Consider the following 144,179-nt stretch of genomic DNA (forward strand, 5'->3'; position numbering starts at 1 on the left):
GAGAAATCTTGATGAATCAATAAATACATTTTATGAAACTTTGAATTCATTCATAGCCCAATCTGTTCCATTAATTCGAATAACTTCTCACACTGGTCCACCTTGGAATGACAGTAAATTACGTAACTTGAAGAATAGAAAGAATAAACTTTATAAAAAGTATAAAAAATCTGGATCTGTGACTGACTATGCAAACTACTCAATTGCTCGTTCAGAATACAACCTGTGGAATAAACAATCCTATAACAATTATTTATCGAAAATTAAAAATGAACTGAAGCTTAATCCAAAGTCATTTTACAGATTTGTTAATTCTAAACGTCAATCAAATGTGTATCCAAGAACCCTTCACTATGGTGCTGTTGAAGGGGATGATAATGAATCTATATGTAATTTGTTTTCAAAGTTCTTTGCAACAACTTACTGCCATAAGGATTTCAAGCAATCTGATGCGTACCCATATATGATACAGGAATATTCGACATTCACTACTCCATTTATTTCTCCTGATATTGTGATGAGTTATATGGAAAAGATAAAATGTTCATATCGCCCGGGCCCTGATGGGATTCCCAGTAACATCCTCAAATATTGTGCTCATTCTCTTTCGACTGCTCTTTCATTTCTGTTTAATGAATCCTTGCGCACAGGTCACTTTCCTACATTGTGGAAGAATTCATTTATCATTCCGCTATTTAAAAATGGAAGCAAGTCAGATATTACGAATTATAGAGGAATTGCTAAATTAAGTGCTATTCCAAAACTGTTGGAGAAAATTATTTCTGATAGTTTGAATCATCAAGTCTCCTCTCTTCTATCGCCTAAACAACACGGATTCCGTAAATCTTGTTCGACCATAACAAATATCTTGGAATTGACTACAATGGTTAATGAAGGCTTTAGAGATCGTTTACAGTCTGATGTCATTTATACTGATTTTAGTAAGGCGTTTGACAAAGTAAACCATTCACTTTTACTGTACAAACTGCATCGCATGGGCTTCAGTGAATTAATGGTATCCTGGTTTGAAAGTTATCTAAAGAATCGTACACAATTTGTAGTATTTGATAACATTATTTCAAAATCAATACATGTGCCTTCTGGTGTTCCACAAGGCAGTCATCTTGGCCCTCTATTGTTCTGCTTATTTATAAATGACATTCCATCAGCCATTAAATATGGTTACACTCTCATGTATGCTGACGATGTTAAAATTATAAAGGTTATTCGGAATAGTGATGACCAATCCTTACTCCAATCTGATCTGAATAGCATGTACAGATGGTGCTCATCAAATATGATGGAACTGAACATAAGGAAATGCAAGCATATCTCTTTTTATAGATTAAATTATATCGACACGAATTATAACTTGAATGGCACAACGCTTGAAACTGTTGAATCCTTTAAAGATCTTGGAATACTTTTGGATCGCATGCTAAATTTTAGATCTCACATTTCTATGACTGTAAATAAGGCCTATGGATCATTTGGATTTGTCAAGCGCTGGAGTAAGGAATTTTTTGACCCATTTGTTACAAGAAATTTATATACTTCACTTGTGCGTCCTATCCTGGAATATGGATCTGTAATTTGGGACCCACAGTACCAAATTCATTGCAATCGTATTGAATCTGTTCAGAAACAATTTTTACTGTTTTGTTTACGTCGGAATAACTGGACACCTCAAACCTTGCCGTCTTACAAAGAAAGACTATCGCTCATCAAATTACCTACACTGAAAAGTAGACGTACCATGCTGAATATCTGTTTTATGGTTGATTTAATTAACGGAAGATTTAAATCTGACTTCCTTATTAACAGCATATCATTCAATGTTCCCTTTAGACCTACCCGCAACTTTGAACTGCTCCACATTGAATACTTTCGAACGAACTTTGAAAACAACGATCCACTTCGCCGTCTTTGTAAAGAATTCAATAAATTTTATTATTATCTTGATTTGTCAGAAGAGAAATACAATGTAAAGAAAAAGATAACATTATTATTAAATACTTGATATATTAACAAACAATATGTATATAATGTAATATATTACTGTTAGTCTGTAAGGGTTTAATCCATAGATGAAAATAATAATAAAAAAAAAAAAATTTACCTTAATGGAAATAAAATGGGTAAACTATATTGATGAAGAATTTTTCCTTTAGTTTCGAAGGCACTTTTTTCTGGGTGCATCTGGAGTTGCTCTGAAATTAAATATTGCTTTTACAACAAAGAAAAACATTAAACTGGTATCCAAAAAAATTAATTAACAAATAATAATATACATAAAAAATATTATTTTTAAAAGAAAGCCATATTAAAAAATACTTACCACACTGAAAAAACAGTGAACCCACCAGGAAGAAAACTTTCGGTTAATTTTAGAAAATTTTGAATATTTGTAGAAAATTTTAACTAAACAGTATTACAAACGTTGGCATCATGCCGATGTCATAAAAATAAGTAAATATTTTTCGACAAATTCAAGAAAATTTATTACACATAACTAAGTTTTTTCACTTGTTAAAGAAAATTTTGTAGTTTGAAGGAAAAATTTGGAGTTAAAAATTGCAAGAATGTCTTTAGTGAAATACGAAGTTCATGATGGACGCCTCTTTGGTAAAATTTACAAATTTAAAGAAATTCTAAACTATTTTGTGGAATACACGAGTTTAGTTAATCTTTATGCTTCATTTGAGTATATCTTTTTCCTCGGTTTTAGTTAATTTAACTAACGTAAACAAAAAATTATTAAAGTAAAGGCAACTTTCTCCAAACATATTAATTCCATGAACTAAAATAAAGTTAAATTGGCTTTAGTGAAATAGAGAGTTCACTTTTTTTTGAGTGCAAATTATGACTAAACTATACGCTAAGATATTACAAAAATTTTCCAAATTCATCTGGAATTGAATATTAATTTTTTTCATTGAATAATAAAAATTTCAATACACTTTCAATTTCAACATATTTTCCTAAATATTCTTAATAACTTTTTTCTAAACTACCGTTAAATATTAATAAATATATATAAATATAATATTAACAACTTTCATTTAAATGGTTTAATAAACAAATACCAATATATGTCTCAAAAATACAAAATATTCCATGCCTTTATATTTCCTTGTTGCATACCTGCTTAAAAGATGCAACAACCCACGCCAACGCCAACTATACAAATGAAGCATGCCAAACAAAACCAAGCAAAGCCAAAACATCCCTACAACAACAAAAACACATGTGCCTTTATTGAAAACAACACCTCATCCAGCCAACCCTGCAAACATTTTCTATCGAAAGTGTATCGAAGTAGATTCACCCTGGAAGATAAAACTTTCATAGGCGATATCATTTTCTTATCGAGTAAGTGTCCCCGTTCGGGAACAAATGTCCCACTACGCGATAGTGTTCTCGGGGAATCAAACCAGTGACCAAAAGAAGTCAAAAAAGCGATAGTTATTTTTTAAAAAATAAAAATGATGATCGGCCGCACCGAGCTTTGAACTCGGAACCTCTCGTTTTCAAGTCAGAGGCTCTCCCTCTGTGCCACCCACGCCCGTTGGTTGATAGTGGCTTTTTACACACATGTACTCTCAGAGAGGTGCTATTGAAAAATTAGCTATATCGATGTATGAAGTCTATATTTAGATTTTTGATCGCTGTTAGAGTCGAATTTGTTTCGAAACGGAAACACCCCACGCGATAGTTGTTTTTATTGTTGCTGTGCTTGCGATTTTACTACCAGAAAACTTCCTAGCGATCCGAAATAGTGACATCTTAGCGAAAGACGATAAAACTATCACCCAAATGTTGGCAGGGAAATAAACCATTCGCGAATAACAAACACACACACAAACCACTAAATGAACAAAAATAAAAACAACCCCACCCTCATGTATACACAACAAAACTCAAGTAACATCATCTTTAAATTAATCACATTCCACTATGCCGATAAAGATCTCTCTACTATGCATTAGTTCATCGCATCTGCTGACAATTTACTCTAAGAATAATATTCGTAAAGGCACACTAGTTTATGAACGATGAAACGTTTAACTTAAAATTTGCAAAATTTTCATGAAATGTTATCTACCATTTTAACGAAAATGTCTATAAATGAACTAAAAATATTTCATTGGGTAATTTTTTACCAACAATTATTAACTATAGGAATTGTCAGTAAGAAATTGCTATCCACTTTCAAGTTAATTTTTCGTAAAAAAATATTTTCTCATACAAAAAAATCTTATAGTAAATTGCACTTATTATTTAGAAAATACTTTATATTTCACAAGTAGTTTTATAGCATGACAAACGAATTTTTAACTACCAGTTAAGAATTTTTTTAAGGAAATTTCCATCGTATTTTGTAGGCCATGAATTATCGATTGCTACTTAGAATTTGTAAAATTTCCTTTCGAGTAGTTAATTTTCGTTGAAGATACGAAAAATGAACTAAAATTCTGGAAATTTCTTGTAATAAATTATTGTAAAAATGTTCTTAAATTTACGAGACACTTTTTTTCTGTGTGATGCGGTATTTAGTTTAGATTTATGTCAGGTTAATCGAGTTTTTAATTCTATTAATAGAATGTTGGACTTGATATTTGTAAGTTCTGATCTAAGGTTTACTGTATCAAGGTGTGATTTTCCCATTTCTCCTGCTGGTACTCATCATGTTCCGCTTTTGGTTTCGATTGATTTTTTATGATTTTGTCGACATTGGCACAGATAGTGTGCAGCGCTATGATTACAATGCTTTTCTTATTTCTGAGATAAATTGGGACTCAGTTTTACGGAGTGACATTGTATCTATATGTTATGAAGAATTCCTGAAGGTATTGAATGAAGTTTTCAGGAATAATATTCCTATGTCTAACATAAGCCGAGAGTCCATAAGTTGCCGTGGTAAGATATTTCTTCCCTAATGTTTTTACATGGTATTATTAATGGAAGTATTGATTGCCCAGAACTTGTTTCATTCATTAGATTTAATTCACCACCTCGTACATTAAGGCATTACTTTCCTTTCAATTTGGATTTACATTCTTCAAATTATGATTTGAATGGACCAATTCATAGGTCTATGAGATTATTTAATAATATGTGCGAACATTTAGATTTTTCTATGTCAACAGTAATGTTTAAGAATTTATTGAATAATTTAATAGTTTAATTATTTATATTATATATTTTTATTAGGATTAAGATAATTTCTATTGCCAGTCTGAAGGGTTTATTCCGTAGACACAGAAATAAATAAATATATTATTTTCTTCGTTTATTCTTAATTTGTGGAACTGCCAAACAACGTTTGACACCGACGGATCATCTTCTATAGTCTATCATTTTTGGTATATTATCATATTATTTTAATACTCCTTATAAGTCCAGATATTTCATTGTAATCAAGTTGACACCATTTCACCCATAGATGTCGCTATTAAAAATGCTGCCAAATATCCACAAAAATGCGAAGAAGAGAGAATTAGATATGTTAATGGTTACAACTGTTATAAATACCTTTGAAGGGGAAAATCTACTAAAATATTAAATATTTTAAAAGTTCCTGACCACAGATGTCAGCAGTGGTATTAAAAATTGCTACCAAATGCTCACTCTATGGAAAAATAAACAATGTGCCGGTTGTGTGGTTTCAAATGGGAGAGACGCAAAGCGAGAGGAGAAATAAATAAGGGTGTCAAATAGTCTCTGTAATAAGCGAAGAATTACTCATATAACCGCTGAGTGTTATACGGATAGGCAACAACTGTATTGAGGATTTGTGCACATTTTCTCCTCTGGCACTCCAGTTGGAAACAACAGTTTTGTTCACTCTGCTGTTTGGTGGTGGTGGGTATAACATATCTAGCTGGTCGGAGCGGCTCAGATGCGATTGTTTATTTATCCAGTTGACAGTTCTTGGAAACTCGTCACGGTGTGCACGTTAAAAACTCGGATGATGCTCCGATGCTGCCTCTTCACTATATTTCGTTACGACAAAACGAATCCAATCGGATAAATATAATAATAGTTGGACGTATTTAATAAAGCCTTCATTTCAAATATGGTAGTAACTTTACATCAATAACGCCATAACATCAGAGGCACAATTTAGCGTTTCGGTGTTCCGTATCTAATCTTAGTTCAGTTGATTTTCATGAATCGCTACCGAAATTAAAATAAAAATAATGCAACTGGATTATAGTGCAAAAATTAAATAACGAATATAATATTATTTTAAAAATATTATTTATTGAGTGATTTGAAGTGAAAAAGAGCAACACATTAAAAATACACAGTATTTATTAAAGTTCAACTAAAAAATATATACAACCAATACAAATAAAAATAATAAATAAATATATTCTAAATAAGAGAAAATATATACATTGTGTTAAAAATCTGTAACTTGGAGCCTGCTGACCATTTTGTTACCATGTGTCCCACTAGCATTTCGTTTACCATTGGATTATTTTTCTTAGCGCTGTGCAGCCTGGTCCAGAGTCATTTAAATGTTTACTTAAACCTACACGAAGTTATGCGATTAATTGGTAAGTCAGAAATCGGTCTCCTTGAAAATCCTCATACTTATTAATAATTAATCAACTTGGATTTTTCAAAAAAAAGACATGATTTTCTATTCCAAACAAAAGTAAATGGATGTGGATTTGAGAATTGATTAAATTCTAAAGGTGAATAAATTGTACACCCTCAAAAAAAATCGCTTCTCTAACATATGTTCCAAACATATTTTGCAGGAAACACATATATTATTGGATACTGCAGAAACATTAATATGTTTGTTTTATCTGAGCGTATTATATGTTTGGAAGCATTTTGAGTCCAAAAATAGTATATGTTTGGAAGAATTCCCCAAAGAAGATTGTGCTCATTCCCTCACATAATTTTCACTACCACGAAATTTTTGAGTTCTTCGCATCTTTTTCTGTAATACAAATATGCTGTTTTTTCTTTCAAATGTCTATTCTCTTGGTTCCGAATGTATATTCTCTTTATTCTGAATACTCATTCTAATATTCAAATTAAATAGTAATTAGACTTAAGCATATAAAATTTATGGCCTTATCATGAAACAGTTTTCCGAACCAACATACAAGCGGTTTCACAGAAATTGCTCTCATTTCATTCTATCGCTGTGTTATGTTGATATCTTTTTATTCAACCATCCCGGTTTCCATCTCTATTTATTTCTCTATACTAACTCTCTCTCTCTCTGGCGCTCTTTGAATAAAGTATCACAACATATATATGTTTACTCGAAATTTGTAAATTTATATATGTTTACATTCACACATATTATTTTTATGAAACATTCATGCCCCAAACATAATATATTCTAACATATTAACATATGTATCCCAAACATTTTGTGTTAGTTTAGGAACATTACATGTTTGCACTTAAATATATTGTGTTTAAAAATTGTGCCCGAAACACATTTTGTTTATATCGGAACATATTAAAAACATATTTTTCTAACAGTGTATGTTCATGTTACTGGGAGGAAAGCTTTTCTCTTTTTAAGTGATTCATTTTAAGGAAAGGAAACGTGTGATGTGAGGTGCTTCATAGGTTCTTTCATTCAATTTTCCTTGACATCTACACGCTCACAAAAAATCGCTTCTGTAACATATACTCCCAAATATATTTTGCTTCAAGCATATACATTTTTGGGTATTGCCCAAACATTTATATGTTTGATCTCTTCCAATATATAATATGTTTGAAAGCATATTGGTCTAAACAATATATGTTTGGGTAGTCTAAGTTCCAAACATTTTGTATTTTTGCATCCAAATTCAATAATGTTGTCTTCCAAAACACAATATATTATTATGTGACCATATAATATGTTTGGAAGCATTTTGCACCCAAAAATATTATATGCTTAAAAAATTTCTCCCAAACAATATTGTGCTCAAAATTTTATTTATTTATTTATATATTTACAATCATAATGAATTATGAACATAAACAGGTAATATAGGTGCTAACAACATAGGTTTTCGACCTGAATGGTCAAAATTTTGTTTCTGCCCAATTGTATATTCCCCCATATCTTTCTCACTTCCACGAGATTTTTTAGTTCTTAGCACCTTTTTCTGTAATACAAACATTGTAGAAGAAATTATTCAATTTTATGATTTGTTTTTTATTTTAATTTTACCTTTTGCCGGACGGGGATTCGAACAGCGGACCACACAGTTTGTAAGGATCAAAGAAGTAGCTGATCAATTGCCCAAGGAAAAATAAAATGTTAATTTTGTAATAACAAGCAACAACCACCAACTTAATTCAATATCGCTCCCTGTTAAATAGCGCTCCAAGCTACTAAACACATATATGTTTATAGGCTATTTCTAAATTAATATATGTTTGCATCCAAGCATATTATATTTACAAACATTTTATGTCCCAAACATAATATGTTCTAACATATTAACATATATGTCCCAAACATGTTATGCTAGTTTATGAACATTATATGCTTGCACTCAAAAATATTGTGTTTAAAAATTTGTGTTCCAAACATATAATGTTTATAGCCAAACATATGAAAACCAGTCTTTTTCATCCGTGTAGAATTGCGATATTAGTATTCTATCTATAGGAAAGTATGTATGTCGCTTTTAAGAACGAATTAAGATATAATAAAAGTGGGAACAATTAATATATAAAATAGTCTAGTTTTAGTCAGGAGTGCAGTTATTCAATTTTATTTTAATTGCACCTAAAACTCCACCGACTATACCCTAAGTCGGGCAAATTTAACTTATTTTTATTGGGCAAGTATCAAAATTTTTTCAGGAGGGTATGACCATACTTGGCAAGTATTTGACCAAAATGAATGTTAAACTTGTGAAGAAATGTGAAGACGTAGACTTTCAAAAAAGTTTTGGAAAAATTTACTTTCTACTAAAAACAAAAGGAAAATTTAAAGTGCTGCCAGCAACTTAAGGGTCACGTAACGTAAAATAAAAATGAAAAAAAAAATAAATTATTTATAATAAAATGTAAACAACATTCTCGTGTGTTTCTTCTTACTGTCCAGTGTATTTATTTCTTTGGTATAAATAGGGGATAAGAACATTGAAATTATTAAATTTTCATTAACTCTCTATCAAAAGTCACTATCAATAGCATATGCATAATTTTCACAACAGAAACCATTTCATACTGCTGCTTTTTTTAACAAAAAGCCCTAAAAAGGCCATATTTCGGGCAAAATGCAAACGCAACTTTTTATATTACGTCAGCCAATTTGTCATCTTCTGATTCTATTGCTTTTACTTTCGGCATTTATAGGGTTCTATCGACCCATTTTTAAAATTTTGGAAAAATCTGCATTTTTTTAAATATTGAAATGTTGGCTCATGTTATGTTATAGGGAAGTTATGAGAATTACAGATCAATAGTATTATAAAAACACAACACGCGTTGGATTACGCAAATAATATAAATACACCGAAAAAAAGCGAACTGTGTTATAGGAAGAATGAACTACCTTGCACGAAAATTGAACTAAATTTTGAGATATCCACAAAGCGTTGTTCAAACCAGGAAATTTTAATGCCCTGTTGTACTTATTAACTGCACGAAATTACATCTTCTCATAGAAGAAAAAATTAACTAAAAGTAAAGAAGAAATTCGTTGGCGTCAAATCATGACAATTTTAACCATACAGTAGTTCATTCTTACTATTTTTGGGAATCATACGAAAATTTTCTTTTGCTTTAGTTCATATTGAACTTATGTGTATGGTCATTGAACTTTATACTCACGTTTAGTTCATAAAATTTTTCAGACATACTTAAAAAAAGTAAGATTTCATTAAGCTGTGGAAAATTTCGATAAAAATAATAAAATTTAATTACTAGCAAATATTTTTTCCAATAAAAATAAGTTAAATTTAGAGTTAGTTTAACTACGGAAATTTTTTTTCTGTGTATGACGTTCCCGTTCATAATGATGTCCTGAATTCGTCCTCCATTATCCATAAAAAGTGTAATAAAATGATAAAACGAATATATATTATATATAATTTATTTTGAATTTTGTTATAATAACAGCAGTTTGTTTTTGTTGAATAACTAGATTATGTGTTAAATCTAAAACAATGCATTTTGTTGTTATACACGGACAAAAAAGATTGTTTTTCATATGTTTGGATGTAACATTATTTTGCACATTATTTTTAAGTGCAAGCATATAATGTTCATAAACTAGCATAACATGTTTGCGACATATATAGTAATATGTTAGAACATATTATGTTTGGGACATAACATTTTTTAAATATAATATATGTGGATGCAAATATATATTAATTTAGAAGTTGCCTATAAAAATATATTTGTTTAGAAAGAGAGACTGGAAGAAAAAACATGAAAGTACTGCAATTAAAAAACATGAATGTAACCAATTGGCGCCTTAATAATATATACAAACAAAGAAAATTTCATTAAAAATTTGTTCTAGTGTATGTCCAAGACAAAACTAAATATGTTTGAACACTACAAACGATATTTTGTTTGGATCGATCCTGAAAATAGATAAGCTTGAAGCAGAATGTACTTGGGAGTTTATGTTACAGAAGCGATTTATTTTGAGGGTGAAACACGAACTTAATACGCTTCTTTAGGGAAAACTACAACACTCAAAAAAGTGAACCTTCCAGGGCATTAAAGCCAATTTAACTCATTTTTAGATCATGACAATTATTATTCTTTAGTAAAAATTTCTCCTATATGAGAAAGTTTTCTTGACTTTAATATTTTTTGTTTACGTTAGCAAAATTAACTAAAAAAGGTGAATAAATTAAATATTATAGAGATTTACAAAACACGTATTTCCCACAAACTACGAGGGCAATTCGGAAACTTCTTAGCCTAGCACAAAAAGCGCGGTATAAACAGGAAAAAGTAAAGTGTTTTGGAAACTTCCATATCTGTAATGAACATGTTAATTTTTGTGTCGATCTGACAACTCCTTCATATAGAAACAGATGTTCAAAAATGACGCATCCGCAATTTTTTTACAATGGAAAAATTAGAAATGCGTGCTATCATTAAATATTTACATAAAAAAGTTTTATCGGGACAAGAAATTCATAATGATATGGTGAATGTGTTAGGTGAAAGTGCTCCTTCATATGCAACAGTAAAGTAAAAAATTGGGTTGCTGAATTTAAACGTGGTCGTACAAGCATTGAAGATGAACCACGTAGTGGACGTCCAAAAACAGCAACAACAACAGAAATTGTAGCCAAACTGCATGATATGGTATTAAATGATCGACGAATAAATGTGCGTGAAATTGCTAATATAACGGGCATCTCAAATGATCGAGTCCATTTAATTTTGCATGAAGACTACAGATGAAAAAGCTTTCTGCAAGATGGATGCCGCATTTGTTAACAGTCGATCAAAAACGCATAAGAATGAACATTTCTCAAGCTTGTTGGGATCGTTTTAAGCGAAATAAAATTGATGAGACATGGATCCACGTCTATACTCCAGAGACAAAAGAACAATCCAAACAATGGACTGAAGCTGGAGGAAGTGCCCCAAAGAAGGCAAAACAATTCAATCGGCTGGTAAGGTTATGGCAACGGTTTTTGGGACTTCAAAGGTATTTTATTGATTGACTATCTGTAAAAGGGTAAAACAATAAATTCAGAGTACTATTGCAACCTTTTGGATCAATTAAATGTACAAATTCGAGAAAAACGTCCTGGCTGACAACACAAAAAAATAATTTTTCATCAAGACAACGCACCAGCGCATAAGAGTGTTTTAACAATGGCTAAAATCAACGAATTACGAGTTGCTTGACCACCTACCTTATTCTCCTGATTTAGCTCCCAGTGACTTTTACTTGTTCCCAAATCTAAAAAAATTCCTTGCTGGCAAGCGTTTTACCTCAGATGAAGATGCAATTGCAGTTGTAAACCACTATTTTGAAGACCTTGAGGAAAACTATTTTAATCAACGGATAGAATTGCTAGAAAAGCGTTGAAGTTTCAGGAGATTTTATTGAAAAATAAAAATATTTTTGAAAAACTATCTATTCTCTTTCATTGATAGGCTAAGAAGTTTCCGAACCGCCCTCGTACTTCCGAATTGTCAACTCCAAGATTATACCTTCAAACTACGATATTTTCGTTAACAAGTAAAAAATTCGTATTTCTCACAAAATAGTTCCGAATAGGTTCCGAATAAAGTTTAGTTAAAATTTTCCACATTTTCCTTCGTAGTGGGTTCACATTTCTTTGTGTGTATAACTGACAATGCTATTTGCACATCTCGCCTTTGCTCATCAATTTTTGGAAATTTTCTTCTTACATTATTCACACATTATGTTTAAAAATGTTACTTATTACACCAAATTTTTTCGTTTTAAATTTTTAAGTCAAAAATTTCAAAATTTACCTAGTAAAATTTATAGAGAAATTTACTAGATCCGCTACATTTACTAGCTCCGGTACATTTTTTATGATTTCAACAAAGGGAAGTTCGACTGTATTAACATTTTCTGTCTGTAGGTTGTTGCTGCTTAAGGATTTTTTTTGTCGAGAACTAGGCAGGTTCAGGATGGAAGGTGTAAAATCGTTGGTTTGTTTGACATTAAGTTCGCCTAATATTTACAGTTTGTATCTGATTTTTTTTCCTTAAGAAAATATGTAAATAGTAAGTTTACAAATGTTAAATATGTGGTATTCGATTAAGTCACATCAGGAAAGTCGGAATCTAGAGGTGATAAAGGAAAGGATATTTTGCCATAATCATTCAACCACATCGATTTATTTATACAAATACTTTAAATTGTGAAATGAAATTGTAACTGTGTGTGTGGGTGTGTGTATGAAACTATACAAACATAATTTCAATCCTCATAAAGGACAGCATTCATTCATTTAAATATGTTGGCATAACAAACACACATTGTCTTTAGATATGACTAAAATGTGTTGGCAGTACGACAACTACAAAACACAACCGATAGCATACAATGAGCATAATCGTCGATTAGGACCAAATGAGGACATCTGCAGTTGTTAGAAATACAATGCTGTATTATGTCTTTGTATATGTTCCTCCCATCTATCCATTGGTGAGGCAAATGGACTTAGGTTGGATTGCCAAGTGCCTAGTTGTAAATTACAAAAAAAAAACTTCTGAAATTAGTTAATCTTGAAATGGCATTGGTGTAAACAGAAAATTGATTGATCGATCGATGAATGATTTTGTGATTTATTTGTGACTGCCTCTTTGTAGGGGATACAGCGGCTCACTGCTCCCTCACACATCAACTTGTATTCTACCGATGCAGTGGCGCATTCAGTTCACCAGCCAGCGCCACCAGAACAATGAATATTGTCTGTAGTACTTCAGAGAATGGTTGATTGTTCTGCCCCATCACTAGATAAAATAAAATTCCACCACTTACAACTAATCCATAAGAGTACTTACTTTTAACAAATATTAAGCATGTTCATGGAGAAGTACCTGCAACGTCCGCAGCGATTTAGCAGCCCATTGTCGGTGGCCCTTATCAAGTTTAACCCAAATCCAAAATCCATACATCCAAGCAACAGTTATAGTTGATATGATATTCGTTCAGTGCTGTCAACAATTATCCATCTAAGGCCACGAAACTAGGTTGTACCTCACAACAATTTATTGTTTATTTACTCAAAATGCTAACATTTGATTTATTTATTATGGGCTAGAAGATAACGCCAGATAAATTAAACAACTCCAAACCATTTGATAGGTTTGACATGCAACCATGATTGTTGCAATGTAGGGGTAAAACTTGGCCGGAGTGGGTACCTTTGGTTGCTATTGACACAATTGGCGTCTGGCATACTGTAGAAGTCAGTGTACGTGGCAATGCTGCATTTATTTCCACTCAATAGATAAAGAAAATATCAAGCGCCGTGTTTAGAGAGTAGACTCTGTGACATGTTGGTTTAATCTTTTGCGAAGATTATCAGAAACATGTCACTGGATATTATGACATATCAATTAAAATGTTGCTACTCATAAGTCTTTGACTCGGATACCGATAGCTATCGCCGATGTTCTGCTACTGAGTGCATACACAATGCAAGGTCTTGGAAGACAACTTCTTTTTAATGTATTACCCCACGCCAACGTTCCCTACTAATCGATCAATCATATGCCCGTTTATTCTGTCACCATAGCTGTCCATGGATGTCCCTTTGATATTTGTGTGTGAGTGCTGTCACTTGGTCGTCTTATCATGGAAGGGTGCTATCTTCTAAATATATAACTCACCTAAAGGAAATCTTGTTTCTTCTTGTGTGCTCACTACGGTAGCTGTCACACAATATTGTCAGATATACATACGAGAGTTACAATGGAAGATAAAACGCATATGCAATTGGGTATAATAGTCGGTGGCACATATATGAATTTATGACGGATTATGAAAAATGTCAATTTCCATTAAATATGAATGAATTGTTGTTTGGACTTAAACAATCACAATTATGTATTTGATTGAATGGGTATATTGGAACAAAGGATTTAACGTTGATAGGTTGAAGGTAAAATTATAATATTTTATTTAAAAACGAACACTGGTTTAAACGGCTCAGTTAAGAAAGTTCATTGCGCGCTTGTTCCAATTTAAGCGTAGTTTAATTAAATTAAGCAATTTGTCGACTTTGGCTAGCAATGCAACCAAAATAAGCCAGAGTTTGGTGCGGTATATGGGATGGTGGCATCATTGAACCGTACTTCTTCAAAGATAATGAGAATCGTAAAGTAACGGAGCGCTACCGTGATATGATATCCGTAATGGGATTTGCTCAAAATGCAAGAGCTTGACTTGCATGACATGTGGTTTCAACAAGACGTTTTCACACAGTACGCGTAAAAATGCAGTTATTGAGAGGCGAGTTCGGTGAACATTTTATTTCACGTTCGGGACCGGTCAATTGGTCGCCTAGATGTTACGATTTTACATCTGTAGACTAATTTTGTGGGCCGTGTTAAAGCTCATGTTCCGCTTCAATTGACGCATTGAAAGACAACATTGAAGCATTTAGTTGCGAGAAATGTTCCAAAGAGTATACCAAAATTGGACTAAGCAGAACATTTGCATGAAATAATCTTCAATTATTAAATTGTATGGCATGGCATAGCATAGCATGTTAATATGTTAGAACATATTATGTTTGGGACACAAACTGTTTGTAAATGTAATATGCTTAGATGCAAACATATATTAGTTTAGAAATAGGCTATAAACATATATGTGTTTAGAATGAGAGACATAGAGAGTATGCTGCAAGTAAAATAATAGAAGTAACCAATTGGCGCCTCAAAAATATATGCACACAAAGAAAATTTCATTAATTTTTTTTCTACGGTGAAACATAATATATTTGAACAATACAAACAATATTTTGTTTGGACCAATCGTGAAAATATATATGCTAGAAGCAAAATATGTTTGGGGTATATGTTACAGAAGCTATTTTTTGAGGGTGTAGAATCGCGTCCAAAGTGATTGTTGGCGTCGTTAACGGTAGCAAAAATGAATGCCATATAAACCCAGGTATAAAAAAACCGAGAATACAAAACTAACTTATTATAGACAATAAAATCGGGTTGTGAGTATATTTACACGCAGAGAAGATACATGATTGTCATATTCATATTCAAATCGCAAAATAATATGATAGGAGCTGTTTTGTGGCCACCATCTAACATTTTCACCATCAATCATGTTGGAACCAGGGCTGTGGAGTCGGAGCTGGAGTCTTGGGGTCGGAGTCTGAAGATTTTGCTGGAGTCTGAGTCGGAGTCGTAGAAATTTTGCTCAACTCCGACTCCGGCGAAACAAAATTTGAAAAATTCCTATATTTGTAACTAAAGAAATATTTGACAAATTAGATAGATTAGGGTTTTTAATCGAACGACGAAAAACGAAGTGCTGGATTTCAGGCTATTCAAAGTGTATTTATATGGATGAAATTTCACGGTGATATAAAAAGTAGGTTATACTAGAATGTGAACTGAATTGATCAATTGTATTGTCCATTTTTAACATATTAAGTTAAAATATCGATTTTTGACCCTATATGTACTCTTGATAAAGACACAATTTTAAGGCAATACAGCAATAGAACCTAATGTTCTGAATTTTTGGCAGGCATGTCGAGTTCGAAGATGGGTCATAACGGACAATTTTGTGATATAGCACCTACATATCTTCCGATTCGTTTTAAGAAATTTTTCCCAGTCTAAAATTGTCATTTGTCAGAAATTTTGAATTTAGAGAATTTTGAGATTCATAAATAAATACGGAAATTTCCCGTCGGCCCAGATTTTGTGTATGGATATAATGACTTGAGAAATATCCATATACACCCGATGTCCTTGGAAGCTGTAATTTTAAATTAAACCTCTGCCAACGTGCCTTCTGAGTTGGTCTTTTGGGAGACAGTTTTTTTTTATCAAAGCCACTCAAAATTACATTAAATTAATGGTCTCTAATGTCCATAACTGATAGACCATGGTATGGTAGTGGTTATTTAAAATTCCGCCCGTCATAATTTTTTTTGCAATGAAAATAAGTTAAAATTAGCGTTAGTTTAACTACGGATATGTTTTTTGGTGCATTGACATTTATACCGATACTATCGGTAGTCGTTATAAGCTATCGATAGTGACGTCAAAAAATAACTATCGATACTATTGATAGTACTATCGATAGTTTTGCAGTTCTACCTGGTTGGAACATTGAAGAAATAACATCATGTAAAATGTCATGGTATTTGTTATTTTATGAAAAAAACCGAATGTGTTAGGAATTCAAATTTTTTGCACACTATTTTTGAGTGTATGCATATAGTATGTTTGGGCATACATATATGTATATTAATATGTTAGAACATATTTTGTTTGGGGCAGGTTTTTTAAATATAATGTTTCTGGGTGCAAACATTTAGTATAAAAATATGTATGTGTACAAGCGTAAGAAAGAGTGGGAGAGGATAAGGAAAAAAAATAAAGCTGGCGGCGGAGATAGATAACGAAAGACATGTAAAGATATCCCAGCAGAAAAATTTGGAAGTTCTTCCAAATGCACAACTTTAAATGCACTTCCAGAAGATATTCTCCCAATGATGTTCTTTATTTTAACTACACAGGAAGTTCTGTTAATTCAATTTTTTATAACTAGATTTTTTTCATATTTTTAATGGGTAATGTTAACTTTTTTGTAACAAATAGGTTAAAAACAGAGTAAGAATTCATAAAATGGTAAAAATTACTAACTTACTAAATTCAATCTGAAAAAATTGTGCATATTTGAAAATATTTGTGGTAGAACGTTTCAGACAAGCGTTAGAGTCCATTAAAAATGATAAAAAATTATAAAATTTATTTATTTGACAAAATATCACAGAATTTTTTCATTTACATCCAAAACATTGAACTCGGATCACACCTAAAGAAGTGACGCGAATTCAGTGCAACGGCTGTTGAAATGAAGGACTTCCGTCATATGAAAAGCCCATGTTAAATTCGCTTCTGCTTCAATTTTGGACCACTTCCGGATCCAAAAAGAACATTTTCAATACTTCTTTGGCGACGCTTTTTTGCAGGGATGTTAAACTAAAAACGGTTGCTGAGAAATAATTAGAAACTGGGGCCTTAACAAACGATGTGCTTTGTGTACAACATAATATGTTTATTCAGTATAAACAATTTTTTGAACAAATTCAAGAAATATATATGCTTCAAATTGAATATGCAGTTAAAAGAACATGCTCACCACCTAAAATGTTATGATCTACAAAAAAAATGTTATGATCTTTTTCTTTCGGCGAAAAACCGATGCCATTTGAGAAAAGAAAACACAAAAGTAATTTATGATTTTTTAACTAATTCCTTGTTAGTGTGAGAATCAAATGAACTCTACTTGAGAGACATATTTTGTTGTGGATAAATAGCTTGCATATGTCTGGCACATGAACGAGGTACCCCAAAAGTTTTGAATGTTAAAGTCCAAACATTAATGAATTTACACATTCAGTTACACATTCTTATTGTGGCATCAAAACAAATCGAGTCGGGCTATGAGTAAGACGACTTTTTCCAACCAAGGAAAACTAATAAAATAGCAGAGATCATTAAAAATTGATGAACAGATTTATTTAAAAAGTAGAGAAAGGAATTAACAGTTTGGAGCTTAAAAAGATATGCTTAGGGAGAAACATAATATGTTTGCATAGCTCAAACCATTTTCTGTTTGAACAAATTAGGAAAATATATATGCTTGCGTTTACAGGCGACCAAGTCGTTACCCATAATTATATTTGATACTAGGAGTTTTTGCTGATATGGCTAATAATTTATTTGAATTTTACATTTCAAGATTATCTTGCCTTTGGTTTTTTCGATTAAAAGTATATACGGCCGTAAGTTCGGCCAGGCCGAAGCTTATGTACCCTCCACCGTGGATTGCGTAGAAACTTCTACTGAAGACTGTCATCCACAATCGAATTACTTGGGTTGCGGTAACAAATAAAATTTTGACAACATTTTCTATTTCTACAGACATAACATTTTCTACAGAAATAAAATTTTCAATAGAAATAACATTTTGACAAGATTTTCAATAGAATTAAAATTTTGACAACATTCTCTATAGAAATAAAATTTTTAATTAATTTAACTATTTTTGGCTCGAGTGGCAACCATGATTATGAACCGATATGGACCAATTTTTGTGTGATTGGCTATATATAACTATAGACTGATATGGACCAATTTTGGCATGGTTATTAGCGGCCATATACTAACACGACGTTCCAAATTTAAACGGATCGGATGAATTTTACTCCTCCAAGAGGCTCCGGAGGAAAAATCAGGGGATCAGTTTATATGGGGGCTATATATAATTATGGACCGATATGGACCAATTTTTGCATGGTTGTTAGAGACCATATACTTACACCACGTACGGATCGGATGAAGTTTGTTCCTCTAAGAGGCTCTGGAGGTCAAATCTGGGGATCGGTTGATATGGAGGCTATACATAATTATGGACCGATATGGACCAATTTTTGCATCGTTGTTAGAGACCATATACTAGTACCATGTACCAAATTTCAACCAGATCGGATGAAATATGCTACTCTTATAGGTTCCGCAAGCCAAATCTGGGGGTCCGTTTATATGGGGGCTATACGTACAAGTGGACCGATATGGCCCACTTGCAATACCATCCGACCTACATCAATAACAACTACTTGTGCCAAGTTTGAAGTCGATAGCTAGTTTCGTTCTACCCCCATCCTATGGTGGAGGGTATAAAAAGTATTGATTTAGTACAAGCAATTAAAACATTTGTACACTCCATGATATTCTATCTGATTTGCTATATTTTATATTCACTTCATATTGATGTTGTATAATATCCACATCACATTTATTTATTAGTTTGGCATTTTCGCCAGAGAAGACATTCGAACCTTAAAATAAAAACTATTTGTTTTTTTGTTTGTTTCTCTTTCTCCTTATTTCGAATTTAAATATTTCCATCTCTGTTTTTAGTAATATTTCTTTTACTTTATACTCTGTATTGATTTTATACAAAAATATATTAAAACGACAATTCTATATTAATATCTTTTTACAAAACAAAAAAAAAAAATATTTGTTTTGTAAAATATATTTTTACTCAAATATATATATATATATATATATATATATATATATATATATATATATATATATATATATATATATATATATATATATATATATATATATATATATATATATATATATATATATATATATATATATATATATTTACTAAAAAAACTCTATTCTTCATTATTACCAAAGTTTTCCTAAATTTGCTTTTTCTGATTTTAGTGGCGTGAACTAAAACTGAGAAAAAAGTTTTAAACAATGAAGATCACAATTTTATTAAATTTTGAAATACATAGTTTATATTTTCCAAAAATGGTAGAAACTTACTTAAATAGCGTTCACAAGTTTCTGAAATGAGTAAATTTTGCTTAAATTGTGTCCGGAACTTCATATAGCGCTAAAGAACTCAAATGTTTTTCTTTCAAAATATGAAACAACAGTAAAAAAATATATTTTTGCATAAAATTTCTCCATTTTCAACAATACTACAATTAGTAAACTATTTTAGTTAAAATTTTCTAGAGAAAACCTACCTACCTATATTTTCTGTCATGGTGGGATCACTTTTTTCTGGGTGTACTTAAATGCCAAATATTTACACCACAATATATGAAAACACACTTTTTGTCCGTGTACTAAATGCTGTGTCTGCATTTTTTTGGGCGAAATTTTCTGAATATATTTGTATGTTCTTGTATGTTTGTTTCCGATAAACTTTCCTCGCAATCAGGTTCATTGAACCGGCGGATTATCTATCTGCCTACAAAAATAATTGTTATTTTATGAAATCTCTTAAACGCACAACTTTTAAACTTCCACAGCATAACATATTGTCAAACCAAATAACCTTCCTACTTATGTTCATGGATATTTATTTAAATTAGATTTACTCAAATTGAGTTTGGAAGGAAGTTCACAAATTTGAGTTTATGACTATAAAAATTTAACAAGACTTGGAGAAAGAATTATGTGATGTTACAAACGTGTTTGCTGTAATTATTTGAAAACTTTTAATTGAGATCTATAAGATATTATGCTTTACATTGCGTTCTATACACTGAAAAAAAGCATACCCGGTTCCAAAGATTTTGTCTTTACTTTAAAAAATTTGGTATTGATTCCGAGCCAAAGAAGCGGAGAATTCAAGTAAGGATACTTTTAAGACACAATTCTCTTTTAAAATCGGGTTTTGTGTACTTGCTTCTAGGAAGCTAATTTTAATTTTTCGCTTTTTCAGCTTTTTTTCTTTATATGCTATCAACGTCCTTTAAAAACAAGTTAACGACGACTTTATTTTCCAAATTAAGACTCGACTTCTAGTAGAAATTATGCTGTGTTTCAAGTAAAAAACGCCTTTAAAATAAAGTGTTGAAAAACATGTCCTATATTTGAACGATTTTTATACCCTCCACCATAGGATGGGGGGTATATTAACTTTGTCATTCCGTTTGTAACACATCGAAATATTGCTCTAAGACCCCATAAAGTATATATATTCTGGGTCGTGGTGAAATTCTGAGTCGATCTGAGCATGTCCGTCCGTCCGTCCGTCCGTCTGTTGAAATCACGATAACTTCCGAACGAAACAAGCTATCGACTTGAAACTTGGCACAAGTAGTTGTTATTGATGTAGGTCGGATGGTATTGCAAATGGGCCATATCGGTCCATTTTTACGTATACCCCCGATATAAACGGACCCCCAAATTTGGCTTGCGAGGCCTCTAAGAGAAGCAAATTTCATCCGATCCGGCTGAAATTTGGTACATGGTGTTAGTATATGGTCTTTAACAACCATGCAAAAATTGGTTCACATCGGTCCATAATTATATATAGCCCCCATATAAACCGATCCCCCGATTTGGCTTGAGAGGCCTCTAAGAGAAGCAAATTTCATCCGATCCAGCTGAAATTTGGTACAGGGTGTTAGTATATGGTCTCTAACAACCATGCAAAAACTGGTCCACATCGGTCCATAATTATATATAGCCCCCATATAAACCGATCCCCCGATTTGGTTTGCGAGGCCTCTAAGAGAACCAAATTTCATCCGATCCGGCTGAAATTTGGTACATGGTGTTAGTATATGGCCTCTAACAACCGTGCAAACATTGGTCCACATCGGTCCATAATTATATATAGCCCCCATATAAACCGATTACCAGATTTGACCTCCGGAGCCTCTTGGAAGACCAAAATTCATCTGATTCAGTTGAAATTTGGTACGTGGTGTTAATATATGGCCTCACACTCCCATGCAAAAATTGGTCGAAATCGCTCCATAATTATATATAGCCCCCATATAAACCGATCCCCAGATTTGACCTCCGGAGCCCCTTGGAAGAGCAAAATTCATCCGATTCGGTTGAAATTTGGTACGTGATGTTAGTATATGGTATCCAACAACCATGCAGGAATTGGTTCATATCAGTCCATAATTATATATAGGACCCATATAAACCGATCCCCAGACTTGACCTCCGGTGCCTTTTGGAGAAGCAAAATTTATCCGATCTGGTCGAAATTTTGTACGTGGTAGTAGTATATGATATTTAACAACCATGCCAAAAGTGGTCCATATCAGTCCATAATCACATATATCCCCCATATAAATCGATCCCGAGATTTGGTTTTGGAGCCTCTTGGAGGAGCAAATTTCATCCGAGTCAGTTGAAATTTGGTACATTGTGCTAGTATATGGCCGTTAACAACCATGCCTAACTAGATCCATATCGGTCTATAGTTATATATAGCCCTCAGATCCATATCAATAATTGTATATAGCCCCCATATAAGCGACTCCCATATTTCAATTCTGGCTCCCAACGTACCGTGCAAAAGTCCATATCGATTCGTAATTATTTGTAGACTTACCTATATATACTTTGTTTGTCTAATGTATACCACGTATGGACTAACTCACAATTTAGAAAACGATTTAAGATACCACAACCCAAGTAATTCGATTGTGGATGACAGTCTTTCGTAGAAGTTTGTACGCAATCCATGGTGGAGGGTACATAAGATTCGGCCTGGCCGAACTTACGGCCGTTTATACTTGTTTTCTTTGTAGTCAAGATGCAAAAAGACAACAAATTTAAAGACAATTTCATTAAATTTAAAGATTTTTTCTGAATTATTAAAGTCAAGTTGACCTTAGCCCAAACATTTTTTCTTTCATGTTATGATATCCATTTTTAAATCAAATCACTTAATTATAAGGACAATACGACTTCATTGAAAAGTTTATCGACCTTTGGTCAAGGAAAAAAACTTTATACTAGGGAAATGCGTCTTCTATGCTAAGCAAAATTTGCATTCGTATTTTAAAGACATGAAATCTTTGACTTCACGACAATATTTTTTTCAGTGTACATACAAATGTAGGTGTTAGAGAGGCAAATTCTTATGAATTGGCTGAGTAACATATGCAAACACCTTACGTAGCAATGGTTACTATTTGCTCTCTTTCACTCACAATCACATAGATACGAGTGAAACAGGTAATCACGTATTTTATTTGGTACACCATACGAATAATACTAAAAACACATGACACCTTGACAGGGTAAAGTAAAAAGAAATGACATAATATTAACTGAAGGCAATCCTTTGCCCTCTCTCTTTTCCATGTTCATAATTTTAAACTGTGTTGCCCTTATCATTTTAGAAAATTCGCTGATAAAATTATTAAAAAGGTGTGGGATCTTAGTTATATAAAATAAAAAACGTCCAGAGAAAAATTCTTTGTTTTTAAACCGAAAACGCCAATCTTAGCGAAGATAAACAAGTATATACACACCCTCAAAAAAAATCGCTTCTTTAACATATGTTCCAAACATATTTTGCAGGAAGCACATATATTATTGCATACTGCCGAAACATTAATATGTTTGTTTTATGTGAACATATTATATGTTTGGAAGCATTTTGAGCCAAAAATATTATATGCTTGGAAGAATTTTTCCCAAACACGATTGTGCTCATTCCCTAACATACTCGTAATTTTCAAATTTTTTAGTTATTGGCACCTTTTTCTGTAATACAAATAATGTTGAAGAAATTATTCAATTTTATAAATTTTTTAAATTTTACCTTTCGCCTGCACGGAGAATCGAACCGAGGACCATACAGTTTGTAAGCCAACACACTATCCACTGGGCTACGTAGCTGTTATAGTCACCAGTAGATAATTATCGTTTTAAGTTACATTTATATAGCATAGTTTGCAGCGCCCACGAGCCCATGCAAACATTACATTATTTAACAGAAACATACATTTGTTTGCCACGTGGAGCAGTGGTTAGCATGTCTGCCTTGCATGCAAAGGGTCGTGGGTTCAATCCCTGCTCCGACCGAACATTTTTTTTTTTTTTTAATTTACACATTTATATTTATACTATATTAAATTTTTTTAAATGAAACTTCGAAATGTGCGTTATTAAAGATTTATAGTCAGTAACAGTGCTTGATATAAACGAAATTGACTGCTTTTTGGATAAAATATTATTTTTTATTGCAAAAATAACAATATTGTAATAAAAAACTGTTTTTGGACAAAACTTTAAAATTTGGAAGGAATTAAAAAACTAACAAAAGAAGAACGTGGAGTCGAGTATAAACATACATACATAATTTTATAATATAAACATACATTTATTTAGGAGTGAACAGTTTTTTACTAGCATTTAACACCATCGCTCTAAAATTCCTTTTATTTTTCTTTAATAATTCATTTTAAAGAAAATAAACTTTTTAAATTGTTTTAGCTGTAAAACTCGAACTTAATGCCCGCTTTTATATTTAATGGTGTCCGTCAACTCCTCGTGGACTACTAAAGAGGAACTAAAGTTTGTTTTTTTTACATTTTACTGTGTAATTTTTCACTATTTCCTCCTTATTTCATTTTACTGTCCCAACTCTAAAAAGTGTATAATGCCCTTTCGCTATTTTTATGAAGACCCCTGATTTCTTTTAACGAACCAAGAAAAAAATTGTGCCCATAATGCCAAAATGATAAACAAAACACATGTCCACACATACATAAAATGCTGCTCTCAAGGCGAAAACATATGCTGTTTGTTTTTCAAATGTCTATTCTCTTGGTTTCGAATGTCTATTCTCTTTATTCAAATTAAATAATATTTAGACTTAAGCATATCAAATTTTTGGCCTTATCATAAAACAGTTTTCCGAAACAACATACAAGCGGTTTCACAGAAATTGTTCTCTTTTGACTCTTTTGCTGTGTTATATTGATATCTTTCGTCAAGTCTCCCGGTTTCCATCTCTATTTCTCTCTATACTCTCTCTCTGTCGCTTTGAATAAAATATCACAACATATGTATGTTTAGTCGAAATTTGTAAATTTATATATGTTTGTATTCACACATATGATTTTTATGAAACATTCATGCCCCAAACATAATATATTCTAACATATTAACATAGATGTCCCAAACATTTAGTGTTAGTTTAGGAACATTACATGTTCGCACTTAAATATATTGTGGTTTAAAATCGTGCCCGAAACACATTTTGTTTATATCGGAACATATGAAAAACATATTTTTCTAACAGTGCAGCAGTAAGTTCGGCCAGGCCGAATCTTAAATACCCACCACCATGAATCAAATATAACAGTTACCTTTGAAAACTCTTCGTCGTAGCGTGTTACTTGATAATATATAGCGGGTTTCTTGATAATGTATAGAATGACAATATATAGGAATGATTAAATAATGCCCTGATTTGAAATATAAAATCTATAAATTTTAAAATTTTACTTTCAATTTCAAGCAACTTTCATGATCAGTGCGCCTTCTATACCCTCAAGAAGTGAAATCGGTATACATGGAGGGCTTACCAATTGGAGTGATAAAAACTAAATCCGTTACAATTTCAGGCAAATCGGATAAAAACTCCGGTTTATATAAGCCCAAGGAGTTAAATCAGGAAATCAGTCTACATGGGTGCTATGCCAAAAATATGCACCGATACACAAAAAAATGCACACTTAGTTGTGGTTCTGAAAAACCTACACTGAAAAAACAGTGAACCCTTTTCCATTGCAAAATGAACTAAACTGTAGTAATATTGACCATGATTTAGCCCTTAAGATTTTTTTCAACTTGTCTAGTTTATAATTCTTTTAAATTTTAGTTCATCTATAACATTGTATTTTAGTTCATTTTTACAACACCATAAGATTTATATACCCCTACCAAGTTAAAAAGTCAGTATTATTTTGGTTTACTTGCTTATTTTGTGGGAAACCCGATAATAAAAATTGGTTAACAGTCTCTTTAAAATGTCGACAACTAAACTATTTTTAAATCAATCATTCCACAGTACAGAGAAATTAAATAATTAATAGAACAACAAACCGTTTTACTGTTATGGAAATTTTCATACATTAAAATTTAACTTTCTTTAATCAAAAGTACTTTATTATAAAAACTTATGATGGAAGTTCTTAATACAATGTTTTTTGTGAATAAAAATTATGACCACGTGGAACAGAGAGTAGTTCATTTGAACTCGCTTTTTGGACATTTTGACTTATCCTTTTTTTATTCATCGTAGGTAACTTACCATATTTGGGGGCAGTTTATCAAATGGTGTAAGGAATTAAACTTTTCTTTGGAAAACGTATCTCATAAAATTTGTACCTGAAACAATTAGAGAAATAATGAAGTATTCTATATAAACTCATAAAACTGTGTTGTTATCGATGTGAAGGATATAATAAAATAAAAATGCTGGTTGAAAAAAAGCTTTTAATATAATAAAAGTTTTAATATAATACTTACCAATTCTCTATTAAATTCTACGCTGAGGGGAAATATAAAAAGTTGTCCAAATTTATTTGAGTTACTCTGAAATTAAATATTTATTTTTTACATTAAATAAAATTATTAAATAGGTTTTCAAAAAATCTAATGAAAAAATAATAACATGCATAAAAAACCAAATATTCTTGATAACCCTAGACAGTCATCATTCGTCAAAATGACGACACGTAATTTCATATTCGATTTAAAATCCATTTTAGTCTATTGGGAAATGGTAAATTTAAGTTATATTAATTCGACCGTTTTATGAATTTTTGTTTTATACTACTTAAAACCACATTGAATAAGAAACTAAATTCAAGCTTGGTACACTTTTTCGCTGACGATGAAAATTATAGCGTCTTGCAATGAGCCGTAGTCAAAATGACGAAGGATGACGTTAATGTACAAAAAATAAGGATCACTGTCCAGGGCTAAAAGAAAGTTAAAGAATCCTTACCAATTCACTAGTAAATTACAGGCAAAGGAGTTCTAAAAATTTGTCCAAATTTTTAAGGGGTTATTCTGAAATTAAATATTTTTTTTACATTAAAAATATTACATTGGTTTCCAAAAAAATTGATTAAAGATATACTAAAATAAGGTATTAAAAACCTGTAATTTTTATGATAAAAAGGTCATAAAAATGTAAATATTCTAGTTGAAAAAAGCTAATTTTTAAAAGAAAACTTACCAATTCTCTATTTTTTAAATTTGTTCGAATCCATCTGGAGTTGCTCTGAAATTAAATATTGATTTTACAACAAAGAAAAACATTAAACTGGTTTCCAAAAAAATTAATTAACAAATAATAATATACATAAAAAAATATTCTTTTTAAAAGAAAGTCATATTAAAAAAATACTTACCAATTTATGAATAAACTATACGCTGAGATATAACAAAAATTTTCCAAATTCATCTGGAATTGAATATTAATTTTTTACATTGAATAATAAAAATTTCAATACACTTTCAATTTCAACATATTTTCCTAAATATTCTTAATAACTTTTTTCTAAACTACCGTTAAAATATTAATAACTTTCATTTAAAAGGTTTAAAATTTGCAAAAACTTCATGAAATGTTATCTACCATTTTTGACGAAAATGTCTATAAATTTAATTACATGTGAACTAAAAATATTTCATTGGGTAATTTTCTACCAACAATTATTAACTATAGGAATTGTCAGTAATAAATTGCTATCCACTTTCAAGTTCATTTTTCGTAAAAAAAATATTTTCTCATACAAAAAATCTTATAGTAAATTGCACTTATTATTTAGAAAGTACTTTACATTTCACAAGTAGTTTTATTTTTCATGACAAACGAATTTTTAACTACCAGTTAAGAAATTTTTCAAGAAAATTTCCATAGTATTTTGTAGGCCATGAACTAAACGATTGCTACTTAGAATTTGTAAAATTTCCTTTCGAGTAGTTAATTTTCGTTGAAGATACGAAAAATGAACTAAAATTCGGTCTGTATGGGGGCTATACCAAAATATGGACCGATACACCCCGTTTTCGACACACCTATTTGTGGTTCTAAAATACCTCTAGATTTCGAATTTTGGGCGAATCGGATAGAACATAAGGTTTCTAGAAGTCCAAGACCCCAAATCGGGGGGTCGGTTTATATGGGGGCTATACCAAAACATGGACCGATACACCTCATTTTCGACACATCTGCTTTTGGTCCTAAAATTACTACAGATTTCCAATTTCAGGAAAATCGGATTGAAAATACGGTTTCTATAAGCCCAAGAGGTAAAATTGGAAGATCGGTCTATATGGGGGCTATGTTATACCAAAACATGGACCGATAGGCACCATTTTCGGCCCACTCATTTATGGTCCTAAAATACCTTTAGGTTTCCAATTTCAAGCAAATCGGATAGAAAATACGGTCTAAGACCCCAAATCGGGGAGTCGGTTTATATGGGGACTATACCAAAACATGGACCGATATAGCCCATCTTCGAACTTGACCTGCTTGGAGATAAAAAACGAGTTTGTGCAAAAATTAAGCAAGATAGCTTTATTATTGAAAGCTGTAGCGTGATTACAACAGACATCCAGACAGACAGACAGCAGGACATCGTTATATCGTCTTAGAATTTCTCCCTGATCAAGAATATATATAAAGTATATATAGTCGGAAATCGATATTTCGTTGAAAGTGCATTTGGTTGTAGTAACAAGTGTGAAAAATGTCATCACTAATTTATTTCTTAAGTTTTTGGATAATTTTTAGTTTTATTGCTTCAATTTTATTCATAGTGTGCTATCACCCAAATGGGAAGTAGCATAAACATGGATAAAAAAATAGAATAAATGAATACAATCAAGCACATTATGTTATCAGAGGCAATTTTATGTCGCGAACGGAAATTTTACAACTTCAATGAAACTTTCTCGTTATTTTAAAGAAAATGTTTCGTACTTTTTATGAAGAAATTTTAACGCAGAATGTTTCGTAATATATTCATAAATTCGTAAAAACTTCTTCACAAAAATCATGAAATTTGAAGAAAGTTTCGTTAAAAGTACGAAACATTTACGAAGAAAAATTAATGTAGAATACTTCGTAGACGTTTCGTATATTCGTAAAATGTTCTTCGTAAAATTTACAAAAATGAATGAAAATTTTGTTGTTTTAATTAAGAATTCACGAAGAATAGTTAATAAAGAATTCTTCGTAAAATTAACGAAGAGAATTCTTTGGGTGTGCCGTTCGTTCGAACTTGCCTTCGTTCGGATATCAGAAATAGGCTGTAAATGTCAAAACTGTTAGGATCAAGGCCCTTTTTACAGTGTATGTAAAGTCGTGTAAGAAGTGCCTAATGTGCGGGGATTACTGCATAATAATCTCATTTAAAATGCCCAAACTTTAAGTGTCCGCGTGTGGCATTTATTCATTACAATTATCTAAATTTAAAAATCCTAAATAAAGAGTTATAAACCAAACTTCTATTAAATATAATTCATGTCACATTAAAATCAACAAATGATATCAATTCTATCAAAAATATATATTGGAATCTCGGCTTAACATCAAGCTATTTGGTCTTATTTAATTTGGGACCTCGGTTTTCAAAATCCTTATTTTTTTTCTACGTCAAAAGTTCTTCTTCTAGCAAACCGCCACTTGTTTAACTCAATAATTGAGTTATCCTCTGGTAAATTCTAAGAACTTTCAAACAAAATTTAACTCAATGATTTCTTCATCAGTTAACATATATAGCATTGTGTCAACTGCTAGCAATTCAAGTCGGAATTAATTGTAGATGCAATTATTACGAGTACACCTCACGAAAACCTGCATGAACTCATTTTTGTGTGAATTTTATGTATCGAAGGATAATTACCGGAAAGAAAATCTAACGACTTTTCATTTTGGTGTTAAATTTTTTTTAATTAAGGGAAGTTTATTATCCGTGTAGAGGTGATATCGGTAGATTGTTTCATAATAGAGATTTTATAGATTATGGACTTATGACCTAATCTTGTTGTGAGTATTGAAACACATGACTATGTTTTCAATCGTATCGAAATATGTTCTTTTCTGGGAAACGAAAATTTAAACAAACAATGTTTTCTTTAAACGCAAAAAAACTTTATTTTACAGTAAATACACATTACAAGGAAATTTCGTTTGTTTAAAATTTCGTTGTGGAGGAAAGAATTTTTTTCTTCGCGTTTAGGACAATCTTCGGTTCCGTACTGTATTGAACGAATTTGGATATTGATTTTTAATTCAGATCATTTTGTACACTAAAAAAATTTTGGAAGCTTGTGATAAATTCGGATTTACTTGCTTCATTGCTGGGGATCGGTTTATTTGCGGGACTCTATCTACTTATGGTCTAGTGACTTTCTTCAAATGTGGTAACTCTACACAAGAAAACTTCATTTAACATCTCATCGGTAATGTTAAATTTTATATGCCCCGATATGTACTCTAAGTCGGGCAAAATTGTTACGGAAATAATTGCTCTCAACTGGAAACAAAGTTTCTATCCCAGACAACTTGTTACTGATTTAATTCTAATGTTGTCGCGCTATGGTTGAAAAAAATGTATTTGGTATGAGTTCTTTTCTTGCTTTACAATGTGGCAGTGTAATTAAGTGATTGTTCCATTGTATACGTGTTATAAATTTAAACAAGGTTGTAATTATTATCTCATATCTCAGCACGTTTTGTGAACAATGCGTACGTATGACGCGAAAAAAGCGAGTCTTATTGGAATACAATACCATTGAAGGTACGTAAGGAAGGAAGTGTACATATACATACGTGAAATTTTTCCTCCTCAATTTGTTTGTTCTGGGTTTTATTTAAAATGACCTCGTCAAAGCCAAGTACATAATTTGGCAAGTCATTGTACGAATCGCTACAGAATTTGTTTGTAATCATATCAAGGACTTACAAAACTAAATTCCCAAGGTCTCGGATGACTTGAAAATTAGAGATCTTAAATAACACTCTATTAAAATAAAGAAAATGAGCAAATTATACATTTTTAGATATACAGCACGGCTATTTACATATAGGGACTCTTTGTAAATGGCTGATTTAGTACCAGTTATTTATTCTATATAAATGAGATTTTCCCAAATGGGATAGTGAAAATCGCCTTTACTGTTCCTACGATTAGCAAAAATCAATCAATTTCAAGCTGCTATAATAGTTTTGCAAAAATTTAGCTCCGAAATTTTTTGACGAAATGTAAATTTGATTGTAAGATTCGTTGTACAACTAATCCCATTACCATTCGAATAACTTAAAATTAATTTTATAATGGATAATTGTCCGCCGCCGAATGGATACATTTATATCGGGTTAGCCGTCAAGTCGCCGCCAACAAAAATGCTTCGACTTCATTCTCTGCCTTGTACAATATAATTGTAGTAGTTTTGTTTTTACATTAAATAGCTTATTAAAAATTTTGCTTTTTGAGGTAGTAATTTAAGCTCAGTTTATGTCAACACCAATAATTTTAACATTAATTTTATTGCAGATTTTTTGAGTTTTGTGTTTGAAATACTCGCAATGGGAATTGAACGAAAACTTGCTGTATATTTTTCCCGCATAAATGGGTGGTTTAGGTTGGTTTGTCTGTCTGCGGTTAACATAATATGTGTACATACAGAATATAATTTGCTGGTGGTCTATAATACTATATCACATTATTAGGGGTAAGCTAATTTCAGTTGTTAGTATATATTTCTACAAAATGATATGTTATTAGGTAATCATAGGTAAACTCTAATAAACAAAACAAAATATAGAATACACCGAAAAAAAGTAAACTGTTTTATAGGAAGAATAAACTAACTCGTACGACAATTGAACTAAATTTTACTTCACATTTTGAGATTTCCCCAAAGCCTTTTTAAAACGAGGAAAATTTAGTGCACTGCTGTACTTTTTAACTGAGTTCATGAAATTATACCCTCTTATAGAAGAAGAAATGAACTAAAATTTAAGAAGAAAATCATTGGCGCCAAATCATGACAATTTTAACCATTCATTCTTACTATTTTTGGGAATCGTACGAAAATTTTCATGTGCTTCAGTTCATATTGAACTTATGTGTACGGTCATCGAACTTTATACTCACGGTTAGTTCATAAAATATTTAAGACATACTTAAAAAAAACGAAAATTTCATTGGTCTGTGGAAAATTTCGCAAAAAATAATAAAATTTAACTACTAACAAATATTTTTTTTTACAATAAAAATAAGTTATATTTAGCGTTAGTTTAACTACGGAAATTTTTTTCTGTGTAATTTCTTGCCACATGAATTTTTGTTGCATTTACCATAATATTTTAGATAAAGGCCATGATCGAAATTTTCTTTCATGTAAAGATACCCATTTTTAAGCCGAACCACTTAATTACAAGGACAAAACGACTTCATTGAAAAATTGATTCGGAACAAGGAAAACATTTTATATCAAAGAAATGCGTCTTCTAACTGAAAAAACAGTGAACCCTTTTCCATTGCAAAATGAACTAAACTGTAGTAAAATTGACCATGATTTAGTCCTTAAGATATTTTTCTGCTAGTTTAAAATTCTCTTAAATTTTTGTTCATCTATGGTATTTTAGTTTAATTTTACACCACCATAAGATATATATACGCCTACCAAGTTAAAACCCCTGTATTATTTGAGTTAACTTGACTATTTTTTGGGAAACCCGATAATAAAATTCGGTTAACATTCTCTTCAAAAAGTCGGCGAATAAACTATTTTTAAATAGATCGTTCCATATTACAGAGAAATTAAATAATTAAAGGAAAAACAAACCGCTATACTCATTAGCGTAGCTAGACAATTTTCCTAGGGGGGGGCTATAGCCCCCCTAGCTAAAAATTTATCGACTGAACTTATAGGTTCAATTAATGTTTTATTTCATAAAATTGAATAAAAAATTAGACATCAAAATAACTCGACAATTAATTTATAATAAAGCAAATAAAAGTAGTTCCACACTTTTCCCAACAAAAAAATTGTGAGTTTTTCTAAAGGCACAACTTTAAAAGTACTTCCAAAAATGTCCTCAATTATTTTAACTACACAGGAAGTTTTTTTACTTCATTTTTTTTCATATTTTAATGTGTAATTTTTTGTTTTCTTTTTATTTCAAATAGTTTAAAAAAAGAGTAAGAATAAATAAATTGGTACAAATTATTCAAATTTTGTCACAAAACTGCTAAATCCATTATAGAAAAATCGATAATTTTGGAAATTATTCGAGGAAAAACCTTTCAAACAAGCGTCAGAATGCATTAAAAATCATAAAAACAATATAAAAAATAATTATTTGGGAAAATATAACAAAATTTTTTAATTCACATTCAAAACACTGAATTTGGATCACAACTTAAGAAGTGATGCAAATTCATTGCAACGGCTGTTGAAACGGTGGACATTTGTCCTATGACAAGCTCATATTACATTCATTGCTTCTCCGCCAATTTTGCACCACTTCTAGACCAAAAAGAACATTTTCACTACTTTTTTGGTAACGCTTTTTCGCAGCATTATTAAGATATTAATTTATGAAAGAATAGTTTTAATATGAATTACTATTTTTTAATTAAATTGACTAAACTAAATCAATCATAAGTTCAACCACATCTTTATTTCATAAATATCTGACTTCAAACATTGCCATCGGCAACTGCTACCACAACCCAAGTAATTCGATTGTTCATGAAAGTATTTAGCGGAACTTTGTGCGATTGTATATACTTGTTTAATTTTTATAAAAATTAAAAAAACTATTGACATTTATTGAAAAATTGAAAATCATAAATAGAGTTTCAAATTCTGGGGGGGGGCTAAAATTTTTCTGGGGGGTCTAAGCCCCCTCCCCAGAGGCCTTCCTACGCTTATGGCTATACTATTATGAAAATCTTAATACATTAAAAGTACACTTTCTTTATGCAAAAGCACTTTATTATAAAAACTTATGAAGAAAGTTCTTAATACAAGGGTTTTTGTGAATAAAAACTATGGCCACGTGGAACAATACAGTAGTTTATTTTCACTCGCCGTTTGAACATTTTGGCTTATCCTTAGTTCTTTATTGTAAGTATATTTTTCACACATCTTGCTGAAAAAATGGAAGGAGTAATGAAAATTGTTAAAAATTAACACCTTGTAATAAAATATATATATATATATATTTTAACTCTTCATATTAGCTTGTAACTTACCATATTTGGGAGCATTTTATAAAATGGTATAAGGAATTCAACTTTTCTTTGGTAAACGTATCTCATAAAATTTGTACGTGAAAAAATTAGAGAAATAGTAAAGTAAGATATTAACTCAAAAAACTAAATATTTTAGTTAAAAGAAAGCCAAAATTTTGAAAGAAAACTTACCAATTATCTATTAAATTATACGCTGAGGGAAATATAAAAAAAGTGTCCAAATTCTGAAATTAAATAATTTTTTACATTAAATAAAAACATTAAATTCGTTTCCAAAAAATTCTAATTAAATATATAATGAAATAAAAACCTAAATATTCTGATTAAAAGAAAGTTAAAGAAACCTTACCCATTCACAATTAAATTATAAGCAGAGGAGTAATAAAAGTTATTCCAATTGTTTTGGGGTTATTCTGAAGTTAAAGATTTATTTTTTACATTAAAAATATTAAACTGGTTTCCAAAAAATTGATTAAAGCAATAAAAAATAAAAAAACTGTGTTTTTGGCGATATAAAGGTCATAAAAACGTAAATATTTTAGTTGAAAGAAAGCCAAATGTTTAAAAGAAAACTTACCGATTCTCTATTAAGTTATTCGCCAAAATATAAAAATTTGTATGAATCCATCTAAGGAATAAAAACATTTCTTTAAAAGAAAGCCAGATTTTTAAAAAGAATACTTACAAAACTATAAGCTGAGGTGTAACAAAAACTTTTCCCAATTCATCTGGGATTACTCTGAAATTGAATATTTATTTTTTACATTGAATCATAAAAATTAAATTAGATTTATATAAACCAATTTCAATATACTTTCCATTTCAGCACTTTTTTCCAAATATTGAACATTCGTACATCTCATCGCTAAAATATTAATAACTCTCATTTAAAAGGTTTAATAAACAAACACGAATGTATGTCTTAAAACACCAAAATATTCCATACCTTTATATTCCCTTGTTACATACCTGTTAAAAATATGCAACAGCCCACGATAACGCCAACTACGAGTATACAACTGCAGCATACCAAACAAAACTAAGCAAAACCAAAACATTCCTACAACAACAAAAACACATGTGCCTTCATTGAAAACAACACCTCATTCAGCCAAATACACCATCCGCGAATTACAAACACACACAAACCACTGAAAGAACATAAATAAAAACACGCTCAGATATACACAACATACCCAGCACTTGCTACCATTCCTCATTGCTTTCAATGCAATGAGAGTGAGACTCTCAAACAGTGTTGCCAGGTTGGGGGGTTTCCCCCCAAAATGTAGGGGTTTTTTATCACGTTTAGGGGGATTTTTAGGGGTAACATTTATTTGGGGGGATTTTTGGGGGTAAACAAATATCTTAGACCTTATATGTAAAAGTGGAGCAATTCTCAACCAAATTCGGAACAATTCTGGGATGAATTTTGAGAAAAAAGTCCACCCAAGTTCCCAAATATAAGCAAATATGCAATAGCGTTATCTTCGTTATATTTTTCAAACGCTTCTGTCGAAAGGGCATTTTTAATATTTGACACAATTAAAAACAAATTTCTTAAAATCATGTTTTAACTTAGCAGCTGAAAGCATTTTAATAATCGATATATATTTTCTGAACTTTAATTTTTGTTTCCTTGTTTATTTCTATTATTTATACATTATAAACCTTTTTTTAATTAATTTGATTTAAAACATTTATACATTGAATTATTTTGTTTTGCCTGCCTGTTTTAATTGATAGACATATTGTATTATTACACCAAAGAAAAATGTACTTTCCTCAGGGACGAAATTTTGAAAAAACGACTATGGAAATGTGTAGTGGCCAACACTAAAACATATATGTATAGTCAGGCTTGCGAGATGGGTATCTGGCATTTTCTTTTCAGTAACTTGATGATGTCAATTCCCTTAATCTTCATGTCCAATAAGCTCGAATAAATATTGTAATAATTTCTAGAAATTCCCTTTTGTTATAGAGTATTTTCTACACTGAAAAAAATATTGTCGTGAGGTCAAAGATTTCATGTCTTTAAAATACGAATACAAATTTTGCTTAGCATAGAAGACGCATTTCTCTAAAAAAAGTTATTTTCCTTGTCCAAAAGTCGATAAACTTTTTAATGAAGTCGTATTGTCCTTATAATTAAGTGATTTGACTTAAAAATGGGTATCTTAACATGAAAGAAAAAAATTATAGGCTAAGGTCAACTTGACTTTAATAATTCAGAAAAATTCTTTAAATTTAATGAAATTGTCTTTAAATTTGTTGTCTTGTTGATAGCATATGAAGAAAAAAAGCTGAGAAAGCGAAAAATTAAAATTTGCTTCCTAGAAGCAAGTACACAAAACCTAAATTTAAAAGAGAATTGTGTCTTAAAAGTATCCTTACTTGTATTCTCCGCTTCTTTGGCTCGGAATCAATACCAAATTTTTTAAAGTAAAGACAAAATCTTTGGAACCGGGTATGCTTTTTTTCAGTGTAGAAGAGTAAATTTTATTTTTTCTTTACTTCAAAAGAAAACATAGTTTGTCTAAAATTTCGTTTCAATTGTTTTAAATTTAATTTTTAAAGTGAATCGCTACACGATTTTTTACACGAAATTTGGGACCCCTTTTTGTACTATTTACATTCTTAAAATTTTTGGGGGTTTTTGAAAAAAGTCTAGACTATTTTAGGGGTTTTTTTTTTGAAGATTTGGAGGGAAGAATCAGAAATCACCTGGCAACACTGCTCTCAAACAAAATTCAAGTAACATCATCTTTCCATTAATCATATTCCACTTTGCCGAGAAAGATCTCTGTACTATGCATTAAGTTCATCGCATCTGCTGACAATTTACTCTAAGAATAATATTCGTAAAGACACATCAGTTTATGAACGATAAAACGTTTAACATAAAATTAGCAAAAACTTCATGAAATTTTATCTACACATTTTTGACGAAAATGTCTATAAATTTAATTATATGTGAACTAAAAATATTTCATTGAGAAATGTTGTACCAACTATTTTTAACTATAGGAATTGCCAGTAAGAAATTGCTATCCCTTTTCAAGTTCATTTTTCGTAAAATATATTTTCTCATACAAAAAATCTTATAGTAAATTACACTTATTATTTAGAAAGTACTTTACATTTCACAAGTAGTTTTATAGTATGACAAAATAATTTTTTTACTACCAGTTAAGAAAATTTTTAAGGAAATTTTCATTGTATATTGTAGGCCATGAACTAAACTAAGTAGTTAATTTTCGTTGAGGATACGAAAAATGAACTAAAATTCTTCAAAATTCTTGTAATAAATTATTGTAAAATTCTTTTTAAATTTACGAGACACTTTTTTTGCGGAAACGTGTATATGTTTGCTTGGAAAACAATTTCTTTGCGAAAAAATCTATGTTCTTGAAATAGGTTTGATGTAATCATATTCCTCCTGTCTGTGTACTAAGGAAGTTGTTGAATCTACTTCGTACTCGTGATTGCGTATCCTAGATAAAATAAACTATTACATTTTATTTATATCAAAGAAATGTTTCTTAGTATTGTGTAAATTTGTGGTCTTACGCAATCTTTGAAATTAGGTCAATATTGTTTTCAGTATATAACTCAAACTGTTCTCTGTATTAGAAAAAGCTCACTTTTGGACAGGTGTACATTGTACTCGATCACTAAATTCGAACAAAAACTTGCCGTTGGTGAAGTACTAGCCCTAATATTCATGAATAACTTCTGATCATTTGCTTTTAACTTTTTATGCTAAATAAATTACTAGATTTTGTACAATGCCCTCAACGAATAGAATTCTGTTTGCTGTATGGTCGTCGTCTAAGCACTTGCATAAAAACGTTTTTATGCAAACCAAATACAGGCATATGCAAACAAACTCTCCCCAATAATAACTGGTCATAATTATTATTTTGGTCATACGCCATTCCAGCCCCGTCTCCTCATCCCTTCTTCAGCAAAAAAGGGGAATATTGAAAATAAACATTGGTTGCCAAAACAACCATTGAATTGAATGTCTAATAAATTATATTGTTTAATATTGCAATTAAATACAATTAATTAGAGGATTTCATTTGGCGATTATTGTGTAGCACGATTGTCACCAGTAAATGCCTATGAAGAGCATTATTAATGTGGCTGATGAAGATTGCAGTCGAATATTTAAATAATCGATGACATTTGCATTCTCAAAGGTCCGCCTCTGTTTGTATCATTTGATGTCTGTTAGTAGGCCCATAAAGAAGACTATCGGCAATTGGACATTTTTCATTTTTCTTACTATGGAGTACTGGCATGCGAACGATATAAACTTTATTGTTATTATTAGGCCCCCATTATGTTTTGTGATTAGAATTTCTTTTGTGTTCCATGGAAAGCTTCTGTGGGTGAACAGTCATTTTAGTGCTTTGGTGGGGACCTATGTCCCTTGTTTGCCATTATATTCTAGTTTTTCGGCTTTTTCTTGGCGTTTATTGCTCTTTCTGTGGTCGTTTGTCTTGGCTCTATTTCACATTTTTTTGGTTTTTTTCTTGTATTTCTCTTCTCAGCCCAAAGTCGTCGTGAGTAATGGCCATAAATCACATTGAGTGGACACAAGCAATTGAATTTAATTAAAATGAATTCCATTTAAAGTACGTCCGACCTATATTAAATTTACGTACACAAATTCACTCACTCACACATGCACATCAACTTGTAAATAGAAATGAAAAGGAAGTGGAACCAACAAAAGGAAATGGGGGAAGAGGTGCTCAATTTTTTTTTTTGGGGAGCCAAACACATCTCTAGGCGTTTAACTCAATACAAATTGTGTATGCTGGCAAGAAATACACGGAGGCTCCTTTTCAAATTTAGCAAATTTAGATAATGTTTTGGTTGGGTGGGTGTTACGAAAGGATACAGACACACGAACACACATATTCCCATAACCGTTGAAACGAAATGGCCATGGCCATGGGCAGGGTATGCCTGCATATTTTTACAGAACATTGTATGTTATGGCGGCCACAGTGATATTGTTGCTGACTATGGCGGAATTGGTGTTGTAGGTCATAAACCAAGTAAAACATGGGTTCTTTATTTGTATAGGAATCTGGTGAAAAACCACATGAGTATATGGCGAAAGTGTAGTACTATTAATTCACTGTGTTCGTGATTCAATCTTAGGTTAGGTTAGGTTAGGTTAAAGTGGCAGCCCGATTAAATTTCAGGCTCACTTAGACTATTCAGTCCATTGTGATACCACATTTAACTAAAAGTACCTATTACATATGGGCACTTCTAGTCTTAACCACTGAACCTTCTCTATTATTTAGTTTTGTGGAACCAACCAGATTGCTCCAAAAACATTAACAAACTGCTTAAGTTAACGTTTTCCAGGTCAGCCAGTAATCTAAAGCTATATGCTCCTAAAATTCGCTTACGCCTTACACAAAAAGCAGGACACTCACACAAGAGGTGTTTAATTGATTCCTTTTCCTCCACGTCATGACAGCTTATACAATAGTCATTATACTTCGCACCTATAGTTTTTGCAAATTCGCCTATCAGGCAGCGACCCGTTATAGCAGATATTAGGAGTGCTATCTGACGCCTTGAGAACACTAGCATATCTAGTGTGCGGTTTAAGTTTAAATGGGGCCATATTTGCTTGGTGTCGTTACAACCCTTGCAATTTTCCCATCGAATATTGGCCATCATAACAGCCTTCTCACGCAGTAAGAGCTTGCAGGTGGCCAGAGGCATACCAACAGATTCTAGTTCCCCTGGAATATGTAAGGTAGTTCCTAGCCTTGCTAACACATCTGCTTCACAGTTCCCCGGTATGTTCCTATGACCAGGCACCCATATTAGGTGAATATTGTACTGCTCAGCCATCTCGTTGAGAGATTTGCGGCAGTCTATGGCCGTTTTTGAGTTAAGGAACACAGAGTCCAAGGATTTTATTGCAGGTTGACTGTCTGAGTATATATTAATGCCAATATTTGTTGGAACATTACTTCTCAGCCAATTCACCACCTCTCTTATTGCCAATATTTCAGCCTGAAAAACACTACAGTGATTAGGTAATCTTTTCGCTATTCGAATTTCCAGATCTTTAGAATATACTCCGAACCCCACTTGTCCATTCAATTTGGAGCCATCAGTATAGAAATCTATATATCTTTTATTCCCCGGGGTCTGTGTACACCACGCCTCACTGTTGGGAATTAGAGTTTCAAACTTTTTGTCGAAAAGTGGTTTTGTCAGGGTGTAATCCACTACGTTAGGCACATCTGGCATTACTTTGAGGACCGAACTATGACCGTACATTTTTTCCGACCACAGCGATAGCTCGCGCAACCGCACAGCCGTTGTTGCAGCTGACTGTTTGGCCAAAATGTCTAAAGGCAATAGATGTAGCATGACATTAAGGGAGTCTGTTCGTGTCTTACTAAATGCGCCTGAGATACATAAGCTCGCCATACGCTGAACTTTATCTAAACAAGTCGGTTTCTGAAGTGCCGGCCACCAGACTACAACACCATATAGCATTATAGGTCTAACCACTGCCGTGTATAGCCAATGCACAATTTTTGGTCTTAGTCCCCACTTTTTCCCTATTGCCTTTTTGCACGAGTACAAAGCTACCGTGGCTTTTCTCGCCCTCTCTTCAATATTAAGCCTAAAATTCAGCTTCCTGTCCAAAATAACGCCAAGGTATTTTGCACACTCACCAAAGGGAATTTCAGTACCCCCTAAGGAAATGGGCCTAACCGTGGGAGTTTTGCGATCTTTGCAGTACATGACTATTTCTGTCTTTGCTGGATTTACACCAAGACCATTATCTTTCGCCCATTTCTCAGTCATCCGGAGAGCTCTCTGTATAATATCTCTGATTGTGGATGGGAATTTTCCCCTGACTGCTAGCGCCACATCATCTGCGTATGCCACCACTTTTATCCTTTCTTTTTCTAGAGAAACCAGAAGGTTGTTTATAGCAACATTCCAAAGAAGAGGTGATAGAACTCCTCCTTGGGGAGTGCCTCTGTTCACATACCTTTGTATGTTTGCTTGCCCTAGTGTGGCTGAAATACGTCTCTTTATTAGAAGTTCGTCTAACAGCCTAAGTATACCTGGATCAACATTGAGAGTTGTCAGTCCATTTAATATCGAGCTCGGATGGACATTATTGAACGCCCCTTCGATGTCTAGAAACGCCACGATTGTGTATTCTTTGACAGATAGTGAGCTTTCAATAAAGCTGACCAGTTCATGCAATGCGGTCTCAGTAGACCTGCCCTTCGAGTATGCATGCTGTCGTTTCGAGAGCAAACTTGAATCCACGCTAGTTCTAAGATACATGTCTATCATCCTCTCCAGGGTCTTAAGTAGGAATGAGGATAAGCTGATTGGTCGGAAATCCTTCGCACTCGAGTGAGAGGCTTTTCCTGCTTTAGGTATGAAGACAACTTTTGTTTCCCTCCACTTTTCTGGAATATATGCTAAGTTTACACATTGTTTATATATCACCGTCAACCAGGGGATAATTCTTTCAGCCACTGCCTGTAACTCCGCCGGAGTAATTCCATCAGGTCCGGGGGATTTGAATGGTCCAAAGCTATTTAAAGCCCATTTTATTCTAGATTCCGACACAATTTCCTCGATAGGAAGTGATCGCCGAGCCTCTGTTACACCGCCGGAACATGGTTCAACCGTCTGATTTCCAGGGAAGTGTGTGTCCAAAAGTACCTCCAACGTCTCCTCACTGGACGTTGTCCAATTTCCCTCCGATGTTTTAATGAAACCTGGAGCGGTGTTAGTGGATGCTAGTACCTTCCGTAGTCTTGAAGCCTCTGACGTATTCTCAATACTGCTACAGTAATCATCCCAAGAGTTTTGTTGAGACCTTCTCAGTTCTCGTTTATATTCTCTCAGATTCATCTTGTAAGTGTCCCAATCCTCCGGAGCTCTTGTGGACTTTGCTTTGTTAAAGAGCTTCCTGCAGGATTTCCTCATATTACTTAACTCCGTAGTCCACCATGGCGGCCGATTTTTTCCCCTTGGCTTTCCTCTAGGGCAAGCAGTTTTCAGTGAAATGTTGAAGGCCTTCGTAATCCGCTCCACTGCGTGTTCGATATCTTGCACAGTGCTCATATTTGTCTCCGGCATTTCCGGTATCATCAAATTGAACGATTCCCTATACCTATTCCAATCAGCTTTCCTAACATTTGGCGGAAATATGGTCTTTGAAGTACGAACAGCCAATCTGAAACTGATGTAGCGATGATCTGAGAAGCTATGTTCCCTCAAAACTTGCCACTCAGATATCTTATCATTCAGTTCCGGAGAGGTCAACGTTACGTCCAAAACCTCTTGTCTGTTCCTGGTGACGAAGGTTGGTGCATCTCCCTTATTGCAAACTACCAGGTTAGTACGCAAAATAAACTCTATTAGCGACTCTCCCCTTGCATTAGTATCACTACTTCCCCAAATACTATGATGTGCATTTGCATCGCATCCCATAATGAGTTTTGTCCTTGTTTTTAGTGACTCCTCAACTAAGGTCTTAACGGCACAGGGTGGCATATCCCTATCATGTCCCATGTAGACCGAAGATACCCAATATTTGCATGTGGATATCTCTAGACTGGCTACGACAGTGTCTGCATTGCTCAATGAAGGAAGCAGAAACAAGTTTAGTTCGTTTTTAGCAATTATACATGCTCGATTTATATCGTTACCGGTATTATGCAAAAGTTTGAAACCCGGAGTGCTTAATTCACAGATCTTGTTTTTATATATGTATGGTTCTTGAATAAGAACTATATCTATGTCTCCTTTCATCAGGAGAACTTTTAAGGCAGCACAAGCGGCCTTACAATGGTGAAGATTTATCTGGAGGAACCGTAGAACCATCCAAATTTTCAACCACCGTCACATCAGCCGCTTCAATTGAGTCATCAAGGGCTTCCTCTTCACAGATCTCGGTGACTCTCGCAACAGTCCGCGGTTCAGCTTTGGTGAGGTTTGAGCCTGTAGAAACTTCCCGCACATGATTTTCGCCATAGTCTGCCGGTTTTATGTCTCCTTCGGCTTCGCTAGGAGATTTTTTCACTGCTGACTCTACCGGTGGCTTGTCCGTTTCGGTATCCTTTGGCTGATCGCTTTTGTATACCTTCATATGGATATCATGAAAGCCATAACTTACGCGTCCTTGGGTCTGGGCTAGATGTGGCAGCGACTCTATGTTTAATATAAACACCGCATGTCGTCTTGGTCCATCCACCTCATCCAAACGACCAACCTTCCAATCGGCGGTTGGAAGATCTGGGTTACATTCTTTTAGTCTCTCTAGTATTGACTCAGGATCAGGAGGGTTTGCCGGTATCCATGCATGTGCTCTAGGTTTAGCCGGTATGTCTTTTTTTATCGACTAACTCCAAAGCGGCTCCTTCCCAAACTTCACCAATTAGCATCAATGCAGCTTTAAAGCAATCCATAGACCTCTGGTCTGCAAAAGCTATCGTCCTTGATACCATCCAGCATCGTCCTTGATACCATCCAGCATCTTGCTGTCGAGGACTTGGTCCGGGAAACTTTTTCGCACCTCTGAGTAGACACCAGACATCGCGTTCTCAATTTCATACCGTCCAATGCTCCTTTATTAATAATAGCCATCACAAGGCTGTCTTTTGCAACTGAGGCAAACGATCTTTGATCCCGTTTAGAGGATGGTAGCTCATCCGGTGATCGTTCCCTTTTTCCAGCTTCAAGAATTCCTTGAGCCCATTTTAAGGAATCGCTTTGCTTAGCCGACAACGTGCTTGGGTCGACTGATCCTAATTTCTTTAGGATAAACAAAGCATTTCTTCGTTCCTTGAATCTCTTTCGAGAGGGATTGCCTCCTTTTGATGTCGTCACCTTAGAAAAGGTTCGACTTGCCAAAGTGCCACCGCCAGTCGACCCGTCTACAGGTCGACTAATTCAATCTTATAGAATATCTTAATCTTATAGAATCTTATAGAATATTCCCAACACCCATAGAAATTCGTTAATATTGGTAAAATTTAATTAAGTATGAAAATAGATCACATTGGCCGATATTATTTGAAGATATTGATTCTCGTCACTTAAAACAAATAATACCGTCCGTTTGCAACTTACAAGAGGTGCTTCTCCTCTGAATAGTAACAGCTCTTGATATTGTCCCTATTTTAATATATACTTCTTTGCTAACCTTCTACAGCCAGAGAAGGAATATGACCAAACATGTTTCAAGAGCAAGATGCCATTTTTGGATAAGGCAAGAACAGTTTGTTTTGCGGCAAAAATGTGCCATGTTACATATCAAAAAAAAAATTGCCATTTGCTTTCAACTGATCATATTCCTTCTCTGTGTGTAATCATGCAACGGCCGATGCGTTGTCACTGTTCTCAGGAGTGATAACAGTCGTCTTCTGGACACTAGTAAATATAGTGTATTGCGCCTGCTTCTGAGCAGTCAGTCAAGGATGTTTTTTGCCCAAATCTAGTTTTCTGTGTTCGTCAACCGAACTCGGCCAGTTACTTTGAGTATAGATTTATATGATTTCAAGCACAAAAGGTTTTCAAACTCTTCAATGTTTTCAAACTCTTAAATGGGAATATGTAGAACTGAAACTATTAATTCAAAATTAAAACAATAAAAGTTATCTGAGAAGGTGAGTCGTCCCAGAGATCGTGGTGGACATCAATAATAACATTTTTGAGCCGTGTTTATCATTTCATACCTATTTTTTTCTCATTGCATACAAATTTCATTATAAATTCAACACCGCAAGTGAGCTGATGTTGTTTTCCATGACTATGTCTTACTTGTTCACTTCTTCACGGGCTTTGAAAATTTTAAATATCTGCGTGAAATTCGGTTGACCATACATGATGTAAAAGTGGAAGTGGTAGAATATAAAACAAGCGGTATGTTCAAGTTGTAAGAAAGAATAAGAATTTAATAGTAAAATAATTTTCAGTATATAAATCAATGCCTACTATATACTATTTATTATATTTCAGTACAAGTACAAATATTACAGGTTCATTTTAACACCGCCCCTGAACATGTAATATCATTGCTTTTTGTTATTATATATATTGAGAATAAAACAGTGAATGAAATTACTGTAAGCCAAACTCCCTCGTAAACTTGATTAACTTGTCATAAATAACGCCTTTTGTAAGCATGTCAGCAACCATTTCATTAGTGGATATATATTGCAATTTTATAGTATCATCATTTAAATGTTCACGAATAAATTTTACTTTTATGTCAATGTGTTTGGTTCTGGACGAGTATGTATTATTATAAGCAACATGTATAGCACTTTTGTTATCGCAGTTCAAAATTAAGGTCTTTGGGGGATTGACTTCAAGATCTTTTTCTAAGCGTTTTAACCAAATAGCTTCTTGAATTGCGGCCACCATGGACATAAATTCGGCCTCGGTTGAGGACAAAGCGACAGTTTTTTGCCTTTTAGTTGCCCATGAAATTGCGCCAGCTTGGTGTATAAAAATGTACCCAGTAGTTGAACGTCTTTCATCAACTTCACTGGCCCAATCCGCATCGCAATAACCGGATAGTTCTTGTCCATTATTTCTGTACACAATTCCCTTGTCCATGGTTCCTTCCTTCCCTGGATTGTCACAATATCTACTTAAAACGTTAACAATGTAGCAAATATCAGGTCGAGTAACGTTTGCAGCAAAAAGCAAACAACCAATTGCTTCCATGTATGGTACTGTTGACATTAGCTCTTCGTCCTCGCCTGTTTTGGGACAAAAATCTTTTGAAATTTTTTGATTACAATCAACTGGAGTCTTTGTTGGATTACAATCGAGCATTTGAAATCGGTTGAGAACATTCTGAATATATTGGGATTGATCAATCTTTATTGAATTTTTTGATCGAGTTATTCGAATTCCCAAAATTGAAGAAGCTTCACCCATATCTTTCATTTCAAAATTCTTCATTAGTGACAACTTAATGCGATTAATATTATTAAGTTCATTTGATAAGATTAACACATCATCTACGTAAATCGAAACATATGTAATTTCCCCATTCTGAGTTCTATAGTAAATACACTGGTCAGTATCACATCGGGTAAGACCCATTTTCAACAATACGCAGTTCAATGTTTCGTTCCAAACTCGACTAGATTGTTTCAGCCCATATATAGATTTCTTGAGTTTACAAACTCTGCCAGTTCCATCATCCATTCCTTCGGGTTGTTGCATATAAATTTCTTCTTTGAGATTTCCATTTAAGAATGCTGTAACCGCGTCCATTTGATGTATATGCAGGTTATGTTTGGCTGCTAAAGAAATTAGATATCTTATGGACTCGTATCTAACTACTGGTGCAAAAGTTTCGTTGTAGTCTATACCTTTTTCTTGACTGTAACCTTTTGCTACCAGTCTTGCTTTTCGACGCACCACCTCACCATTCGTACCAATTTTTGTCTTATATACCCATTTGGCAGGAATTGGTTTCTTATTGGGTGGTAAATCAGTAAGGATCCATGTTTTGTTACTCATCAGAGAATCATACTCTTGTTTCATAGCTTTCTTCCATTCGTTACCATAGGAAGAAGAAATAGCTTCATTAAAATTTTGCGGATCATTTGACACGAACTCTAAAGCACTGAAGTTGTACGAAGTTTTAGCCCTGTTAGCTATTCTCTTAGAACGTCGTAGTTGCCTATTTTCATTAACAGATTCAGGAGTTGGTCTTGGTGGAATTTCCTCACCATGTCCTACTACATTTTCTACCATTATGCTGTCATAAAAATTTTCGTCACTACTTGCTAAATCGTTCTCGGCATTCGACGGTGCATCCAGAATCTCACTGTCTAAATCCCGGTTCGTTGGCAATTCTCCATCAGTATTTCCCTCCGAATTGGCATTATACGAATTCAAATTATTACTCCATTCAGGAAAATAACAAATCTGTTTATTACGAGGGGTTGCTTCAACAAACTCATTCTCAAAAAATTCCACATCTCTACTTGTAATAATTTCTTTAGTGGCTGGGTAAAATAGACGGTAAGCTTTCGACTGTAAACTGTAACCAACTAATATGCACTGGATGGACTTCTTTGACAATTTAGTTCGTTTCTGCTTCGGTACATGAACCATAGCTTTGCAGCCGAATACTCTCAAATGCTTTAACGTAGGTTTTTTACTTGACCAAATTTCCTCAGGAGTTTTCTCATTTCCTCTGCATGGAACACGGTTTATTAGATAGGCAGCAGTTACGACTGATTCTGCCCAAAAGTTTTCACTTAGGCCACTATCGAATAACATGCAACGCATTCTGTCAACCACAGTCCGATTCATCCTTTCTGCTACTCCGTTCTGTTCTGGAGTATATGGACAGGTTTTCTGATGGATTATCCCATGGTCTCTTAGGAATGAAGAAAGTCGGTTGTTGACGTATTCTGTTCCATTATCCGTACGCAATATCTGTATTTTTGAAGAACATTGATTTTCGACAAAAGTTTTAAATTCACAAAATTTTTCGAAAACCTCTGATTTACGCTTCATGGGATAGACGAACACTTTTCGTGAAAAGTCGTCAACAAATGTTAATAAATAACAATATCCCGAAAAAGACTTATCTTTAAAAGGGCCCATTAAATCAGAATGTATTACTTGAAGATGTTTTGTTGCTCTTTCACCAACATCTTTAAATGGCTTTCGAGTTTGCTTTCCTTCAAAGCAAATTTCGCATTGATCATTTAAATTTATTTCGCAATTTAAGCCAAAACAAGCTAATTTCACTTTCCGAAGATTGTCATTGCATATGTGACCTAGCCGACGATGCCATAAATTTGAATTTTCCTTTACAATGAGAGATTGTCCTTCAGGAAAAACAATGTCACATTTCAAACGGTACAACCCATTAGACAAACAAGCTTTTTTCGACATTTTTAACCACTGTATTCCGTGTGCTTTTTTCAAGTTTCAGAGACAATTGGACATCTCCCAAGGACGAAACTCCCATTTTGTCATTGTTAGCTACAATTATTTCTTTATTGTAAACTTGAGTCTTGTTATAAAGGACATCCCGATTATTAGTCATATGCGACGTCGCTCCCGAGTCTACGTACCACTCATTTGATTTTTCTGTACTCGACATAAGAGCAGCGTATAAAACTTCACCATTGTTTTTCGTGGGTTTCTTCGAATTATTGCAATTCTTTTTTGGGCAATTTTTACTAAAGTGACCAATTTCGCTGCACGAGTGACATCTAAATTTCCCGTTTTTGAACTTCTTTTTTGAAACCAAAGCACTATCTTTCTTACCATTATCGAATTTTGCATCTTGTAATAACAAATTCTTCACAGAATCGACTGTTAGTTTTGCTTTTGAATTTTCCACTGCCATTACCAATGATTGAAATTCTTCAGGCAGACCGGCCAACATTAATGACGCCGTTACCTCTTCGTCAATATTTAGGCCTGCATTATTTCCCTTAATTGAAGTAAGAACCATCGCGTTGACATGTTCTTCCATCGACGAAAAATCAGAAAGTTTAAGTTGCACCAATTGCTTCAGTAACTCAACTTTCCTGGTCAATCCTGTGTCTTCATAAGCACGTACCAGCGAATCCCAAGCCTCTTTAGCTGTTGTTGCCGTTGCAATGTGACCGAAATTGCTGGGTTCTATCATGAGTGTTATCTCAGCCAAAGCAAGTTCATTCGCTTCATTGTCCCCGGCATCTTTGACTCCGTTTTGTACAACTTTCCAACATTTTTTTATTACCAAGCAGGACTTCGCATGTCTTCGCCACACATCGAAATTTTCTCGTCCACGCAATCTTTCAAATGGAAAATTAATGCTTGAAGCCATCTCGTTTTATTGAAACTATTTGATTTACGGTTTAATATATATCGCGAAACAATTCTACCAATCAGTACAAAAGGCCCATAACCTGATGTAAAAGTGGAAGTGGTAGAATATAAAACAAGCGGTATGTTCAAGTTGTACGAAAGAATAAGAATTTAATAGTAAAATAATTTTCAGTATATAAATCAATGCCTACTATATACTATTTATTATATTTCAGTACAAGTACAAATATTACAGGTTCATTTTAACAATACATCACATATGTCTGGATAAGACGATGCCAAACCGGTAAACATGGCTGGTTTTTGTAATTTTTTTGGACTAAAACAGGTAACTTTTACTGTAAACGAAGTTCTCAACAAAATGTTGTGTAAAATTTGGCGTTAATGCAAAATAATAAGGGCCTCATACAAATAAGGAATACATTTGTTCAGCTAAAAACATTTTGGATATGAAATCGCCCGTTATTGATTTGTATATAATTTCCAAAAAAACAGAAGCAGAAATCAAAATAATTTTTTCTTCTTTAAGTTGCATTCTCTTATGCCTTTCGCGTTGAGCACTTTAATGTAACATGTTCATGAGCTTCCTTTCCATGAAGGGCTAGACTTTTGTGACAATAAGGGAGAAATTTTGTCTACGGTCTGTCAACTTTGACAACATTTGTCACATTCTCCCTTGCCCTTGGCAACCGCTTTTACTCGCATTGTCACCCTTTGTTTAATCGACCAGAATACCTAAAATAAACAGCATTGTTACACACGTATCCATCCACTCACATAGACATTGCCAAATAAATCCTTAGCTCTGCGAAAAAGGTAGAAAGGTAGAGAAGCGGGAAAAGCATACGAATAATGCATCTATCCACCTATTTATAGGTGAACGCATCATCAAAGGGGAGTTACATGAATCTGTTCGTCACACACATACAAAAACACATTTGCGTAATGTGTATATACAGAAACCTTTAATCCATGTGAATGGTGTCCGGTAGTAGTAGAAGGAGCAAAAGCAAACATTTATTCAAAACAGCAACAATTGAAAGCAGTAATGCAAATTCCAACCGGAAGGGAACACACATGTTGCCACTTTAATATATCACAAAGAAGCCCTATGCCAACATCTAGTTGCCTACATCCTCAAAAAAATCTCTTCTTTAACATATACTTCCAAGCACATTCTGCTTCAAGCACATATATATTTTCGGGATTTGTCCAAACAACATATTGTTTGTATTGTTCAAACATATTATGTTTCACCGTAGGCGCCAATTGGTTACTTCCATTGGTTACTTGCAGCAATAAACATACTTGTGTTGGATTACAAAATTTATTTATAAACAAAATATAAAGGTCAAGAAGCAATCACGAAGTTTTAAGTTTTACACATTCCTTCATGTTGTGCGTTGCGCTGTGTTGTGGTCTTTCATTTTCTCTCTCATTCGCCATCTTTAGTTTTTCTTTATACTCTCCGGCCTCTCTTTCTAACCTCTCTTTCTAAATATTGATAGTCAATTTTTAAACTAATATATGTTTTCATCCACACATATTATGTATATTTAAAAAATGTTGTGTCCCAAACATAAGATGTTCTAACATATTAACATATGTCAAAACTGTAGGCGAAACAAGTAGATCAACAACTGATGTTGGAAGTTGGTGGAACTTTTTTTTTTGGCTATTTTGATTTACAAGATAGGATTGGATCTTAACTAAGTAGGGACCTATTTAATATGTCTCGATTGCAATCCTCCCGACTACATTTGCGAGAAAAATGTTCTCTGTAGTTCTTAAAATCTTTGTTTCGGGCTTCCTTGGTTACTCAATTACTTTCAACATGTTTGACGTTTTCACAAACAAACAAACAAAACGAAGATAAAGATAACAAAAGACAAGAACTGATGTTTTTGCTTGAGTGACTATTTTCACAGTTAATTTAATAAAAAAAAATTCGCGCAAAAACGCCCAACAATTTATTACTTAATATGAAAGCCTAGGAATTGTTGTTTATTAAAACATTAATATTCTAACGCCAAATGACACCATTCATATTTAAATATCCAAGAATATTTTGAAAATAGCCAAAATTTGGACACATTTGAAAATATTTTTTTAAAAATATTTACACATATTTTTTGTTTACACAATTTTTGTAGAACAACGCTAAAATACCTGAGGTTGAAGATTCCATAGTGAAAGTATTACTTTTGACTTGGGAAAGACTATATATTAAGCTCCAAAATATACCAAATTTAAAAAAAGACTACTTTGCGCGCATAGCTCAAAAAATACACGGACGAAAAAGGATGTTTTTCATATGTTTGGGTGTAAAAATTACATGTTTGGAACTCAAACTTTGTAACACAATATTTTTAAGTGCAAGCATATAATGTCATAAACTAGCGTTTGGGACATATATGTTAATATGAAAGAACATATTATGTTTGGGACATAAAATGCTTGTTAATATAATACGCTTAGATGCAAACATATATTAATTTAGAAATAGCCTATAAACATATATGTGTTTAGAAAGAGAGACCTAGACAGTATGCTGCAAGTAACCAATTGGCGCCTTAAAAATATATCCACACAAAGAAAATTTCATTAAATTTTTTTTTCTACCAGATTATGCCCTAAGGTGAAACATAATATGTTTGAGTAATACAAACAATATTTTGTTTGGACCAATCCTGAAAATATATATGCTTGAAGCAAAATGTGTTTGGGGTATATGTTACAGAAGCGATTTTTTTAGGGTGTACTTAACTTTAACACAATGCAGCATGACAAGTAAACAACATATGACATTGAAATTTTCAGTAGTGATGTAGAATTTTATACACTTACCCCCATTTTCATGAAGCTCCGTTAGTGCTACGTTAGCTAACGAACTTTTAAACCGTACTTTAGACATATCTGTCATCCCGCCTATATATTCTATATGTCAGTTAGACACGTAACCGCTAAAAAATTTTCAGATAAAATTAATCGGAGAAAAGATATTTCCATTTTACTTTCTGTTAACTGGGAGTTAAAGTCTAACGGAGCTACATGAAAATGGCCGTTAATCGGATACTAAGTATTTTTCAATAAAAAAATCATTTTTCAATTAATCTCCATTTTTTGGGATTTTGCCCCTCTGTGCGTCGTCTAACATTTTTGGCTTTGTCTTAAATTTTATCATTTTTAACAGCTACTTAATTAATTTCTTGAAACTTAAAACTAGTCCCATTTCCAATAGGTATAGATGAGTCAACGAATATACTTATACACCTTAATAGACGTTTCATTGTTTTGTAAATACGCATTTATGTAAGTGTAGTCTTGTCATGGATGACAATTTTATTGCACTTAATGTAACATTTATTGGACTTAAAGGATTGTGCGTCGAATCCTTGAATATGGATGTGTTATATGGGACCCACAGTATCAAATACACTGCAACCGTGTTGAATCTGTACAAAAGCAATTTCTACTGTTTTGTTTACGTCGGAACAACTGGACTCCTCAAACCATGCCATCTTACAAGGAAAGATTGCCTACAAATTGCCTACACTGAAAAGTAGACGTACTATGCTGAATATCTGTTTTATGGTTGATGTTATTATTGGTAGATTTAAATCTGAGTTCCTTATTAACAGTATCTCATTCAATATTCCGTCAAGACCTATTCGCACTCAGTACTTTCGCACAAACTTTGAAAATAACGATCCTTTTCGCTGACTATGTGATGAGTTTAATAAATACTATATATTTTGATCTTTCAGAAGATAAATATACTATAAAAAGAAATATAACACTATTATTAAATACTTAGGCACAAGATACCATTTGTAAATATTGTAGTATAGCATTGTTAGTCTGTAAGGATTACTCCATAGATGAATAATAAAAAAATTAAAGAAAAAAAAACAAACACAAGTTTTGTACTTTTAGAGTTAAAGACCGGTATTAAGTTTACATCATCGCGCTAAAATTCGTATTTTCTTTAATAGTTTATTTTAAAGTATATAAAATATTTCAATTGTTGCTTTGTACCCCTTCATGTTATAATCAAATTTACCAAAAAAAGTTATAATGTTAATCTTACTTTTACAGATTTATTTTTGATTTTAGCGATTGTCGTGAGGCCAAATATTCCTTGACCTTAAAATATGAATGCGTTTTTTGCTTAGCATAGAAGATACATATCTCTCATACAAAGTTTTTTCACTTGCCCAAAAGTCCATAAACTTTTAATGTCATTTTTCCTTATAATTTGTTGAATCGCTACAAAAAAATTTATATCTTTACACGAAGGAAAATTTTGTTTGTCTAAGGTACACTTGGCTTTAATATTTCTGAAAATTCTTCAAAATAAACGAAATTGTTTTTAAATTAGTGGTAGGAATTTTTTTTTTTTTTTGGTTATTTTTAGATCTGTTCTAAAATGGGCTTTCAAGGTCTCTCAATATGCAAATAAAAAGACTTTATTTCATATTTACATTTTTGTAAAGACATTCTTTACTTGAAAACTACTATAATTTCTACTTTAAGTCGAGTCCGATTTCGGAATTTTAAGTTGTAGTTAACACGTTTTTAATGGACTTTCATACACCCTCAAAAAATCGCTTCTGCAACATATACCCCAAACACATTTGTATTTTTCAAACATATTATGTGTCACCTTAGAGCAAACACTGGTAGAAAAAATTTTAATGAAATTTTCTTTGTGTGGAAAAATTTTAAGGCGCTAAAACTGAAAAACGAATGAATTAAAATTTGTTTCCTACAATCAAGTACGTAAAAATCAAATTTGAAAGAGAAGTGTATGTTTAAGGTATCCTTATTTGAATTCGCTGCTTCTTTGGCTATAACTCTAACTAATACTAAAATCTTTGGAACCGGACAAGCTTTTTTTCGGTGCACCTTTTTACAATTAAAAAACAAAACATTTGCTGAATTAAAAATATAGTATGTCACAAAACTTGTTACTACATCACAAACACAAAATTGAAAATTGTGTATTCAGAGACCAGCGGTCCTATTTAAATTCTACAGAATCTAGGTTGAATCTGGCTGGATTGCTTCTCAAACATATCTTTATTTTAAGAAGGCGCGTCTTTGGCTCAGAATCCAATAACCTTAAAAGAAGGCCAACTTTTTCGATTCAAGTAATCTCTTTCGAATGTAGGTTAAGATGGGATACAACATACTCAGATTGTTAGTCAGAGTTTGAAAAAAAAAAAATGATACCAAAAGGATTGTGACATATCGTTTGGATTGGGCTATAAAAGGAGTTCTTTTATCACTGAGATCAACAAAACCATATGGTCATATCGGCTTGATGACCTTGATGATGTCCGCTTTGTAGTAATTTTGTGAAGTGTCACAGGGAAATGTGCGGGAATATTCGAAAAATTCGCATTCCACTTAATAATCATTATTTTTGTTTTTACTTTATTAACTTTGGTTTTGAGTCCGGGCCAAACAAGCGGAGAATTACACTTTTTAAATTTAAAATTTTTGGACACTTGATATTACACCCTCAAAAAAAATCGCTTCTTTAACATATGTTCCAAACATATTTTGCAGGAAGCACATATATTATTGCATAATGCCGAAACATTAATATGTTTGTTTTATGTGAACATATTATATGTTTGGAAGCATTTTGAGCCAAAAATATTATATGCTTGGAAGAATTTTTCCCATACACGATTGTGCTCATTCCCTAACATACTCGTAATTTTCACTTCCACGAAATTTTTTAGTTATTGGCACCTTTCTCTGTAATACAAATAATGTTGAAGAAATTATTCACTTTTATAAATTTTTTAAATTTTACCTTTCGCCTGCACGGAGAATCGAACCGAGGACCATACAGTTTGTAAGTTAACATACTATCCACTGGGCTACGTAGCTGTTATAGTCACCAGTAGATAATTATCGTTTTAAGTTACATTTATGTAGCATAGTTTGCAGCGCCCAGGAGCCCATGCAAACATAACATTATTTAACAGAAACATACATTTGTTTGCTACGTGGAGCAGTGGTTAGCATGTCTGCCTTGCATGCAAAGGGTCGTGGGTTCAATCCCTGCTCCGACCGAACATTTTTTTTTTTTTTTTTTTTTTAATTTACCCATTTATATTTATACTACATTAATTTTTTTAAATGAAACATCGAAATGTGCGTTATTAAAGATTTATAGTCAGTAACAGTGCTTGATATAAACGAAATTGAATGATTTGTGCATAAAATATTATTTTTTATTGCAAAAATAACAATCTTGTAATAAAAAACTGTTTTTGTACAAAACTTTAAAATTTTGAAGGAATTCAAAAACTAACAAAAGAAGAACGTGGAGTCGAGTATAAACATACATACATAATTTTATAATATAAACATAAATTTATTTAGGAGTGAACAGTTTTTTACTAGCATTTAACACCATCGCTCTAAAATTCCTTTTATTTTTCTATAATAATTCATTTTAAAGAAAATAAACTTTTTAAAATGTTTTAGCTGTAAAAGTCGAACTTAATGCCCGCTTTTATATTTGATTGTGTCCGTCAACTCCTCGTGGACTACTTTTTAATAAAGAGAAACTAAACTTTGTTTTTTAACATTTTACTGTGTAATTTTTCACTATTTCCTCCTTATTTCATTTTACCGTCCCAACTCTAAAAAGAGCCCTTTCGTTATTTTTATGAAGACCCCTGATTTCTTTTATCGAACCAAGAAAAAAATAATGCCAAAATGATAAACAAAACACATGTCCACACATACATAAAATGCTGCTCTCAAGGCGAAAACTTAAGCTGTTTGTTTTTCAAATGTCTATTCTCTTGGTTCAGAATGTATATTCTCTTTATTCAAATTAAATAATATTTAGACTTAAACATACCAAATTTTTGGCGGTTTCACAGAAATTGTTCTCTTTTGACTCTTTTGCTGTGTTATATTGATATCTTTCGTCAACTCTCCCGGTTTCCATCTCTATTTCTCTCTATACTCTCTCTGTCGCTTTGAATAAAATATCACAACATATGTATGTTTAGTTGAAATTTGTAAATTTATATATGTTTGTACTCACACATATGATTTTTATGAAACATTCATGCCCCAAACATAATATATTCTAACATATTAACATAGATGTCCCAAACATTTAGTGTTAGTTTAGGAAAATTACATGTTCGCACTTAAATATATTGTGGTTTAAAATCGTGCCCGAAACACATTTTGTTTATATCGGAACATATGAAAAACATATTTTTCTAACAGTGTAGAAATCGTATTTGACTCTATTAGTTTTTTTTTAAGACGTGGCATTTATGTCCTTCATAATGGTGTTAATCACAAAATAAGTTTCAGATTTCAGACTTTCAAGTATAAATTATGCCATGCTTGAAGTAAATAGCGTCTTTAAGTCTTGAAAGGCATCCCCATTGTTGAATGCATTTTAGCTTAATAGTTAAGTTACAAAACATCCACAAATTTAATAAAATTTCAATAATATAAACGATTTTTATTTTATTTTTTTCAGTTCAACAGACTTTTCTTTTATGTAGAGATATTCATTTTAAAGTCGAATTTAATACAAAAGCCCTCCTTCAAATATTTATCGATTTTTACTCAAATAAAACAAAAGATAAGAAAAATCACATTCGTATTTTAAGAACAAGAATTATTTCAGCTCACGACAATGCTTATTTTCAGCGCAATTATATAATTGCATTTGTTTTTGTTATGTAAAATTTCTTTAAATTTTTTATTACAATCGAGTGCTACCCACTTATGAATACAAACATTATTCCGCCATGTTCTGATATTCCGAATCGCTAATCGATTTCAGTCCATTTTCAATTTGAACTTCTTTTTAAAGAGAACAGTACTGCCAAATTTTATGTTTTAATGTCTTATGGTTAAGGAAATAGCGCCAAATTAAAATTTTGCGATTTGCGATTCTGAATATCGGGGTTATATTGTTCTGAGAAACAGTGAGCTCGATAACCAGAATGTAAATAACAAAATGATCAGGAGATAAACATTTGTTTTTGTCATCCTAATAGGACCATTAAAGTATTTTTTAGGACGTAAACTGAATGACGCTTAGAACGACTATTGTGTGGCTGTGTTTATCGAGGTAAATAATAAAGTTTTCTTCACACGCAGAGAAGGAATATTATCACCTCAAACAAGAACAATTTTGTCGAAAATATATTGTTTGAACGCCAAAAATTTAAATGCTTGCAGATACATAATTTCCGAGAAAATAACATGTTTACCACATATTCTTTCTCTGCATACACTCTGGACTTCTTAAAAGTACCTAAGGCTTTCACAAAGGCTTTGATTGTATTACATTTTCATTAATGATTAACTTAATTGACTTTTCACTTCCAAATAATCGTCAAGTGATTGAGAAAAACTATTGTGTTTGAAACCTGTATACCAATATTCTTTTGTTCCATTATACCATCATGTAGACGAGAGGATTATGGAACAAGCAAAAAGTTCAGAATAATTAGGTCACATCTCGAAATCCCATACTTATCCTACTTTGGTCGCAAACCACTATGCCATCAACCTACATTATATGAAATGGCTAAACAAAACAATGTATCCTTTGATCACCGAGAGGGTTCTTTCTCTGTGTAACTACAAATGTATACACTTCCGTGTAAAGTACAAACTGGGGTAATGAAATCCCATATAAAACGCATTCGCGCTCCATTCAATTTCGATGGGAATAGTGGCGGAACAAAGAGTAAAACTTAATTAGAGCCATTTAAAGGACCTGTACACACAAAAAAAAATTTTTTGATTTCAATCACGAAAATCGCGGATTCAATCATTTTTTTAATTGAAATGTCTTCAATCACGAAAATGATAGTATCAATCACCCATTTTGATTGAAAACCAACACGATTTTCAATTAAAAATTTAATTGACTTTTGTCACGGAATCAATTAATTGTGTGATTGAATCAATTAAAAACGTGATTGATTTTTAACATAAAATTCAATCACAGTTTTAATTGAATCAATTAAAATTTTAATTAATTTCGCGACAAAAATCAAACAACTATTTGATTCATTCAATTAAATAATTAATTGAAATTGGTTATAAATTTCGATCAAAAAATTTATATATTGCGACCCCAAAACCGTATTTAGTTTTATTTGAAATAAAAGAAAATATGTGTTTCTTATAATATTTAATATTTTATTATTTTTTTAATTATGCAAAAGACAAATAAATTTGGTTCTTTTCATTTGTGTTTTGTTCTAACATAACTTACAAATACAATTACTATCAATAACAACTATAGGGTGAAAAAATAAATTATATAAATCATTAGCTAATAACCATGTTAGCATGTTCCTTCTAATATGTAGATGCGCCTAGATTTCCAATAAATCAGCAGACTGTAAGCTAAATTAGTTTTTCTGAAAGTAAACAGAATAATTCGAATTTAATTTTGTTCAATTAAAAGTTAATTTTGTTAAATATTACCTGCATAGAATATCAAGTTCAATTCTTAGTTCCAGGTTGCAGATTTATAATCTTCTTTTGCAGTTGTAGTCTTTTAGCATAAAAAGGTGTATTAAGGAGCTCGGTAACAATTCCTTTCCAAAATTTCCGCACATTGAAATCGTCTATTAAAATTTGAACCAATCAAAGTCAAAAAATAATGGGAAAGCAAAGTACTATTTGGTATTATATTGATGATACATTGCAAATTCTAAAAATAGAAAAAATATATAAATGGGAACTACATATTTTTATTATTTTCGGATATTTTTCATATTTTTAAATCCAAAAGAAAGAACTTTTTTACCATTACATAATTCAGCTCATTAGTTTATGTATCAGATATACTGCTCTCTACTTGGGTTCAAACTGAAAAAGGCAGGTAAAACAAAAATGCAATTTAATGCCAACGCCACTTCACAACTTCAAGGTGAATCTTCCAACAAACCCATACCGCTCTTGGTTTTACGAAAACTAGGAGTGAAAAAAATTTATAATTTTAAAAGATCAATACGGTACCCACTTTTTTATTGCAAACATATTCTTATATATTTGATAAAATGGTGGAGTTGATGGGATTGATTGGTCAATTTCACGAAATAAAATTGGTCACTAAAAGAAATGAAAAAAAATATATATTCCATTGAAGCCGTTTAATGTAAACAGGCTTCAATGGAAAACGGTATTAACATTTCATAATTTCTTACCTTCAATAAACGTAGATTGTTTTCCATTTTTACAATACCACAAAACACAAACACAGGTAATTTCAAATGCGTTCTCTCATATGTTTTTTTTTCAAACCTTTACCGCGTGGCCATTTGTTGTTGCACACTTTATTTATTTCAACCCTTTGCTATGATTTGTTGTTGCGTTCAAAATATTTATGCACACATTTTGAATGCAGCAGACAGCAATCATGTTTTTCAATTTACGCGAAAAACAAAAACCCAACCGTTCGTTATGAGTTACTTCAACAGACTGATCTCTCCGTCATACCTTGTTGAATAAATACCCATTCTCTTGTTCTCTTTTCGCTCTTTCCATTGCTCAAAATTATTCAATTTCAATCACAAAGGTGATTGGATCAATCACATGTGTAATTGGAAACGGAAAAAATGTCAATCACGTTTGTAATTGAAAATTATTTCCGAATTGATTAACAAATTGATTGAATCAATTAATATTTTAATTGGAAACGTAACAAATATCAATTATTTTTTTAATTGGTTTTTATTCGGATTTGATTAAATAATTAATTGAATCAATTAACATATTAATTGAATCCGTTTCCAAATTCAATTAAGTGTTTAATTGAAAAAATATTGGTCATAATTTTTTGTGTGTAGTAATTTAACACATATGCTATGTGGAAACTCGTTTGTACTGGAGATGTTAATTGAAACAAGTACCTATAAGAGAGCGCGAATATTGCGCACAAAAAAGTTGATGGATAAGAAAAAAAAAACAAAACAAACAATATGCCACCTAATTCATGTCAGATGTAGAAGAAATGTATGCCAGAAAATTTAAAGATTTAAATTCCAATGTCTAAAATAATTTAGACCTTAGTGCAGGTTTTTAAATTTTATATGTAGATCTAAAATAAGTTTTAAGTTCTTTCATATGGGGATACTATGTAGGCATTATTGGATAGGTAATTGCAAAGTAGTGAGATGGGAAATTTGTAACATTTGTAGCTTTTTTATACCAAATATAGAACGATGAATAGGGATTATACTCAAAAAAGTTGTTAAAGCAAGTAATTATTATTAAACAAATTGAAAAGTTAGTGTACTAAAAAATAATGTCGTAAGGCCAAAGATTTAATGTCCTTAATAAAATTGTGCTTAGCATAGAAGACGCATTTCTCTGACATAAAGTCGATACATTTTTCATTCGACTTAAAACTGGGTATCTTTACATGAAAGGAAATGTTGTTTCACTAAACTCAACTTGGCTTTAATAGTTTTGAAAAATTCTTTAAAATTACGAGTAAAGAAATCGCCTTTAACCCTTTCAATACCGATATCCACTTAGAAGGACATTCGAAAAAGACACCAAATTCTATTTTTCGAGTTAGTTTCGATTTATTTCTCGATGTTGTTTTAAAGTAGAGGCATTAATCTAATTAATCTATAAATATTGTCCATATTGGTGAGGTCTAAAATACATTTTTATAAACTTCTTTAACAATAAACGAAAAATACGAAAATATGAGACAATTTTCGCACTGTATATTTCTAGTAAATGGACATTTATACAAAAAGTATAGCTGATACTTTTACGGGCTCTTTTTTGTATTTTTTCTCATACTTTGAAAGATATTATAGGCAAAATAGAGCTTATTTTCGTAAGGCCATTTGGCCACAATTCAAGAATCAAGTTTTCAGAACAAGCTCATATAGCTCTTGAAGTAATTGAGGTAGGTTTTCAAAATGACAATTTTTGTTCTACATGCTGTTAGTACAAGTAAAAAAAGACGAAAAATAAAAGTTTTTATCATTAGGTTTATTTCGGTAGTAAAAGGGTTAAAGTTGTCGAATTTTTGCATCATGACTACAAAGCAAAAAAGCGTTTAAAAATGCCAGGCGTTTTTGAAGATTTTTTTAAAGACTTTTAAAGATTTTTAGTTGAAACAAAGCAAAATTTTGTCGAGTTTGAATTTGGAAATTTAAGTTGCCGTTAAGACATTTTAAAGGACTTTGATAGCATTAAAATTTCGTCCCCTGAATCTAGTACGAATATTCAAATTTGAAAGGCAATTGTATCTTATAGGTGTCCTTACTTCAATCTCCGCTTCTTTGGCTCGGGATCAATACCAAAATCATTAGTGTAAAGCCAAAATCTTTGGAACCGGGCATGCTTTTTCTCAGTGTTGTCATTTCCATAGCCTTCAGTTCCCACTAGCCCGGCTTGTATATGGTAGATTTATATCTTTCATTTTCTTTTCAATGTATCCATTAATTAAGTTGCACTAAAAAGAAGGCTTACATTTTCCTTTAATTATTTTGGTATAAATTCTGAGCCAAAGGAGCAAGGAATTAACATACACTAAGGATACATTTAAGCTACACTTTCAAATTTATGGTTAGCGTATTAGGATGTTAGGAAATAAATATTAATTTATGAATTTGTTGTCCTTTTGTCATCGTTTAAAATCAAAGTCCTTGCTAAACTCGACTTCAAGTATAAATTATTAATTTGTCAAGTGTATTGAGGATAACATCTTGAAAAAAATGGGGAAGTTTTTTAATGCCTTTTGTCTTTATTGCCATGTTAAAAAATAAGGAATAACTAAGAAGTGGGTCAGAAACAAGTCAACTAAATTTTTGTCCCAAGCCAAAACTATTGCTTAACTAAAAATATCAGAGAAATGCATAAAAAAATGTCGTTCGTATTTTAAGGACATGAAATCTCTTGGGCTTATGACAGCAGTTTTTTCAATATGCCTAATCTTTTTTGTCTAAAAAAAACGATTAATAATTATGTTATAACATGACAATTTCCATGAACATAAAGTTAAACTAGCTCCCCATTTTCCGAGGGTTGTTTTTAGATCAAAATATTCAAAAATACTTTTTTGTCAGTGTGGGTGCCGTAACTGGACATTATGGCATATTTTATTACAAACTTCTTATATGTGCATTGTTCGTATATAATATCATAAATTCGTCCATTTACATACTTCCGGTTACTGTGAATTGGTAATAATTACGCCCTTTGCCACAAAGAGACAATTAATTTCTTCTGTTGTTAGATTTTTTTATTACAACTGAACTCGCGTTCGGCTAGATTATTATTTGTATGAGCATGTGAGTGATGCTCTGAAAAGAGCATCAAATGAATGTTGAAAATCTTGCACGTGTCACTCATTTACGTGTAATTGTGCGTTTGTTGCACTCACAAAGTACTCGTGGATGAATGTGTAGTTAACTCACTTGATTTGTTGAACATTTTCGCACTCCACCTTCATTTTGTGCTTCACATCGGATTTACTTCACACACATACACTCACCCAGAGTAATGTAAAAGTCAAGTACATGCGACTCTCATGTGCAGCCAACGACAGCAGCAGCAACAACGTTCCACATTAATAAGTGTCAATTTGACTAAATTGCAATATTGTGTTCGTGCCGTGAATTTAGATGTTAATTTGATTATAAGCATTGCGATTGGATGCATGTACGTTAGGGTGGCGGACCAACTATGTTTGCAAATCTTAATCAAAGTTCTTAACTGCAGAGTTTATGCATTGCAGTTATATAACAAAACAAGTGAGTAAAGTAGAAAGTTGGGGCGGGCCGACTATATCACCCCCCTACTGAATTAGAAAATATAAGCATTTGTGGGTTATCATTGGTATAGGTTTGGGAGATAACCCGCATTTCCATATTTCAGAACATTAAGGGATACATGTTTATAGGAGTTTTATCACAATCTGAAAAGAAATGTGTGATATTAGAAGCAATAGTTCATTTTTCGAATAGAGAGGATGCCACTATTATTGACTCCATTATTAAAAAAGAGGAAATCGCTCAATTAGTTTGGGTAATAAATCCATAATTGTTAAAATCGGCCAAAATATTTATGTAAGAGCTACCCAGCAAAAAAAAAAGAGTCGACAAAAAGTTATGAAAATGTTCTTTTTGAATCCGGAAGTGGTGTAAAATTGACGCAGAAGCGATGAATTTAACATCCCAACAAACATCCCAATTGGATTTAGGATTTTTTGTACCATTTTATTAATTCCTCAACTGTTTTTAACCAATTTGAAACAAAAAAAGTTAAAATTACCCATTAAAAGTATGAAAAACCTATAGACTATACTATAGACCTATATGGACCTAGTTAGGCATGGTTTTTAACGGCCATATACTAGCACAATGTACCAAATTTCTACTGACTCGGATGAAATTTGCTCCTCCAAGTGGCTCCAAAACCAAATCTCGGGATCGGTTTATATGGCGCTATATATGATTATGGACTGATATGGACCACTTTTGGCATGGTTGTTAAATATCATGTACTAACATCACGTACCGAAAAATTTCAACCGAATCGGATGAATTTTGCTCTTCCAAAGGGCTCCGGAGGTCAAATCTGTGGATCGATTTATATGGGGGCTACATATAATTATGGACCAATGTGGGCCAATTTTTGCATGGTTGTTAGAGACCATATACCAACACCATGTACCAAATTTCAGCCGGATCGGATGAAATTTTCTAATCTTAGAGGATCGGCAAGCCAAATTTTAATGTCCGTTTATATGGGGGCTATACGTAAAAGTGGACCGATATGGCCCATTTGCAATACCATCTGACCTACATCAATAACAACTACTTGTGCCAAGTTTCAAGTCGATAGCTTGTTTAGTTCGGAAGTTAGCGTGATTTCAACAGACGGACGGACGGACGGACATGTGTCGAAATCGGCCATACATATATATGGAAGCTATATCTAAATTTGATCCGATTTCTTCCAAATTCAATAGCGTTCGTCCTTGTACCCAAAAAACACGCTCTACCAAATTTCATCAAAATCGGTTACATGGACAGACGGATGGACACCAAGCGCTAGATCGACTCAGTAGGTGATTTTGAGTCGATCGGTATATATTTTATGGGGTCTAAAATCAATATTTCTGGTAGGCACATTTTGTGGCAGATCAAAGTTATTATACCCTGACCACTATGTGGTTTAGGCTATAAAAACAAGTATATACGGCCGTAAGTTCGGCCAGGCCGAAGCTTATGTACCCTCTATCATGGATTGCGTAGAAACTTCATCTAAACACTGCCATCCACAATCGAATTACTTAAGTTGCAGTAACGCTTGCCGATGGCAAGGTATCTTAAAACCTCCTATCACCATCTTCTAAATTGTATGTAAGTCCATACGTGGTATATATTAAATCAAAAAAAATCGATCCAATACGTATATAATTCAGTTTGACAAAGTAGACATAAAATTTTGACAAAATTTTCTACAGAAATAAAATTTAACAAAATTTTCTATAGAAATAATATTTTAACAAAATTTTCTATAGAAATAAAAATTTTGACAAAAATTTCTACAGAAATAAAATTTTAACAAAATTTTCTATAGAAATAAACTTTTGACAAAATTTTCTATAGAAATAAAATCTTGGTAGATTATTTTTGGCTCGAGTGGCAACCATGATTATGAACCGAATAAAATTTAAACAAAATTTTCTATAGAAATAAAATTTTGACAAAATTTTCTATAGAAATAAAATTTTGACAAACGTTTCTATAGAAATAAAATTTTGGTAAATTATTTTTGGCTCTAGTGGCAACCATGATTATGAACCGATATGGACCAATTTTTGTGTGATTTGACCAATTTTGGTATGGTTGTTAGCGACCATATACTAACACCACGTGCCTAATTTGAACCGGATCGGATGAATTTTGCTCCTCCAAGAGGCTCCGGAGGTCAAATCTGGAGAATGTTGTATATGGGGGCTATATATAATTATGGACCGATATGGACCAATTCTGGCACGGTTGTTAAAGATCATATACTAACACCATGTTCCAAATTAAAACCGGATTGGATGAAATTTGCTTCTCTTGGAGACTTCGCAAGCCAAATCTGGGGATCGGTTTATATGGGGGCTATATATAATTATGAACCGATGTGGACCAATTTGTGCATGGCTGTTAGATACCATATACCAATATCATGTACCAAATTTCAGGCGAATCGGATGAAATTTGCTTCTCTTTGAGGCTCCGCAACCCAAATCTGGGGATCGGTTTATGTGGACGCCATATATAATTATGGACCGATGTGGACCAATTTTTGCACGGTTGTTAGATACCATATACCAATACCATGTACTAAATTTCAGCCGGATCGGGTGCAATTTGCTCCTCTTTGAGGCTTCGCAAGCCAAATCTGGAGATCGGTTTATATGGGGTCTATATATAATTATGGACCGATGTGGACCAATTTTTGCATGGTTGTTAGAGACCATATACCAACATCATGTACCAAATTTCAGCCGGATCGGATGAAATTTTCTTCTCTTTGAGGCTCCGCAAGCCAAATCTGGGGATCGGTTTATATGGGGGCTATATATAATTATGGACTGATGTGGACCAATTTTTGAATGATTGTTAGAGACCATATACCAACACCATGTACCAAATTTCAGCCGGATCGGATGAAATTTGCTTCTCTTTTTGGCTCCGCAAGCCAAATCTGGGGATCGGTTTATATGGGGGCTATATATAATTATGGACCGATGTGGATCAATTTTTGCATGGTTATTAGAGACCATATACCAACATCATGTACCAAATTTCAGCCGGATCGGATGAAGTTTGCTTCTCTTAGAGGATTCGCAAGCCAAATTTGGGGGTCCCTTTATATGGGGGCTATACGTAAAAGTGGACCGATATGGCCCATTTTCAATACCATCCGACCTACATCGATAACAACTACTTGTGCCAAGTTTCTAGTCGATAGCTTGTTTCGTTCGGAAGTTAGCGTGATTTCAACAGACGGACGGACGGACATGCTCAGATCGACTCAGAATTTCACCACGACCCAGAATATATATAATTTATGGGGTCTTAGAGCAGTATTTCGATGTGTTACAAACGGAATGACAAAGTTAATATACCCCCATCCTATGATGGAGGGTATAAAAACAACAACTTGGAAGTAAAGACGAGGGACTTGAATTTTCAATGTAATTAAATTTACTCAGTTATAGAAAATAATCGCATCATAAAAATTGTTGGATTCTCTAGGTTGGTAAAGGTTGATACCAATCCCTAGAAAATAAGGCCCAATCTACAAATCCATTCTGTGTGTCGACATTAATATTCCAGAGGTTCTTACTACAGAGTTCCACTTCCTTTGCTCGCAGTCCACACAGGAAGACCAACGTTCTGTTCACTCTGCAAATATACGTCCGTAATGACATTATTTGTGCTGTGTACGATTTCTTTATTAATGACGTAATCCTTCAATGAAATTATGTGAATTTTACTATATTCGCATTTTGGCCCAAAAATGGCGTTAAAGGCATTTCAACAAAATAAGTGGTCTGTTTTTTGACTGCTGATGATTTCGATATGAACTTAAAGAAGGAATAGGTTTTCTGTGTTTAATGACATGTGCATTTGATACGAGGGCGGGTGGAAAAAAGGCGAAAATGAGTTGCCACTCTTAATTAGAAAATATATTTGAAGAGTGTCAAATGTCAATTTCTAATTTGCCACAAAAGAAGTGAACATTCAATATTTTATCGATAATCTTTCATCTTATTCACTGAACAAAATATTGTCGTGAGGTCAAAGATTTCAAATTAATGAAATCGTCTGTAAATTTGTTGACTTTTTGTATCTTGATTACAAAGCAAAAAAGCGTTCGAAAAGAGGACATGTTTTTTATCCCTTTATGTCTTTTTTACTTGTAATATAGCAAAATTTCTACTTGAAGTCGAGCCTGAATTTGGAAATTTAAGTTGTGGGTAAGTTATTTTTAAAGCAGTTTGATATCACAGGAGGAAAAAGCTGAAAAACGAATAAATTAAAATTTCTTTCCTAGAATCAAGAACGTAAAACTATATGAAGTCGAACACGGTTATAACGAACTTCCAGTAACCATGATTTTTAGCTCTTTATATGTGTAGTTCGTAAATTGAATAACTCTGGTATTTTAAAATGTTCCCAAATTTGACGCTTATTTCCATCTTCCATGTCATTCGTATTTGGTTCTTTGGTTGAAGTTGAAATACATTTCTTTTAGTTTTAAAGTCGTCATGAACATGTCATTTTTAATGGAAATGTTTTAAAGGGACTAAAAATATTGTTCGCTCTAACCATGAATTCGTTATAAAATTAGTTATTTGTGTGAAAATTCTAGGAAAGTCGACCTGCAAAACTGTTCGTTACAACCGGGGTACGTTGTAAAGTGTTCCCATACAAACCATTATTGCTTAGACATTATAAATCCATGGCTGAATTCATGCAAGCCACTCCAATAAATGTTTTATGCATATAGGGGTTGTGTATCTTTCATTTGTCATTAAATTATATCCAATTTGTCTCTTCCTTGGAATTCCAATACAACAACCATTGTCGACCACCAAATTAACGATGAAACTGTACACTCAAAAAAAAGTGAACTCTCTATTTCACTAAAGCCAATTTAACTTCATTTTAGTTATGGAATTATTATGTTTGGAGAAAGTTTTCTTTAATCTAATAATTTTTTGTTTACGTTAGTTAAATTAACTAAAACCGAGGAAAAAACTAAACTCAAATGAAGCATAATGATTAACTAAATTCGTACCTTCTACAAAATAGTTCAGAATTTCTTTAAATTTGTAAATTTTACCAAAAATGCGTCCATCATGAACTTCGTATATCACTAAAGACATTCTTGCAATTTTGAACTCCAAGTTTTTCCTTCAAACTACAAAATTTTCTTTAATAAGTGAAAAAACTTAGTTATGTCTAATAAATTTTCTTGAATTTGTCGAAAAATATTTACTTATTTTGATGACATCGGCGTGATGCCAACGTTTGTAATACTGTTTAGTTAAAATTTTCTACAAATATTCAAAATTTTCTAAAATTAACCGAAACATTTCTTCCTGGTGGGTTCACTGTTTTTTCAGTGTAGTGATATGGCCAATTCAGAATAGTGTCATACGCATTGATAGGTTTTATCGAGATCTGTGATACTAGGGATAGTATTTAGTTTATAACTGTTAGTAGTACTCCCCAGATGTACTTGTAAAATAAAGGTGAAGAATTAAAATTCGATAAGAAAGTATATTATTTAGTACAGCACCTGCAAAACAATCTGCTTCTGTAACATATACTCCCAAACACATTCGACATATATATTTTCAGGATTGGCCCAAACACTATATTGTTTGAATTATTCAAACATACTATGTTTCATCTTAGGCATACACTTGTAGAAAAAAAACTTTTAATGCAATTTTCTTTGTGTGTATATATTTTTAAGGCGCCAATGGAAGTAACTCCATTTGTTTACTTGCAGCATGCACTCTCGTCTCGTTTTAAATATAATATGTGTTTGCATCCACATATATTATATGTTATATAAAAATGTAATGCCCTAAACTTAATATGTTCTAATATATTAACATATATGTCGGGAGCCACCGTGGTGCAATGGTTAGCATGCCCGCCTTGCATACACAAGGTCATGGGTTCGATTCCTGCTTCGACCGAACACCAAAAAGTTTTTCAGCAGTGGATTATCCCACCTCAGTAATGCTGGTGACATTTCTGAGGGTTTCAAAACTTCTCTAAGTGGTTTCACTGCAATGTGGAACGCCGTTCGGACTCGGCTATAAAAAGGAGGTCCCTTGTCATTGAGCTTAACATGGAATCGGGCAGCACTCAGTGATAAGAGAGAAGTTCACCAATGTGGATCACAATGGACTGAACAGTCAAAGTGAGCCTGATACATCGGGCTGCCATCTAACCTAACCTATATGTCGTAAACATGTTATGCTAGTTTATGAACATTAATGCTTGCACTTAAAAATAATGTGCTACAAATTTGAGTTCCAAACATATCGGGCTGCCACCTAAGCTAACCTAACCTAACCTATATGTCGTAAACATGTTATGCTAGTTTATGAACATTATATGCTTGCACTTAAAAATAATGTGCTACACATTTGAGTTCCAAACATATAATTTGTGCACCGCAAAAAAACACAAACAGCCTTTTCGTCCGTGCATTAATGGTCATATTTTCGTATGTGTCGAAGCCTATATAAACGTACATACATACGGCATAAAATTAAATGAAAGTATGAATAAGATTTATTTCCTTAAAACTGTGTAAATAGACATTTTAAGTAAATAGTTCTTTCGACTAAAAAAGTATATTTGATAAATTTTAATAGTTTCAAATATGCAACTTTTTCACTCAAATTAACTTTAATATGATTGAAAACTGGATCTTTGTCCAATTTCGTTCAGTAAGGTAATTCATACGGAAGTATTCAACAATTATTACAACATATTATTCATTCTTGATAAAATTTTTCCAACCGTTTCGAAATTTTCTCTTATCGAGGTAAGATTACCTCGCTAGATTTATATGAACTTAGCATTAGTTAAAAATCTAATCAGATTAACAATAAAAAGATAATAGTCATCTCTTTGGGTTTCTGCAATGACAACATCATATGTTACACACAGATCTTTTTTTATTGAGTCTATGATAACAATTTATAAATGATTTAGTGTTATCACATCAATGACGATAGTCTCTAACTGCATTTTATTAACAAAATGGATTTTAATTACTCCTTCTTTATTTGATGAAATTTACGGATTGGTTACTCTCACAAAACTTCTGAATATTTGCAGAAGCCTCTGCACAAAGTTCATTCATTCTCACATACAATCATTTGAGGTTGTTTGTATTATTTTCCCTTTTTTAAATTGAAATGGTAGCTAATTTTTTAGGAACAGCACGCTCCAAATGTGTCATAGAACAAATGGGGGGTTGATGCTAAACCATGTTGAAATGATGTAAATAATTCCACCCTCACCACGACCATAATCATCATCAACACCGGCATCAACATCGGTATCATCATTAGTATTCAGACTGATGCAACTTTGCCACATTGTACTTTGGCTCCGTGCGTTAACAAGCATGGAATACTCTTGATTGTGACGCTATGGGTTGCATTTTGTCTACTTTTAAAAGAAGCCCAAAACCATCTATGCCAAACTCTTAAAACATTCGACGGTGTGGTGGTGAATGATGCAGGGAAACAATTGTTGCAATTGTAACTAAGTAAACAAACATTTTTTTTGTAAGAAACGAGACAAATAAAACAAAAGAAACCGTTCGTAAATAGACCCGTACCATGGTATGTACATACTTATTGGATACATAGCATATAGGACACATCATGCATACCTATAGTGGAACATCTGCAATAACCCATGCCCATTATAAGGGAAGATTGCGACCTATGAACTGAAAATTGAGGGTGGTTTTCAAAGTCTGGGAACAACTAGAATTCCTTCGAACTTACAAAACGTTTGGTTATGCCCTGTTTGCAATTCAAACGAAAAATTCTTGTTAAAAAGTAGAGTTTCGAATAAGGGTTTCAACTTTTCAAAATTTGGAAAAGTCTTTTCGACTTCCCGATTTTTTAAATTTTTTTTTTAAAAAATGATTAAATCGTATGGTTTTAAACATTCACCATAAGTTTGTATGTACGTATCGAATTGTTTAAAATTAATGACTATTGTATGAGCTGTCATGATGCGGAGGAATCAATTAAATACCTCTTGTGTGAGCGTCCTGCATTTTGTGTAAGGCGTAAGCGATTTTTAGGGGCATATAGCTTTAGATTACGGGCGGACCTGGAAAACGTTAACTTAAGCAGTTTGCTATTGTTTTTGGAACAATCTGGTTGGTTCAACAGAAGAAAATAATCGACATAATTTAGCGGTTAAAGCTAGAAGTGCCCATATGTAATAGGTACTTTTAGTTAATGTGGTATCTAATGGTCTAAGTGTGTCTGAAACTTAATAAGGCTGCCACTTTAACCTAACCCTATTCGAACCAAGCAGTGACTTTGGATCTCTTTTGAAATTAAAAAATGCATATCGACCCATAACTGCACGTATTCCTCCATTAAACACTTTTAGAAAACAATCCCATATGATTTTGTTGTTGTTGATTTTATAAAATTTTTTGCGAATTACTGGTATAAAGTTCCAAGCAGTGATGTAGAGTCACTTAAGCATACTTGTGTGGAAAAATGTGAAAAACTAACGGTAATGAATTTAGCAACAAATATAAAGTCGACAAACAGACTCAATAGAAGACAACAACATTTTTACGACTCTGACTCCAGCAAACTCTTCAGACTCCGACGCTGAAGATTTTGACACAAACTCGGAAAAAAAACCAATTCTTATATTCGTTAAATATGCAATATATTTTTATAAAAATTTAAAACAAATTAACTTTGTCGTTCTTCGATTGTTGTACTAAATTTTTAATTTGAAGTAGTACCATGAACTTCAACCTAGTTCAAAATTCTTATTTATTGGGAGTCCTCCGATTATTTCTACAAAATTGAACTAAACGTGAAGGCGGTTAACTGATCTGTAGTTAACATTTTATATCGAATAAAATATCACATTTGTTACTGTGAACTTACATCTATTCTTAATACTTTCAATTTCCTTCAGACTCCGACTCCAAAACAAACCTTAAAGTTGGAAGAATAATCAAAAGATTTGCAATTTTTTCGAGAATTTTTAGGCATAGATCTAAACATTTGTCCGTTGACATTTAGTTCCATTACGAATGAGTCCCATGGTGACACATATGGTTTTTTCCCTTACATCGGTGAAAATGTTATGACACTAAATGTAGTTCCCATTGAAAATAGAAGAGGAAGGAAGACATTCTTTAACACATGAACGTAGTGGAGGGATTCCGAATGTTAAAGTTACTGAAATTGAATACGTTTTTTGTTTGTTTGCTATTATTGCTTTCCCATTTACGGGACGAACCCTGTCTTGATGTTATATTTATACAACAAAAATATTTACAGTTGTAATAAATTATTCAAAATAACCGACTATCGTAAGCTGAAACAATTGAGGCTGTAATTTGTCTCATACAGTGCCGTCTTGCGCTGCGACATTCAAAGATTGTGGACACAGTGACATACCAAACCTGCCATGACTCCATCCACTCGAGTGTCCTTTTTCCCATCTGTTGGCAGGCTGAATACTACTCTAGTGGAGGGAGAAAAAGATCTAGTCTTATAGGTTGTTTGGGTTATTGTTGAAGTGTTTCTTTAGAATTGGCAATAAATTTTGTTTTGGGGTCTTGGTTATGGTATGTGAAGATTTTTTTTTTTTGAATTCTCCGAAGTAGGACATGGCCATAAATATGAATTATTATAAAGAAAACAAAAAAGTGAATAAAAGGTTTCCTTGCAATTTTTATTACAATGACTTCAGTGCACCCATAAAACTCAGAAATACTTACGAATATACACCTAAACTTCGATGTACACTGTCATTTGTAACAAAGTCAGTGTAAAATATCAGTTCAAAATTTTTTATTGATTCATAAACTTTCCTAAGACTACGTAATTCAATATAATAACTAGAAATTGTGTTATGAGCAACATGAAATTAAATAATTTAGCTCTATTTTTATATTCCACATTACTTTATTCTCTGTAAAACCCACACTGAAAAAAAGCATTCCCGGTTCCAAAGATTTTGTCTTTACTTTAAAAATTTAAAAATTGATTCCGGGCCAAAGAAGCGGAGAATACAAATAAGGATACTTTTAAGACACAATTCTCTTTTAAATTGTGTACTTGCTTCTAGGAAGCAAATTTTTAATTTTTTGCTTTTTCAGCATTTTTTCTTCATATGCTATCAAAGTCCTTTAAAAACGAGTTAACGACAACTTTATTTTCCAAATTAAGACTCCACTTCCAGTAGAAATTAAGCTTTGTTTCAAGTAAAAACGTCTTTAAAATAAAGTGTTGAAAAACATGTCGATTTTTTGCTTTATATACAAGATGTAAAAAGACAAGAAATTTAAAGACAATTTCATTTTCATTATTAAAGTTAAGTTGACCTTAGCCCAAACATTGTTTTTCTCATGACACCCATTTTGAAGTGAAATCACGTAATTATAAGGATAATACGACTTCATTGAAAAGTTTATCTGCTTTTGGCCAAGGAAAAAATTTTATATTAGAGAAATGCGTCTTCTATGCTAAGCAAAATTTGCATTCGTATTTTAAAGTCATATTTTTTCAGTGCAATTTTAAGTTGAATACTGTCTTCGTTTTTTTCACCAAAACACTAAATTAAAAGTACAAAAGTATATATGAACATTATACTTTTATTTAGTCTTGTTAAATTATGGATGGAAAAGATTCAAAACATTGATTGCGAAATATTTTATAGTTCTAAATTAATTGATTCGAAAAAGTAACCGTAAAAAAAGCTGCACTGAAAAAACAGTGAACCCACCAGGAAGAAAACTTTCGGTTAATTTTAAGAAATTTTGAACAGTTTTAGAAAATTTTAACTAAACAGTATTACAAACGCTGGCATCACGCCGTTGTCATTAAAATAAGTAAATATTTTTCGATAAATTCAAAAAAATTATATCAAAAACTTTTCACTGGCTAAAGAAAAATTTGTAGTTTAAAAGAAAAAATTGGAGTTCAAAATTGCAAGAATGTCTTTAGTGACATAGGAAGTTCATGATGAACGCATTTGTAGTAAAATTTGCAAATTTAACCCTTCGTTGCATGATATAATTTGAGCAAGGATAAACATTTTTTGGTATGTTAGAACTGTTGTAACATATAGGGAGTTATGATAGCGTAAACCAATTTTCGTTCAATTCTGATCACTGTAGGAGAAGTTACGTAATTTCATGCAGATAATCAATTTCTTTAGTGCATGGTGTTATCTCTATATATCACACGTAGAGGAGGATTGTGATCAAATCCAACATGTTTTAAGTGAAAAAATTTACTGCTGGATGGGGAAAATGGAACATTTTTACCAAAAAAAAAAATGTTTTATCGCAAAACATAAAATGTTTGCCAAAATCAGATACATAGTTGCGACAAACACGTTACATGTTTCCCATCGAAAACTAACATTTTACTTTTGAAGCAAGTTTGAGGTGATCCTATTCCTTCTCGGACTGTAATGTTAAAGTCCAACTTTTGGGATTCTAAATAATTTTTGCCTTTTTTGATGCACAGCTAGTTCCGCATTTTTATATTTAACACGAAGGGAAGTGAACGCAACCCGATAGAGGCGGGACCGTTTAGCGGGCTTCGCCAAACTGTTTTACGTGGAACAGTACAACGGTAAGAAGGGCGGCCAAACTTCTTGGGAGTGACCCAAACAAGAAAAAAACTGGAGAACTACTTAAAGAAAATAGTTTGACGAACAGAAACATCGTACGAATCATTACCGGACACCTAGGGGCACATCTGTGCCTATTAAAGATAAGTACTATGTTCAGTTTTCAAGCTGAAAATCAGCTTGTTTTCAAGGTTACTTTTTTAAATTAATTAAATTATAAATAAAAAAGAGTTCGCAATCAATTCCTTAGATCTTTTCCATTCATTATTTCACAAGACTTTATCAAAATATAATCGTTTTCAAATATATTTTTGTATTTTTAATTTAGTGTTTTGGTGAAAAATACGAACATAGTACCAGTGCTGCCGCTACTAAAGGGTGATTTGTTAAGAGCTTGATAACTTTTTAAAAAAAAAAACGCATAAAATTTGCAAAATCTCATCGGTTCTTTATTTGAAACGTTAGATTGGTCCATGACATTTACTTTTTGAAGATAATTTCATTTAAATGTTGACCGCGGCTGCGTCTTAGGTGGTCCATTCGGAAAGTCCAATTTTGGGCAACTTTTTCGAGCATTTCGGCCGGAATAGCCCGAATTTCTTCGGAAATGTTGTCTTCCAAAGCTGGAATAGTTGCTGGCTTATTTCTGTAGACTTTAGACTTGACGTAGCCCCACAAAAAATAGTCTAAAGGCGTCAAATCGCATGATCTTGGTGGCCAACTTACCGGTCCATTTCTTGAGATGAATTGTTCTCCGAAGTTTTCCCTCAAAATGGCCATAGAATCGCGAGCTGTGTGGCATGTAGCGCCATCTTGTTGAAACCACATGTCAACCAAGTTCAGTTCTTCCATTTTTGGCAACAAAAAGTTTGTTAGCATCGAACGATAGCGATCGCCATTCACCGTAACGTTGCGTCCAACAGCATCTTTGAAAAAATACGGTCCAATGATTCCACCAGCGTACAAACCACACCAAACAGTGCATTTTTCGGGATGCATGGGCAGTTCTTGAACGGCTTCTGGTTGCTCTTCACTCCAAATGCGGCAATTTTGCTTATTTACGTAGCCATTCAACCAGAAATGAGCCTCATCGCTGAACAAAATTTGTCGATAAAAAAGCGGATTTTCTGCCAACTTTTCTAGGGCCCATTCACTGAAAATTCGACGTTGTGGCAGATCGTAAGTCTATTCATGATGAAATGTCAAAGCATACTGAGCATCTTTCTCTTTGACACCATGTCTGAAATCCCACGTGATCTGTCAAATACTAATGCATGAAAATCCTAACCTCAAAAGAATCACCCTTTACTTCAATCGAAGTATTTTGCTTCATTTTCACAAAATTTACTTCGTCACTCCTTCTTTCAAAAATCTGCTTCACTTTTTGTTCTGCTTCAAATTTTAAAATTTTTCCCCATATTACCCAATTGTTTTTCCTACTCCTTTAATTACGATGAACATAGTAGTTTTAATCATTGAACATATGCAAACCCTATTTTTCATCGCTGGAATGGCAACCCTTTATTTTTGCTTTGTACAAGTGTCAATGCGTGAACTGTCAATAATTTCCATGAAAAATATAAATATATTATTAATTATAAATTCTTTAATATCTTTAGCAAAGGAATACGCTCACCGACGCTATTGTTTTGCTTTCAAAAATGTATGTTACTTCAATTTTATTCAATCTACTCCACTTTTTTCCAAAATCTACTTCACTCAATTTTTTACTAGCGGCAGCACTGCATAGTACTCACCTTAAGAACAGCGGATGATTGTATGTCAAATGCTAGGCTTTTACAAGATATATAAACCTCCATATCGGAGATGATTCAGTTTGATGGAACAAAGGAGGTAGAACGTACCACAAGCTGAAAACTGATTTTGGTATATGTCAGCCTATATGGTACACGGAAATCTGGACTTTCGTTTTACATAGGTTAGGTATCGTGGCGATCCATAACTTAATTTTCGTATAGACTTTTCATTCAATTATGGTACCACAGTGGTGAACTTCTGTTTATCACTGAGTGAAATTCGAAGCTATATTAAGCTCTATAGCCGAGTTTCACGTCTATAGAGTTTTACGTCTTGACGTCTTCTATGAACTCGATTTATATCAAACTCTGTGTTGAAATCTCCATCATCAACAAATTATTCGTCATTATATTCATATTCGTCTTTTCCTAGCAGTAACAAAAATGGATTGCATGTATGATATTGCACATATGCAATTATATGACATATATGCAATGACAGTTCATACCGGCTAAAACGCAAGAAATTGCACATATGATATCATTCGTCGTAGAGCACTTGTAAATATAATTTGTATTACAAAACTATATACGTAGCGTTTAGAATAGGCTAAACTTTTCATTTTATATTTGCATTTTAAAAAATGTTAAGAAAGTTTCATAATATTAAAACAAATAAATTAAATTTTTCGAGGTACTAAAAATACTTATTTTAATTTTGCTTTATTTAAATGAAATTGTTACGATGCTGGATAAAATCCTTATCAAATATAATCTACTGCTTCCAAAATGTGAATAAGAAAAAAATTATGGTAAAATATATAAAAGAATAGGAGCTAGACAGATAAGAATCTAACATTGCATATATGAAATGCCATGCAACGAAGGGTTAAAGAAATACTGAACTATTTTGTGGAATACACGAATATAGTTAATCTTTATGCTTCATTTGAGTATATTTTTTTCCTCGGTGAACTAAAATAAAGTTAAATTGGCTTTAGTGAAATAGAGAGTTCACTTTTTTTGAGTTTGAAAACTGATGCAAATCTGATCGTAGTACTTACCTTTAAGGAGAAAGTGTGAGCACCCTCATAAGAAAAGAAACCCAGCCAATTGCATAAAAAAGTCCATCCCTAAACTGATGCTAAATTTATCTTATTTTTATATAGCTACACTAAAGGGTGATACGGTCAAAATTTGGTCAAGGGAAAACGCGTGTAAATCGGTGAAATCGTTTATTTAAAAAATCAAATTAAATTTCTTTTTCAAGTTCAATTAGTATAAAATTCAGGAAAAATATTCAGTTAGGCTTTCGCTTTTCCAAATCCGAATTGCCGGGCCTCACGCTTGACACCTGCCATCAGATTTTGTACAGCCACCTTGTCCACCTTCTTCGCCGCAGAAAGCCAGTTTGCCTTGAACTGCTGCTCGTCCTTAGCAGTTTTTTTGGTCTTCTTTAGGTTCCGCTTGACAATAGCCCAGTATTTCTCAATTGGGCGGAGCTCTGGCGTGTTGGGAGGGTTCTTGTCCTTGGGAACCACCTGCACGTTGTTGGCGGCATACCACTCCATGGCCTTTTTACCGTAATGGCAAGATGCCAAATCCGGCCAAAACAGTACGGAACAACCGTGTTTCTTCAGGAAAGGCAGCAGACGTTTATTCAAACACTCTTTCACGTAAATTTCTTGGTTGACAGTCCCGGAAGCTATGAAAAGGCTGCTTTTCAAGCCACAGGTACAGATGGCTTGCCAAACCAGATATTTCTTTGCGAACTTTGACAGTTTTATTTGCTTGAAAATATCTGCTACCTTTCCCCTTCCTTTTGGCGTATAAAACTCCTGTCCCGGAAGCTGCTTGTAGTCGACGTAGGTTTCGTCGTTCATTACCACGCAGTCAAACTTCGTCAGCATCGTCGTATACAGCCTCCGGGATCGCGCTGTGGCCGTCGTATTTTGTTTATCATCGCGATTTGGAGTCACTACCATCTTGTAAGTCGATAGTCCGGCTCGTTTTTTGGCTCGATGCACGGTTGTAGACTATACACCCAGCTTATTTGCGGCATCTCGGAGAGAGAGGTTAGGGTTTCGTTTAAAACCACCGGCAACTCTCTTTGTCGTCTCAGCGGCTTCCGGTTTTCGATTTCCCCCCGATCCAGACTTCCAGGCTGTCGACAAACTTTCCCCAAACACTTTAAGTACATTTGTAACGGTTTATTTGGAAACTTTTAGCGATTTTGCCAGCTTTTCGTGCGAGTAGCTCCGATTTTCGCGATGCGCGAGCAAAATTTTGATACGCTGCTCTTCTTGCTTGGACAGCAGTTTGACAACTGAAGAGTGAATTCCAAAATCAAAATAGGAGCAACATTTTACACACACACACCTTCAAAATGAGGGGTGTTCAGGTTTTTTAAATGCAAAATTGAAAGAAATACGTCAAGTTTATATTGACCAAATTTTGACCGTATCACCCTTTATGATGATTTTTAATTTGATATATTTAAATTAACTAAATTCTTACTTCACACAAAATAGTTCATTATTTCTTTGAATTTGTACATTTTATTACAAATGCGCCCATCTTGAACTTCGTATGGCACTAAAGACATTCTTGCAATTTTGAACTCCAATTTTTTCCTTCAAACTACAAAATTTTCCTTAACAAGTGAGAAAAATTAATTATGTCTAATAAATGTCATTTATTATTATTATTGTGATGTCATCGTTTGCAATACTGTTTAATTAAAATTTTCTAAAAATAATCTAAATTTCCTAAAATTAAACAAAATTTTTTTCCGGGTGGGTTCACTATCTTTTCAGTGTGATGTCTCGCAAGTATTTTAAATCAGTGTGACAATTTAGCATTTGGCAATTTTTTACCTTTTTGCAATTATTATTCCATCCAATACGCCGGTCTGACTATAAGTTTATACGGACGAAATGTCTGTGTTTGTAACGAGTCTTACAGAGTGGTGAAACGCTATGAATTATTGGCGATAACAACAATATCGATAAATGTGTTATCGATCACGTTAACATGCTGTAGTATCGATTATGTCTTCGAATATAACTTATAGTGCCAATATCTGGGATATGTCTCGAATAGTTGAACCCGAACATTTTTGTACGGTTAAATAAAGTAGTGAAAATGTTCTTTTTGGATCCGGAAGTCATGCAAAATTGACGCAGAAGCCATGAATTTAACATGGGCTTGTCATAGGACGGAAGTCCACCATTTCAACGGCCGTTGCACTGAATTTGCATCATTTCTTAAGGTGCGATCCTTTGTACATGTTAATGAACAAACTGCTGCTAACATTTTGCCCATGGCTAAATTAACGAATTGCTTAATCTCATTTAATTGTGTTTATGCTCATATAGTGAATATGTTCGTATTACTGGTGTGTGTATGCTTATTCATGTATATTATAACAGAATAGAATATTTTGAGTTACATTTATATAACATAGTTCGCAGCGCCCACGAGCCCATGCAAACATAACATTATTTAACAGAAACATACATTTGTTGGCCACGTGGATCAGTGGTAAGCATGTCTGCTTTGCATGGAAAGGGTCGTGGGTTCAATCCCTGTTCCAACCGAACATCATTTTTTGTTTAATTTACACATTTATATTTATACTATCTATATTAAATTTTTATAATGAAACTTCGAAATGTGGGTTATTAAAAAGACCTGTGCTTGATATAAACGAAATGGTATGAGCTTTTGGATAATATATTATTTTTTTATTGCAAAAATAAGAATTTTGTAACAAAAACCCATTTTTGGTATAAAAGTTTTAAATTTTGGAAGGAATTCAAAAACTTTGACAAAACAGAACGTGGAGTCGAGTATAAACATACAAAAATAATTTCATAATATACACATAAATTTATTTAGTCGTGAACAGTTTTTAACTAGCATTTAACACTATTTTAAATGCATTTGAAACTTATCGTGGTTTGTCCTTAAATTCATTTTAACCTTTAAGGCCGGTATTAAGTTGGCATTATCACTTTAAAATAACCCTTTGCCTTTTACTTTTCTTTAATAATTCATTTTAAAGAAAATAAACTTTTTCAATTGTTTTCAATTGCAGCTACCAAAACTCGAACTTAATACTCGCTTTTATGTTTGAATGTGTACGTTAACTCCTCTTGGACTACTTATTAATAAACAAAAACTAAACTTTGTTTTTATACATTTTACTGTTTACTTTTTCACTATTTTGTCCTTTTTTCATTTTACTGTCCCAACTCTAAAAAGAGTATAGTGCCCTTTCGATATTTCTATGAAGACCCCTTTGTAGTTTTTGTGTATTTTCCACCGGTTTTTGTTTTAAATTTCCTTTGCCTGAATATTTTGACTTATTCCTCGTTCGTTCCGATTTCTTTTAACGAACCAAGAAAAAAATTGTGCTCATAATGCCAAAATGATAAACAAAACACATGTCCAAACATACATAAAATGCTGCTCTCAAGGCGAAAACACATGCTGTTTTTTATACCCTTCACCACTGTGGTACAGGGTATAGTAAGTTTTTTTAAATGTATATTCTCTTGATTCCGAATGTCTATTCTCTTTACTCCAAATACTCATTTTAATATTCAAATTAAATAATATTTCGACTTAAGCATATCACATTTTTGGCCTTATCATAAAACAGTTTTCCGAAACAACATATAAGTGGTTTCACAGAAATTGCTCTCTTTTGAATCTCTCGCTGTGTTATGTTGATATCTTTCGTCTACCCTCCCGGTTTTCATCTCTATTTCTTTCTCTATACTCTCTCTCACACACACATATTATTTTCATGAAACATTCATGCCCCAAACATAATATATTCTAACATATTAACATATGTGTCCCAAACATTAAGTGTTAGTTTAGGAATATTACATGTTTGAACTTAAATATATTGTGTTTAAAAATTGTGCCCGAAACACATTTTGTTTATATCGGAACATATGAAAAACATATTTTTCCAACAGTGTAGCATGCAAATTATATTGGAAATTTATATACATATATAGATATAATATATAGATATTAAATAAGAACCGTAGAGTTAAGTAAATTAGTTTTTATGATTTAAAAATCACTTTAGCTTCGCCCTTGGTAACAAGTGGAGAAAATTTGCGAATAAAGTGTCAATTGTAGTACCTTATGGTGAATCAAATCTGGTGTTTTAATTTCATTTTTCATCAGCCTATGTAAAGCAAAAAAAAAGTAAAAATTACTCATTAAAAATAAGAAAAAAGCGAGTTATAAAAATCGATTTAAAGGAACTTCCTGTTTACACGGACGAAAAAGACTGTTTTTCATATGTTTTGGTGTAAAAATTATATGTTTGGAACTCAAATTTTTTAACACAATATTTTTAAGTGCAAGCATATAATGTTCATAAACTAGCATAACATGTTTGGGACATATATGTTAATATGTTAGAACATATTATGTTTGGGACATAAAATGTTTGTAAATATAATATGCTTAGATGCAAACATATATTAATTTGGAAATAGCCTATGCACAAATATGTGCTTAGAAAGAGAGACCTAGAGAGTATGCTGTATGTATGCCCTGTATTCCCTTCACCATAGGACATAATATGTTTGAACAATACAAACAATATTTTGTTTGGACCAATCCTGAAAATATATATGCTTGAAGCAAAATATGTTTGGGGTATATGTTACAGAAGCGATTGTTTTTGAGGGCGTAGTTGAGGCACCAATACCTAGTTGAATTATTACATGATATTCGTTTACTCTTATTATTTTCATTTAATTGAGCACAATATTTCAGCAAATACACTCTTTATAAAGAGCATTTCACTAGATAATAAGATACAGCCATGTCATTGGAAAACTGAAGTACCAGAGGTCTCTGTCAATGGAATATCATGAAGTTTGCGTCGGCGTGTCTCTCAAATATACTGCATTTTACGCCAGAAAATATCAATACTATTTGTGTTTTTGATAAAATATCTGAATTAAGATTTGACACCTAAAGCAATTGTTTTCTCATAGACCTCTTATTCTAAGAGCACAAGGCTGTGTCTTGTCAATTAGACTATCTTCAATAGTTTACCACCAGACCGTTGTGCGACTTCAGTCGCGTTTTGTAACCTTTTTGGTGCCATGCTGCTTTTCAAAATTTTCAATGGTAACACTGATTACTACGTGGCTCTCTTATCATACCCTCTAAATACCGTTTCTACAATGTTAGAAAACATAGCTTCCTCTTTAAAATATTTTCTAAGATATTATGTTGCTTGTGACTCAAACATAAAAATTTAAATGCTGGGTATAGGTAATGCTTGTATCCAGTAGTAGACGTATCCCATCTATAAATTTGAAGTTGATATTCTGATTCTAATTACCGAGTCCTTTTTCCCAATAGTATTTTTTCCCGGTTCAAAGAAAAAAATCTTTTAAGATTGACATTGAAATTTGGTCGTTGTCTGGGGTGATGTCATTTGCCCCGAGTACATTTCTGCGATAATCAAATCATTATTGTCACAAATCCAGCTCAATTGTTTATTTCACCAATTATCCTCTTCATTCTTGTCAATAGAAGTTAAATTGTATCGCAACTACTTATTAACCTTTGAGTATTACTCTTTGACAGCCGTAACACAATTACCACTCACACAGTATTATTAAAGAATAATTGCTTAACTTAATACAAAAGAGGAATATTTCACGGTCTTTTAACAATGTCCATGCCACACTCCTAAACTCATTCGTTGTTCGGATAACATAAAATGATCCTTATTTAAGGAAGTATGTTGGGCGTTGTTGTGTGAAGTGAAAGACCATGTAATCGGATTAAAATAAAACTAATTACATCATGGTGGAGAGTCCTTTTTAGTGGAGGATAGAATAAAATTTCACACTTTTTTAATTTGATTATCTTCACATGTCAAATTAAGAGAATTTGAAAAAGGTTAGGTTTTCCACAGTATTTTTAAGTGGTGATATGTTTGGGCATCGAATACACACTCCCATACATATATTCTAAGACAGATATCCTCAAATAAGGGTTCTCTCGACAAAATCTGGACAAAATATCTAAAAAAATACCAAAAACTATATTTAATAATAGCTCACCAATAATATAGGGAGTTTCACTTAATCTTCTAAAATAAAAAAAATCATACGTGTTCTATAAATATTGAAACCATGGTGACCGTCTGAATACTACTAAAGGATATTTATACCGAACACCATATATTTTCACACGAATGAAATGGAAGAATAACTATCCTTTGTATATCTTTTGTTTAGAGCTAGCCCTAACTCGGTTGGGGTGGAGTATTTAGGTAAGCCGCTGTTATGATATACCCGTTGTTACGATATGGTCTATAATTAAGCTGATTGTAATTCTATAGGGGTTTTACAATACGCTGTATTGTTTTAATGACATTTATGCTTTTGGCGTTCTTCTATGAGGGTAATGCACAATATCTCTAACTTTTTACTCAATAAATGTTTTTATTCTGAATGACCACTTAACAAAAAAAGGTAGCAGGAAGTGGTGCATAATCGTATCTAAAGCAATGCATTTTACATGGGATTGTCAAAGGGTGGAAGTTATCTTTTTACTTCAATTACTTCAATTTTCTATTGAAAAATACAAAATTTGACAAGATTTCCTACACCCTCAAAAAAATCGCCTCTCTAACATATGTTCCAAACATATTTTGCAGGAAGCACATATATTATTGGATACTGCCGAAACATTAATATGTTTGTTTTATGTGAACATATAATATGTTTGGAAGCATTTTGAGCCCAAAAATATTATATGCTTGGCAGAATTTTCCCCAAAGAAGATTGTGCTCATTCCCTAACATAATTTTCACTTCCACGAAATTTTTTAGTTCTTGGCACCTTTTTCTGTAATACAAATAATGTTGAAGAAATTATTCAATTTTATAATTTTTTTAAATTTTACCTTTCGCCTGGACGGAGAATCGAACCGAGGACCATACAGTTTGTAAGCCAACACACTACCACTGAGCAACGTAGCTGTTATAGTCACCAGTAGACAATTATCGTTATAAGTTACATTTATATAGCATAGTTTGCAGCGCCCACGAGCCCATGCAAACATAACATTATTTAACAGAAACATACATGTGTTGGCAACGTGGAGCAGTGGTTAGCATGTCTGCCGTACATGCAAAGGGTCGTGGGTTCAATCCCTGCTCCGACCAAACACCATTTTTTTTTTTAATTTACACATTTATATTTATACTATATTAAATTTTTATAATGAAACTTCGAAATGTGGGTTATTAAAGATTTACAGTCAGAAACAGTGCTTGATATAAACGAAATGGACTGAGCTTTTGGCTAAGATATTATTTTTTTATTGCAAAAATAACAATTTTGTAATAAAAAACTGGTTTTGGTATAAAAGTTTGAAATTTTGGAAGGAATTCAAAAACTCTAACAAAGGAAGAACGTGGGGTCGAGTATAAACATACATAAATAATTTTAGAATATACACAAATTAAATAATAATTAGGCTTAAATTAAATAATATTTAGACTTAAGCATATACAATTTTTGGCCTTATCATAAAGCAGTTTCCGAAACAACATATAAGCGGTTTCACAGAAATTGCTCTCTTTTGATTCTCTCGCTGTGTTAATTTGATATCTTTCGTCGACCCTCCCGGTTTTTATCTCTATTTCTTTCTCTATACTCTCTCTCTGTCGCTCTCTGAATAAAATATCACAACATATATATGTTTACTCAAAATTTGTAAATTTATATATGTTTACATTCACACATATAATTTTTATGAAACATGCATGCCCCAAACATAATATATTCTAACATATTAACATATGTGTTCCAAACATTTAGTGTTAGTTTGAGAATATTACATATTTGCACTTAAATATATTGTGTTTAAAAATTGTGCCCGAAACACATTTTGTTTATATCGAAACATATGAAAAACATATTTTTCTAACAGTGTATAGAAATAAAATTTTCAATAGAAATTAATTTTGAGATAATTTTTAATAAATTCAATATCTTTAAAAATTTTAATGTCGTACCTACCACAATAAATTAATCAAAAACTTCATAATAAGAATTTTTAAATTTGGTAGATTTTTGGTAAAATTTTATTCGCAGTTTGGTAGCTTATTTTTGGCACGAGTGGCAACCGTGATTATGAGGGTGATTAATAATTACCTTATTTTTACCTTTTATTCAGTTAGTTTTGAAACAATTTTAAAAGTAATAATTTTTATTTTTATTACCATAAGCGTAGCAATACTTTCAAACTGGACGATATTTTAAAATGTTTTGTGAATGATAGAATTATTTATTCCAAGAAGATGTATGACTATAGGTATTTGCGTCATTTACTTTCAATTTGATTGTAGTTGAAGACGTCTAGAAGCGATAGAGTTTTCATTGAGAAAATGTACTATTTTTCCCAAAGAAAAATCATGTTTTGAAATTATATATGAAACTACTAAAACTCTGAAAAATTTGTTTAAGGCTAAAACAATATTAAATTGTTTGCGCTTTTTTGTGTATATTAACGTACAACACGCGAATTTTTAGTCGGACGTCCACTTCAGTCGAGCTCTAATCTCTACTTCCGATTTCAGTTCTTACATTTCACTTTTTTCAATTTTTTTTTCTAGTGCAGTCGTCGAAAAAGACCAATCACTATTTACCTATCATAATCAAGTTTTCTTATAGAAGTTAAATTTTTAACCCTAGGATAGACTACTTGGTCTGGACAGACCAAATTTGACTTTGAGCTCTTATAATTTTTTTTCAAGGCAAAAATTAAAAATAATTGAGTGGGTTGATATCTATAAGGGTTTCGCTTTAAATGACTATGTAACACATATCAACAATTTCCATATGAATTAAGACCCCATGATTAGGTATATAGTATGTTTATAGCCAAAAAACTGTCTATTATAGTCATGTGGTCTGCAATATAAGAGACTCACTTTCTTATTTTCGAATCCCAATGACCAGCCACACTTTGCAAGAAAATCTCATAAGTCGATGAGAAATCCATAGCTTTTTAATGCCATTTTGTGTCATTTTCGTACTTAAAGTATATTAATCTGAATCGTTGGATGTTCTTTCGCAAGAAATATTTTCATGTATTTTTTTTTTAAATTTCAAAAACATTAAAAATTACATGGTATGTACAAAACGCATATTCTCTCCCATCTTCACCAGTGTCCTTGTTGTTCTAGCTTTTTGCCACTGGGAATTTCACACGAATTCTTCAGTGACGTTAATTATCCAAGAAATCCTATTAGTTGGTAATTTCATTATGTTTACATTTTAAGCATTTTCATTTAACTTCTGACTTGCACTTAATTCTTCTTCTAAGACATTTCTACTTTGTTTCCTCCATGGGAAACAGATTTTATTGTACACTTTATGGGGGTAAACAGTTTATCGTTTTTACTTACGAGTAATACCCAAACTCAAAAAAAAAAAAAAACAATGAATAAGATGAGCAAAGATGAAATATTTCCTAGTGTAAAAAGCAAGAGCAATCAAATCAAATTAATGTTCATAATTTTTTACTCCCCCAAATAAAAGAGAGGGAAAATACCCAGCAGCTAGTACTAATGAACAAAATGAAGATGAAGAAAAGAACTCAATAAAATTAACTTAATTTTATTTAATATTACCAAAGAGGCATTTCATGCCGTGGAAGAAATAACACACAATTTCCTTTATTGGACAAATGGACGGAACTTAATTAAAGCAATAAAAAGCCCATTCGGAATTTCATTGCACATGTGTATTGGCTATCCAACCAATGGTATCTTCATTAGAAAAGGCAAATGAACATTAATTCTAATTGTTGGAATTTTGAAAAATAATGTTGCAATTGAATTTGAAGTTCTCAAAGATCTTGCTTGGTATTCGATATTTAAAATAAACTGATAACAGTTATAGGCTACTTAATATAGTTTGTATAAATTTAATCTAAAATAACAAAGTTAATGAAAAATTAGAACCCATCCGAAGTTAGTGCCAACTTCTTTTTCGTAGTTGCAACTTGTATTAAACAATGAATTGGGTCGTATGGACCAATGTTTCTTAAACTAGGGGTCGCGACCCCCAAAGGGGTCGTGAAAAAATTATGAGGGGTCGCAAGAAACAGGATTTTATTACTTTTAGACATTGCATGATTCATTGCGAAGCATTGGTGGCCAAGAAGGTATCAAGGAAGGTATCTATCGGTTTTACAAGATGCAGTTACAATCATCAACTTTATTATTTGACACATATATTCGAGAAACTGAACGAACTAAATTTGTCTCTTCAGGGGACGTAAGATATATAAATATTTTTAATTTGGGCAATAAAATCCAAGCATTTGTGGAAAAAATAAATTAATGGAAAAGTTTAATCACAAATTACAGATTTGAAATGTTTTCATACACGAATGATTTTGTAACTGAAAATGATTTGGATTGCAATTTTATCAAGACGACTATAATTGATCATTTGGAATCTTTGGAAGAACAATTCAAGAAATATTTTCAGCCAGATTTTGATTGGGTGCAAAAACCACTCAATGAATCAATTCAAAACATCACACATATTCCATTAAAAGCTCAAGAAGAATTCGAGGAATACAAATTTAAAGCTAAAATTTGCTCAAACAAACTTAAATACTTTTGGATCAAGGTTAAAGGCGAATTTCCAATACTCTCCGACTTAGCGATCAAAATGCTACTGCCATTTGCTACCACATACTTGTGCGAATCAGCGTTTTCAACGCTAAATCAAAAAATCGTTCTTACCTTACTGATGTTGAAACAGCCCTGATACCTGCGCTATCTGAAATAATCCCGAGATTGGATCTACACTGTAAATTAATGCAAGTACACCCATCTCATTAATTATATACTTTTTTGTTTTTGCTTCTGAATTTTGAATTAATTTTAATTTTTACATGGACATTCATATGCATTTTTCGTTTGGTTTCTGAATTTTTATATTAATTTTAATTTTTTGTAATAAGAAATTTATAGTAAATATGTTAATCTGTATACATTGTTATTATTTTAAATACATTCTATATAAAATCATTAGAACCTGCATTTTCAAAATTAAATTATACTTGTTGTCACGTAACAAAAAAGTTTAAGAAGCCCTGGTATGGACCATACTCCTACTTTCAATTAGAACATATACACCCTAAAAAATGGCTTCTGTAACATATACCCCAAACACATTTTAATGAAATTTTCTTTGTGTGGAAAAATTTTAAGGCGCCAATTGGTTACTTCCATTATTTTACTTGCAGCATACTCTCTAGGTCTCTCTTTGTAAACACATATATGTTTATAGGCTATTTCTAAATTAATATATGTTTGCATCTAAGCATATTATATTTACAAAGAGTTTATGTACCAAACATAATATGTTCTAACATATTGACATTTATGTCCCAAACATGTTATGCTAGTTTATGAACATTATATGTTTGCATTTAAATATATTGTGTTAAAAAATTTGAGTTCCAAACATATACTTTTTACACACAAACATATGAAAAACAGTATTTTTCGTCAGTGTATATCATTTTAATTGATTTACACGCAAAGAAAAAAACCATTTGGAATACGTGTACCGAAAACGTTTTTCTTTTGTTAGAGTTTTTTGAATTGCTTCGAAAATTTTAAACTTTTATCACCAAAAAAATTCTTTTGTTACAAAATTTTTATTTTTTCAATCAAAGATATTATTTTTGAACCAACAACACAGTCCATTTTGTTTATATCAAGCACTGTTCTTTTCTGACTTTAAGTCTTTAATAAGACACATTTTACAGTTCATAGTAAAAATTTTATATAGTACTATGTAATGTTGGACATTTTATATAGTACTATGTAATTTTGGACATGGATCGAACCCACGACCCTTGGCATGCAAGGCGGACGTAGCTACCACTGCTCCACGGTGCCCAACTAAATGTATGTTTCTGTTAAATAAAGATTGTTTAATCTGCTCGTGGGCGCCGCAAGCTATGCTATATAAATATAACTTATATGGATAATTATCTATTGATGACAATAACAGCAACATAGCTCAGTGGATAGTGTGTTGGCTTACAAATTGCATGGTCCGCGGTTCGATTATCCGTCCAGGCGAAAGGTAAAATTTAAAAAATTTATAATATCCAATAATTTCTTCTACATTGTTTGTATTACAGAAAAAGGTGCTAAGAACAAAAAAAACTCGTGGAAGTGAGAAAGATGTGAGGGAATATGCAATTAGCAAGAAAAGATTGTTTGATTTGATTTTTGAGTTAGTCTTTATGAAATTATTTTTACATCGTGGAAAAGAATAAACGTTTATCACAAAAAGAATATAAAGGGTGGTTAAATTGTAAGGGCCGATGTTGAATGTGAACCACACCTAAACGCCAAGTTTTTTTTTCCGAATTTTATTTGACATTTCTCTATTTCAGTCTTACTCAATTTGAACCATGGAGAGATACACAATCCAACAACGTGTTAAAGTTATCCAGACTTATTATGAAAATGGGCGTTAATTTTCGAAGAAAATCATCTTCAGTGATGAGGCACATTTTCACCTCAGTGGTTTCGTCAATAAACAGAATTGCCGCATTTGGGCGAATGAGAATCCAAGAGTGATTGTCGAAAAATCAATGCACCCACAAAGAGTGACTGTTTGGTGCGGTTTATGGGCTGGCGGCATCATCGTGCCGCATTTTTTCCAAAATGAGGCCGGTCAGGTAGTTACTGTGAATGTTGTTCGCTATCGTGAGATGATAACGAACTTTTTATGGCCCGAATTGGAAGATATGGATGTGGACGATATGTGGTTTCAGCAGGACGGTGCCACTTGCTACACAGCTAACGAAACAATGGCTCTTTTGCGTAACAAATTCAATGGCCGTAATGGCGATGTCAATTGGCCGCCAAGATCATGTGATTTGACACCGTTGGACTTTTTTCTTTGGGGTTATTTGAAAGAAAAGGTGTACGTCGATAAGCCAGCAACAATTCAAGAGTTAAAGGATGAGATAATTCGTCACATTAACGGCATAGAACCTCCATTATGCCTCAGCGTCATCGAAAATTTGGACCATTGGATGGAGGTGTGCCACCGAGGTCGCGGCGCCCATTTGGCCGATATTTTGTTCCACACATAATTGAGTATTACCAATATATCATAATAAAATAAAATTACAATAATTTCCTAAATAGTTTGTGTTTTAATCAAAATCAACATCTGCCCTTGAAATTTTAACCACCCTTTACTTTTCTTCCAAATAAACTTCCTTACAGTAAAAAGCAAATGAGAAACGAACTTTGTTTGTCTAAAATTTCGTTTGGGAGGAAAGAATTATTTTTTTGCGTGTATCTTTTTTAAATTTTTAATTTAATAATTTTAATTTAAGGATAAGGCATAAAAATAAATACACTATCATTTCGTTTTGAATTGATTCGATAGTATCTCTTTTTGATCGGCAGATCAGCTCATTACACCCAGATGACAAATATTTTATTTCATATTAATGAGTAATCAATGTTAACCGGAGAGTGCTATTTCCCGAAGTCAGCGGCTGCATATAGCATACAAGACGTGAAGAATTTAACCATTTTTATTTAGCCATGTTAACGATTATTTTCTGAAAATCACATGAATTCTAATTCCGATAAACTAATTGTTGAACGACAATAAGAGGCTTAAATTCGGCAACTGTGAGTTTCTTGTGTTTGTTGGTGTTATCGCTGCAATTTTCAGAGGTTCAACCTCTTGTATTAGACGCATATTGCAGAGTATAAAGTACTCGTACACCATTTAATACAGGCAATGAATTTCGATAGTAGGCTCGAGCAACATTAGACTCCTGCAACTATCACTATTTGTCCAATATGCATGCTTCAGTTGAAACTGTTATCAAGACTATAGCACATCTTTGGGTTGTGCAAAATATTTGGGTGGAATGATACTATGTTCGATGCATTTATATGCTTAATACCACTTGTTTGGCATCGACCTAGTTGTCTTTTCAATCCTGCAAATGGCAACAAGATACAACTGCATCCCATGAATCCATATAAATGACCAAGATCAATTCGTATGCATGTATGTACGGCCCAACGCATATGGATAGCTTGTATACCATTCGATTTAAGGCAAAGGCACCTGCAGTCCTGCATGCTTTTGCTAAAAGCCATGTTAAATGCCTTGAAATAAGGTGACCAGCAGAGTATTTGGGATATACATCTAAGAGAAAATAAAAATGAAGCAAAGAAAATGAAGAGCTATGATTAATATTTGAATAGTGATCCAAATTTTTTAATCCCCTATCCCCACGGTACTCTATGTCAAAACAAAATCTTTCGTTCGACTCGAGAGCAAAATAGCCGGTATTTATTTGACTATAGACCGGTTGGTTTTTATAGTTCAGGCGAAGAGCATATTTTGGAAGGTGTACATTGCATATCCATATGTACATTTACTTTAATAGAATTTGTCGTTTTTTTTCAATTTTTTATATTTCTCGTAGAGTTATGCTATTATCCTATAATCCCATCTATCACACTAACATTTTATTGGGGACATACACCCTCAAAAAAAATCGCCTCTCTAACATATGTTCCAAACATATTTTGCAGGAAGCACATACATTATTGGATACTGTCGAAACATTAATATGTTTGTTTTATGTGAACATATAATATGTTTGGAAGCATTTTGAGCCCAAAAATATTATATGCTTGGAAGAATTTTCCCCAAAGAAGATTGTGCTCATTCCCTAACATATTTTTCACTTCCACGAAATTTTTTAGTTCTTGGCACCTTTTTCTGTAATACAAATAATGTTGAAGAAATTATTCAATTTTATAATTTTTTTAAATTTTACCTTTCGCCTGGACGGAGAATCGAACCGAGGACCATACAGTTTGTAAGCCAACACACTACCACTGAGCTACGTAGCTGTTATAGTCACCAGTAGACAATTATCGTTATAAGTTACATTTATATAGCATAGTTTGCAGCGCCCACGAGCCCATGCAAACATAACATTATTTAACAGAAGCATACATGTGTTGGCAACGTGGAGCAGTGGTTAGCATGTCTGCCGTACATGCAAAGGGTCGTGGGTTCAATCCCTGCTCCGACCAAACACCAATTTTTTTTTTAATTTACACATTTATATTTATACTATATTAAATTTTTATAATGAAACTTCGAAATGTGGGTTATTAAAGATTTCAGAAACAGTGCTTGATATAAACGAAATGGACTGAGCTTTTGGCTAAGATATTATTTTTTTATTGCAAAAATAACAATTTTGTAATAAAAAACTGGTTTTGGTATAAAAGTTTGAAATTTTGGAAGGAATTCAAAAATTCTAACAAAGGAAGAACGTGGGGTCGAGTATAAACATACATAAATAATTTTATAATATAGACAAATTAAATAATAATTAGGCTTAAATTAAATAATATTTAGACTTAAGCATATACAATTTTTGGCCTTATCATAAAGCAGTTTCCGAAACAACATATAAGCGGTTTCACAGAAATTGCTCTCTTTTGATTCTCTCGCTGTGTTAATTTGATATCTTTCGTCGACCCTCCCGGTTTTTATCTCTATTTCTTTCTCTATACTCTCTCTCTCTCTCTCTCTGTCGCTCTCTGAATAAAATATCACAACATATATATGTTTACTCGAAATTTGTAAATTTATATATGTTTACATTCACACATATAATTTTTATGAAACATGCATGCCCCAAACATAATATATTCTAACATATTAATATATGTGTTCCAAACATTTAGTGTTAGTTTGAGAACATTACATGTTTGCACTTAAATATATTGTGTTTAAAAATTGTGCCCGAAACACATTTTGTTTATATCGAAACATATGAAAAACATATTTTTCTAACAGTGTAACTAATTGAAAAAGTCACAAGTATCGAAAGGTAACTTTCCCAAAAAACCATGTAACAAATTTGACTTTTTTAGAAAAGTCAGTTTTTTGAACTTAAAGTCGGAGTGGATTTTTACACCTAAATTGATTTTTGAATTTTTCCAATAATCCACTTTTTGATTCTAATTCCAATTCCTATCAACAATATCTTCATCATGATTTCTATACAGAAGTACAGTCTCTAAGTTGGTATACATCGTACCAGGATGAGTATAAGAAAATACAAATATTGAATGGTTTTTTTCCCGAGTATGGTTACACCAAGTGAGTCACAAAAAGGTACCTCCAGACGGCATGTTACAGTTTTTACCAAAGCGCATGGCTCTCGCTTATTTTCAATCTGGTCACATATTCAGTTAAGCTTTGCTGCTATGTTCCCTTATTTTTGGGCTTTGGCTTGTTTTCTTAACTACTCCATTCTAGGATGTCTATCAGCCTGAGCTTTACTCTGGTGCAGAGGCTGGTTCTTGAATATTCATACAGTGTCAGCCGAAATGTTCGACATCGTATTTGAAGCATTTTCCAACAATACTATGAACAGTGGAAAACTGAACCGAATTGGAAAGAGAGTAGAAACATACGAGTATTTGTCGTGAACATATTTGAGAAAATAAATAAAAATTGGAACAATTGTGCAGTTAAGTACAGAAAATAGTTATTTGGCTAATATTTAATTTTTAAATTTTTAAATTATATACAAGTCAACTTATATATCACAACATATCACATCAGATGGTGCCTGAAACAAAATTCATACAAAACTTGAATTGGCGTCCTTGCGTTAATATCGTCCTTGCGTTGCTGCGAAGAGGCCTTTTCGCTCGAAAGCTGAAAAACGATAGCACATCGGTAGGTAGTTTTTAGGGCTTTCAAAGACAGGATGAAGCATGCATAGCTTCATGGAATAGTTCGTTTAAAAATTCGATATAAGCTTTAATGTCGGAGCATTTCGACTTACGATCCACCGTCATCCTTTTAATAACCATTCTTTTCAGTTTTATTGTGGGAAAGTTAGGAAAAAATTCGTAATCTGAAAGACGAACTCCTATGTGTACACCGAAAGAATTTTCTTCGTTAAAAGAACGAAAAACAGTGTAGCTACTTTGTTTTATTTATAATTTACATTCAAATATTTTTATTTTGTAACAGATAGACATTGAAAATATTGTTTGTTAGTTAGTTGTCATAATTTTATTCCCTCGAGTTAGTTAAAGGCCGGTATGCACCTCTAGCGAAATTTTCGGTGGCAAAAATTTATTTAAGTCTACAACAAAAAAACAGGGCTGTGTACACAAATTTTAAACCAGCTAATCGCTTTTAAAAATTGTTAATATATGTTCCAAATATTCCTCAAATAAATTGTTTATTATTTACAGACATTTTAAAACTTTTACGCACACAATGATTGTAATAAATTAAATGTTTGCTGCCAAAATATGCTTTTTACAACCCTGTTATTTTCATTAGAGGTGCGTACCAGCTTACGAAATTGAACGCTACCGAAAATTTCGTTAGCATAAATAGCAATGCATTTCTTATGGGAATGAAATTTTTCGCTAGAGGTGCATACCGGCCTTAATGAAGAATGTTTCGTAAAATTAACGAAGATGATTCTTTCGTGTGCATCACTGATAGTATTGGGGCTTACTTGCACGCCACGAAATGCATCCAATCACTTATGCTTTCCAAGACAAACTCATAAAAATCTCAATAAAAATATAATAAGAAATATTCATTCAATAAACTAAAACTGTAATTACAAAAGTCATATTATCTATGGATACGAAAAATGCCTCATACGATGTATTCCCGAAAATATTGAAAAATCCCCCAAATGAAAACTTCCCTAAAAAGATACCAAAAATTCCTCAAAACACCAAGAACGAAAAATATCAAAATGAAATGAAAAACTCCCCAAAAAAACTAGACAACCGACAAGAACATATTTGAGACCGAAAATAAAATCGAGCATAAGTATTCGGTCTTTAAATTTTCCTTGTTGTGAACAATGCACTGTGGAAATCTTAAAAAGTGTAGTGTATTATGGATATAGATATGCGTACGACGTATTTCATTTCACCCAGAAAACAGTTTACCTAATAAATGACATAACGCCCAAAATTGTTGGGGATTATAGTACATAAAATTCCCAATTTTATATGACATTTTTGTTTTTATTTTTTTGTGTTGTGGCCTTCTTCATTTGTCGCATTTTTCTTTTCAAATATACAACATTTGTGTGAAACGAAAACCAAGTCATTGTGATGGTGCATCCACTATTTTTTGGAAATATTTCAAAAGCTTAAATTCGGGATGTACGTAATTCTGTGTTATTGTGTGCCTTTTTAGCCAAGTATGCTTATTGTTGTTTACATGTGTGCTAAGCATTTCGCTTTGGAGAAAAATGCAACAGTAGATGTTTTGTACTAAATAATGGTGTTTTTACGTCAACGTATTCTATTTTTTTACTTATTTCATATGTATTTCGAGAACCTAATCGAATTTCCACTTGAATTTAAAGAGTTTTGTCCGCGAGTGTAATTGTCTGGGGCAGCTTCTCCTCTTCCTTCCTTTAGCATATCATAATCATTATGCATCATGCATCATGATATTTTAACCATACTTGTGGCTTCTGTGTTACTGTTATCTCTCTTCTCATTGCTATGTCATGTTCGAATGGATGCATTGCGTCTAAGAGTTTGGCTGGTTGTTCCACTGACTGTCATCGTATTTTGTCATTTGCCATGTTGAAGTCCAGATTCTGTTTTTCAGTGGTGTTGCTATTGTAGCCTTCAGGCCATGACTTTTTCTACAGCTTTCGTTGTGGTGGCAACGATCACTACGACGATGATGGTTTACCCATAGTGGATGAGTTGCATTGGGCAGTGATGTGCATACCAATCTGTTTTTGAAATCATATTACACATTGTTCCTTTTTTCTCTTAGTGTCAGTTGTTCTGTGCTCGCCTAGATGGTTAAAAGTTTTTCCTATGAACGGACATTCGAAAACGGCCAATGAATGTTGATGTGGAAGTAATATTTGACCAAGAACAAAGCCATGATGATATATTGCACATACGAGGGTTGGAGTTGAAGTTGTTCAGTCACGAATTGCAATAATGTGGTGGTAAATCAATTAAAGCTCATTAAATATATGGAAAATATCCAGAGGCGATAATGTTGGCCACATGTCTTAGTGGTTTAATTCTTCCCCAAATGGCTTCACACACAATGTGACACTCCACGTTTTCAACATAGGGAGTCACAGCATTTCAATACAGCAATCCCTCGTTTACGTCGTTGTTGTTTTACGTTGTTTCGATTTACGTACTCAAATTTTTTGTTCCATCAAAGTTCGATTTACATCGCCATTCGATTTACGTCGTCCATTTTTTTGCCCACTTTATCAGAAACGCCTTCCATAAGTAACATAAATATCAACGATGATGACATCGAAACTTTTTTTTCTTAAATTCTTACCAAAATTAATGAATTACCTTTATTTTTGAAGTTTTTTATTATGTACACGCTCATATATACATAAATGGACTTAGGGGTAAGTATGAGCAATTTTTAATTCGGTTTACGTCGTTTCGATTAACGTCGTCAAATTCCGGAACCAACCACGACGTAAATCGAGGGATTACTGTAATAAGCATGATCGACTTATAAAGAGTTAGGTGTTCTTCCCCAGTCAGCAGGGGTGGTGAGTGTAACAAAATTATTCTAAGCGTATAGTGGGAAATATCATTCGGAATCGTGAATCGGACCAGCAACATTCCTATAAAAACTCAATCAATTTAGTGTTATGATTAATGCTTAAATGGCAATAATTTTTTGCATTTATAACTCAATTTGTCTTAAAAATCAAGTCAAATAAAACCGTCATGGTGAAAAGGAAAATTGTCTGAGCCATCACAATATCTCCAATGATTATGCATACATTTTTGCCATTGTCTCAAAGGTGAATATTTCAATAACGATGCGATTGCCATTACCCAGCAAAAATTTTTGGAAGTCATTCCAAAAATGTTCTTCTAGAGATGGACTTAATTTTCGCTTTCCAAGAAGTCCTTTTAATTTATATTCTCAATAAATTAAAATTTTCTGTGACAGAGAATATAATGTGAATTTGAAAAAAATAATTTAAAACTTTTACGACCCATTTCTCCGCCGATGTACAATTTGCAATAAAATATTTGCTAAATTATTCAAAAAGTCGAAAGTGAAGATTTTTTATACCCTCCACCATAGGATGGGGGTATATTAACTTTGTCATTCCGTTTGTAACACATCGAAATATTGTTCTAAGACCCCATAAAGTATATATATTCTGGGTCGTGGTGAAATTCTGAGTCGATCTGAGCATGTCCGTCCGTCCGTCCGTCTGTTGAAATCACGCTAACTTCCGAACTAAACAAGCTATCGACTTGGAACTTGGCACATGTAGTTGTTATTGATGTAGGTCGGATGGTGTTGCAAATGGGCCATATCGGTCCACTTTTACGTATAGCCCCCATATAAACGGACCCCCAAATTTGACTTGCGGGGACTCTAAGAGAAGCAAATTTCATCCGATCCAGCTGAAATTTGGTACATGGCGTCAGCATATGATCTATAACTACCATGCAAAAATTGGTCCACATCGGTCCATAATTATATATAGCCCCCATATAAACCGATCCCCCGATTTGGCTTGCAGAGCCTCTAAGAGAAGCAAATTTCACCCGATCCGGCTGAAATTTGGTACATGGTGTATGTATAAGGTCTCTGAGAACTATGCAACAATTGGCCCACATCGGTCAATAATTATATATAGCCCCCATATAAACCGATCCCCGATTTGGCTTGCGGAGCCTCTAAGAGAAGCAAATTTCATCCTATCCGGCTGAAATTTGGTACATGGTGTTGATATATGGCCTCAAATACCCATACAAAAATCGGTCCATAATTATATATAGCCCCCATATAAACCGATCACCAGATTTGACCTCCGGAGCCTCTTGGAAGACCAAAATTCATCTGATACAGTTGAAATTTGGTACGTGGTGTTAATATATGGCCTCAAACACCCATGCAAAAATTGGTCGAAATCGGTCCATAATTATATATAGCCCCCATATAAACCGATCCCCAGATTTGACCTCCGGAGCCCCTTGGAAGAGAAAAATTTATCTGATTCGGTTGAAATTTGGTACGTGATGTTAGTATATAGTATCCAACAACCATGCCAAAAGTGGTCCACATCAGTCCATAATCATATATAGCCCCCATATAAACCGATCCCAAGATTTGGTTTTAGAGCCTCTTGGAGGCCCAAATTTCATCCGAGTCAGTTGAAATTTGGTACATTGTGCTAGTATATGGCCGTTAACAACCATGCCTAACTAGGTCCATATCGGTCTATAGTTACGTATGGACTAACTCACAATTTAGAAAACGATGTTAAGAAGTTTTAATATACCACAACCCAAGTAAATCGATTGCGGATGACAGTCTTTCGTAGAAGTTTCTATGCAATCCATGGTGGAGGGTACATAAGATTCGGCCTGGCCGAACTTACGGCCGTATATACTTGTTTTTTTTTTTTTTTTGGTTTTCCTTATTTTGTTAAAATGAAATCCGAAATACTGAAATACCAATGTAGCGAATGTTTAAAAATATGGCTTTTCTCATATGACGATACTGCTACGTTGGACTACTTTTAATGGGAATCTTCTTTAATATTACAGAGCTTTTCCCAACAAAGAAGTATTTACGTCATCCTTCCGACCGTTGCATTGGTCAACGCCGCTTTATGTGTCCCCCATGCCCACTCATCCAACTCGGCCCGCGTTGCCTCTATAGGCTTTGAGTTCTCTAAGTTCACTTTCCTATATGTTCCAGCTCTTATAGCCACTTCATTCGCCTTTCCGTTTCCTCTTATTCGGGCATGACCAGGCACCCATATAATGCGGACCCTGCCGTATTCCGAGTATTTGTTATGGCATTCACTTCTGCTTGTAGAATTGTGCTGTGGTCCGGTGTGGAATTAGATCTCCATGTCTGGGCACTCCACATATACGCCAGTCCCTTCCTCTCACACATCTTCCATCCATCGGTGTTGCAGTTATTTCCCTTTAGGAGGACGACGAGAATACTATTGGGTGACCCAGACATTGATGAAGAGACCTTTGGAAACTACCTATGTATGTCACTTGCCTTTACTAACACAAAGAAAATTTCATTAAAATTTAGCAAACGAAACTATTTCATTGATATAATGAAACATTTTCATTGAGATAATGAAAATATTTGTTAATAGTAGGAAACGCTTCATTGATTAACAGAAAATTCATTATAATAACGAAAAATGTCGTTATATCAACGAATTTGTTTCATTGGCTCAATTTCAATGACACATTTCGTTAATATAACGAAGTTTTTTCTGTCAGTGTAGGCAAAGATTTAACCATATCGGTGAATAGGTGATTTTGGACATGGCTTAGCTTGGAAACACGGACCGGAAACAAAGTATGTCATTTGTTAGAGACATAAGGTTCTTGGAATAAATGAAGGGAATGATGGAAAGAAAAAGTTACTGAATATCAGCCGACATGAGACAGAGCAACCTGAATCCTCTTTTCAACCAAACTTATCCTTTCCACCAATGAAATATTGCTATTTTTATAAAATTTCATAATTTCCAATTTCCGTAAATGGCCCTCGTTGCAAGAATCTTAGCCTGTCGTTTTAATATCGACTCTTCCATATATGCTCGAATGATTGGGTGAATGGTTTAAAGACTTTTCCTTCTATCATGGCCACATCATTTGTTTTCCAATGAAGGCTTGGTAAGTTACTGTCAGTCTAAGGAATTTCTGTCATTTTTACTTCTTTCGATCAACCCGAAAAATATTTTCACCAGGAGTGGGGCAGTTTATGCTTGGCTGGCTTTTGCTCTGACGATGACCATTGAAGTGTGAACTTCTTTGGCACCATTTTATTTAAAAAGCCTTTTGGCATAGCCTGAACATCGTCGTCATCATCATCATCAATAGTGTCGCTGTTCTTGTCTTCAAGCCAACAACTTGCCGTTTCCTCTTAGTAGAGCGTACATACATCGTTGGACCTGAATATGTGGTAGAATAAATTAAGTGTTGGTTTAAGCATCAATACCAATCTATCCATGCATCCATCCTATGGTCTGCCTGCCTTTCCTTCCCGTCCCGTTCAGTCCCACCTTCGGCTTGTTGACTCCATTTTGGTCTTTTAGTCATCATATATGGGATTTTGTTTGTCGTTTAAGGTGATGCGTTTTTAATTGGAAAAATAAACTTTGTCTCCATAAATCTAATAGATATTCGATACTAAGACTGGAAGAAAGTTAAGTTAGGAAAGAGAAAATTGCATAATAATATATATATAATATATATTATAATATATATATATATATATATATATATATATATATATATATATATATATATATATATATATATATATATATATATATATATATATATATATATATATATATATATATATATATATATATATATATATATATATATATATATATATATATATATATATATATATATATATATATATATATATATATATATATATATATATATATATATATATATATATATATATATATATATATATATATATATATATATATCATTGAAATCGGTTCAGATTTAGATATAGCTCCCATATATATCGTTCGCCCGATTTTCACTCATATGACCACAGTGGCCAATCTTTTACTCCGATTTACGTGAAATTTTGCACAGGAAGTAGAATTAACATTTAAACTGTCTGTACCAAATTTGGTTGAAATTGGTTCAGATTTACATATAAAGGGTGATTTGTTAAGAGCTTGATAACTTTTTAAAAAAAAAAACGCATAAAATTTGCAAAATCTCATCGGTTCTTTATTTGAAACGTTAGATTGGTCCATGACATTTACTTTTTGAAGATAATTTTCATTTAAATGTTGACCGCGGCTGCGTCTTAGGTGGTCCATTCGGAAAGTCCAATTTTGGGCAACTTTTTCGAGCATTTCGGCCGGAATAGCCCGAATTTCTTCGGAAATGTTGTCTTCCAAAGCTGGAATAGTTGCTGGCTTATTTCTGTAGACTTTAGACTTGACGTAGCCCCACAAAAAATAGTCTAAAGGCGTCAAATCGCATGATCTTGGTGGCCAACTTACCGGTCCATTTCTTGAGATGAATTGTTCTCCGAAGTTTTCCCTCAAAATGGCCATAGAATCGCGAGCTGTGTGGCATGTAGCGCCATCTTGTTGAAACCACATGTCAACCAAGTTCAGTTCTTCCATTTTGGCAACAAAAGTTTGTTAGCATCGAACGATAGCGATCGCCATTCACCGTAACGTTGCGTCCAACAGCATCTTTGAAAAATACGGTCCAATGATTCCACCAGCGTACAAACCACACCAAACAGTGCATTTTTCGGGATGCATGGGCAGTTCTTGAACGGCTTCTGGTTGCTCTTCACTCCAAATGCGGCAATTTTGCTTATTTACGTAGCCATTCAACCAGAAATGAGCCTCATCGCTGAACAAAATTTGTCGATAAAAAAGCGGATTTTCTGCCAACTTTTCTAGGGCCCATTCACTGAAAATTCGACGTTGTGGCAGATCGTAAGTCTATTCATGATGAAATGTCAAAGCATACTGAGCATCTTTCTCTTTGACACCATGTCTGAAATCCCACGCGATCTGTCAAATACTAATGCATGAAAATCCTAACCTCAAAAGAATCACCCTTTAGCTCCCATATATAGCTGTCGCCCGATTTACACTCATATGACCACAGAGGCCAATTTTTTACTCCGATTTAGTTTAAATTTTGCACAGGGAGTAGAATTAACATTGTAGCTATGCGTTAACTTCTACATAAATAAACTTCTACAAATTGGTGCAGGGTATATAAAGTCGGCCCGCCCGACTTTAGACTTTCCTTACTTGTTTGAATTGTGAAGTGGAAAATGATCAACAAATTACAAAAGAGCTATGTTGTGTGGAGACGATCATTGATATTCTTCAGTAATTTTACTGAATAATTGATTTCAGATACATTCGACAGTGTAGAAAACTGTGCCAAATTTTTGTTGTCATATTCGACTCAGAAGGTGCTTAAAATCATCTTCAAACATATATGTTAATATTTCGACACTTATTATGATGTCGCTCTTTGAATTTAAACTTAAAACAATTTGTCGACTAAACTATCTGAATAACTTAACCAACAGAGGAAAAATTAAAAGTATTGAAATATAAAAAATATAAAATATATGTCAATGGTAAACCCGGTTCAGTTGAAAAAAGGTTTGCATATATTCCTCTTTTCAATGGTAGCCATTTAAAATTATATAACGATACCCTAACCAAATCATCTTCTGGGTAATTTATTTTAAAAATTAGTAAATACTTATTATTATATATACTTATTATTAGATGGAAAAGTTAAATACTTTTACATGGGTATGCCCTATGAGGAAAATACTTCTTTGCAAAATTACCTGCAGCGAAATTGTATGGACGAAAAAACGGACTTGAACCCATATCACGAATGCGAGATGGGTTGGTAGGAGGGTGTTTGCTAACCGATAAAAATTCATTTGTTGTAATTTATTATTTCCAAGCAGAAGTTACTGTTGGGGGTAATGCCATAATAGCCTTAACTGTTTACCAAGTTTTTGGTGGGCTGGAGTGTCTAACATTTTATACTCAGACTATTCAGTCAATTCTGGTAGCACAGGTGGTGAAATTCTCTCTATCCGATTTTGTGTTCTGCTCAATGACTAGAGACCTCATTTTTTCTATCCAAGTCTGAACAGCGTATGACAGAATGTGTGAAACCACTTAGAGAATAAATACCGTGAAGAAAAATGTAAGAAGATCCGCTCAACCGATCGACTAATTATTAATTTAATATATTTCAATATATAATATAATTTAGCTTATAGTTTCATTAAATTTGATTTCATTAGTCCATTAATTTATTTGATTAAATAAAATATTTAGTTTCATTAATTAATCTAACTCAACTACATTGGAATAAATTATTATTGTTAATTGAGTTAAATTATGTTAAATTTATTTAAGATGATTTATTTTTATATTGCAATAAAATTGATACTAGTGTCTCTACCTAATTTGAAACTAGTTCGAACTTTTTCATTTGTGTGTTACACTTTCTATTCCCTATAAAAAAGAGAATGCCTTCCGAAATATATCTTTCTTCTACCTTTCTAAAAATTTTTACGAGCTTAGTATTTTTTTAACTAATATAAAAGGGCCATTCGTTTGATGTTAGTCAAAATGGTCATCATCAACGACATCATTTTAAATTTCAACTTTCCCAAATCATTCGAGGTGTCTTTTAATGAGTTTACTTTGTCAATTTTCATTTGGACAATTGTCCTTCATTCGAAGTGTCATTATATTATGAATTGGCATACTTCGAAAGAATTCCGCTTGGCAGTAGAAACATTCGAAAAGCCAATGGGAAACTTTGTTTCAATTCAATTATGAATATCGGAACTGTAAACAAATCGAAAAAAATGAAACAAAGAAACTTTTCTGGGATTCCTTTGTATTCTCATCTTGTGATTATCAGGATGCTGGCAATGGCAAGGATAAAAGTTCAACAAATCGTTAAACATCCATCATCATTGTTGCCTTGCAGTTAAGCGGCGACAATGGCTGGCAGCTGGTAGCCTGTGAAAACTCATTTTCATTTTCGAGTCCAGAGGGGAGTTTACGTTAAAAATATTTCCCCAGAGTGGAGCGAGATTTGCACTTTAGCAAGAGCTTTAGTCACTAGATGGATGATGGTGGAATATGTGTTGATCCTTTTCATCGTCTGCTTGAGAAGAGAAGGAAGTGTTTTGACAAGTGGGCCGATAAATTTGATTATTGCTTGTCGAATGGGGGACATTGTTTCGAGCTGGTAGTCTTGCATGCCTGAGTGATGGACAAATGTTTGTTTTTTCGAGATTTATTACTTGAGATTTTGTTGTGCCACCTAATGGAGCTGGAGCTACCACTTGTCCATTTTGGCCAATATGACGACCAACAATGGTGCCTAGATTATTATTTTCTTTTCGGTTTTTGTTTCTCTTGATTTTTGTTTTGTTACAATTGTTTACTTTTATAAATTGGAAAAGTTTCTCGCTTTTGTTGGGGGTTTTTGCGTTTACTTTAGCCCAAAGGTAAATGAGTTATGTTGAGGCGTGGAATTAAATACTATATTGGGGATTATTATGCAGTGTCTCTGTGGTGTGGGCACATTTGCATTGGATGTCGGTCATCAATGGGATTTTGAAGGGATTAAGAAGTAATAAGGAGATACGTGCGAAATATACTTTTTTTGTAATTTTATTTTTGGAATATGGCCACTCAATAGGGTTCTTTTATTGTATGAACAGAATTATGACAGCCATGTGAATATGATTTTTATAATAGCCTTTCAAAAGAGAAAATTAATTACTTTTAATTATGTTTTGATACTTTTGTTCTTCTTCTTTCGTTACAAATATAGAATTTGTGAAGGCCATAAATTGCTGGACTGTAAGGAATAAAATAAAGTTTTGACTTATTTTTGCTATGATTTGCAATATTCAAATAAAAATTAATCTTATAGAAAGAGAAAAGAAAGCACTTATCAGACAACTAGACCGATATATTGTATTAATTTAATTTATTTAACTTAAATTTAGTTTAGTAAAAATTAATTTAATTTAATGGAATAAATGAAAATTAATTGTTATTAAAATCAATTCAAGGTAATTTCGGTTTTTTAATTACATTCATTCCATTTCCATTTTAATTGATTTTAATTTAATTTGAACTATTTTGATTTCCCTCAAGTTAATTTATATAATTTTGTAAAATTGTTTCTTTTTTAATATAGCGGCGTGTAATTTGATATAGCAAAATAAATGATTATGTAATGGAAACTTTATAAAAACAAACAATTCTGAAGAGTTAAATTAAAAATACACTTAAATTAATGTACCAGATGCTCCCACAGATTATTTATAAACCCTATTTTACACACATACTCAAACAATGGTTACAAATATGCAACAGCCATTTAATAAATCAAAAAGGTGTTTGTGTTTTAACTTTAAGGAAAATTTCTTTTAATTAAAATTACAATGGATAAATGTCCGCCACCGAATATACAAATTTATATTTATATATATTTATAAATTTAAAAAATGCGTAAAAGTGGCATTGTATTATATGGACAAGACATTTTTGTACTTACGACAATATCTTTTTCAGTGTTCTCAAAATGTTTAAACTCGAAATCATCAGCTAAATAAAAGTGAAAATGTTTTGTATATCTTCTACTCAGCATTAGTTAACCGAATTCTTCTCTTTCCGCACTGAAAATTTTTAAAATTGTTTCTTTCAAATCCAATTAATTTAGCAAAATGAAAAAATCAAATTTGCTTTGATTCGATTTGATGTTTGGTATCTGAAATTTTATTAAATTTCAGGATTTTTCTTTCATCCTTCTGCATTGCGCTTCTGTTCGGTTTCGTGTCATAATTCAATTTCGCTTGCCATGGAATTGTCTTTTGGTTCGTCTTTCGCTTTTTGTGTTTTAAACATAAAATCCCCTTTTCAAACGATAGGAATAGGAAAGAAGCAAAGGCTTTAAAACAAAACAAGCAGCATGTCAGTCATCATTCACTGAGCTGATGCAGCACTTCAACCCTCCCCTATAGCCTTAAATAAATGCGACTATAATGTAATCTACTTTTTGCTTCCAGGTGTTTCTGCCGAATTATACTATGTACGGGAGGGCCAAGTCAATGATTATGCTTTAAATTTTGCTGTTCCTGTGCCGGCAAACATTAATGAAATATCATTTACCTGGCAGAGCCTAGCACATAATCCTCTGGCCTATAGTCTCAACATAATCACTTCGGATCCTTCAGTGTTGCCGCGGCCAACAGTGAATATTTCGCGTATTGGCGAAATACCCATGGAACCGCAGACATTCGCCATTGGCATGAAATGTTCCGGCCTGCGTGATGCTGAAGTGGAAGTGACCATTGCTGTGGAAATTATACTGGATCAGCAGACGCACAACATCACAGATTTGGTGTTTAGACGTAAGAAAATCTGTCTGGCCGGCTTGCAGGAGGATAGTCACAATGAGCCTCATCAGAGTGTTGACTACAACGGTGGCGGAGTTGGTATACCACGTGGGGGCATGGGAGGTGATGGCTTTTTGCATGATACATCGTCTGTGGTTGACAGTACACGCCTGGAGGAACACTCATCGGAGGATGGTGTCAACAATCACCACCTCAGTGACAACAGGGCAAATGCTGGTGGTATTCCAATGGGTGGAGGTATACTGCACGAATTTGATCCAATGCTGAAGGAGACAATAGCCCCACCAACTGGCGGTTTAATAACTTTAATAATTGGTGTTGTTTTGGCTCTAATCCTTGTGACAACCTTAATCCTAATTGCTTATTGTGCCAAGGGCCCAACAAAGCGACCCAACCATCATGGTGTCCACCTTATAAAAACCGCCAGTTTTCAGAGGTTGCCCACCATCTCGTCGACGGCCCACAATTCAATTTATGCATGTCCTTCGACTATCACACCTACCTACGCCACCTTGACACGACCTTTCCGAGAGTATGAACATGAACCGGAAGAGTTCAGTCGACGTCTCAACGAATTGAATGTGCAAAAGTGTCGTGTTCGTCTCTCATGTCTACTGCAAGAGGGCACCTATGGCCGTATTTATCGCGGCACCTACAACGATTGCCAAGAGGTCCTGGTGAAAACTGTTGCTCAACATGCCAATCAAATGCAGGTGACCTTACTCTTACAAGAAGGTATGATGTTGTATGAAGCCTCTCACCCAAACGTTCTGTCAATTCTGGGTGTATCGATTGAGGACTATACCACACCTTTTGTTTTGTATGCTGCCGCCAGTAATTCACGGAACTTGAAGTTATTTTTGCAAGAGCCAGCCTATGCCAGAAGTGTGACCACTATACAGACGGTATTGATGTCATCACAATTAGCCATGGCCATGGAGCATTTACACAATCATGGTGTAATACACAAAGATATTGCAGCTAGAAATTGTGTGTAAGTAATTTTATCTTAAACTGGTTGAATTTTCACTACTGCGCTTTTTTTGTCAAAAAAGTTTTCAAATTTAAATTTTACTATTTTGAGAATTCACTGTAATAGATGTTGGTCAAAAATGGACATGTTCTCATGATGTACGGGGGACAAAAAAGATGATATCTTCCTTTAGAAAGATATAAATCGAATGCCAATGCGGTGATAAGATGATAGGAAAGAGGATGGTTAGGTTAGGTATAGTAGCTGTTCATTCATTGTCCTCATCTAAAATGTTATTATATTGATAAAAAAGAATTTAGTTTGAATCGAAAGACAATGGTCACGATCTAAAATGTTATGGCATTCGTCAAAAATGTTTTTCTTCCAGTTAAAAGAACATAGTCACAACCTAAAATGGTTTGCTCTTTATGAAAAAACTTTTGTCGTTGTCGAAAAAGGGACTTGATAAAAAAAAACAACAAAATTAACTATATTTTATTGTTTTTATTCATATATAAACTAATTCATGGTTTATTTGTATTTATAATGACGCGCAAGCAAACTTTTTTTGGTTCAATTTCAACATGTAACATTGCAACCATGTTGGCTCAGTGAACATGGTTCTGAGAAAAATAAAATTGTCCTCATCTAAAATGTTATTATATTGATAAAAAGAATTTTGTTTCCATTAAAAGACAATGGTTACGATCTAAAATATTATGGTATAAGTCAAAAATGGTTTTCTTCCAGTTAAAAATGAATAATGCCATATCAAAATGCAGAACAAAAAACAGGTACATTTTTTCAATTACACTTTCCTTTTTTGTGTTCACATAAAACCACGTGCCACTTCTGAATAAATAAATTAACACAAAACACAGTAATTCCGTATTCTCCGTCCATTCCAAGAAACAATCAAGACACGACTGACGCGCAAAATGAAAATCGTGTGTACCTGCTCAATGTTTTTATAAAATTCTTTTCGCTGCAAAAAAATTCAAAAAATAAATGGTCACGAAAACAATTATTTTTCCAAAGAAAATTATTTTTACAAAGAAAAAATACATGGTTTTCGCGACAATTACCTACTCTAGATAAGCATTAAATGGATGCGGCAACCATGTTCAAACATGTTTTTTCTGTGCGTGTGTGCTTTACTAAATTCTTCCTTAATTAACGAATCATATAAATATGGTTGTTGGCCAAGGATAACATACTTTAAACTGCGCTCTTTTTGGGCATCCCAGCAATTCACCCCTCTTCATGTTCGATCCCTTTTGGCTAAAACCTACATCATCCCAGGGATGCTGTATGGTTCTGAACTTTTTGCAAATTGTGACTGCAAATTGTATTCTTTTTTCAGTAACGTAACCCGATACGTTTACGGTCTAAGACAACGTAATTCCACTGTACCACACATGAAATCTCTTTATGGTGTAACTTTTTTTTATCTAATTAGAATCAGATCGTTGACATTTTTACATAAAATTGATTACAAAACAAATACCATTAGAGAATTAAACGTCAATAAGTTTTCGATCAGGCTTTTATGTAACTACCATTTTGCAAAACGAAATCATATTTTGATATAATATTTCAAAATGAACCTAATTTTTTATTTTTGGGTCACTTCTTTTTTGGGTTTAAGATAAATAAAATTTTCTATTTCTTTGCAACTATAATTATTGATTACAATTGTGGGAGTTTACATTTCACTTTCGTAGATCTCTCTCAATTGTAAAAATGTTTTATTTTGCTTTTATTATTTCGTTCTTTTAACTCCCACTGGAGCTTGGAGCGCTGATATAGCTAACGGCTTAGATCCATTGATCCCAGGTTAAAAGTCATTTAGGTGATTGCTTGTAACATAGGTCAATAGTCAATAGATTTTGTCATTTGACGCTTGTTAATAAATTTGTTTTTTGTTGCCTTTTACTATTTCAGAATCGACGATCAGTTGCGAGTTAAACTATGTGATAGTTCTCTGAGTCGAGATCTCTTCCCAGGAGATTATCATTGTCTAGGCGACGGAGAGAATCGTCCGATTAAATGGATGTCGCTGGAAGCGATACAAAAGAAACATTTCAACGAGGGCAGCGATGTGTGGTCTTTCGGTGTTCTAATGTGGGAGATGTGTACATTAGCAAAAATGCCTTATGCCGAAATAGATCCATATGAGATGGAACACTATCTCAAAGATGGCTATAGGCTTGCACAGCCATTTAATTGTCCCGATGAACTGTAAGTATCATTTAAACAAAATGAGATTTTTTAATTGGCAAAAAAATTTTACTAACTTTAAGTGTGTAAATAAAATTATAGCGATAGTCGAACACTTTTTTACGTGTATTTCTTATGTTTATTCGTTGGTGGAAAATGGTGTAGTGTTGCCATCGCTTATCAAATGTTACAAGTTGTCTTGAAATAACACAACAAATAAAAATATATTACATGTTTTTATTCCACTCCAATATTAAATAATTAAAGTTCATGCTATATTGACATCAAAAACACTCGGAAACAAGCAAAGTGGAAATTTTTGTCGACAAACTTATTGTATTTGTCGTCGCGGCAAAAATGTTTCGCTTACCGCCTATCGTTATGGTTATAGTTACACACTTGTCCTGTCTCGCTTTGAAAAAACAAACAACATTACTTAAATTATGAAATTACTTGATTAAATTCGTTGCTACAAATTATTTGGTTTAATTAAAAAATATTTTCATCCTCCAACTTTTCTTTCACAGATTCACAATTATGGCTTATTGTTGGGCTTCCTTACCGACGGAGAGACCCTCGTTTAGTCAGCTGCAAGTCTGTTTATCTGAATTCCACACACAAATCACGCGTTATGTATAAATAGTGCGGTGACCAAATTCGTCTTGTACTTTGTAAATAGTATCTAGAATTTAGCCTTAAGTGATATCTGTTGCAATGCCCATCAAAGCAGCCAGCAGGAGAAGCAAATCATGCCAAGACAAACAACAGTAATTTATATTTGTAGTTTGTAGATAGTATACAACTCAACCACCCACCCGTCCCTTATGTCCGATGTTTCCCAATTTATCATAATATGTTCAAACACACTCCTGGACTATAACGACAGCATGACTGCAACACATTTCAACTGTCATACAACTGTAAGGAGTTACAGTCATTATCCCAAGTAATGATGTATCAACTGAAGCATGTTCAACTTCAATCATTTTGTACATATACAACACACACTCGCATACACTTGGATTTTTGTCAATCCACATCCTTCGATATTTGTAAGACTAGACACCTACAAACATCCGATATGTCTGTTTTTCGGAAAGAAAGCCTTTTATTTTAAGTGATGAGATCCGAATGATGGTATCCATATGTGTTCTCCTAAAATCGTTGCCCACACTCAGGTGTAGTTACTTTGTTTGTATGAATGTAGAATTATTACATTGCACGTCCGTCTGTCTGTCGTCCGAGAAGCTATTTGCTTCTTGATTTGACTCAACTGCATTTTGTCTTAATGTCAAAATTTAAATTGTATTCTAGTTTTATTTATCTAGCTATTTAGGATTATGTTTAAGTTAAATTTTAATTGTATCCTTTCTTGTAAAAATCATAAACAAACCTATAAGAAAAATAATAAAATCGAATAAAATAAATTCTACATTTTAATGTCCAATCGATACAAACCTCAGTTTTTTTATTGGATGGGTTAACATTGAGTATATCACATTGGGAGGAGGGCTGCGTTAGTTCGATTCCGTAGAAAATTACGTTTGCGGTATCGCCAAGATGAATGGTATGTTTAGGCATTAAAAACGAGATGGAGTCGGCCTGATACACGCAAAAAAAAAAACGTTTGGAAAACGTGTACCGAAAACGTTTTTCTTTTGTTAGAGTTTTTTGAATTGCTTCGAAAATTTTAAACTTTTATCACCAAAAAAATTCGTTTGTTACAAAATTTTTATTTTTTCAATAAAAAAAGTTATTTTTGAAACAACAACACAGTCCATTTCGTTTATATCAAACACTGTTCTTTTCTGACTTTAGGTCTTTAATAAGACACATTTTACAGTTCAAAATTTAATATACTACAATGTAATGTTGAACATTTTTTCGGAATCCGAACATAAAGGGTGATACGGTCAAAATGTGGTCAAAATAAACTTGACGTATTTCTTTCAATTTTGCATTTAAAAAACCTGAACACCCCTCATTTTGAAGGTGTGTGTGTGTAGAATGTTGCTCCTATTTTGATTTTGGAATTCACTCTTCAGTTGTCAAAATGTCGTCCACGCAAGAAGAGCAGCGTATCAAAATTTTTCTCGCGCATCGCTACTCGCACGCAAAGCTGGCAAAATCGCTAAAAGTTGCAAATATAATTAAAGTGTTTGGAGAACGTTTGTCGACAGCCAGGAAGTCTGGATTGGGGGGAAATCGAAAACCGGAAGCCGCTGAGACGACAAGGAGAGTTGCCGGTAGTTTCAAGCGAAACCCTAACCTCTCTCTCCGAGATGCCGTAAATAAGCTGGGTGTATCGTGTACAACCGTGCATCGAGCCAAAACACGGGCCGGACAATCGACTTACAAGAAGGTAGTGACTCCAAATCGCGATGATAAACAAAATACGACGGCCAAAGCGCGATCCCGGAGGCTGTACACGACGATGCTGACGAAGTTTGACTGCGTGGTAATGGACGACGAAACCTACGTCAAAGCCGACTACAAGCAGCTTCCGGGACAGGAGTTTTATACGGCAAAAGGAAGGGGAAAGGTAGCAGATATTTTCAAGCACATAAAACTGTCAAAGTTCGCAAAGAAATATCTGGTTTGGCAAGCCATCTGTACCTGTGGCTTGAAAATCAGCATTTTCATAGCTTCCGGGACGGTCAACCAAGAAATTTACGTGAAAGAGTGTTTGAATAAACGTCTGCTGCCTTTCCTAAAGAAACACGGTTGTTCTGTACTGTTTTGGCCAGATTTGGCATCTTGCCATTACGGTAAAAAGGCCATGGAGTGGTACGCCGCCAACAACGTGCAGGTGGTTCCCAAGGACAAGAACCCTCCCAACACGCCAGAGCTCCGCCCAATTGAGAAATACTGGGCTATTGTCAAGCGGAACCTAAAGAAGACCAAAAAAACTGCTAAGGACGAGCAGCAGTTCAAGGCAAACTGGCTTTCTGCGGCGAAGAAGGTGGACAAGGTGGCTGTACAAAATCTGATGGCAGGTGTCAAGCGGGAGGCCCGGCAATTCGGATTTGGGAAAGCGAAAGCCTAACTGAATATTTTTCCTGAATTTTATACTAATTGAACTTGAAAAAGAAATTTAATTTGATTTTTTAAATAAACGATTTCACCGATTTACACGCGTTTTTCCTTGACCAAATTTTCACCGTATCACCTTTTATCTGGAATATATGTAAAAAAAAAAACAAACAAAAAACGTTGGTCGAAGCAGGGATGGAACCCACTACCCTTGGCATGCAAGTCGGACGTAGCAACCACTGCTCCATGGTGCCAAACTAAATGTTTTTTCTGTTAAATAAACTTTGTTTATTCGGTTCGTGGGCGCCGCAAGCTATGCTATATAAATATAACTTATGTGGATATTTATCTTTGATGACCATAACAGGTACACAGCTCAGTGGTTAGTGTGTTGGCTTACAAAGTGCATGGTCCTCGGTTCGATTCTCCGTCCAGGCGAAAGGTAAAAAAAATTTTAAAAATTTATAAAATCGTATAATTTCTTCTACATTGTTGGTATTACAGGAAAAGGTGTTAAGAACTAAAAAACCTCGTGGATGTGAGAAAGATGTGAGGGAAAATGCAATTAGCAAGAAAACAATGTTTTTTTTTAGTTTGTCTTTATGAAAGTGTTTTTACAGCCTTGAAAATAATAAACGTTTATCACAAAAAGTATATACTTTTCTTCCAAATACACTTCCTTACAGCGAAAAGCAAATGAGAAACGAACTTTGTTTGTCTAAAATTTCGTTTGGGAGGGAAGAATTATTTTTTTGCGTGTATCCTATACCAACATTGCGGTCCATTATAAAGGTAATATTTTCTAAATAGTCCTAGCAAAAAATGGAGCACTATTTCATCAGGATTGTAAGGGAGAGATGCAGTACTAACTACAGTAGGTAACAGACATAAGCATATCTCATATAAGAAAAAGCACATATAAGAAAATGTGTAAAAGAAAAAACTGATTAAAAACAATCTGGCAATCACACATGACCAAAATCACATTTTAAAAAATTTCCTATAAGAAACTTTTTTATGTGTTTAATTTTTTATTTTTGTTTTTTTACATTGAACTTATTTAATATCCTTTGTCACTTTTTTATTTTAATATTTTTTTCTGTGGACTTTTGACAAAACAATATAAGTCTATTCATGTGATAAAATATCTCATATCATATTTGCTTAAAAAATACCATTTAATTTTTGAAAAAAAAATAAAAAAGAAAAAAGTGTCTTCTTCTAAAGGAAAAAAATGTTCATCAATTTAGTTTAGCCATTTTATTTCCATTCAGTTAAATTTTTGTGCGAAATAATAAAATTTACTTGTTTCAGTAAAAAAAATCCTAAACTGAAAGCAGTTAGGAATAGTTCATTAACTAGAATAAGGCATGGCATTTTACTAATACTGTTTTCTTCGATGGGTATAAGAATTTACTACTGAAAAAGAAAATTTTATTCACTGATAACAAAGCATTCGTAAAAATAAACAAAAACCGAACTAAAACCAAGTTTCCTCAAATTTAGTAAGGTTTCTTATAAAATGATAATTCTGACTTCCTTTATTATAGAAAGCTTATCATACATACGAATAACACTTGGCATAAAAAAATATTTTAGTTCATTCGTACTAAGAAGTATTCAATCTTTTCAAAACTTAAGGAAACACGTTAGAATATAGGAAAATTTCCTACATTTCTTTTATCTACCTGTAAACGATACCTGTAATCGATGTGTTTGCGCGTGGGTTGTTTTTTTAGTTGGAATCGCGTTGTTATGGTATACGGAGAGATTGTTAAAAATAATATTGTAAAATAATATAATAAACAAGTATATACGGCCGCAAGTTCGGCCAGGCCGAATCTTATGTACCCACCACCATGGATTGCGTAGAAACTTCTACGAAAGACTGTCATCCACAATCGAATTACTTGGGTTGTGGTATCTTAAAACTTCTTATTCCTGCATGGTTGTTGGATACCATATACTAACATCACGTACCAAATTTCAACCGGATGGGAAGAATTTTGCTCTTCCAAGGGGCTCTGGAGGTCAAATCTGGGGATCGGTTTATATGGGGCCTATATATAATTATGGACCGATATCGACCAATTTTTGCATGGGAGTTTGAGGCCATATATTAACACCAAGTACCAAATTTCAACTGAATCAGATGAATTTTGGTCTTCCAAGAGGTTCCGGAGGTCAAATCTGGTGATCGGTTTATATGGGGGCTATATATAATTATGAACCGATGTGGACCAATTTTTGCATGGTTGTTCGAGACCATATACTAACACCATGTACCAAATTTCAGCCGGATCGGATGAAATTTGCTTCTCTTAGAGGCCTCGCAAGCCAAATCGGGGGATATGTTTATATGGGGGCTATATATAATTATGGACCGATGTGGACCAATTTTTGCATGGTTGTTAGAGACCATATACTGACACCATGTACCAAATTTCAGCCGGATCGGATGAAATTTGCTTCTCTTAGGGGCCTCGCAAGCCAAATCGGGGGATCGGTTTATATGGGGGCTATATATAATTATGAACCGATGTGGACCAATTTTTGCATGGTTGTTAGAGACCATATACTAACACCATGTACCAAATTTCAGCCGGATCGGATGAAATTTGCTTCTCTTAGGGGCCTCGCAAGCCAAATCGGCGGATCGGTTTATATGGGGGCTATATATAATTATGGACCGATGTGGACCAATTTTTGCATGGTTGTTAGAGACCATATACTAACACCATATACCAAATTTCAGCCGGATCGGATGAAATTTGCTTCTCTTAGAGGCCTCGCAAGCCAAATTTTGGGGTCCGTTTATATGGGGGCTATACGTAAAAGTGTACCGATATGGCCCATTTGCAATACCATCCGACCTACATCAATAACAACTACTTGTGCCAAGTTTCAAGTCGATAGCTTGATTCGTTCGGAAGTTAGCGTGATTTCAACAGACGGACGGACGGACGGACGGACATGCTCAGATCGACTCAGAATTTCACCACGACCCTGAATATATATACTTTATGGGGTCTTAGAGCAATATTTCGATGTGTTACAAACGGAATGACAAAGTTAATATACCCCCCATCCTATGGTGGTGGGTATAAAAACAAATAAAATATATAAAATATTTGTTATTTTAAATTAGTGAGAAAAATGTTCGTTTTTTGAAAATTGGTTTATAAAAAAAAGACACCAGCAGAATAACAACCCCTTCATTCGACTTCATTTTGGAGTCTTCAATTATGAGGCAATATTCAGTGACGCTAACCTTTTGTGAAAAAATTGGTTTAGGATTTTTTTGTTTATATTTGTAGGTATTGCTAGGCAGCAACTTATTCAAAGTGAAAGGTACTATAAGAAGAAAAATAATGTGTTTTAATATTTCAAGGCCAGTCGATGCTGTTGATTTTAAATAAATATATTTAATATATTAATAAAACATGTCTTTTGTTGAAGAAACAAATTGCTTATATAAATACATAAAATTTTATTTAAAAACGAAGGTAAGCAGTTCTAAATTTGAAGTAAAAAGTTTACCACAAATATGTAAGATTTGTCCAAATGAATGAAAAAAGTTCAATAAAATCATTCCATATATGAATTCAATTCAGTTAAATTTTTTTCATTCTGTATATATCAAATTTCTTCACAATGAGTTCATTTTAACTTAAAGAAGGGGTGACCCCATTTTTCTGGGTGTATACTGCAATAACGTCAACGAATGATCGTAAACTAATTTGACTACTTGTTCACTTTATTGCCACCGATACATGCAGTCTAGATGCACTGCCTACTTTATTGTATCCCAAAAGGCGCATCTAACCTCTTATTGCTGAAATATTTTTGGCTGGGGTGCTACCAAGTCTAAACTGATATGTACATCATACTAAAAATTAGAGCTATTTGTTTCATTATAGTAGGTAAGTTTTATTTTAGTACTGGAAGCAAAATTTGTATGAGCTATCCCGAATATCAGTACACTAGTGTTCTATCCAGAATATCTCTTCAGTGCGATTATCACAAGTGCTTCCAGGTTGAATTTTTGTAAAGTGACATCTCTTCGATTCACAATAGCTACACCCTCAAAAAAAAATAGCTTCTCTAACATATGTTCCAAACATATTTTGCAGGAAGCACATATATTATTGGATACTGCCGAAACATTAATATGTTTGTTTTATGTGAACATATTATATGTTTGGAAGCATTTTGAGCCCAAAAATATTATTTACTTGGAAGAATTTTCCCCAAAGAAGATTGTGCTCATTCCCTCACATAATTTTCACTTCCATGAATTTTTAGTTCTTGGCACCTTTTTCTGTAAAACAAATAATGTTCAAGAAATTATTTAATTTTATAAATTTTTTTAAATTTTACCTTTCGCCTGGACGGAGAATCGAACCGAAGAGTTTGTAAGCCAACACACTATCCACTGGGCTACGTAGCTGTTATAGTCACCAGTAGACAATTATCGTTATAAGTTACATTTATCTAGCATAGTTTGCAGCGCCCACGAGCCCATGCAAACATAACATTATTTAACAGAAACATACATTTGTTGTCCACGTGGATCAGTGGTTAGCATGTCTGCCTTGCATGCAAAGGGTCGTGGGTTCAATCCCTGCTCCGACCAAACACCAATTTTTTTTTAATTTACACATTTATATTTATACTAACGGGTCGGCTGATAAGTCCCCGGTCTAACAAAGAATAACACATTTTTTGTCAAAATTCGTTTTTATTATTCAACATAGTTCCCTTCAAGAGCGATACAACGATTATAACGACCTTCCAATTTTTTGATACCATTTTGGTAGTACTCCTTCGGTTTTGCCTCAAAATAGGCCTCAGTTTCGGCGATCACCTCTTCATTGCAGCCAATTTTTTCCCTGCGAGCATCCTTTTGAGGTCTGAGAACAAGAAAAAGTCGCTGGGGACCAGATCTGGAGAATACGGTGGGTGGGGAAGCAATTCGAAGCTCAATTCATGAATTTTTGCCATCGTTCTCAATGACTTGTGGAACGGTGCGTTGTCTTGATGGAGCAACACTTTTTATACCCACCACCATAGGATGGGGGGTATATTAACTTTGTCATTCCGTTTGTAACACATCGAAATATTGCTCTAAGACCCCATAAAGTATATATATTCTGGGTCGTGGTGAAATTCTGAGTCGATCTGAGCATGTCCGTCCGTCCGTTCGTCCGTCCGTCCGTCTGTTGAAATCACGCTAACTTCCGAACGAAACAAGCTATCGACTTGAAACTTGGCACAAGTAGTTGTTATTGATGTAGGTCGGATGGTATTGCAAATGGGCCATATCGGTACACTTTTACGTATAGCCCCCATATAAACGGACCCCAAAATTTGGCTTGCGAGGCCTCTAAGAGAAGCAAATTTCATCCGATCCGGCTGAAATTTGGTATATGGTGTTAGTATATGGTCTCTAACAACCATGCAAAAATTGGTCCACATCGGTCCATAATTATATATAGCCCCCATATAAACCGATCCCCCGATTTGGCTTGCGAGGCCCCTAAGAGAAGCAAATTTCATCCGATCCGGCTGAAATTTGGTACATGGTGTTAGTATATGGTCTCTAACAACCATGCAAAAATTGGTCCACATCGGTTCATAATTATATATAGCCCCCATATAAACCGATCCCCCGATTTGGCTTGCGAGGCCCCTAAGAGAAGCAAATTTCATCCGATCCGGCTGAAATTTGGTACATGGTGTCAGTATATGGTCTCTAACAACCATGCAAAAATTGGTCCACATCGGTCCATAATTATATATAGCCCCCATATAAACATATCCCCCGATTTGGCTTGCGAGGCCTCTAAGAGAAGCAAATTTCATCCGATCCGGCTGAAATTTGGTACATGGTGTTAGTATATGGTCTCGAACAACCATGCAAAAATTGGTCCACATCGGTCCATAATTATATATAGCCCCCATATAAACCGATCCCCCGACTTGGCTTGCGAGGCCTCTAAGAGAAGCAAATTTCATCCGATCCGGCTGAAATTTGTTACGTGATGTTAGTATATGGTCTCTAACAACCATGCAAAAATTGGTCCACATCGGTTCATAATTATATATAGCCCCCATATAAACCGATCACCAGATTTGACCTCCGGAACCTCTTGGAAGACCAAAATTCATCTGATTCAGTTGAAATTTGGTACTTGGTGTTAATATATGGCCTCAAACTCCCATGCAAAAATTGGTCGATATCGGTCCATAATTATATATAGGCCCCATATAAACCGATCCCCAGATTTGACCTCCAGAGCCCCTTGGAAGAGCAAAATTCTTCCCATTCGGTTGAAATTTGGTACGTGATGTTAGTATATGGTATCCAACAACCATGCAGGAATAAGAAGTTTTAAGATACCACAACCCAAGTAATTCGATTGTGGATGACAGTCTTTCGTAGAAGTTTCTACGCAATCCATGGTGGTGGGTACATAAGATTCGGCCTGGCCGAACTTGCGGCCGTATATACTTGTTACCTTTAAGGCCGGTATTAAGTTGGCATTATCGCTCTAAAATGACCCTGTTTTCTTTTAATAATTCATTTTAAAGAAAATAAATTTTTCAATTGTTTTAGCTGCAAAACTCGAACTTAATGCCCGCTTTTATATTTGAAGGTGTCCGTCAACTCCTCTTGGACTACTTATTAATAAAGAGGAACTAAACTTTGTTTTTATACATTTTTCTGTTTAATTTTTCACTATTTCCTCCTTTTTCTCATTTTACTGTCCCAACTCTAAAAAGAGTATAGTGCCCTTTCCTTATTTTTATGAAAATCTCTTTGTAATTTTTGTATATTTTCAACCGTTTTTTTTTTTTTTTAATTTCCTTTGCCTGAATATTTTGATTTACTCCTCGAACGTGCCGATTTCTTTTAATGAACCAAGAAAAAAAAAATTGTGCCTATAATGCCAAAATGATAAACAAAACACATGTCCACACATACATAAAATGCTGCTCTCCAGGCGAAAACACATGCTGTTTATTTGTTTTTCAAATGTGTATTCTCTTGGTTCCGAATGTCTATTCTCTTTACTCCGAATACTAATTCTAATATTCAAATTAAATAATATTTTGATTTAAGCATATCATTTTGGCCTTATCATAAAACAGTTTTCCGAAACAAAATACAAGCGGTTTCACAGAAAGTGGTCTCTTTTGATTCTCTCGCTGTGTTATGTTGATATCTTCCGTCAACCCTCCCGGTTTCCATCTATATTTCTTTCTCTATACTCTCTCTCTCTCTCTGTCGCTTTCTGAATAAAATATCACAACATATATATGTTTACTCGAAAATTGTAAATTTATATATGTTTACATTCACACCTATTATTTTTATGAAACATTCATGCCCCAAACATAATATATTCCAACATATTAACATATATGTCCCAAACATTTAGTGTTAGCTTAGGAACATTACAAGTGCCCGAAACACATTTTGTTTATATTGGAACATATGAAAAACATATTTTTCTAACAGTGCTTTAAAAAATCAAAAATGTAGAATTTCACTTACATTCTTCGTATTTAGCTGATACCAGTGTTGCGCAATTTTGTACTTTCAGGATAACCGGTTACTGTACTTTCGCTATCCAGTACTAAAAGAAAATAAGCCTAGTGTTTACGAGAGACTGGAAGCATTGGCGTCAGAGTTTATGTAAGAAGAAAGTTATTTTCGAAAGCACGCAACTTATGTATTAACATAAATACGTCCAAAAGTACCAGAATCGAATTACTTGGGTTGTGGTAACAGTTACTCGATTAGTTCGTGATAATTGTACGAGGGTTGTCTTTTATATTTGGGGTTTGGGCAACCCAGGTGTTGGAATCTGCCAACTTACAGCTCTAACATAAAGCTTGACATTTTTTAGGTTATACGTACACGGAATGTTTTGACATACAATCATTATATGTATTGTTTACAGCAAAAAAATATTTACACGAATATTTTTTACATGTTTCGAGTCAACAGTGCATCGATGAATTTAATTCAAATTTGGACGATGTTTCCTTCCAACAAATCTGGACCACCCACCACGGAGGAGTGATCACTACTACAATGCAAACTCTTACACATCAGCCAAACATCTGCATTTTTGAGTACTCACAACATCGATTTGATTTTTCAATTTCAATTTATATGCCATTTTTTATAGTTCACTACATTTGACTCATTTCTTAGATATGGATTACTCTAAAGTGCTCTACCATAAATAAACATACTTAAAAACTGATTCCAGTATACAAAATTCTGTTATATTATTTTTAGTTTCTATAGACTTTCCACAAGCAAATCAATTTTACAAAGATTTTCTTTAACCCATTCGTTTTGTTTGTTATTGTTGGTTTCTCTTCAATCATTTTTGTTGTTTTTGATCTCAGCTTAAAACTTGTTGTGTTAAAAATTGTTGTGTTGAGGCGCTTCTATTTACTTCTCAATATCCGCAGGGATATACATCCTCACACTCGTACCAAAAATATTATAGTAGCTATTGATACTACTCAAATCACTCAAACAATAATTATCTTCAGTCTTTTTATTATTGTTTGCCACATTTTCACTATATTTGACACAAACACTGGGAACACTGTTTAAAAGAATTCGATCCATCATCCGCCGTATAGTCGCGATTCAGCCCAGAATGACTTCTTTTTATTCCCGTTCGTAAAAAAAAAAAAAAAATGAGAGGTTAATGGTTATCGAAACCTATAGTGGGATTCTGTATTTCTTCACGATAATCGCATTGTTAATGTTGTCTACCAAAAAGGTTGTTTGCACTAACGATCGTATCATTCTGTAACTAATCTCTAGCAGCTTTTTTTTAAATTGCGATTGGCAACCCTGCTGCGAAAAACGGTGGAATGGAAAAATAGCACAAAAACAGTTTGCAAAATTGGAAATTGTTTGCTAATTTAAAAGAAATACACAGCCGGAAGAGAGCGATATTCTCAAATTCCCTTTATTTACCAACAAAAAAAGATTGGGAGATACATATATACAAAAAAAAAAATACAACAGAAAATGGTCAAAATTCTGTATTCTTTTGAAATTCTAAATTGTTGAGTTCACAACTTTTAATTTAAAGCACATAGGCACACAAGTTTTTCTTCTAAATTCGTAGAATTTTGTAAGGATTAGAGTTAAAAAAAAAACAATGATCGGCCCAAAAACGAACCCTGTATAAAAATACTGACCCAACTTTGTTAAAATTTTGCAAAAAAAAAAAAATAAATAAATAAATTATGGGGCCCATATATCGCAAAATATATTCGCACACGCCTTTTACAAGTTCTATCCAGCAAAGAAAAAAATCATCGAATTCGATACTTAATTGCGGTGACCAACTTTCAACGCCTAAAGGTCAGCCCGTGGATCCACTAGGGAGTCACATACTTGCAAACATAGAGGAAAACACCTCAACTTTTACACAAAGAAAAAATTATGAAAAAGTGGTCGATGCGTTCAGAATGCATGTTTTAGAGAAGTGGCAAAAGTGCTTCGACAATTAGTTCAAACGCCTACAAATGTGTATACAGTGGGGTATATTTTATCGAAAACAAGCGATTTTCTATAATGGATATTTGTTCTTGTTCTATAAAAAATGAAAATGTCTTGTTAGGCCACAAAGATCCGACCTTTGATGACTGGAAATGAGTTATATGGTCAGATGAAACTAATAGAAACCACTTTCCATCCGATGCAAAAGAACATTACTGGTAACGACCTCAGAATATTAATTATAATGACAAAGTCTTCAAAAACACCACGTCAAGCAAACTGTTAAACATGGAGGGAGAAGCGCTTGTGTTTACATCACAGAGCAACAAAAATAGCGATGAGGTCTAGCAGCCAAATTCAGGACAATTAGTCGGATATTCCAAAAGAAATAATGAAAACTTACCTAGCAAAAAATAATTGTAAATTTGGAAGCAGTAAAATTATAGTGTCCATACCATACACGGATGAAAAAGACTGTTTTTCATATGTTTGGCTATAAACATTATATGTTTGGAACACAATTTTTTAAACACAATATTTTTGAGTGCAAGCATATAATGTTCATAAACTAGCATAACATGTTTGGGACATATATGTTAATATGTTAGAACATATTATGTTTGGGACATAAAATGTTCGTAAATATAATATGCTTGGATGCAAACATATAATAATTTAGAAATAGCCTATAAACATATATGTGTTTAGTAGCTTGGAGCGCTATTTAACAGGGAGCGATATTGAATTAAGTTGGTGGTTGTTGCTTGTTATTACACAATTAAAATTTTATTTTTCCTTGGGCAATTGATCAGCTACTTCTTTGATCCTTACAAACTGTGTGGTCCGCTGTTCGAATCCCCGTCCGGCAAAAGGTAAAATTAAAATAAAAAAAATCATACAATTGGATAATTTCTTCTACAATGTTTGTATTACAGAAAAAGGTGCTAAGAACTAAAAAATCTCGTGGAAGTGAGAAAGATGTGGGGGAATATACAATTGGGCAGAAACAAAATTTTGAGCATTCGGGTCGAAAACCTATGTTGTTAGCACCTATATTACCTGTTTATTTTCATAATTCATTATGATTGTAAATAAATAAATAAATAAATAAAATTTTGAGCACAATATTGTTTGGGAGAATTTTTTTTAAGCATATAATATTTTTGGGTGCAAAATGCTTCCAAACATATTATATGTTCACATAATAACATATTGTTTTTTGGAAGACAACATTATTGAATTTGGATGCAAAAATACAAAATGTTTGGAACTTAGACTACCCAAACATATATTGTTTAGACCAATATGCTTTCAAACATATTATATATTGGAAGAGATCAAACATATAAATGTTTGGGCAATACCCAAAAATGTATATGCTTGAAGCAAAATATGTTTGGGACTATATGTTACAGAAGCGATTTTTTGTGAGCGTGTATTTTGTGCTTCTGAAAGCGTTGAAATTCATACGTAGTAGAATCGCATTTAAATGGGACATTTCTTTATAAATTCATCGATGAATTCCTTGCAAGGGTAAGTGCTGGTTGACTTTTCTTCCTTTGCAAAGCTGCTGAAAATTCAGCAAGTTTTTTGCTGGGTAGTAGAAAGTATGTCAAGACGAGTTAAACCCGTAATTAGAAACAAACGACTATGGGCTAAATACAAAAACATTTGATTTTAATGAATTATGAGAAAAGTGCAAGACTGGATGCAGGCTTGTTTGTATTTTAATTTAATAAATGCAGTAGTATAGGTATATAATTTATCTGAATGTGGAGTTTTGTTTGTTAGGAAATAAAGTATAAATGAATTATATTTTGTAGTAAAGGGTGATACGGTCAAAATTTGGTCAATATAAACTTGACGTATTTCTTTCAATTTTGCATTTAAAAAACCTGAACACCCCTCATTTTGAAGGTGTGTGTGTTTAGAATGTTGCTCCTATTTTGATTTTGGAATTCACTCTTCTTTTGCTCGCGCATCGCTAAAATCCGAGCTACTCGCACGCAAAGCTGGCAAAATCGCTAAAAGTTGCCAAATCAACCGTTAGAAATGTAATTAAAGTGTTTGGGGAACGTTTGTCGACAGCCAGGAAGTCTGGATCGGGGAAATCGAAAACCGGAAGCCGCTACGACGACAAAGAGAGTTGCCGGTAGTTTCAAGCGAAACCCTAACCTCTCTCTCCGAGATGCCGCAAATAAGCTTGGTGTATCGTCTACAACCGTGTATCGAGCCAGAAAACGAGCCGGACTATCGACTTACAAGAAGGTAGTGACTCCAAATTGCGATGATAAACAAAATACGACGGCCAAAGCGCGATCCCGGAGGCTGTACACGACGATGCTGACGAAGTTTGACTGCGTGGTAATGGACGACGAAACCTACGACAAAGCCGACTACAAGCAGCTTCCGGGACAGGAGTTTTATACGGCAAAAGGAAGGGGAAAGGTAGCAGATATTTTCATGCACATAAAACTGTCAAAGTTCGCAAAGAAATATCTGGTTTGGCAAGCCATCTGTACCTGTGGCTTGAAAAGCAGCATTTTCATAGCTTCCGGGACTGTCAACAAGAAATTTACGTGAAAGAGTGTTTGAATAAACGTCTGCTGCCTTTCCTGAAGAAACACGGTTGTTCCGTACTGTTGTGGCCGGATTTGGCATCTTGCCATTACGGTAAAAAGGCCATGGAGTGGTAGGCCGCCAACAACGTGCAGGTGGTTCCCAAGGACAAGAACCCTCCCAACAAGCCAGAGCTCCGCCCAATTGAGAAATACTGGGCTATTGTCAAGTGGAACCTAAAGAAGACCAAAAAACTGCTAAGGACGAGCAGCAGTTCAAGGCAAACTGGCTTTTTACGGCGAAGAAGGTGGACAAGGTGGCTGTACAAAATCTGATGGCAGGTGTCAAGCGTGACGCCCGTCAGTTCGGATTTGGAAAAGCGAAAGCCTAACTGAATATTTTTCCTGAATTTTATACTAATTGAACTTGAAAAAGAAATTTAATTTGATTTTTTAAATAAACGATTTCACCGATTTACACGCGTTTTCCCTTGACCAAATTTTGACCGTATAACCCTTTAATTGGACTCAAAAGACTTTTTTTATTAGGTAAATAAAATATACTTGTAAGTTTCTCCCCACGGTATGTGTCACCCGATTCTTTGTGGAGAGCGCAAATTTTATTGATTAGTGTCTTAAATTTAATGAAAAAATTTAAAATTAAAGATCACACAAGGGAAAAAAATTGAACTTTTTTTGTGTTGATTTGAAATTTGGTTTAAATTTTGAGGTCGCTGAATCCAAATTTGCACTTGGTTTTTTTTTTCAGCTCGACTTTTGGAGATATACCGTGATGTTCAAAATTAAGGAACTTCCGCTACATATATTGGAATAACTTGAAAACGGTTCACCATATTATATTAAAGAAAAAATCCGAGAATCCCAAACAATATTCTTTTTAAGCCGTTCTTACATTGTTTTCAATTCTCCAAGTAGTTTTAGAGTGCAGATTTAGATTCAGCGTCCCAAATAACTTTAAAAACAATATTCAGTTCTTAATCAACAAAACCATTGTTCCCTTGTGTTAAGAATTGTTTTTTAGTTAAAAATTTTTATTTGGAGATTTGTGTAAATTACGTGACTTTTCAGTGTACGCTTGCAGCCATCACAAATAACTTTCTTTTTAAATAAATCCAGAAGCTTTTGTGATTTTTAAATTTGTAAAATCTTCCATTGATATGGAATACATTTTAGACATTTGGCGCCAATTGGTTACTTCCATTCTTTTACTTGCAGCACACTCTCTAGGTCTCTCTTTCTAAACACGTATATGTTTATAGGCTATTACTAAATTAATATATTTTTGCATCCAAGCATATTATATTTACAATCATTTTATGTCCCAAACATAATATGTTCTAACATATTTGTCCCAAACATGTTATGTTAGTTTATGAACATTGTTTGCTTGCACATAAAATATTGTGTTAAAAATTTTGAGTTCCAAACATATAATTTGTATACCTAAACATATGAAAAACAGTCTTTTTCGTCCGTGTTGTTGTTGGAAACTCGGACTAAATTGCAATCCATTTTTATACCTTTCACCACTACTGCGGTACAGGGTATAATAAATTTGTGCATTTGTATGAAACGCCGCGAAGCAGTAGTCATAGACCCATCTTTTAGTATATCGATCGGCTTAGAATTAAATTCTGAGTCGTCTGTCTGTTAATGTATTTTTGTGTGCAAAGTCCAGCTCGCAGTTTAAGTCCGATCGTCCTTAAATTTGGCTATGGTCTTTTTTCGGCTCAAAGACGATCCCTATTGATTCGGTTCACATTTAGATATAGCTGCTATATATATTTATAACCGATCTGGTCATACATGACGTATTTCACAACCGATCTCCTTCCAATTTCGTATAATCGAATATTTTGTGAGTCTCGCAAATTTTGCAGAATATCAATCAAATCGGTTCAGATTCAGATATAGCTCTCATATATGGCTTTCGCCCGATTTACACTCCTATGGCCGTAGAGGCCAATGTTTTGTTCCGATTTACGTGAAAGTTTGCATAGAAAGTAGAATTGACATTATAAATATACACACCAAATTTGGTTGAAATCGGTTCAGTTTTAGATATAGCTCCCATATATAGCTTTCGCCCGATTTACACTCCTATGGACCCAGAGGCCAAAATTTTACTCCGAGTTACGTAAAATTTGCACAAGGAGTAGAACTAGCATTATAAAAATGCAAAACATTGGCCGTAGAAGCCAATGTTTTGTTCCGATTTACGTGAAAGTTTGCATAGAGAGTAGAATTGACATTATAAATATACACAGTAAATTTGGTTGAAATCGGTTCAGTTTTAGATATAGCTCCCATATATAGCTTTCGCCCGATTTACACTCCTATGGCCCCAGAGGCCAAAATTTTACTCCGAGTTACGTAAAATTTGCAGAAGGAGTAGAACTAGCACTATAAAAATGCATACCGAATTTGGTTGAAATCGGTTCAGATTTAGATATAGCTTCCATATATATCTCTCGTCCGATTTACATTCAAATGGCCACCGTAGATCAAAATTTCACTCCGTTTTTTTATTTAATTATGCACAGGGAATGGAATTAATTAACATTTTTACTATGCATGCCAAATTTAGTTCAAATTGGTTCAGATTTAGATATAGCAGATATATAAATCTTTCGTCCGATACGCACTTATATGGTCCCAGAGGTCAAAATTTCACTCCGTATATATATTTCGCCCGATTTAACAATGTGTGCCAAATTTTTATCAAAATCGGCTCAGAAATAGACAAAGCCCCCATATATATTTTTCCGATTTTAGCAAATATGGCCAAATTACCTACATTTTCCTTGTAAAATCGGCACAGTTAAGTCAAAAACTCGCAACAATTTACCTATACACTATTCTGGTCATAACCCATTTAAATTTAAAGTCTAGAGAGTTTGTGAAAGTTTAAAAAATTTTGTCCAAATCGGTTCATATTTAAATATTTGTATATGAGAATATAAACCTTTATATAGCTCCTAACAAATTTGATGGTATCAAACATGTTGGTATACATAGTGGTGAAGGGTAGAATATAGTCGGCCCCGCCCGACTTTGACTTTCCTTACTTGTTTATAATGCGTTGTTGCAATAACGGTAATTTACTGCAATTTTTGGATTTCATTACCATATGAGAAGTATGTGAAATTTTTCCTGCTTTAGTTAGCATTGAACTTATTCTCCATTGTGTTGGGGAAAATTTCTTTAAAATTTAAAAAATAAATTAATTTTAACATCAGTTTAATAAGGGACTTTTTTTTCTGTGTATGCAGAAGAAGTAGAATTAGTTATATATTCTGCACTTGATTTACACCACACAAAATTATTTGTTTGAAGTAAAATTTTATTATGTTTTGCGAAAGTTCTCCATTTCTCAAACACTTTATGAACTAAACGTGGATATAAAGATCAATGGTCGCACACATAAGTTCAATATGGACAAGAGCAGAAGAAAAAGAAAATACCCAAAAATATTAAGTGTGAACTACTGCATTTTTTTATTTTTTCTTTACGTTTAGTTCTTTTTGCTTCTAGGAGAAGATGTAATTTCAGTACATTAAATTTTCCTGGCCTGAGAATTCATTAAAATATAAAGCTATTACTTTACTTACTTTTTTCTTGACACATATTATAAAGGGTGATTCTTTTGAGGTTAGGATTTTCATGCATTAGTATTTGACAGATCACGTGGGATTTCAGGCATGGTGTCAAAGAGAAAGATGCTCAGTATGCTTTGACATTTCATCATGAATAGACTTACTAACGAGCAACGCTTGCAAATCATTGAATTTTATTACCAAAATCAGTGTTCGGTTCGAAATGTGTTTCGCGCTTTACGTCCGATTTATGGTCTACATAATCGACCAAGTGAGCAAACAATTAATGCGATTGTGACCAAGTTTCGCACTCAGTTTACTTTATTGGACATTAAACCAACCACACGAATGCGTACAGTGCGTACAGAAGAGAATATTGCGTCTGTTTCTGAGAGTGTTGCTGAAGACCGTGAAATGTCGATGAATGAAATGTCGCAGCAATTGGGTTTGTGTTATTCGACCACATGGAAGATTTTACGCAAAGATCTTGGTGTAAAACCGTATAAAATACAGCTCGTGCAAGAACTGAAGCCGAACGATCTGCCACAACGTCGAATTTTCAGTGAATGGGCCCTAGAAAAGTTGGCAGAAAATCCGCTTTTTTATCGACAAATTTTGTTCAGCGATGAGGCTCATTTCTGGTTGAATGGCTACGTAAATAAGCAAAATTGCCGCATTTGGAGTGAAGAGCAACCAGAAGCCGTTCAAGAACTGCCCATGCATCCCGAAAAATGCACTGTTTGGTGTGGTTTGTACGCTGGTGGAATCATTGGACCGTATTTTTTCAAAGATGCTGTTGGACGCAACGTTACGGTGAATGGCGATCGCTATCGTTCGATGCTAACAAACTTTTTGTTGCCAAAAATGGAAGAACTGAACTTGGTTGACATGTGGTTTCAACAAGATGGCGCTACATGCCACACAGCTCGCGATTCTATGGCCATTTTGAGGGAAAACTTCGGAGAACAATTCATCTCAAGAAATGGACCGGTATGTTGGCCACCAAGATCATGCGATTTGACGCCTTTAGACTATTTTTTGTGGGGCTACGTCAAGTCTAAAGTCTACAGAAATAAGCCAGCAACTATTCCAGCTTTGGAAGACAACATTTCCGAAGAAATTCGGGCTATTCCGGCCGAAATGCTCGAAAAAGTTGCCCAAAATTGGACTTTCCGAATGGACCACCTAAGACGCAGCCGCGGTCAACATTTAAATGAAATTATCTTCAAAAAGTAAATGTCATGGACCAATCTAACGTTTCAAATAAAGAACCGATGAGATTTTGCAAATTTTATGCGTTTTTTTTTTTAAAAAAAGTTATCAAGCTCTTAACAAATCACCCTTTATATACGATCGTTTCCCACTCGACAACAAAATGTGAAGTGAGTTGCCTTTCGAAATAGAGTAGCCCAAATCAAATTTCTACGTTTGAATTAGGAAAGTTCGATATACAGAAACAGGGCATTAGTCAAGATAAAAAAATTACCGTGTTTGAATACGATTTCATTGACATCGAGAAATTGTTTCAGATATTTTCTAGGGCAAATTGACCTCAGACCAATATTATTTCCATTTTTGTGATGACAACAATTCTAAATACGATTCAATAAAAATTTATCGATCAAGTAAAAATTGTTGTTCGGAATAATGGGTATTCTAGAGATAAATATTTTTTGTGCCTAAGATAATACTTTTTCAGTGTTTTAAGCCTTTTTTATTGCAGTGTTATTTCGTGGAACCACGTGTGTTAAATTTCCCCCACGCAGACCTCTGGTTGTATAGTATACATAGATATGAATAGTATTTCCGCTTACAGCCCATCATGCATCCTGTCAGAGACACATTTGTATGTATATCTAAATGTCACTGCATGAGTATTTTATTATGCGGTTTGTCCTTCAATTTAATGTAGTTGTCATAAACAATGATCTGATTCTAACGGCTGATGTCATAGTTTGTGCTATACGAGTGGTTAAGAGGAAACGGGCGACAAAAGGATAGAGCAAATGCCGTCACCCTTTGAGCGAGCCGTTAGACATGTTTGGGATATCAACTCGGTTTTGTTTTTCATAACAGCTTTAATTTCAAATAGATATGTTCTACGTCGAGACAAATGTGTCTTCAACGTTGTCTTATTAAATAATCAGGCCACGTACACCAACTTTTACCAAAGAACGGTCTCTATCTGTAGTCGGCCTTGGGAGTAGCAATAAATGGCCGGCCAGTCAGTAACCTATGTGGCGTATACAACTGTAATAAATTTTAAAAATATATAAGCGAAAACATTAATATGACGAAAAGTGTGGAACAATAATAATCCATATCAAAGCCCAGGTATCTACGTGAGATTTAGGTGTAATGGGCTAGGATTAAATGATTTGATCAAATAATTACAGTGGGGAGGGGATGTCCAGATGAGAAGAACTCCGTGGATCCCGTGAAGTCGTGAGTAAATAATAATTAGACATGTACTATTTAACTTTTAATGGGAATTGTTTTCTAATTTCTGTTTTTTGTCTTCTATAAAAATTTAATAAATTGAATCACCGTCGGAGTTGCCATAACAACACCTAACGATTATTTTGGGACTAAATAAAAACGGACGCCGTTTATAAACTCTTGAAGATCCTTGGACGAAACCGTCAACTTTCGGTTTTAAATTTTGGTGAACCCTACTGATACGTTTCATTATTTCGCATTCCGGCTAGGTACTCATATGATCACATTTATAGTGTAACAAAATTTAGTGGAACATTACATCTCAATCAATTTGACACCTCTTTTATTGCTAATAAATAATTCAGCCTGAAATGTACCAGTGGTGATTGGGTAATTAGGTTCTAGCAATATTTATTCCTTGAAGTGTATGCTACACACAATAAAATATCAACGAATTTTGTTGTCAACACAATTAAATTTTTATTTTAAATTGAGCTAACAACAGAATTTGTGAATACAAATATTAGTTTTGCAAAGTTATTGTTGAAAAGTATTAACGAATGTCATAGATGTGTTAACAATGGCGTTTGTTAATTATATCGATTTTCAAATATAGCTGTTGCTATATCAACAACGAAGTTTCTTGATTGATTGAGAATTTTCAGTTACCTTAATTGTTAATACAACGTTATACAAACAAAAATGTTAGTTCTTGAAATTGCTGGGGTATGATTCCATATTCAACTAAAATGTTTATTGATTTATGTTGTTGGGAGCCACCGTGGTGCAATGGTTAGCATGCCCGCCTTGCATACACAAGGTCGTGGGTTCGATTCCTGCTTCGACCGAACACCAAAAAGTTTTTCAGCGGTGGATTATCCCACCTCAGTAATGCTGGTGACATTTCTGAGGGTTTCAACGCTTCTCTAAGTGGTTTTACTGCAATGTGGAACGCCGTTCGGACTCGGCTATAAAACGGAGGTCCCTTGTCATTGAGCTTAACATGGAATCGGGCAGCACTCAGTGATAAGAGAGAAGTTCACCAATGTGTTATCACAATGGACTGAATAGTCTAAGCGAGCCTGATACATCGGGCTGCCACCTAACCTAACCTAACCTAACCTAACCTTATGTTGTTGATTGTACATTATGTATTCAATTATTACTTTTGTCAACGCAATAAAAAGTCTTGCAAGTGTATGATACAATTACATAAATACTAGATATGTTAATTAAAATTAAAATGATTTGAAGGTTACTCTATTATTATTGATATAGTTGGAGTAAATTTAATTTTGCATCTACTTTAGGTTTTTTTAATTGATGCAAACGAGTCCTGATAATCAACCATGAAGTATTGATGCACAGTTTGGAACAAGCAGAATGGGTTAACGCTGCTCATGAAGGGGCTATATACAATGAAGGTTCCAAAAAGGCACGATAACGTTGAATTCTGTAATTAAAAGAGTTTGATTTTCATTTAGTTCAAACATTTTTAACGCTTTCATGAATTCTTATATATACCTTCGTTGTTATTATTAATACCTATCGTATATTTGCTGCAACAATATAACATTTTCTTTCAAATCCATCCATTTGATCTCCAAAGTGGTGAGCTAGAAAATCGAATCGAAAAGTCAATCATAATCTAAAAATATAAAAGAGTAAATAAAACAAGCAACTACCACTGAAAGTTCGACAAGGCAAATCTCAGGCACTAGCGAGTACGTAAAATGAAATTTCCTGTAAACAAAAACTTAATACGTCATAATGCGAACATTTGCCAAAATTATTAAACCTGTTAATTGCACGGACGAAAAAGACTTTTTGCATATGTTTGGGTGTAAACATTATATGTTTGGAACCCAAAATTTTAACACAATATTTTTAAGTGCAAGCATACAATGTTCATAAACTAGCATAAAATGTTTGGGACATATATGTTAATATGTTAGAACATATTATGCTTGCGACATAAAATGTTTGTAAATATAATATGCTTGGAAGCAAACATATATTAATTTAGAAATAGCCTATAAACATATATGTGTGTAGAGTATGCTGCAAATAAAAGAATGAAAGTAACCAATTGGCGCCTTAAAGATATATATATATACACAAAGAAAATTTCATTAATTTTGTTTTTCTCCCAGTGTATGCCTAAGGTGAAACATAATATGTTTGAACAATACAAACAATATTTTGTTTGGACCAATCCTGAAAATATATATGCTGGAAGCAAAATGTGTTTGGGGTATAAAATATGTTACAGAAGCGATATTTTTTGAGGGTGTGGAGACTATACTCACTGAAGGATTGGAATTCAGGTCACAATTATTCTAGATGTTGAGGTTATGTTTGTAATTCTATTGAATTTATTACCACTAATTACTACGCGTGATGTCTTTTTGGAGATGCCAAGTTTATGTTAGCATAATTAAAATCGTTTAAGATATTGCTTTTAAAAACACTAGCCACAGTTTTTTAGGTGAGACCATAATTTTTGAACGCCATTCTTTAAATTGATAAAATATTTATTTGGACAAACAAAAGGGGGTTTTATTACTCAGCCGAATTCACAACAATTTAATTTCCTTTAATTTTTAGCGAACATATTGATTAACACACACGGAATTATATAAAATTATGAGAAAATTTTTATTCAGCTTGACATGAAAATATAGCTATTTTGTCCATTGGGGACGCCAGACCATTGCACTATGGTATGGCGGCACCAATTTTTTGGCCAAAAATCAAAGCGTTTAAGCGGTTGTTTTGATCACCACAACATATTCTAGACATTGATTCAAAACCTTTAAGACTAATCCATTTTTGGACCCTCTTCCCCCAATACAGGATGGAAGACAATGTGTCAAAATATACTGCTTTCATATTTTTATACTCACCACCATAGAGTGGCGTATAATTCGTTTGTCATTCCGTGCACGGATGAAAAAGACTGTTTTTCATATATTTGGCTATAAACATTATATGTTTGGAACACAAATTTTTAAACACAATATTTTTGAGTGCAAGCATATAATGTTCATAAACTAGCATAACATGTTTGGGACATATATGTTAATATGTTAGAACATATTATGTTTGGGACATAAAATGTTTGTAAATATAATATGCTTGGATGCAATCATATATTAATTTAGAAATAGCCTATAAACATATATGTGTTTAGTAGCTTGGAGCGCTATTTAACAGGGAGCGATATTGAATTAAGTTGGTGGTTGTTGCTTGTTATTACAAAATTAACATTTTATTTTTCCTTGGGCAATTGATCAGCTACTTCTTTGATCCTTACAAACTGTGTGGTCCGCTGTTCGAATCCCCGTCCGGAAAAAGGTAAAATTAACATAAAAAAAATCATAAAATTGAATAATTTCTTCTACAATGTTTGTATTACAGAAAAAGGTGCTAAGAACTAAAAAATCTCGTGAAAGTGAGAAAGATGTGGGGGAATATACAATTAGGCAGAAACAAAATTTTGAGCATTCAGGTCGAAAACCTATGTTGTTAGCACCTATATTACCTGTTTATTTTCATAATTTTATTATGATTGTAAATATATAAATAAATAAATAAAATTTTGAGCACAATATTGTTTGGGAGAATTTTTTTAAGCATATAATATTTTTGGGTGCAAAATGCTTCCAAACATATTATATGGTCACATAATAACATATTGTTTTTTTGGAAGACAACATTATTGAATTTGGATGCAAAAATACAAAATGTTTGGAACTTAGACTACCCAAACATATATTGTTTAGACCAATATGCTTTCAAACATATTATATATTGGTAGAGATCAAACATATAAATGTTTGGGCAATACCCAAAAATGTATATGCTTGAAGCAAAATATGTTTGGGAGTATATGTTACAGAAGCGATTTTTGTGAGGGTGTGTGTGACACATCGAAATATCGATTTCCGACTATCTACAGTATATATATTCTTGATCAGATAGAAATTCTAGGATATAACCATGTCCGTCTGTCTGCCTGACTGTTGTAATCACGCTACAGCTTTCAATAATTGTGCTATCGTCATGAAATTCGACACAGATACGTTTTTTGTCAGCACGCAGGTCAAGTTCAAAGTTAGGCTATATCAGTCCAGGTTTCGATACAGCCCCCATATAAACCCACCCACGATTTGGGGTTGTGGGCTTCTCGAAACCGTAGTTTTTATCCGATTTGCTTGAAATTGGAAATTTATAGGTAATTTATGACTACAAATATGTGTGCCGAATACGGTGAGTATCGGTTCACGTTTTGGTATAACCCCCATATTCACCGATCTATAGGTATCATTTTATTACAATTAAAAAATGTGTATATTGTATTTTTGTATATTTCAGTTAATTTGCTTTCTAATATTCTTTTTATCCACGAACGGTTTGAACAAAATTTCTCCCTGAAGCCAAACATTATTGTCTAAATTAAATCTGTCGAGATGTCTGCCTACTTTTTGCCGCTTTTGATCCAATTTTACACAATAACTTCGCACTTTTATGTTAATGTAGTTAATATATTCTGCTAAGATCTCCATAGTTTTTAGCAATATGGTTAAAAACGTTATCAAATTATTCTTCTTTCCGGTGTGAATTCACCCAAACATTGAGCAAATCTCGATTTTTGAAACAAAATGTGCTTAAAATAAAAACGCAGAATCATCCAATGTGGATTAATGTGGAATTTTTTAGTTCTATTCCATTTAGTTATACGAAAATTTTTGATTTTTTAAATTTGAGGTTATATAATATCACTATTATTTCGTATCACATTAACATTTTCACAATTTGATAATTAAAGTACTTACCATCATCTTTCATTTCCATATTATAAATATTTATAATATATTTTCACTTTACTTTGAAAAGTGTTCTTGATATGTTAAAATCACAATACGTGTTATAGTTAAAATTCAGAAAATTGCACATGCTGTCAGTCCTGGCCAGGGATCCGGAGCGGAGCGGAGCGGAGCGTGGAGCGGAGCGGAGCAAGCCCTTTTTTTGCCGGAGCGGGAGCGGAGCGGGAGCGGTATTTCTAAAATCCGGAGCGGAGCGGGAGCGGAGCGGTTTCCAAATGAAAAACCGCTCCGCTCCGAATAAAATATTACTTCAATGAAATGTGTAACTTTGAAATTACACTGTGTAGGTAATTTCAAATTTAGCTAGTACTTAGCGTAGTGTGAGTAAACGTTTAAAATGTACGATATGTATTTTTGTACGTACGTACATTGGGGAAAACACAACGTGTTTTTTAGTAATTGTTTTCAAAAACGGCAAATGTCAAAACATATATCTAGTATATGTTGTAAAAGTAACAACAGTACTTTCGATCAATTTCATCCCGTATTACTACAAAGATGTTTGTAATGAACGTCAAATAAATGCAATTAAACGATCTTATTTATATTTAATTTTTTAGTTTTCTACACTGAAAAAAATATTGTCGTGAAGTCAAAGATTCCATGTCCTTAGAATAAGAATGCAAATTTTGCATAACATGGAAGACGCATTTCTCTAAAATAAAGTTTTTTTCTTGTCCAAAAGGCAATAAACTTTTGAATGAAGTTGTAATGTCCTTATAATTAGGTGATTTTACTTAAAAATGTGTATCATAACATGAAAGATAAAATTTTTGAGGCAAGGTCAACGTGACTTTAATAATTAAGAAAAATTCTTTAAAATTAATAAAATTGTCTTTAAATTTGTTTCCTTTTTGCATCTTGCCTACAAAGCAAAAAATCGTTAAAAAATAAGACATGTTTTTCAACACTTTATTTTAAAGACGCTTTTTACTTGAAACATAGCATAATTTCTACTGGAAGTCGAGTCTTAATATGGAAAAAAAATAACTCGTTAACTCGTTTTTAAAGGATTTTGATAACAACTGACGAAAAAAATCTAAAAAAAAATGAAAAATTAACATTTGCTTCCTAGAAGCAAGTACATAACCCCCAAATTTAAAAGAGAATTACGTCTTTAAAGTATCCTTACTTGTATTCTCCGCTTCTTTGGCTCGGTATTAAAGTAAAGACAAAATCTTTGGAACCGGGCATGCTTTTTTTCATTCACATTTGCTTTACTATTGTACTATATCCTAGCATTCTCTTATTTCTGATATTAGTTCTCGAAAATTTAATTAAAATTATGGATAGTTTCAATTTTGGTTGAAAAATGTGCGCATATACATTTATTATACATTAAAGGGAAAAAAAGCGAAATTAGGTAACACTAGATCTGAGTAAGAATATTCGTAGGTATACCACGGACTGGGGCCAAATCACCGCATTCGTCATCGAGTTCTGTTTCGTATAGAGAAACATTTCGATCGCATTAAATATTTGGATCACCGCATTCGATCGAAATTTATTTTGTCTACTACTTTTTTTACATTGCTGTAAACATATGGTAATACGAAATTGGAAGAGAGTAGAATTTCAAAATAATTTTTTTTTATCAAATTAGGATATTTTTGAGATATTTATGTTTCTTTTGTGTGTTAAAATATATGTGTAAAAATATATTATGAATCCAAGTATTTTTTGGTTTTCCTCGTCTTCGGCTTCAGAGGATGAGTACAAAGGGGCATTAATAAGGAAAAATATTGGTGACAAAAGCAGTCCTTTAGCATTGCCTGAATTAGAGTAAGTGATTCTATTTTGAAGTGAGTGTTTTTAACATCCATAGATTTAAAAAGAGTTCTTGAAAAAATAAGTTTTTTTGAAGCGGCTACTGAGCATTCCTTTCTTTGATCCGTTTCCCTAAATGCAAGTAATATTATATTTTATTAAATGTATTTTGCCAAAATAGAATAATAATTACATTTTCACCAACTTTTTTCTTTTTGTTTACCTTTTTTCTGCTTGAAAATCACTACATACTTCGTTTTCGATAGCATGCTACCTATCGTGTTCAACTTCGAGTATAAACAATTCGATAACGACTGCGGTGATCCGCGTAAATTACATACGATGATGAAGTACTCGATTTCGACTGCGGTGATTTGGCCCCTGATGTCGATGGAGGTTGTTGCAAACATAAATATACACACACACACACACATTACAAATATAAAAAAACCTCTTCTCTACGTCTGTTGCAAAACAAAAAAAAACTTTCGGAGAGTAGTTACTTTTACTCTGTGTATAGGCTTTCAATTCCAATCAGCGTTGCCGTTTTGGTCCGATCGGACCAAAATTGGTCCAAAAGATTTCTAATTTTTAAATTTGGTCCGATGGTCACACCAAACAGAATTTGGTCCATTTTGGTCCATTTTCATAAATTTGGTTTCTATCACATATTAAATAGTAGTAGCAAAGAATATTGTCGGGAGGCCAAATATTTCACATGCTTAAAATACGAATATGAATTTTGCTTAGAATAGAAGACGTATTTCTCTGAAAAAAAGTTTTTCCTTGTCTAAAAGTCTCTAAACTTTTCAATGAAGTCTGTTTGTCCTTATAGCTAAGTGATTCGACATAAAAATGTGTATCCTAACATGAATGCAAATTTCGTTTTAATGAAGTCAAAATGGATTTAATATTTCTGAAAAAATCTTCAAAATTAATAAAATATTTCAACACATTGTTTTAAAGTCATTATACCCTAAACCACATAGTGGTTAGGGTATAATAAGTTTGATCTGCCAAAAAATGTGCCTACAAGAAATATTGATTTTAGACCCCATAAAATATATACCGATCGACTCAGAATCACCTCCTAAGTCGATCTAGCGCTTGGCGTCCGTCCGTCCATCCATCCTTCCGTCTGTCCATGTATTTGTTGTTCACAGGATTTCGGTCGCAATTATTAACAGATTTTGATGAAATTTGGTACAGGGAGTTTTTTTGGGCACAAGGACGAACGTTATTGAATTTGGAAGAAATCGGATCAAATTTAGATATAGCTCCCATATATATGTATTGCCCGATTTCGACAAATGGGTTCACGTTGCACTTTTTTTACTAACCGATCGTCGTCAAATTTAGCACAAAATAATCTTCTGTATCACCCTTTAAGTCTGAAAATTTCATCGAAATCGGTTCAGATTTACATATAGGTCCCATATATATGTATCGCCCGATTTTGTCAAATTAGGTCATAAAACCCTTATTTATCAACCGATCTTACTCAAAGTTGGCGAAATGTAATCTTCTATAGCACTAACTATATGTGCAAAAAATCATCGAAATCGGTTCAGATTTAGCTATAGCTCCCATATATGTACCGCCCGATTTTTCTAAATAAAATAAAACTCAATTGAACAAATAATACAATGTTTGTACTATAATTTTCTCGAAGAGGAGCGGAGCGGAGCGTGGAGCGGAGCGATTTTTTTTTTCTCGGAGCGGAGCGAGGAGCGGAGCGGTTTTTTTTTCTCCGGAGCGGGAGCGGAGCGGAGCGAAAAAAATGGACCGCTCCGGATCCCTGGTCCTGGCAAATACTGACATCTGAAAGTATTTATTATCGTATGACAGTAATAAATTTTGAATTTAGAATTTAGATTTTTGGCCAAAAAATTGGGTCCGCCAGACCATAGTGCATTGGGGTAAAAAATTACAAAAATATATCTTTCAATTCAGAATAGGAGAGTTCCGTTTGGAGTTTCAACAAAATTTAATTGATTGCGAATGTTAATTATACCCTTCACCACTACTGTGGTACAGGGTATAATAAGTTTGTGCATTTGTATGTAACGCCAAGAAGGAAAAGTCTGGGACCCATCGTTTAGTATACTGATCGTCTTAGAATTAAATTCTGAGTCGATTTAGCGATGTCCTTCTGTCTGTCTGTCCGTCTGTCTGTATATGTAATTTTGTGTGCAAAGTACAGCTCGCAGTTTAAGTCCGATCGTCCTCAAATGTGGCACAGAGTTTTACATTGGCTCAAAGACAATCCCTATTGATTTTGGAAAATATCGGTTCAGATTTAGATATAGCTGCCATATATATTTATCACCGATCTGGTCATAATTGACGTATTTATCAACGTATTTTCTCAAAATTTCGGCCAGCCAAATATTTTGGGGCTTTCGTAAGATGTGCAAAATATCAACCAAATCAGTTCAGATTTAGATATAGCTCCCATATATATCTTTCGTCCGATTTGAACTTATATGGCCTCAAAATCCAGAGTTTTGCCCTGATTCGCTTCAAATTTTGCACAATGAGTACAGTTAATAGTATCATTAAATGTACCAAATTTCGTTGATATCGGTTCAGATTTAGATATAGCTGCCATATATATTTTTTGTCCGATTTTCACTTATATGGCCTCAAAAGCCAGAGTTTTGCCCTGATTTGTTTAAAATTTTGCACAAGCAGTACGTTTAAGAGTATAATTCAGTGTGCTAAATTTGGTAAAAATCAGTTCAGATTTAGATATAGCTCCCATATATATCTTTCGCCCGATTTAGACTCATATGGCCTCAAAAGCAAGAGGTTTGCCATGATTTGCTTCAAATTTTGCACAAGGAGTACGTATGAGTAGTATCATTAAGCGTGCTAATTTTGGTTGAATAGCTCCCATATATATCTTTCGGCCGATTTACACCCATATGTAAATCTCCCATTTATGTTTTTTGCTGAGATAGCAGGATTATTATTCTAACTATGCATGTCAAATTTGGTCAAAATCGGTTTATATTTAGATATAGCTCCCATATATGTATATGTACTCCAGAGTAGGGGAAATTTGGTAGAATGTTTCATATTTTAGACCCATAGAATACATTTAATATGCTATTTAAGTGTGTCATATTGATCTAATATGGCCAAAATACCCACATTTTACACAAAATTCTGTGATGATTTCCCCATATCGTAGTCATATCCTACACACTGTAATGCCAAACTTTCCACAGAATGGTCGAATTTTCAATAAATTTTCAAATAAACCTCGGACTTGTGGAAATATCGCCCGAATTGCCCAAATAATAATCACAACCCACAATTGACCACATATCTTGGCGAGATTTAACCAATATCCTTGTAAAATCGCCACTGCTGAGTAGCAAAAATTGTAAATAACAGGTTGGCTGATAAGTCCCCGGTCTAACAAAGAAAATCAAATTTTTTTTGCAACAATTCGTTTTTATTATTCAACATAGTTCCCTCCAAACGCTCCAATAACGCCATATAATAGTCACTGTTGATGGTTTTTCCCTTCTCAAGATAATCGATAAAAATTATTCCATGCGCATCCCAAAAACAGAGCCCATTACTTTGACAGCGGACTTTTAAGTCTTTCCACGCTTCGGAGACGGTTCACCGATCGCTGTCCACTCAGCCGACTGTCGATTGGACTCAGGAGTGTAGTGATGGAGCCATGTTTCATCCATTGTCTCATATCGACGGAAAAACTCGGGTGTATTACGAGTTAACAGCTGCAAACACCGCTCAGAATCATCAACACGTTGTTGTTTTTGGTCAAATGTGAGCTCGCGAGGCACCCATTTTGCACAGAGCTTCCGCATATCCAAATATTGATGAATGATATGACCAACACGTTCCTTTGATATCTTTAAGGCCTCTGCTAAATAAATTTGGCACAGATTCGTCTTTTGTTTGCAGGCAGGTCAAGTTCGAAGATGGGCTATATCGGTCCAAGTTGTTATATAGTCCTCATATAAACCGACCTCCCGATTAGGGCTCTTGGGGTTATAAAAACTGTAGTTTTTATCCAATTTGCCTGAAATTGGAAATCTAAAGGTATTGTAGGATCATAAAGTGGTGTGCCGAATATGGTGAGTTCCGGTCCATGTTTTGATATAGCCCCCATATCTCCCGATTTTATTTCTTGGGCTTCTAGACTCCGTAGTTTTCAATCCAATTTACCTGAAATTTGAAATGTAGAGGTGCTCTAGGACCCTAAAGACGTCCGCTGAAAATGGTGAGTATCGATTCATGTTTTGATATAGCCCCCATATAGACCGATCTCCCGATTTACTTCTTGGGCTTCTAGAAACCGCAGTTTTTATCAAATTTGCCTGAAATTTGAAATCTAGAGGTATTATAGGACAATAAAGACGTGTGTCGAAAATGGTGAGTACCGGTCCATGGTTTGATATAGACCGATTTCCGGATTTTACTTCTTGGGCTTCTAGAATCCGTAGTTTTTACCCAATTTGCCTGAAATTGAAAAACTTGAGGTATTTTAAAACCATATAGAGATGTGCCGAAAATGATGATTATCGGACCATGTTGTGATATAGCCCCCACATAGACCGATCTCACGATTTTACTTCTTGGGCTTCTAGAAACCGTAGTTTTTATCCAATTTGCCTGAAATTGGAAATGTAGAGGTATTCTAGGAAAATAAAGAGATGTGCCGAAAATGATTATCGGTCCATATTTTGATATAGCCCCCATATCTCCCGATTTTATTTCTTGGGCTTCTAGAATCCGTAGTTTTAATCCAATTTACCTGAAATTTGAAATCTAGAGGTACACTAGGACCCTAAAGACGTGCGCCGAAAATGGTGAGTACCGGTTTATGTTTTGATATAGCCACTATATAGACCGATCTTCCGATTTTATTTCTTGGTCTTCTAGAATCCGTAATTTTTACCCAATTTGACTCAAATCGGAAATCTAGAGGTGTTCTAGGATCTTAAAGACGTGTGTCGAAAATGGTGAGTAACGGTCCATGGATTGATATAGCCCCCATATAGACCGATCTCTCGATTTTACTTCTTGGGCTTCTAGAATCCGTACTTTTTACCCAATTTGCCTGAAATTGGAAATCTAGAGGTATTTTAGAACCATATAGAGATGTGCCGAAAATGGTGATTATCGGACCATGTTGTGATATAGCTCCCATTACACCGAACTACCGATTTAACTCCTAGGGTTTCTAGAAATTGTAGTTTTTATCCGATTTGCCACAAATTGAAAATATACTGGCATTTTAGACCCATAACAAAGTGTATATGATTTAGTTTTAGCGGTCCATTTGGTAAGGCCTCCATATAGACCGATTTCATTTATTGAGGGTATAGAAGGCACACTAATCACGAAAATTGCTTGAAACTGAATGCAACATTTCCAGATTTTACTTCTCGTAGTCATTTAAATAATTGTGATGAAAATCCACAGATTATAGATTTAAAATCAAGGCGTTATTTCATAATTTTCTTTCACACTTACAAGAGATGTTTATGATTCCTCTAAAACTCAAACAAAAAATGGTTCTTATAATTTCAGAATCTGATCTAGTCTTCATAGGTAAAATCTTTACATTTATCTGTGGGAAGCGTACTGCACACAAAAAAAATAATACATATATTTTATGAATAGTGTTCACAAAAATTTTCCAAACATGGGATTCATAAATTATATGAAAACAATTCATAAAATAAATACAAGTTTTCATTTATCAAGAATGTATACATAATATGAATGGAGTTTTTAATATTATAAATGAAGTATACATATTTTTCGTCATTGAAAAATATGTACTTTTACATAATATATACTAAAAACGTCATGCATTACATGTAACTTTTCTTTTAGATTTTCCCCTGATTCTTAATGCCTGCATAATTGGTTAAGATGTATCTACCCATTTACGAAAAATCGCAAGTAAAGAACATCATTTTATCATTTTTTATATTACTTATGATCACCAACGATTCTATTTAATATTGTTTCTGTTTTACAGCAATAAATAATCTTCGAATCGCGACGGCGACTCAAACTGTACTGAAAAACTCAAACACACGTATTGCCTTCAAAACGTTATGTTTCCTTTTTTGTCTCATATTATATGCTTGTATTGTTACATATGAGAGTAACTCTATGTTGTGGCTCTCTCACGCTAAAAGAAAACCAGTATTTTTTTGATATAAAGGGTGATTCTTTTGAGGTTAGGATTTTCATGCATTAGTATTTGACAGATCACGTGGGATTTCAGACATGGTGTCAAAGAGAAAGATGCTCAGTATGCTTTGACATTTCATCATGAATAGACTTACTAACGAGCAACGCTTGCAAATCATTGAATTTTATTACCAAAATCAGTGGCAGAAAATCCGCTTTTTTATCGACAAATTTTGTTCAGCGATGAGGCTCATTTCTGGTTGAATGGCTACGTAAATAAGCAAAATTGCCGCATTTGGAGTGAAGAGCAACCAGAAGCCGTTCAAGAACTGCCCATGCATCCCGAAAAATGCACTGTTTGGTGTGGTTTGTACGCTGGTGGAAT

The 144,179-nt window shown here is 33.3% G+C and overlaps 1 protein-coding gene across 1 annotated transcript; it reads left to right on the plus strand.

The window, feature by feature from the left end:
* Nucleotides 1-5,821: 5,821 nt before the first annotated feature.
* On the plus strand, nucleotides 5,822-111,215 carry drl (derailed). Its single transcript, XM_075295369.1, has 4 exons — nucleotides 5,822-6,566; nucleotides 106,215-107,559; nucleotides 109,483-109,779; nucleotides 110,286-111,215. The coding sequence occupies exons 1-4, from the start codon at nucleotides 6,452-6,454 to the stop codon at nucleotides 110,395-110,397; spliced, it is 1,869 nt and encodes a 622-aa protein (XP_075151484.1). The 5' UTR covers nucleotides 5,822-6,451; the 3' UTR covers nucleotides 110,398-111,215.
* The last annotated feature ends 32,964 nt before the right edge of the window (nucleotides 111,216-144,179 follow it).

This window comes from Haematobia irritans, chromosome 2, assembly GCF_050003625.1.
Source record: "Haematobia irritans isolate KBUSLIRL chromosome 2, ASM5000362v1, whole genome shotgun sequence".
NCBI lineage: Eukaryota > Metazoa > Arthropoda > Insecta > Diptera > Muscidae > Haematobia > Haematobia irritans.

Coding starts and splice junctions, on each gene's coding strand:
- drl (XM_075295369.1), top strand. CDS start 6,452: ATGTGTCCCACTAGCATTTCGTTTACCATTGGATTATTTTTCTTAGCG. Junction 6,567..106,214: donor CGAAGTTATGCGATTAATTG/GTAAGTCAGAAA, acceptor TTTTGCTTCCAG/GTGTTTCTGCCGAATTATAC. Junction 109,780..110,285: donor TTTAATTGTCCCGATGAACT/GTAAGTATCATT, acceptor TTTCTTTCACAG/ATTCACAATTATGGCTTATT.